The 121,896-nt window shown below is 40.7% G+C and overlaps 5 protein-coding genes and 1 long non-coding RNA gene across 10 annotated transcripts; 4 read left to right on the top strand and 2 right to left on the bottom strand.

Annotated features, from left to right (window-relative positions):
• Positions 1-52,753: 52,753 nt before the first annotated feature.
• On the bottom strand, positions 52,754-56,571 carry LOC135253080 (uncharacterized). The gene is made up of 2 exons (XR_010329533.1): positions 53,766-56,571; positions 52,754-52,937 (listed from the first exon to the last, which is right to left on the bottom strand). It is a non-coding gene; the product is annotated as an uncharacterized LOC135253080 (long non-coding RNA).
• A 3,362-nt stretch (positions 56,572-59,933) lies between these two features.
• Positions 59,934-61,785, top strand: foxd3 (forkhead box D3). Its single transcript, XM_064331921.1, has one exon. The coding sequence runs from the start codon at positions 60,228-60,230 to the stop codon at positions 61,341-61,343; it is 1,116 nt and encodes a 371-aa protein (XP_064187991.1). The 5' UTR covers positions 59,934-60,227; the 3' UTR covers positions 61,344-61,785.
• A 5,854-nt stretch (positions 61,786-67,639) lies between these two features.
• alg6 (ALG6 alpha-1,3-glucosyltransferase) lies at positions 67,640-79,946 on the top strand. Its single transcript, XM_064331926.1, has 14 exons — positions 67,640-67,867; positions 68,335-68,419; positions 69,410-69,499; positions 70,707-70,795; positions 71,440-71,522; positions 71,688-71,752; positions 72,478-72,663; positions 73,358-73,493; positions 75,342-75,427; positions 76,347-76,431; positions 76,519-76,589; positions 78,136-78,204; positions 79,014-79,209; positions 79,585-79,946. Exons 1-14 carry the CDS (start codon positions 67,786-67,788, stop codon positions 79,795-79,797), a joined length of 1,536 nt encoding a protein of 511 aa, XP_064187996.1. The 5' UTR covers positions 67,640-67,785; the 3' UTR covers positions 79,798-79,946.
• A 130-nt stretch (positions 79,947-80,076) lies between these two features.
• itgb3bp (integrin subunit beta 3 binding protein) lies at positions 80,077-87,902 on the bottom strand. 3 transcript variants are annotated; one of them, XM_064331928.1, is made up of 9 exons: positions 87,764-87,894; positions 87,564-87,600; positions 86,077-86,164; positions 85,672-85,741; positions 85,092-85,170; positions 84,857-84,944; positions 84,569-84,625; positions 81,519-81,566; positions 80,077-81,172 (listed from the first exon to the last, which is right to left on the bottom strand). In XM_064331928.1, exons 1-7 carry the CDS (start codon positions 87,766-87,768, stop codon positions 84,570-84,572), a joined length of 423 nt encoding a protein of 140 aa, XP_064187998.1. In that variant the 5' UTR covers positions 87,769-87,894; the 3' UTR covers positions 80,077-81,172; positions 81,519-81,566; position 84,569. The 3 variants fall into 3 exon arrangements, with proteins under 3 accessions (XP_064187998.1, XP_064187999.1, XP_064187997.1); XM_064331929.1 differs by lacking the exon at positions 81,519-81,566 and having other exon boundaries at positions 86,077-86,161; positions 87,764-87,902; XM_064331927.1 differs by lacking the exon at positions 81,519-81,566 and having other exon boundaries at positions 87,764-87,890.
• Positions 87,903-88,353: 451 nt separating this feature from the next.
• Positions 88,354-105,398, top strand: efcab7 (EF-hand calcium binding domain 7). Of its 2 annotated transcripts, XM_064331923.1 has the most exons (14): positions 88,354-89,094; positions 89,425-89,636; positions 89,755-89,841; positions 90,152-90,347; positions 91,396-91,520; positions 93,243-93,384; positions 95,792-95,901; positions 97,136-97,293; positions 97,461-97,594; positions 98,298-98,446; positions 98,818-99,027; positions 102,533-102,640; positions 103,872-103,984; positions 104,253-105,398. In XM_064331923.1, the coding sequence occupies exons 1-13, from the start codon at positions 88,980-88,982 to the stop codon at positions 103,944-103,946; spliced, it is 1,821 nt and encodes a 606-aa protein (XP_064187993.1). In that variant the 5' UTR covers positions 88,354-88,979; the 3' UTR covers positions 103,947-103,984; positions 104,253-105,398. The 2 variants fall into 2 exon arrangements, with proteins under 2 accessions (XP_064187993.1, XP_064187992.1); XM_064331922.1 differs by having other exon boundaries at positions 88,355-89,094; positions 103,872-105,398.
• A 1,000-nt stretch (positions 105,399-106,398) lies between these two features.
• On the top strand, positions 106,399-119,669 carry pgm1 (phosphoglucomutase 1). 2 transcript variants are annotated; one of them, XM_064331925.1, is made up of 11 exons: positions 106,399-106,736; positions 112,927-113,089; positions 113,860-114,006; positions 114,643-114,768; positions 115,789-115,979; positions 116,248-116,402; positions 117,531-117,646; positions 118,062-118,197; positions 118,409-118,592; positions 118,834-118,968; positions 119,396-119,669. In XM_064331925.1, exons 1-11 carry the CDS (start codon positions 106,494-106,496, stop codon positions 119,483-119,485), a joined length of 1,686 nt encoding a protein of 561 aa, XP_064187995.1. In that variant the 5' UTR covers positions 106,399-106,493; the 3' UTR covers positions 119,486-119,669. The 2 variants fall into 2 exon arrangements, with proteins under 2 accessions (XP_064187995.1, XP_064187994.1); XM_064331924.1 differs by lacking the exon at positions 106,399-106,736 and adding an exon at positions 111,400-111,763.
• Positions 119,670-121,896: the final 2,227 nt, after the last annotated feature.

Genomic DNA, 121,896 nt, shown 5'->3' on the forward strand with positions numbered 1-121,896 from the left:
GATATCAGCAAATTATAACTTAAAACACATCTGCTGCTTTCGCTTGGCCTGAAATCTGCGCTTGCCCGGAACATCTTAATTGGCACAGTTCTGTCCATGCCCTTTCTGCACCGCTGCAGATGGAGAGAGAGAGAGAGAGAGAGAGAGAGAGAGAGAGAGAGAGAGAGAGAGAGAGAGAGAGAGAGAGAGAGAGAGAGAGAGAGAGAGAAAGAGAGGGAGGGAGGGAGTGGGAGAGAGAGAGGGAGAGAGGAGAGAGAGAGAGAGGGAGGGAGGGGGAGAGGAGAGAGAGAGAAAGAGAGGGAGGGGAGAGAGAGAGAGAGAGGAGAGAGGGAGAGAGAGAGAGAGAGGGAGGGAGGGCGGGAGGGAGAGAGAGAGAGAGGGAGGGAGGGAGAAAGAGGGAGAGAGAGGGAGGAAAAAAAATTGATTACAGCGCATTTGGTGGGAATCCGATTGTCAACAGCATCCTTCAAGCAACTCCCCGAACCCATTCATCTGAAACAGATAAAAAAACAGTTACATGAACTGTCACACCAAACTCTACTGTTAATTTAAGGTAATTAGTGTCAAAGTGATTCCCAATACATCATGGCTGAGCTGGCAGACTCCACAATATTTCACAGGCAATCTGTTTCACCGCTTTGTCTTTGCAAGATGCAAGCGCATCAAAAGTTCTTTATCATCTCTGGGCACTGGGTATCAGCATAGGTATGTGCGAGAGGAAGGGGAGATGCGGTTTGATTTCAATAGAAATGTAATCTGATATTAGAGACCCTGTGTTGGGAGGCTAGCTGATAGCACAGTGCTACAAAGCTTCCTTTTTGTCTTTTCATAGCATTTTTAAAGCCATGCTAAATTCACAATTTAAAGCAAGATGAGGTGCATCACATTATGAAAGGATGTATATTCGTGCTGTTTTTCCTTACAAATTACAGGTACATATGCACACGCATGCACACATATACAGGTACACACACACACACACACACGCATGCATACTCACACAAACACACACGCGTGCACCTGCACACATATGTCGGTACACACATACACACTTGCATACACACACACATACATACACACACTCATGAGCATGCACAAACACACACAAGAGCACAGACACAGACACACACAGACACGCACACACACAAACACAGATGCACTCGCACACACAAGCAGAGTTAGCTTCTTTTGGAATGAATGGAGTACCTTCAGGCGGATGGGCAGGTAGGCAGGCGGGCGGGCAGGCGGGCAGGCGCTATTTTACACCCATTCTTCTCTCCCGTTGCTGCCCCTGGCCTCTCTCCTGGCACACCGTGCCGCTCACATGGCAACCAGAGCACCGTCACCTCCATCTGTGTTTTCTCACCTGCAGGTGGTACAGCTTTAATTAAAAGCCCTAACTAATATGTCAGTATTTTAAGGAGGGATGTGAATTATGGCAAAGACAAACTATGAATGATAATGTGGAACAACGTGTGCAGCATGTTCAATCGGCATTTGGCCTCCTACACACTAACCCCAGTCTGGGGAGGGGGGGGGGGGTGGGTGACAGGGGGTGGGGGGGTGAGACTGAGAACACAGAGCAGTGCAGGATCTTCACACCTCCCAGGGTTACCGCATTGCACTGTGACTACCATACAACCACTTCTTTGGGAAATGGAGCTTTGCACATTGTTCATGCTCCACAATGGCCCTAACCAATCAGCAAAAAGGGAAATGAAGTCCATTTCCCATTTCATCCCTCAATACCAGTGAAAGGTGAAGCCATCGCTATCTAATCGGAGCACATAGCGCTCAACATCGTCCAGAACACCGTAGATGTCGTCGGGCCGCGCCTTTCAGCGGAACAGGACGCGCTCTGACTGTCTGGCGGCGAGGCCCATCAGAGGCTGGCAGGGTGCCATCCGCTCAGGCGGCAGAGCTGTGCCCAGCCAGGATGGGGGCACCATCTGCAGGGGTGTGGGGGTACTTTAGCTCGCTGCACCAGATCAATCGCGCTCTCTCCCCTGCGCAAAGACTGTCACGCTCGCTCGCCGCGCCGACGTGTGACGAGGGCACGCCGCCAGCGCCGGGGGACCCACCCAAGCAGGAAGCTGGGTGCCACCCGCCAGGCAGGAGGGGCCACAGGCTCCCCGGGGGCCCGATGTAGCAGAGAAAATCCATTAAGCGAGGTCTATTTTCTGTTTAGTTTAAGAAAACATTTTACATAAGAGGCTTTGTATGCGAATTTCCCTTTCATTTCTGTTTACTTTTATATTAGAGCAGTTAAAACGCATTGGAGGCTGTGTACAGGGCCCCCACAAACACACCACAGGCTGAGCATGGAGTGTGGGGGCTGCCTGCTTTCACAGTAAAATGCCCAGTGTTAATTCAACTCCAACTGTGGACCAGAGCAGGATATGTACTCTGTAAGAGTTGATTTAACACTTGCTATTTTACAGTGTTGGGAAATGGCCACTTTGAGCTCCCAACACAGAGCCTTAGTTTATTTTGGGCCCCCTAAGAGTAATGCACTCAGGATGGCCCAAAGCAGCCAGACCTGAGGTCCTGTGAGCCTGTAGTGACTTAAAGTTAGAGCACTCGCACACCCACCATCCCTATTAGAACACAATGTCCTCGTGTTCACTCTGACTGTCCAGATCACACTGTCTGCAGGAAATCTCTAATTACCTAGCTGTGTTTGCTGTTTTCGGCTCAATACTCTATAAGAAATCTTGTTGCTGCCACACACCCAAATGCATTTACCTTTTTTTTTAAAGACTCTGTGTTATGCAAGTAAACATGTTCACTTTTGAAATATTAATTATTCCACAATGCATTAACTGGTTGTATATTTTAAGATTTTGAATCACTAAGCATTTGGAGATAAAGGCAGGGCTTAACTGGATTACAAGATATTACTCCAACATTGCAGCACATCGCTGAACAGGAATATATTTTATTAGTGTGTGACCGGTGTGTGAAATTACTGAATACATGCAACCAGAGGCCTTCATCTCCATTAGAGAAGATACCAGTAAAGCATCACAGGATCGCTGCAACTAGGGTTTTATAACAATCCTGTTATGATTTTATTCTTTCCTTATCCCTTATCTTATCAAGACTCCCCAATCTTTGTGCATTTGTGTGTGTGTGTGTGTACGTGTGTTTATTTGTGTGTTTGTGTGTGTGTGTGAGAGAGAGAGAGAGAGAGCGAGGGGAGACTCAGGTGCTGTTGCTAGGTAACGGCCGTGCGCGGGTATGCGGGCTCAGTCCTATCCGTCTCCCGGCAGCCTGTCTGGCTCGGGGTGCCTGGCTTCCCTAGTGCCGGGCCCTGGCAATGCAGCCGCGCGCCGTGAGCATTTATCAAAGCGCTGCTCAGTAATGACCACTCAGCACAGGGGAAATTGAGCTGACCCGAAGGCCAAAGCTGTTAGGGAGACTGGTGGGAAGGGCGACGGGGTCATGGCATCCTTGTCCCACCCACTTAGTGGGCAGTTAGCGCAAGAACATTAGTTTACTGTTGGCCTTTTATATCCCCAGGCTTAATGTACAACACTTAAATGTTTATTTGACACAAGTTGGTAAAAAAGAACAGAATCACAGCAGCAGTAAACTCTGGCAAAGAGAGGGTGCCATTACTCTAATATATATAATCTGTGTGTGTGTGTGTGTGTGTGAGAGTGTGTGTGTATACATATAAATATATATATATATATATACATAAACATATATACATATATGCAATATGCATGGCAGAGTCACCTTGATTATTTTATGGTATTTTGAATATATGCCTAAGAAGCGACAGACCCTTTTGAAGTGTGTACAGGATGCACCCTGCATATTGCCCTTTGTGTCTCTGTCTCTGCTGCTTGAGCTGCTGTGGTTTGATGTATGAGGCAGTGGGACATTGAGACACCGGTCTTTAACTCTTCTCTTGTCAAAATCCCCCTGACAAGCAGGCTGTGATGGAGCACTGGGTGCCGAGTGGTCCCTAACCTTGTCACGGGCTGATTGAATTCCGTCCCTTTCGCAGGGACGGCAATCAGAGCACAGCGCTCCCTCAAATGAAGAGCTTTTGCATAGGAGTCATCCAGCAGGCAGAGAGGTGACGACTTCCAGCTACTTCATATATCCGCTGTTCATTACAAACACTTTTCCTTCTCTCTCCCTCTCCGACAATTTCTTGTTCCATTGTGCCTCACCCCGCCACATGAATTTCAATTGAGGCAAACAGAGCCTTGTGGAATATTCAGTTTCAAAATAAGAGATTGGAGGAGTCTTCTCCTTCGTTTCCTCATGTCACACAAATTTTCATTTTGGCTACTGAGGCAAAAGCAAGACGCCTCAGCGACAGTAACTCAAACATTTGCAGGCATTTATGCATTATTACATTACATGGCAGTCAAAAAAGTCTAGAAAACACTGAACTAACTACAGAATTTATAAAATCAGTGAAAATGGTAAAACCTCAAAAGTTTGCATAAGAAATACACATTTATTACATATATTTTAAATGTAAATGGACATAAATATCAGTAGAAATGTAGTGCACTGCATATAATTGGTCAAATAACCTGAATTACTCTTTGGACAATATTTAAAATGAATACCAACAAAAATATGTGAGCTCATTTCCTGGCTGTGCCATTCTTTGGAATGACCTCTGTTTCCACGCCTGCACTGTGAGCTATGTGACAATTATCAGGTCTGTTTAACAGAATGACAGACATACTGAGATGGATTAGCAGTTATAGTTAGCATTATTTAACTCAAATACATCTCCAGGCACTAACAACAGCTTGGAAGCAGCTAGAGGGAGACGAAAAAGACAATCAATACAGGGACAGATGGAAAAAAAAAGAATATAAAAGTCATTTTCGGTTTCAGCGATTCCCCTGAAAGTCATGAAATAAAAATTTGAACTTTAAAATTGATAAGGATTGATTTTTCTGCCATTTGATCATAACATACACCCCTTCAGAGACCTACAGTGTAGGCTACAGATGCATAGCACATAAAAGGCAGGAGTAAATCAGGGTATTCTGCAGCAATTAGACTTTTACTGTTTTAGGATATGGGAAATCTTTAACATTTCATCAAACAGCATTAGACATCATTAGACCTGGAGCTATTCTCAGAAGACGGATGCTAAAATAAACTTGTTTGGACAGATGGATTGGATAGATTTTTCAACAAACTCCACTGTTCCTCTCCTAAAATCCTTGGTTTAGAAGCAAATAGTTGTTTTCATATCAAATCACTTAAAATTAATGGTTTATTCCAGAGAACTATGTACTGAAATTGTATACCATTTCATAGGCTTAAAATTTTTGTTCTTTTTGCACAATGATTTTTAAAAGAATTTGTCTACTTTTGATATTAACAAGCATAAACACTTTTTTTCTCAGTAACAACACAGCCAATTATCATTTGAATTACCATTATATCTATATGAGTCAAACTAAGCTTTGGCAGCATTAATAACAAGCTTTGTAAGACTTCAGAATAATAGCAACAATTTCTAAAACAACAAGGACTTGATTAATTATCATTGTTCTAATTACAGAATAATGTATGCTTTAAAACATGAATATTCAAACCCTGCTTTCAAATGTAAATTAATTACACTTCCATACAAATGGATAGAAGAGCACAACAAAATAGTAGTTAAAAAAATCAGAATACAGAGCTAATTCTTGTTAGAATAAATCATTGCAGGGAATGAAGGAGTAGGTCCTGATTACTGTAAAGTTAATATTACAGGGACATAGTATACAGTATACTGTAGAGCAGATGGTATATCATCAATTCCTCCCGCAATCTGAAACATATTAGCATCTCTTCAACTGCTGCAGTTTGCCAGCCATTTCGGTAATCTTTTCTTTCGATTATTTTGGAAAATCCAATTAAACATATTTGTTATCATCTGTCAATATAAAAAAACAATATACTCTGGCAAAAACAAAACAATACATTCAGTATAATAAAAACAGTAAAGTTTTTTTGTTAGTTTGTTTCATTTATTTTAGAAGACACAATTAATAGGAAATTATTGTTTACTGGCAATGACCAAAAATCACATACACAATTTAAACAAAGTTTCACATTAGCCCCATGTTATTTCTGTACCTTTGTCTGTTCGAAGGAAGTATCTAGAAAACCTTCCAAAAAAAATTTTTTCTCAAAGATGTGTTTCGTGTTTTGGAAAATGCTACCCATATTACTTACAGAAAGTCCATATACTCCAGTGTTCTCATTGATATTGATATTATTGATAAAAACCAAAAAAATCAGTTCCTGGAAATGATCTCTTATCATCCCAACCAGCTGAACATATTTCCGAACATTCATTTAACATTAGATGAGTAGCACAGTCCACAGTTAGTAACAAATGGTTGAAACAAAAGGTTTGCTTAATGGGTATGGTAGATGCAGACTGATTTAATGGTATAACTTGTCTCATGGAGTTCAATTTTCACAGTAAACTTTTTTCGTTTTAGTTGGGATCTGAGCAAACTTGATTTCCTTCCTGATCAGTTTCTTTCTCTGCTGCCAAACATTTTTATGTTGAAACTAAAGTAATACCACCAAGGTTGAGATGTTCTGTTGTAATGTGCAATCTTTAGGGGGAAGATATTCTCCTCTTTGGCTGCAAGCTAGTCAATGAACATGTAACATTACCCAGAAAATCTTGTTCAGGGCCATGCATTGATTTACCATTAATGCAGCTGGACATCTGGTAATGGATACATTACTTGCAAATAATTGTTTGTGAAAATGTATGTTGGATAAATAATTTGATTCATTTTTTATGATGCAGGTGGTTTGTAATCATCCACCATATAGTCATTCACTGCCGACACCAGGTAACAGGTAACAACTTGCTTGAAGGTGCAACAGCAGCATCTCAAATTGGAACTGAACCCAAAACCTTTAAGTAAGCCCAGTTCATATTACTGGTAATACTACTGATGGCATAAAATGTGTCACGTTTGTTTGTTTATTTATTTATTTATTGTTGTTGTTGTTGTTATTGTTGTTATCATTAAATGCACTTAAATACACTTCTTGTTGATTTATAAATACCTGTCCAAGTCTCTCTCTCTCTCTCTCTCTCTCTCTCTCTCTCTCTCTCTCTCTCTCTCTCTCTCTCTCTCTCTCTCTCTCTCTCTCTCTCTCTCTCTCTCTCTCTCTCTCTCTCTCTCTCTCTCACTCAGTATGCATATTAGGTTGCTGTGTGTGGCCAGGGAGAGGGCAGGCAGCATGACCAGGGCAGAGATGGGTTACTAAAGGAATGTGTGTATGGAACAGCTGAGGCAGGCCTCCCCTCAGTTCTTATATGGAAGAAGGATGGTGTCTCACATGCCACCGCGCTTAGCTGCAAGGATGAAAGCTGAGTGTGTCTGGCCACAGCCCTTAGAGCGGCGCGACCAGCTCACCACTCTGCTTCACATGACCGACCTGAAGAATACCAGACACCGATAAACATGCTTGTACCTGATCTGGCATGTGCTGTAGTCAGCTAACAGCAAGCAGAAAGCAATCTTAGAGGCTGGAGGTGCTTCCTGCTCAGTGAGGTGTGTGTACCAGGAGTCCGGCCGAGGTGTGGTATACCCTACACCGCCGCTGGAAAAACAAGCATTAGTCCAGCATGCCAGGTTCCCCTCGTCAATGCCCCACGTGGAGCATCAGTTTTCATTCAAGAGCTAAAGGTTAGACACACACGTTGCTACTTAAAGAAGAGCTCCGGTCAGAAATTAACATTGAGTATGTTTTATGCTATGTATCAAGTGCTTACAAGCAACACTGAGCGTCCTGACCTCTGTGTCTGGCAAGCCTAAAAACCCAAACTCCTCCTCCAGTAACCAAGGCAAGTTAGCACTGCCGCGAACAATGTGTTAATGTAGTCAGCACAGAAATACCCACCTCTTTATTCAAATGCTTATTTCATGGTTTGGGCATGGTGAAAATTTCAAATGAAAATCAATCAATAAATAAACATCAATAAATTAAATTAAACAAATAAGAAAGTAGGTGAGGAACTGTAGTCTTATTCTAAGGACTGCAGCCCACCAGCATGTAACGTGCAAGCCAACATTTGCCCTTACAACAATTAAAGAAAGTTTCACTGGACCAGTAATAATGGCATGCAAATCTGTTATTATATCTCACAGTATATTTGACTTGATATGACTTCCACATATCTTGGAGGGACTTTTAATACATCAAGTTCCACAGGGCAGTCAGGGGATTGAGACTGGTCACCTCCCAACTGTTTCAGAATTATTCTGGACAACAACAAGAACATGACATTAAGTTCATTAGAATACATATTTTAGTTATGGAAAGTTAACTATAAGTAATATTGTATTGACTTCACCAAGAAAATGACACAGTCCCTTATACATTTTATTATTTCATCCCAAACTGTAGCATAAAGACAATTGGAATGATGAGGTAGTCGTCAGTTAGTGGCAGTTATGAAACCATCAGAAATCCGCACTCCACCATTACCACCAAGTTTGTCAGATCCATAGTGTGTGAAGTGCCGAGGCCTCCTGTGATTTATATCTCTTCCGCTCCACACTGAACACTAACCAAAATGATTAAATGATGGGATATGGGATTACATAGCGTTCTCTGTTCATGTTCTTTGATGCTTCTGTGCTTGCAAAGCACTTTGTGCCAGGCCAGTATCATGTGGGAGGGCATGGCTACGCTAATAAGATAAGTGGGCTAATGCTAACTGCAGAGGTTTGTGATGCATCTTAATCTGTTGTGTTTAACACACTCACAGGAATAGCCCTATTTTAAATGCTTGCAGACTGCCAAGAGAAGTCATGCAAAACCACGGCTCTCTTTTACAGAACATCAGTTGACACTAGAAAAATACTGCTGCTAATAAATCTCACGTAACAGTCCCGGACTCAAGTTTCTCTCGATGATATATCCCAGTTGTTCATTTTAGACTTGGCATTTGGGAACTCTTGAGCCCTGTAGGTCATTTGTACAACTTACTTTTAAACTTTAATTCTACTGGAAGCACAAATGTCGAAAGAGGGGAACTTGGCCTTTCTAAAATGAAACCTCTCCGGATATCATTTATCTTATCACCGCTCTTATTTCTCTGCTCCAAACATTGTCACTAATAATCAGTGCCTCACACCCCATGTTTCTATTTAAATTCCAACACACCAACCAGTTGCTTGAGAAGTGTCAAATGTCAGTCAGGCTGTTCCACTGAATTGGGATTATGTACACAGAAAGAATCCTTTTTTTCTTCTTTTTCTTCTCTCTATGGGGGAACTATAATGTTATAGTTGCTATATGTGTTTAGCATTCATTAAGAAACTTTTGGGACAACATATCTTTCTGCTCATTAGATGAAACCTCCTTAATAAAAGAAAAAGATAACGATTGCGGATTCATTGACAGATGCATTGACATAGAGGTCAGTGCATGCAAATATGCTCAGACCAGCTTTATTAACAAGCTAGCTTGTAAAAAAAAGTTCAATAATCAATTATTTATTTGTTCATTTATTTATGTCACTTTATTTCTCACTTGGCTTGTCTGAAAACAAATAAATAAATTAACAAATAGATGCAAGGTGGTATCTGGGAATACAGATAAGGCTATTGCATAAGCTGCCACAGTAATAAGGCCAAATCATCCTTTTTAGAGCATCTTACTATATTTGCCTGATGATCTCCATATGTGCAAGAAATTTAAGGAAAAATGCAGGAATCTTACAAGTTGCTGTCTTCTTTTTTATCGAAGACAGAAAAAAATATTTCTCTTGCAGTTCTGGTGGCACCCATAGGGACCAGTTATCGAGTAGTGAACCCCTCACCGACCCCCCTGGGTCCCATTTGGTCGTATGCAGCCCCCATGTGAATAAAAAAACACCCACGCACTTTTAACTGATGCTTCAAATGTAGATGTTATTAATTTGAGAGTGCAGCACTGGAGGCGCTGCCTGCTCTTCTCGTCTGGGAGGCTGGGGGAGCGTGCTGGAAGGCGGCCGGGGCACGGGGACAGAATTAACTCGGGGACGTGTGTGCGGGTCCCTCGCTGGCAGAAACCGGAGCCGTTTGACCCCTCGCAAACTGTCGCCTTTCACGCTTTCTTGCTTGCTCCTCCGCGCGTCGCCTGATACCAGAACCTAATCTTCTCAAATTCGAGCACTGAAATAATTAAAGGGTGTGAGCCCGAAATAAAGCGTGTATTTTGAGTCGAGGAGACATGTGCGCGGAGTCTACGGATGCCCGGGTGCCTCCGGCCGGTTCACTTGTTAGGAAAACTGGGTATACTCTTACACTTCCGTTGACATGACTGCGGTATTACTGGGCCGTCTTGGATGTCGGCTACCCCCTGGCTGATCCTCACAGGATGTTTGTGTTTACAGAGGTGTTCTTACAAACATTTGCCCAGTGCGTTGCGGCGGTCCCATCGGTAATGAGTGGTGTTTACAGTCACCTCACTCTAAGCGCCCCGCCACCCCTCTCCCCTCTGCGCCTCCATTTACTAGCCCCAAACACGCCTCGGCAGCAACAGGCGCCGCTAAACTGAACCAAAAACAAGAACCGAACACAGTTACGCAAGAATTTCTTAAAGCTATCCAAATAGCAAAAGATGCTACTTAATCTATTGAAATTGCTGTCATTTATGTTATTAATTATAGCAAGTAAATGGAACTTCCTAAAGTGGGAATGTGGCTACAGGAAGTCAACAAGCCTTTCCATAACTCAACTGTAGCTTAGACTGTAAAGACAGTATATTTTATGATTTTGGGGGTACATGTTTAGGGCCCTGCAGCCCTGTTTAAACAGTAATGAATGAGTATGCTAAATGGCACTCTGACCAATGTGCTAAAACAACTCCCCAAAGGGGTTCCTGCAATAGGGGGTGAGAACAAACAGTGTCACTGCGGCTGTGATTTCCTGTGATTCTCTCGCACCTTCTGCCAGTGAAAACCGCCCAGCATGAGGCTGTGATTTCTCACAGCTCCCCCGAATCTCCCTCCCAACCCCGTGTGCTCCCCTGATCCATCTACCTAACAAGGTGAGGACACCCCTGGCTACTGAAGGCCGGGCAGTTTGCACCTTGTGGGGTGAGCCTGATGCTCTTGTTATGCCAATGAGCAGCTGATCCCTTGCCTGTTTCCTCTTCTTTGGGATCTGGGAGGGGAGCTGCTGAGAAGGCTGAATATTTACACTGCCTGCCCACTCACCCTGGTGACTTTATTTAAGCTACTGTGCACATATATTTGATTGCATCTATTTTATGCCTTGTTCTGTCATGTTGCAGCATGCCAGCTTGGGTCAGAATGTTAAGACCATATAAATCCTTTCGTCATGCGGGAAAAATGCGTTTCGACGTGCAATAGAAAGGTGGCCAAATACTTTTATTAAACACATGTCATGTGCATTTTACTCTTATAAAATTATTAGACATTAGGGTGACATAAGCTGGCTAAGAAACCATCACATGCTTTAAAAAAAAAAAAAAAAAAGATTTATGCTTCTTTAAAGCAGCAAAAGGTCAGACACTGCTGCTGAAGGGTCACATTGCGTGTGTTTTGCAGTTGTTCCAATAACCATGACATGCACTCTTGTACTTTGTCGCTTTGGATAAAAGCATCTGCTAAATAACTGTAATGTAAAGTAATGTAATGCATCAACTAGCGTAACAGAAGTCCCTGTTGCCCAAAACCTGCGAGCCAGCTCCTCGTCTGATCAGAGGGCCGTACGCTATCAGCTTTCCGGTGGAAACACGCAGCAACAAAACGGAAATAAACAGTCTTGCACAAGCACATGAATAAAAGAATTATAGGCACAGCTGAAGCCGAAGGAAAAAAAAGTGTCAGGATTTCTAACTATAAAGACACCGATATCTCAATATGAGTGATGGAAACATTCACACCTGATGCAGGAGTTTCCAAAATGGAAAAGAGGCTGGGACTATGTTTGTGCTGTTTGGGTAACGCTGGGGGGAGTCAGAGTCAGGTTGCAAACTATTAGCATTCCTCCTGATGGTAGCGTGCTGCAGGCCAGCTCGGCCCGGACTGCCTGCCCTTTCCAGAGGCCAGAGCCATCAGGAACACGGCTGAGTCTTTTCTGGGGGCCTTGCATCAGCTCTTGCCAATGTGCTACTGTAGACACTCCCTACTCTGCATGTAACACCCGCTGCTAGGGAACTGCAGCCTGGGGTCAGAGTGGGCACAGAGAGCAGGACAGGCATTTCAGTTAGCACGCATCAAAGAAGTCATTATCAATTTAACAATATCAACCCAGTTTAAAGACATGCAAAGCACATGTATTATTTAGACACCTAACATATTCAAGATTTGTTCAGTTAAGTACAGTGTTCATTTTAGCCTCTACACATCTGTGTTCAATTGAAAGAGGCAGCTGGTGTTAAAGAGGCCTGCACCTTTTTTCGTCATCATTTCACATGTAGTGTCATTGTGTTATTTTTCAGTAATTTTCGAAAAATGGTAAAGAATTAGGCTGGATTGTACAATTACATTTTTGCTTTTGAAAAGTTAGGGACATTAACAAATCTATTTGTACCTGATTGCATTTGGAAATATCTCCTTAATATGAGCACATTATACAATTCTTCTTTGAAATTATTAAAAAATAACTTTTGGCGCAGACCAATACAAACCTTTCATTTATCTTGGGAAGGTCTTCCAAAGAAGTATTATCCTCTTCCTCTTGAGCCCAATCGAGCACACATGCCACCCATTTCCCTCCATCTGCTTTAGCTTTAAGCTTAGCCTCACACCAACGGTGCAACTGACTATGGTGGCTTTAAGCTTGACTAGCTTATATAAAGAATGTGGCTGATCAAGCTAATGATCATTCAGTCTCTCGATGTTCTATTAAAATCATCTGGGAGAGTGATGGGGGAGCTAGTGAACTCTGCTGTCTTTCAACAGTCACGGCAAAACTGCTGTCTCAGCTTCTCAGTCCCATCTTTATGATTTCCACCCAATCACAATCAGGCCCATCAGTTCCGCCAGCTGACCGTCTCCTTTGAGTTAACCACCCCCAGCACTGCAGACAGGAAGATCCCAAGCCACACTGACTATCACACAATGTCCATGTTCACAGGAGCCTTGACAGTGTGCACTCCAATAAAGATTAATCAAAATTGGACAGAAAGCAGTTATGTAATTCAGTGCTGATGCTTTCAGTAAATTGACAGTGTTGGTAGTGTCAAGTGCATGTGGTTAAATGGTATTTTAGTGTAATTTGAAAATCAACAAATATATTAAATTACAGCTTGTTAAAAACCTGAGATTCTCTATTTAGCTAAATTAGCTCTTGTCAGACTGGTAATTGTATTTATAGGGAACAAAATAAACACAGTGAACACGACAAGGTAGTACGAGTTCCTACCAACAAGGGAAATCGGCGATGAGCTTCATAAATAATATGCTACGCTTGTTCTTACATCTCATACTGGTTCTGAGGTTGACTATGGATATTTTATAATAGCAAAGAAAGGCACATAAACCGATTATGCCTCTTGTATAGACCCAGATCACTTTCATCAAAAATGATCATGCCTTTGATTGCAAAATATGAGTACAATTATGTGTGCATGCTCAGATGGTAATTTACACTTAATATTCAGTAAATATTGGTGGCATATGGTAAATACGGCTTGTCTCTCTGTGAAAGTTATCTCAGCTCAGATCTCTTTCCAGGGGCAGGGTGGGGCAGGCACAGCGAGTAGGGCTTCTCCCTGGCGATGAGCTTCAGACTTCGGGCCCACTGACCGCTGCTCCTGGGACTGCCCCAGCCTTCACTTCTGGTCCATCTCTCCTCCTCTGATAGAGCTCCTTCAGGGGGCATGCCAAACACCCAAATTGGATGAAATATGACGGGTCAGTGAAGTAATGTGTGGGGGGATTGCCTTTAATTACTGCTCTTTATCATATACACAGCTTGCTAACCGACTGGGTTATGTGAGTGCACTGTAACTGCACTGAAATGGCACTAATAAGGAGGGTGATAAAAACAAGCCCTGTTTTAAGTGATTGATACAAGCCACCCTACTTTTCTGTAGAAACTAGGTAACCTAAAACTAGTATGTAATTTTCTTTGGAGTAAAATACGATGAGAAAAAAGAAATGTTAAAAATGGTATTTTTTGTGCTATTACTTGAGTAGTTTTTAAAATGTCAATTATATTTTACTGGTACTATAAAGTGCGACTGATATTTCGAAAGTAGGTTTTAAGGTCCAAAAAAAGTGTATGAGTTATGGACGGGTCACGTTCTGCATCCACAATGAAATAAAACGGGCGTCACTATCTACAGTCTTAGAGCACATAACATTACAAACACATTTTTTTTTTTTATATATATAAAAAAACATTTTTACTGTACAGCACTGTAGCTGAAAATTCATGAATTCAGATAACTCTGGAAAATGTAATTCTTCTATTTTTATTCATGGAGGTCTTTTTTCGACAATATTAGTTTGAGAAGAAAGACAGAACTGAATTTTTAAAGGAAACCCATGAAGTAATTTTGATCATAATTATAGTGAGGATCAGAAGTAACATTTAGTCATTAATGTCATGGTGGATATATATTTAAGATTTATATATTAGCATTAAGGGACCCTATTAGTAATCTCCCTCATCCTTCGGGGTCAGTGCCAGTGAATAATAATCTTATGCAAATTTATTCTGCAGTGGAATCATCTGATTATCTGCAGATCCAGCAGCGCTCTCGTTCTGCATTTTAAGGCTGTGGGAATCTGAAAAATGGCGCCCATATAATCATAATTTAAGGAAATCCTTGAGCTAAACCAATGGGACTTTGAAAAGCCTCAAAACTAAAACATTCTCACAGGATTTATTTGTGTTACTGTCTGTACAGGGATTTTGAAAGAGACACGGCGGCGTTAGTGTTACTTTATTAACAGATCTCTGCAGGTCAATGTCTTCTGCAGACGGTGTATATCAATTCACGAGGGGCATCGATCATGCTAATTCTAATTTCATTGACTAGCTCATTAAATGTGGTTACCTCTAATTCTGATTTTATGTCACTAAAATACACCATGCAGAATCTAATTATTTTAAAAATGTATACATTTTTCAGCCTAAAATCGTGTTGTTACTCATGGCATCATTAAAATCTCTCCAGGTGTCTGAGTAACAATAAGACTAACATACATGTTTGTGTTTTAAGGATTAAAAACAAAACTGCCAAGAGCTAACAATTAGGTGGGATTATCTAAATGCTTGTCACAAATGGAAAGCTTCAGTTTTTATAATATACACTGAGGCCCAAACACAATGACTTTACCATTACATACACCAGTGTGCTTACAAGAAATATGACAGCATTGATAGGGTCTTATGGCATAAATCCCTTTTGTTTGCAACAGAGTGACTCGTAGGTTAAAACAATCCATGTACGCAATCCTAACAAGCGCACACCACAGAGAATGAAGGGCTCTCCACTTGAATCGAGGGCTTGTGAGCCCACTCACCAATGGCTGTCACACAGGCCCTTTGTTTTGCTAACTGGTGACAGAAGAAAAAAGAGCGTTGTGTAAACAAGCCACGCTCACCATTTCAATAGGCCTGCATGGGTGTCTTAATTCATCATCACTTCTGCCCCACTCTGTACTGCAAGCTGGTTTTTGGACTCGGTCCCACATAGAGATTGTTTGTTGCCATGAACAGAGGCTTAACCCAAGCAAACGTTTGGCTGCGTTGAGCAGATATTTCCCTTTGTTTTCTGATGGGGTCAATATGTTCCTTCACACTGAGAATTTTACATATTTTCATGTCCCACACATTTGAAGTTATTAATAACTTAGTTACACAAGCTGTACTTTATTTGCTCCTCTGCCACTTCCTGTCAGTCAAACCAAGTGCAGTGAAAAAGTCTAAGCATTGCCTATCTTTTTAATATTCATTGTAGCTGTTTCCCTACGTCAAAGGCTGATAATTAATAGGTATACGACTCTTCTTTCCCTATTATAGTCAGGAAACATTCTTTTATTAGTGTCTAGTTTTGTAGCAGTGCCAAATAACACTTTATTGCCCTTTAATTAAATATTAATGGTGGTGTCATTATGCATTCATTCATAATTAATGCCCGTTAACGACTAATATTGCACATTAATGTAATTAAACATTAGTAAAGCAAGAATGTCATTTTGTTCTAAAACTAACGACTGCTTTATACAACCCGCTGAAATTGTTTCTAAAAGCATGGCAGCTTAAAGCCTGAAAATGAATCCCTGAAACAGAGCCGACAGAGGCCAAACATTCCTCTCCACTCCGACTCAATTGAGGGCCATTTCATTATTAATTAGTGGCCTATTAAACACAGCGGGGGTGAGGGAGGTGAAAAGATTTGTTCCACAAAATCAACTCCTGCAGTGTCCACAGATTAGGACAGCAATGGGACATCCAGCCTGGGCCCCCTGTCCAGATGTGTGGGGCAGTAACAATACGCCCCACACACAGACCCTTTTGTCTGAATTTAGAATACCAGGAAGCCCTGCCCTCCAGCGCCAGCAGACTACGGGCATCACTGACTGTCTCTTTTTCCCTTAAGTGCCATAACCTTAGCCCCCTCATCTGAGAGGGTCAGGGCAACTTGTTTCTCTCTGAGTAAACTATTGCTTTTTAAGCCAGCCATTTCATTTCCTGCCATTTTTCTTGTTAAAAACACTTTTTCTGCTGGTTTTATTTGTGGAATTTTAATTTCCCCCACTCTGCTGCCCCATCTTGTCTTCTTGTATCTAAATGATTCTGTCATTTCTATCCCCTCCCTCCATTAATCCTTATTAGCCTCGGATTCAAAATTCATCTGAACATTTATTTTGTGTTCTGTTTATTCAGCTTTCTATTATTCAGCGACACATTTTTAAACACAAATTTGTTTGTACTGAAAGTTTTTTTGTTTTCGTTTTACTTAAAAGGATGTTTACTTACAAAAGTCAATTGCTACTCAATCAGTGGCCCTTTAGTGTTTAAATCCATGCTGTTGACTGTTAATCAATACAATTAAATACCACAAATATGTCATAGCAATGAGGAAATAGCATGTTTTATGAGCTCAGAAATGCTCAGTTTTACTTTTTTTGAGAATACTTTCAGAAAACATTTTTGTAATACTTTCGTTAAAGATACTTGCTATAAATAATTAAGCATTGTTAAATATTTATTGCCTTTTAGTTTTACTTCTATTGTGTCAATATGTAGATACTTTTGTCTATTATCAGTTATATTTGTAATATTTGTAACATACATCTTTCCTCTGTGCTATATTGAATTTATATAACATTTATATAACATTTAATTTTAGAAGAAAATTTGAGTGTGGAAGACTGAGAATTTTCATGGCAGAAAGACAAAAAAACATTATGTTTCATTAATTTAAATTAAAAAATATAAGCCAGCACCAGGATAACTGGAATGGGAAAAGAATAAACAAACATAACTTAACAAACCCAAAAATGTTATGATCATTTGGGAGGACTCATGTCGCACTATTGCTCACAAAATATCTAGTGGATTAAAACAGGCAACCTGTGTACAGCTATAACTGTTTTTATGAGTTCCTACAGTACATACAGTAATTCAGTTTCTGGAAATACTGTACCAGGCATTCATTGCATTCAGTCCTGTATTTCATGATCCGAGGGACTGCCAAAAAATAATGAAATATGACAATTCAGCTGTGCAATGTACTAACAATATAAACCAATGTAACAATGTGTCCAGAAATCTTAGTCCAAAAATATGAACCAACAAACAGTTATAGAGGAGACATACAATGGCGACATGTTTTGAGCCCCAAAGGAAATGACAGCCACTTAACTGGAAATAAACACAAAATACTGAACAACATCAAGACACAGGAATATCACGACTGATCTATCTACAGAGACCTACTTAAAAGAGCAGGATGAAAGAAAAAACGTTGAAGCAAGATAACTGGATTGCCCAGAAGATACAGTAGGCAACCCAACAGACAATGTAAAATATCCTATAGTTACATTATGTACCTAAAGTTATCAACCTAGTTATCAAAAAAATTGATTAGTAATACTAATTGAAATGATATAACAGCACTGAATTGATGACACATATTACAATTCCCCTAAACTCACATGTGTCTGTTAGAACTCCATCCATTCCACAAATTTAAAATGTAGGAAGCACATACAGGCAGACAGGTATACTGAACTAGCATCAGAGTTCATTTTTAAAAATTGTATGAAGTCCTCCAGGTTTCAGGCGTACTACACCGCTAGGAGAAATACAGATGTCATTGTTGCGTAGCAAACTGCTCTGCATCCTCCTTGCAGAATAAAATAGTTTCAAACAGCATAGGGTATGGGAGGAGGGAGATGAACAAACATTTTCCGAAAGGTAATAAAAATAAACTCTTCGCCAGGGCATTGCTGAGCACTGCGTAGACCCCGGCCATTAAAATGCAATCGTTGCACTCGCTGCAGAAACAAATACATGTGATTATTCCAAATTGCTGTTCTCTAATGACATTAAGACATCCTGTAATTAAAGGATTCTACAAAACATGACAAACTAAGCAAAGTGCTTTTTTTAATCACTTATCATACTGTTTGTCAGCAGAAAAACAATCTGTGTCTTTTTTCTCTCACACTTTGATCCACATGTGTAATAGGTAATAACCATGCATTAGGCTGACACACAGCCTTCATTGTTTGTTGGTTGGTTTATAACTAGCAAATTAGAACCTTAAGGGCTTTCTCAGGGCTCTACAAGCTGGGCTCCCTTCGTGGAGACCGGGAGACCAGACCTATTCATCACAGAGGTCAAAGGGAGTGGAACCTCTTGTGCAAACTCAGTTTTAAAACAGCTCCAGTCTGGGCCAGACCACAAGCACTTCACAGAACTTCAGAACTAGGCTGGGGACAACCCACTTCAGGCTGATTGATCCATGCCTCTCTCACCCCCTGCCGTGGATGTCCATGCTCCTGAACGCCCTGTTTGTGTGGAGTCACATCTCTCTTTTGATGAAAAATAGGTGAAGACATTCTTTGTCATCATTTTCAGACACCATCCACAAATGACTTTACTTTTGCAAAAGTGGCTTCTGATCTCATTACTAGAACAAAATTATCCTCAAACCAGTTACAACAAAGTCTTCTTGTTTGACATGCATCTCCCATGTACTTATATGGGTGCAATGGTAAAAATAATGTCTTTTATGCTTTCAACATGTAGCACACAACATGTAGTCTTCTTATATCTCTACTGAAACTCTTTTAGCATTTTGAACACTCCCAATACTCATAAAATTTGAGTTTTAAATTGAAGACACATCATGCCTTTGATGTTCATAAACATATTTTAATCCTTACCATGACTCTGCTGAACTTTACAACCCTGCTCAAGGCAATTTATCAATATTATTACGATCAAATACGAGATCAATCAGAACATGAATCTGATGAATCAGAACATGACATCAGGCACCACTGATCATCCTTTTTTCCCATTCTACTTAAAGATGTTCATGAAGAAAATGCTTATGCTAATTAATTTTCCATGCTGCTGTGGGTATGACTTCAGTGTGTGTCCCTGTGAGTAAAGCTCAAGATGGCTCTTCTGGCTTCTGCCAGATCAGAAGGGCAGAATGCAGTCAATGGGAAGGCTGGAGAAAGCCAGCTCTCTTAGAAACATGCACAAGCTGTGAGATCATATGTCTGCTCGCATGCAGGCCTCAGTATGGGATACGTGTGCCTTCATATCCACTCTGCTAACGGCTAACACACAGTGCCGCACAGGGCTTCCCTTTGTCATGTCAGGGCAGCTGGTTTTTCCTAACATCTCTCAGCAGTCTTCTGTGCTGTCACTGACATAATTGGATTGGTTATTTAAGTTTTCTGTCTATGTTGCTTTTTTATTCAATCTAATATCCTTGAGATTTTATCAAGCAGTACAGCTTATTTTTCAAAAACCAAACTGTACAATGCCCCTCTAAAGGAGTACAGTGATCTGTGAGATGGCTCAATAGCGCTATACTATGGCTAAGACCTAAGAGGTCCTTGTCTATTTGCACGCAGATGCTGCCACTCAATTAGTAGAGGAAAAAGCAGGAATTCCAGCTGATAATTATAGAAGTAATCCAAAGCGTGCTGCTTTGAAAAGATCAAATTTACCAGCACATTCCTAAGTGAAAGCATTTTATAGAAAGAGATATTCATAGTTAATGTCACTAACAACTGTTGTTGCTTGCCTTAAAAATGTAGCCTTGCAGTCATTGAGGGAGAATGTGAGTGCATCTTTTTTGAGGACACACAGAGCCAGAGTGTTACCAGCCTCAAGTTTAAAGACAAAAAAACTGTAAGCTTGATTTACACAGGGAACGAGTGAGCAGTAAAAACACTTATGGGCAAAGATTTAAAAGATTTCCTCAAGCAATCAGGGTATTTTCCTTTAATTACAGAGATAAATCATACGAGTGAAGGTGTATGGTAGCACACTTGTGTACAGTCACTGCCTGGCCAAGGAATACCAGTCCTTTATTTACTTCCTTTCTGGACAGGAAATGGCTGTCACTCACAGCCATGTTGAGAACACACCCTGCAAAGCTGACTGCACAGTAACTAAGCCAAAGAGTCCCACTCTAAACCCACTTATATAGAAAATGAGAGAGATAACGCTGTAGCTTCTGAACTTACACCATACCTATGCATAGCTGACTCTAAAGAACAAAGGCCATAATTCATTGTTCAGGCATAAATAGTGCAGTAAGGGAATCTGAATGTGTTGCATAATTTTATTTCTTTCCAGAAAGAATTATATTTTATTTGATATTATATAATATTTTATCCCTCTTTAGAATGTTTTGGTGCAATTCGGTCTATGTGGCAATTCCCACTGTCTCTTATTCCATTATGATCGTTACATCTAACTGCTGAGCAACATGCCAAGAATACATTACACTGAGCAGTGGCTGAATGGATTTTGTTCATGGATTTGCAAAAGATTCTAAACTAACTTTCTTTTGAACAGCTGAGCTTTTGCAGCTAGATTAACACTTACTAAATGCCTTGATTAAACATTCCTTTGGCTGACAAATGACTACGTGTAGGAATGATACACTCATTTAGTGATCAGGCTTCTTGCCAAAAGGTTTGAAAGAGCAACTAACCATTTTTTTGCACAAAGTGAAATGCCAAATGTTCTGTGATGCACAGCAGCATGTTATTGTGAGTGCATAGAGATGTGCAGGTCTGGTAGAGGACTGTGTCCTCACTTTCCTGCACCACTCAGACTGAGGAAACATTACAGTGGAGACAATGAAAAATGTTAGGTGTTAGAAGTAATATTTAATTAAGCTAATAGAATTAGAGAAAAATTGTTACAGAATGTCATGGGAAAACACATCTATTATGGAGACATATTAACAGTGCAATTTGTCTGAACTATTCTCATTGTTTCTTATTCTTCTTCCTCTTGTTTTTTTTTTTTTATCGAACTCCTATCACTTGAACTGTGGCCATTAAACTTCTATAACAACAGCACTTCAGTAACTAATTGTGGAATGAAACACGTAGATTATTGTTAAATCTATTGTTGCTGTGACACCCAGTCCCCTCATTTAAAAATGAGATGATACTTGTTATCAAATATCCAAGGTTAGGTCCATTCATTTGAGTCAAGTGCAGAGCTGGCCAGCCTGGCCTAAGGTATTGGTGGCCTGAAACAATGAATGTGGCCTGAATGTTGTTGTGGCCCCAAAGTGCTCCAACATAAATCACACCCTCCACTTAAACTTGAATTGTGTGGCCCAGGGATGGCTGTGAACCTAAACAACTGCACAGTGCTGAGGCCTGTGGCTGACTCTGGACAAGTATTTTGGTACAATATTTAATCTCACTACATTACTATGAAAGCCATATAGATTACCGACTACTTAAATAACATGACAGGAACCTATCCAACATTTGGAAGACATAGCAGCTATAAAAAGAAAACTAGGCATGAAGCTTCATTTAATGTGAAGGTAATATTCTTATTCTTATTAGAAAAGTAATACATTTTCACAGGTACATTATGGGTTCATTTTTACAGGTACATTATGGGTACATTTTCACAGGTACATTATGGGTTCATTTTTACAGGTACATTATGGGTACATTTTTACAGGTACATTATGGGTACATTTTCACAGGTACATTATGGGTACATTTTTACAGGTACATTATGGTACATTTCACCCGAGCATTGGGGTACCCTTTCCAATTACTACACAACCATGATGGGGGAACCATGGCAGAAACTAGCCTAAAATCGTATGTAGGAGTAAAAATGTAATGTCAGCGAAAATCCATTTCACAACATGGCTGTATCACAGTCATATTAACTTGGGGCTTTACTGAATCATAGGAAAATATCTTTTAAAATCATATCATATTTAAATCATATTTTTACGAAGCAGAAATACACCACTCAAAATTAAGCCAAATTTTAAGATTCACTCGCGCATGCAGATTTTAAAATGTCCTGCAAAACATATGCATTTTCAGCACGCCACATCCCATCACGAATATTTCTAAACAGCTCACAGAATACTTTTTAATACTCATTATATTGCTTAACAGGCACAATGCTTGCATTTGAAGAATGATGATTAACTTGTTAGTGGGCCCAAAATTTATAATAACCCAGCTAATCTATGCAAACTTTCTTTAGTCTGTTGCAACTCTAAATGTCTCATCAGTTATACAAGGGCGTATGGTAAAATACACTTAATAAAAAGCCACAAAGAGAGATTTCTCCTCAGGCCAACAAAGGATTCCATGTTTTGCCACTCAGAACAGCTGCCTAGAATAGACTACACTGGGCCTTTTGTAGAGTGACTCAAACTGAGTGGGAGTGAATACATTAACCCTCCAAAACAGAATTATCCTTTTCTCTCTTTCTCTCTCTCTTAAAAAAAAATATAGTTTGATAGGTTTGTAGCTGCAATTGGATCACATCCGTCTTGAAAAACGGTAACAATGGATGAATGGACATCATTGAGCTGCTAATAACACTTGGACTTGCAAGCAGAGATTACAGCACGGAAGACATCGCTAAAATGTTGTTCTGGCCATGACAAAGAGCTTTTTAATTGTGACTGTACATATTTAATGTCTGAGTCATGGCTAGAGGTCCTCGCTGTGGTCTACAAACCTTCAGCTATTGTGTTTGTCCATTTTAATCAAATCTAATGGCTAACTTATGGTTAGGGGCAATGGGGAGAATGAATGGGTTCTGCATAGAGTATATTATGCAGCAATGTTTTCCAGTATATAGAGGGCTGCTGTGCGATTCACAGACACCCGTCCTTTTGTGCTTCATTATTCAAATAGGGACCGTTTAAAAGACTCTTGCTCTGTGCTGAGAATGACTGAGTCCATTACATATAAAGGCCAGAGGCTTATTAAAAGACTCTGTATGTGTCTTGTGAAGAAGTCCAATTTCCTCTTATTAACTGATATTGCATCCCAGCAGAGGCATGCCATCCACAACATGCCTGGAGGACATTTGACACATATTTGCATCAATATCCTACTGCACAAGACCTTTCTGAGTGCACAAAGCCAAAAAATGATTGTTTTTGCAGACATCTTGCTCTTTAGCGAAGCTGCTTGGAATGGCCCTTGTCTTTCTGGTTGGCATGGAATGACTGGAATGGAGCTTCTCCAAGCTTCATTAGCACTGACATCTGACGCTGCGACAAGGCAAATGAAGCACAGCAGTGATGTCAGAGCCTTATAAATTAAATACATGGGGGGATTCTACGGTGTGTTACACATCCTAAAGCCCCAGATGAACAGTTACACATTAGTGGCAACAAACTTGAATACACACCAGCAGGCCAACAGTTCTCTCATGAATAAAGCTGGGACCAATGGTGGTGGCAAAAATATATGCGATTAATGAGTCCAGAAAATTATTTATATTGATTGTAAATTGTAAGTGTGTTTGTAATATTGAACAGGAAGTGGCATATACACATACTCCATATACTGCATGACACTGATCATATATACATATAATTTTCCTATAATTATATTGATTAATATTTTTTATGCACATTGTTATATAATATCTGTATCATGTTATATACTATCTCTGTTATTTGATTGTTCTGCTGTTAATGCTATTACGGTTCTACACAGTAAAGGGATGATGCAATGACAGGCCCTGGCAGCATTGGTGACAGTGATCTCGTTGCATAGGGCCAGGGAATCGAGCAAACGGGAGAGAGCTCAAGGTGACACAGCCACTCAGCGTCTCAGAGGGACTCAGTCAACCATGTTGTCTCTCAGTGTCGTCAGAAGCCACACCGTGAAACTAAGCGGCTGTGCTCCTCACTCTGGAAATCCATACACAAATAACTCCACTAACATGGCCACACCTGCAGTAACGAGCTTCATCGAGACTTGGTGGAACCATTAAAAAAGCTCAATATTGAAAGGAGGTGCCAGCTTATTTGGACAAACAGTACTTAACATTTACAAATAAGGCCTGGTTAATGGTCATTGCATTTGTATCTGTCAATTTAGTCTTTTCCTGGTGTTCTTTACCAAATGTTACAATATTATTCTAACTAAGTATGCATATTAAAGGTCTGTTGTACAATAAATTATTACTATTTTTCAATGACCCTATGCTGCTCTTTAATAATTAATTCAAAAGGAAATTTTAGCATCATGCAGCACAAAAACTTTGTTTTTTAGCATCATGCAGCACAAAAACATTTTGTCTAGCAATACAATATATATAAACCCTTCCCCATTTTGTTTTGGATACAGTAATCCTTGGCTACACCATGGGATAATAGAATATGTCTGTGTGGTATCTGTTATTTAGAGATATAGGTGTACAATCACTTGTTTTCTTTCTCCAAACATAATGTAATAGGTGTAGAATTGTGTGCAGAATAAATGCATTACCCAGCGATCAGGGATCCCTCATCATAACCCTTAATAAAAACCTAGTTGTGTGCTGCAGGGAGCGAGATGGAATATCTGAAAGGGGTTAAGTGCTGAGGTTACCCATCCAAGGAGCATAAAATGAAGGCGCTCACTTTGATGGACACGAGCACCCAGATCCCTCATGTCCCAAAATATTAGGTTTCTCTTCTAATAATGTTGGAAATATTGCCTACTGTCATGATTAATCTTGGCCTCCGCTTCCCCTGATTGCAGGTGACACGGTCACAGCACAGTGCCTGTGTTAGTTTCCACACACCGTCAAGTTCGCTACAAGCACAGGGTGAGGAGGAGAGGACTGTGATAGCAGGTTTCCCAGCCACTAATAAATTGTGACAAGAGAGAAGGAAACCTTTATTTTAATTCAAACAACAAAAGCCAAATAGCAAAACTTATGTACGTGCCTAACTTTTTCTTCGTCCTGTCTTTTTTCCCCCTCCTTGTAGATCAGGTAGAAAACAACAATCCATTTGCTCTCTCCGGGCCTTGCCGCACAATACTTGGCTGTTGTAGAGAGAAAGTAGAGGTATTTGCAGATGTGGAGGAAGGCACAAAAACATTTGTCAAATCAAAGGCTTGAATTATTACACAGAGTTCACCAAGTTTCACAAGGCCCTTAAACGCGCCCATTGTCTCGCGCCTGGAACAAGACACTCTTTCTTCGGGGGTGAAAAACAACCTACCGGTTCTCATAATCAAATCTGTATGTCCCAACTGCCCATCAGCCCTGGCTTTTGGAATTCTTTGAATTGGCCATGGTCAGGACTTACTGTTTGGCTCAACAATGGCAACATTGATTTTAGCGCTCTGAGAATTTTGGTTGAGCTGTGCAAACTGGAAAGGGAACGACATTTCGCCTTCCCAGCGAGCGGAGGGAGCCATCGTCCCAACATAAGCGGCCCATTGCAGCCCTTCGGCCTGGGCCGTCCCTGACCGGATTCAGCATTCTCAGGCCACATCGAGAGCCATCAATCAGGCAATTTATGCTGCTTTTCCATGCTCGCGAAAAAAAGACACTTCCGTCCTTCTTTGTCATCCTACCAAACCATGCCACAATTTGGCCCGCCATAATTTGCCCTGTTGTCCCAGGACAATCGTTCCTTGTTTACCGAGTTGCGTTTGAGAGAGGAGCCAGTATTTGGGAACTGATCTTACATTGATGTTTGGTTGCCATGGGCTGCGGACACTGCACAGAGTCATGACCTTCCTGTTTGGCCACATAGTAACTTATTGAGTTGATACAAATTACACTGATTCTTTATCTACCAATTTAGCTGCTGGTAGTCGGAAGGGGTCAAACGGCCCCTTTCATGGGCAGCTTTTGAAGTCGCTGCTACCACTGTGAGACTTTAGCACAGTGCCCCATGCAGAGGGAAGGGAGGGGAATAGCTCCCCAGACAATGGCCCCGCTGCCCACCCCCTGATCGTTCACTTCAAAAGAGCCCCCTCGTCAGTTTGTTCTGGTCTCCAGCAGTGGACACGGTTCTCCAGATGGATATAAATGTTTTAGTGGAGGAGAGACACCTCAGACCGCCCTTCCTTTCCTACATTCCCATGAGCAGCAGCCACGCATGTGCAAAAAGCAAGAAGAAGTACACATGAATGTATTAAATTATGTTGTATATCTCTTTAAAATCTATCACGTACAGTTCAAGTAATTTCAAGCCGAAACTTGGGTTGCATAATAAATCATAACATTTCATTATATTTCATTTAATAGACTGAAAGTAGACTTCTTTGATTGACATTCAAGACTCACACCTCAGAAAGACTACAGCATGGTCCCTGGATGCAGGAAGATGGATAACAGAGGGAGTCTTTGAAAAGCAGATGGCGCATGTCTAACAATAAGCTTTTTACTTCCTTTTTAAAATGATCAGCTTCCTGTCGAACAGCAATACATCATTATTAACCCTGCTGTTTCTACTGCAACAAAAGAATGAGAAATTATCTATAATTAATCAACTGACCTTAAATGATTTTTGTATATATTTAACTGCAGAAAATATTCACACTGGTACTGTACAGCATATTTGGAAAATATTAAAGTGTGCTTTTGCTTTAATATTAGTATAGTAGTAATATTAATATAAATGAGAGGGTTTCTTTTCATTTTAAAATCTTTTTCTTTTTAAATTACTCCAAGAAAATGCAACTTTCTGTGCAACCTAATCTACAACATCGTATTCAGATCGATCAATTCCAAAATGAATTGCTTAAAATGACGCAATATCCAGATAAAGGATTTATCAGGAACCCAGCCCTCCTTAAGCTGCAGTATTTGAATGTAAAAAAGGCGATAAGAACCAGAGATGATGAAGCCTCCATCATCTCATGTGGATGAATGTGGCCCTTCACATTTACACAGTTTTAGTGCAAAATTTAATTTGTTGACAATTGATACGGATCACCCTAAATGTCTTTTAATTGATAACAGCAAGGGAGCAGTGAACTTTAAATAGACATTCTAATTATTGGATTAAAAAGCAGGGGCTTTTTTGGAAATGTTATGGCATTTGGAAATGGATTAATAGAGCAGTAAGGAGACTGCCACCCTGCAGCTAAATGACATTAAAGCCGGTTATCAGCAGAGACCTGAAGGAAGAAAGCCCACTAGTCACAGGACCCAAGTGCGGGGCCCACCGAGTCGATGGCAGCAATCTGGGAATACATTACTTTATCTAATGGAGAGTGGCTTTGGTGTCATACCCCAAGAGTGAAATGTGGCCCAGGAAAGCACGAGACATGAGACTGAGGGCAGTTATGGAAGACAGATGGTTTCTCAAAGCAGGAGCACAAAGTAAGACAGGCCCCTAGAATGTTCTGGAACTGCTCTGTGTAGCGATTCCACCAGTGTTCCTTGTGAAATTTCTTTGTTTTTGGATGCTTCTGCTGGCCTGTAACCAGCAATGCATTTTAAGGGCCAGTTGTACTTAAATAAACCTCACATGATCTTTTTTGCAAATGCATTCTCCCAAGAATGATTTCAGGCTACATTATTGAGAGTAAATGGCTTTTGTCCAGTAGACGTTGGTGTTAGTGAACTCAACAGTCAATCATTTACAAGAAAGTTGAGTCCAAACTGAGAATAATGGCCGTTTAGTGAACATCCGCATTACACGACCATGCCTCCCCCTTTCTGTGAACTCTTATTTAGGAGTTAATCCCATTACCCGCTGATGCTGTAACCAGCCCAGAAGCAGACGTCCCAGGGGCAGACGTGATGCTGGGTAGCCGCCGGGGCCACGACGGCACTCTAGGTGTTCCAGACAGAGCCCCACAAAGCTGGGTCAGCGGCCGTGGCAGCTCCAGGACGGAGCCTGATGGATCAGGAGCCCTGCGAGCGCAGGGGACCTGCTGCCCCTCGCTGGGGTCCGCGCTGTTTTAACGAACCGGCGGAGGGGGATTCCTGAGGTCGGCTCCACAAAGAGAGGGGGGCCCGCTTAGCTGCTGATCCCTGGAAGGCTGAACAGTGCAGTCAGTGTGCGTCTCCTTTCCCCCGAGGAAAGGCCTGAGTTTCAGACCGCCCCAGGAGAAGCAGCCTGTATTGGTCACGGCACGGGGCGCAGGCACCGGGGGAAAGCGAGGGAGAAAATGAAGGCAGTGAGTTCAGACGCGAGCCTGTCGCGCCGGGAGATCCGTCTTCACTAAGCCAGTCAGGATCAGCGCCTTATTCATCTTGTCGTGTCACGGGGTGTCACGGCAGGGTGACGGCTACCTCGCTAAAGTTTGAGAGGGCCCACAGGGGCCGGGGGCCCGTGCGGCTGCGCGGTGACAGACTGTGGCTCGCCCGGCCTGCCCTGGCACAGGGAGCAGGGGCAGTGCCACACAGCCTGGCATGCTGGTTTGTTAGGTCATAACGGAGGGCTGATGTGGACGCAGCGCGGCGCAGATGACAACTGGATTGTTCCCTGATGGAGTCTCGCGCCCCTCAGTATCGATCCACCTCTCACCCCAAAACCGAATCATGTAACGGCCAAATGACAGTCAGGGTTTGTGAGCACAGCTGGAGTGTTAACTCTGGGCTACTTACATTTCCCTTTTCCACTGCATTGCTGGAACTGTAAAATTGCAGAGCCAGTGGAGCGTGTTAGCGCTCACTGCACTGTCTGGAACAAAAGCTGTGGTTCGTGACATCACATGCCTTCGGAGACCTGGAGTGCGGTGCTGCAGGCCACCAGTTCCTCTGAAACTGAAGTCATAATAACAGCAGAGAATGTGTTTAGTCAATCTGAAATGCTTGAAAGCGAAACAAATACAATGGTCAACACTGGCTCCTTTGCTTATATCCGCAGTTTTTTAACGTTTTCAGATATAACTGCACAACGTGAAAAGACAATAAAATGGAAAGCCACCCAGAACCTGAACAAAACAAATGTGTCTGGTTCTGGTATTAGAGTGGAATGGTGATAAATTGGAGAACTGCTGTGTAGACAATGTTTGAAGCTAGTAATGAAATTGTGACATAATTACATCTGAACACAAAAGTTAATCACAATTTCGCATTAAGCTCACTGAATGTTTGCCTATAGACTAAAGTCTATCAACTCTGTGACAAGCCTGCCTCTGAACACTCTGAGGTATTATAAATGTCATACCATTGGCAAATCTTTTTCCTTTGTGGAAATGAAATACACTGGAATATATTGAAATGAAATCAACATATTGCAATAATTAAAACATATATGGGAAAATATACAAGTTATTATCATTTTCAGGTATTGCGGTAGCCTCTGTCCTCCTGACCTGTAAATTCATTAATGTCCCCTGTACATCCCCTGTTATCTCAGTCTCAGGAACCATGGACTATTCTACCATTCACTAGAAAGGACATTCAATAAAATAAAGTAAATAATATTTTTTGCAACACTGCAACATGTTTTTCATTCAAGATATTTGTATTATGTCAAAAAATGAACATACTTAAACTTTTTCCCATTGTGTCTCAGGAGGACATTTAAAATACATCAACATGTAATATATGTTACATTCAGTTTCCATAATATATTTTAGGACATTTCAATTCCATAAGGATTTTAATGTATACTGCTAAATCTACAGAATTCATTCAATATATTGCATGAAATATACAAATAGATATCTGTGATGTGGGAGGTTTAGAACTGCTTGTGTTAACGTATAAAAGCATTGCTTGTATACACCACATGCCAGCTGGGTGTAAACAAAATACCACAATTAAGCTTTTTCACAATCACTTTTCAATAAGAGGTCATTCTATTACAGACCTAGGTACACCACATGCTTCATTTGTTTAATTAATATGTCGTATTATTATATTATTCTGTCTTTCACATTCCTACATTACAGTATATCAACCACCATCTATACCTGACCACATGAACTGGCTGTGTTGTTATGTTGTGTAAAATAAATTATTTATTCCCGTTGTGCTTCATAATATTTATTGGTGGCTGTAAGTGTTAAGAATAAAAAACATGGGGAAAACAAAGTTTTATCAATAAATCAACAATATTTAACCAGGAGGTGGTGTGGAACTTGCTGTAGGACTGTAGAAATAAGGGAAAAGAGCTCCCATTGATTGCATTGTAAATTCCCAAAGCAAAATTCATTTATGCTAGAGATTTATAGGAGCAGCCATGGTTGTCAGATTTTCCACTGAAAATGAACATCTTAAAGATAGTTTCAAACCTGTCAGAACTGATGTTCAGATGAATAAATTTAAGCAAAAGATGACAAATTCATAGCTCAAATAAAGAAACTATTGATGACATTCAATACAATAATCCTAAGAATCTAAGAAAAGTATTTTCATTTTTTCACTGTGCTTTTGAATCCATACAACAATAGATGAAATTATGTCAATATGTGTCACATTAGTGGTTGAAGCAATACAAATGAGAATATTGATAAGAGAAAGTATATTTGGGTATTAATCTGAATTTATTGCAGAAGTTCTCCCTGTAGCACAGATGAGTGCAGGGCTGCTGTGAGCCTTCGCCTACATGTGACCTGGGAGTCAGGGAGCTGTCTCTGAGCTGTCTGGATGAATGCAGACGGACAGGAGCACTCCCCTCACCAGTGATTCTGTGAGTCTGTGATGAAGTGAAAACCAGCAGCATGGTAACAACACGGCTCAGGAATCACAGCGTCTCCCTCCTGATAGGACAAGAGCAATTCTGATTAGTCTCTAACAGAAGCGATGGAAGAAAATGTCAAATATTTACAGGTATTGTTTTAATTACGTTCAATACAAAATTGGGGAGAGTACAGTTTTGAGTCACGTGAATGTAAGGAACAGAAGCAGATGGCCTGTTGAAATGTTATCCTGTGGCCACCTTTCCAGCGAGCAAGTGAGACAATGGATAAGCAAACAGAGCATTGGGAAGTCAATAGAAAGTGTCATGATAATGAGGTTCTTCAGTCAGTCCCACTAATCCAGGCTAATGCCACAGACCACACTCCTCACAGCACTGGCTCCATGTCCAAATATACATTAAGAATCCTCTGTTAATGTTGGTCACACCTATTTCACATAGCAATGCTGTTAATCGCAATCACGATTTAATTACATTTTCTCTAATAACATCACTACCTATTAGAACAATAAAAATTACATTATGGTATATAAGGTCTTCTCAATGAAATGTGTATTTTCAAACAGATTATTACATCTTCATGTAACACTTGAAGATGTCTTAAAATTAATGCAATTTTAAAACAAATTTACAAACATATGAAATTATGTTTATCATTTCTGAAGTGGTTATAATTTATTGATAAATCATTTTAAAATAATTGTACTATATTTGCAAGTACTGTGTTTGTTCACCAAGTATTTACTTGAGAGTTCCAAAACCAAAACACATATATATGTAAACTTATTTTCTCCATGAGAAAAATAACTGCATTGTAATTGTCTGAATGTTCATTTTTCTGCCTTTTCCAATTTTATGTTGGGGCAGAAGAGTAAACACAAGAAAATAAATTCAGTGTGATGAGCCCATTAGCACAGAAGGAAAACACTGTTACATTGGCAGGAGGGATCATGTAATGCTGTAGCTGTGAGCGCGAGTGTGTGAGGGCGCCTATGCATACATATTCATGCGTGCGCATCTCTGTGAGCCCGCACATGTGCGCCTCTCCGCACTCTGCATGCGCCCTAGACCGCCACCGCGGCGCACGCACAATGGCGGCCGAAGGAGGCCCGCACGTCCCCTCTTCTTTCAACCGTTTACAAATTGTTTTTCCAAGCTGGAGCCGCCGCACAATGGAGGCGCGGGCCTGACTGTTGATCCTCCCGACACGCGTCCTTATGGTGTTGCACATGCCGGCCATTAATAAACAAATGAGGGCTCACCCGGGGTCGGGTGCTCAGCTGGCCCATTTGTCGGGGCGGCGGGGACGGGCCTGCCGGGGCCTGCGTGTCTGTCATCCTCCCCTAACCTTGTCTTTGTCAGGGGGGACACGAAGGGGCAGCGCGCTCCCAGCCTTAGCGCGCTGATTAGTGTGAGTGACAAAGTGGAGCGCTGAGTCCACTCAGGCCTTCATAATAAATCTATCAAAGAGTAATAGAATTCCATCAATCCTGCCGCGGCCCCGAGGGTCACCGTGCCGGGATGGAGGGCCTGCTCCTTTGGGATTGCACAACTGTTATTATTCAATTACGGCCTTTTCTTCCCAGTTAAAAGACCATGATATCATTATCACTTAATGAATATATATAATTGGATCTGGACTCTTCTTTTGGCTGATGAATACCACTCACTATTCATTCGGCCTCCGCTCATCTTCCAGGCATTTATTACAGACTTTTAGCTGGAAATGATGATGACAGAGAGAATTTGGAATTAGCTCAGTATTCATTCAATGCTTAGTTAAACACAAAGGATAATAAAAATGAAATCCTGGGCAAGGACTGCAGGCTGTGTATTACCTCCAGGTTTTTAATAGCGCGATGTGGACACAGTGAATACAAGGCCCGGCCTCGGAGATAGGGGCTGGTCGCTGATAACCGAACAGGTGAAAGCATTTTTTTTCTCCATTTGTTTTTGGTTTTTTTATCCGATTGTGGCGTGTTCCTCTGCTATCACTGCATTATCCTGTTACCGCCATAAATCATTAATGAACGATAATGTTTAATGGCCGTAGCCGCAGATACATATTATTGCTGGACAAAAATTCCTGCGGTATTACGCGTGAAAAAGGGACCTAACCGTGGAATATCCACGTTCTTAAGATCTCTCCGAAAACGAGACACCAGGTGACCGCAAACACAGCCGAAGAAAACATTGATTTAGCAATTATTCAGTGCTTTTGAGGGGTTTGTGAGGGAGCAGGGGTGTCTGGCCTCCTAAATTCAAATTGTGTCATCCCATTGGCAACCAAAAGGCAACCGGCCCTCCCCTTTACATTGTTGGGGGTAAATGTGGCATACCACGCCTGTGTGGGGTGTGGGCCCACTCCGTCATTAATCCTAGTTAGGCGGTGCTGTTGGCAGTGTGGAGGAGCCCATTCCAGCTGCTCCCCCGCGGAGCCACTCCGAGGCCTGCAGCCAGCTCCGACAGTAGCACCTCAAGCCCCCCATACATCACTCCAAATTAAATTTACATTAGGCGCTCCTCCATCAGAGCCCCGTGGAAACCTGACATCATTAGAGAACGCATGACCATAATCCATTAAATCCTATTATACACATGTCTCTGGATTTTACTAAAGTTCATGCATACCTAAGTGCAAGTTTGTGTTAAAAATTAAAGACTCTTTTAGGAGGACAAAGGACTTTCTGAACTGTTGACTTTGAGAGGGTTTTTGTTACGCCATGCCGACGTTTCGTCAAGCCAGACAGCTCTTTCTTTACCCCCTCCCCTAAGTCGCAGTTAATTTTGAGGGGCAAGGTTTAATAATTTTCAACTTTTATATATGTAAGCATTAAAAAAGTGATGCTTCAAGCACATTCATTAGAGGTCCCTCATTCGAAATGGCTTCCCCTTCCCTCTCAGCGGTGGCATAGCTCCTCGGCCTAATGAAATGTTATGAAAAAAAGCACAAAGGCAGGTTGTCTCCTTCTCCCATTAAGGAAATATTTGCAAACAGCGTCCGAGAGCAGCCAGAGAGAAGAGACGTTTTAAGAGCACCTGAGCGGAGTACTTACACTTTAATTGCTTCATTACCACTCTCACTAATCCCTCTCCAATGCTGAATCTCTCATTTCCTCTCTAATTTGTCTGGGTCCCTCTCCAGCTCTTCCCCACACTGCTACTATTTGCTTTCCAAGCAATGATAACAATTAACGCTCTCCTACTTGCCTTGCACACTTTCCCCACGACTAAACAAGGAGAAAGCAGACAAACACGCCTCCTATAACTTCTCGGTTCGCCCCATCACAGCGTTGCTGTGTGTGTGATTATTCTTTCATTATCGTTGTGAGTGCTAATATCCCAAACAGCATTTTAAACTTCTTCCATATTTTCTGCAGTTACTTTAAAAGGAAGGAGAAAGGTGTTTGTTAGTTTCGTACATATTGTACTTTGCTGAAATAATATTTGTACATATGCAAATATGTTTTCATTTGCAATTTCAAATTGTTATTACATAATTTATAAAATGTAATGCCAATGGTTTTGAGTAATCTTTTATTTCAAACATTCAGTTATTCAATTAGTACATTTAAATATGCAATTATGTTATACTTCAATATATTACAAATTGTGCTGCATTTGCTAAATATGTTTCAGTGCAGATAATGTATTGAACGTGACGTGTAACATTCTTTTAAGATTTATGAATCACTTATAATATAGAATATTGTCTTGAAATCAACACTAAACCATAAGCATATTGCCAAAGATCTTGTTATTGAGCATTTTGCCATTGAGGTGTTTAAAGTACAATAGTGTGGAGACACATTTAAAGTACAATAATGTGGAGACACATTCCTAATGTGGGCCATGTGTAGTATGCGTTTTTTAACCTCAAAATGTGCAAGAGAAAATATTCATTCTGATTTCCTTCAAGTACCGGCAAGAATGACAATATTAAAATGTACTGTTTGTGTACAGTGTGTGTTAAGTAAATTCAAACAGATTTGTCGTTGCACACAATGAGCATCCTGCCAGTGCCACACACCCGCCTCTTTGCCTCAATCAGCTGAGCTGGTCTACCTCACGCATTGAGCCACACACTTACATTAACTGCATGCTATTGAGCCATTAACATATAAATGACCTGCGCTTAGCCCATTGATTAAGTTCCCAAATGCCACAAAATGCTAAAGAACCACAATTCACGGACAAATAACCTAATGGGGGCCCACAAGATACATGCAGTAATTCTTTTATATACCACTCAGCTAAAAACCCCCCCATGTTTCTTTTCTAATTTCTCTGAAAACCTTTGGCTAGATCGTGCCCTTAAAAATGTAAGACTGGCAAATCTACGACCAAACAGATCTGATATTTCTATTCTGTGGGCAGCGACGAGCGGTGCTTAATTACTGACTAGATTCTCGTCTCCCATCTTATTGTGAATGCAGTAGTGGCCGTGCAGTCACGAGCTGACTGACTCATAAAACGTGCCTCCTTAATTATTCTCTGGGTCTTCCCAGCCGCAGAAATGTAAAGTACCACCCCAAGGCAACACAATGAAACAAAGGGAGAGGAGAAAGAGCTTTATGGGTGTTACATGTTCTCTGAGCAGGATCCCTTGGGGTTTGACCAGGGTCGCCTGCTGGAGCCCCTATAGCTGAATATGCTATATGAGCACGGCATAGCACGCAGAGGAAAGCGGAGAGCATTTGAGATATCAGCAAATGCCAGAGTAGCTTATTCGAAGGAGGCTGAAAATGTGGGGAAAACGCACATGAGATGCAACCAAAAGTGGGTGAAAACTATCACTGATTGATTGTTCATAACAGGGATAGATGGATGAAAGGATGGATGGAAGGATGGAGGGAGGGAGATACGGGAACAGAAAGCCACAGTGTGGACAGACCTGCCCTGAAGTTTGGGCCTGGGGGTGATCCAGCTGTCATCTCTCAACAGCCTTGCAGCCCTGTTGTCCCTGGACAGTTTCCCGTGTGTGTGTCAGGTCAGCTGGGTTACCTGTACAGCCACTGTCCCTCTGCATCTGGAGGGCAAACGCATCACTTCATTTGCACTGATTCAGTCATATCATCACTTACAATACATTCACATAAACCAATATAAAGAGTTTGATAGATTGTTCAAAATGATATTACTTAATTATTCCAAATAGCATACAACTTCTTAACAGCATGTGAATGAAACAAGAATTAATCTATTATTGACTTCAATGTGATGGTGTGTTTGTGTGTGTGTGTGTGTGTGTGTGTGTGCGTGAGCGTGCATATGGGCGTGCATGCATGCGTGGGTCTGTGTGTGTGTGTGTGTGTGTGGTACAGGGCTTATTGCTTAGAAGAATTCATAAAATGCATGTACTAAGTAGAGGAGACCAATTTAAGGCCTGATGTGATCTAAATGCAATAAATATTACCCATAACTTTCAAAAATGACATTAAGCACTATTACATTTTTTGTTGCTCATGTAACATATTTCACCAAAATGATACCCCATCAAACTTAACATTAATTAAACATAAAAATGGACGCGATTTTATGATTCCAAATGCGCACAGTAGTGAATCTGACTAAAGGCTTATATATTTCGGCCTTCTGGATTTGGCCTTTCCCCTCCTGGCGCTCAGTCCTGTCCCGCACTGATGACCAGGAACAGTCGCAGGACAAAAATCGCTACACCATCATTTATTTTGATCCTTTCAGGAAAACACAAGAGGCTCCCTGGGATATGTGGCATACATGGATCAATATCTATTTGGTGACCTAACCCTTGTTTCAACTAGCAGGTTATCTAAAAACGTACAAAGTATTTCATCTGACTGACCTTGCCCTTTGACATGACCAGCACTGACCCCGCGCTCCTGAGGGCATTGATATCAGCAGCAGTAAACAAGGCTGAGAAGTTGTCGCTCACTTGACACAATGTTGGTCGCAACAAACACCCACCTCTCTCTGATAGCGCTGCCAAATAACTGTGTACGGGGTAATCCTACGGCCGCTATACAGACGCGTCTGCCATTCTCAGTGCACAAAGCTCACAGCTTACAGAGGCTTTTCTAAGATTTGATTACACGCTTTATTCTTTGTTCAGCTATTGATTTTGTATGTGTGCTGCCGACGTTGATGTTCTGCACTCACCCTAAAGAGGCAAATATAAATGCTGTATGATGACTCCGCTCAGAACAAAAGTTCAGCCCAGAACGTAAAGAGAAGTCCTGATTTAGCCCGCAACGTAGGTGTTTACGAGTTATTTGTGGTCATCATAAGTTTGCTATTGCATGCATACTGATATTTTGCATCATCCTATTGGTGTAGAGCTATGATGAGTGCTCTTTGGAGTCTGAAAATCCATGGTTTAATTTCTGAGAAGTCAGATTTTTTTCTGGATCAACACTAAGTGTCTCGTGAGTTCAGAAAAGGTTTTATGAGTCAAGCTAGGGTAAAGGCCGCCAGAAGCCAATTATACCATTTAACAACATAAAGTTCCAGCAGCTGCTTCTGGCAAACACAAAACAGACATTAGAGAAAATAAGAAGAAAAGAATGTTGTTGGATTATTGTGGGAATTATTTGTGCATTTTAGTCATTGTTTATAGCATTTAGAAACTGTATTCACACAAAGGGGCCTCATTTTTAAAACACTTATTTTGTCAGAATTTGTGGCAGCCAAATCCACTGGCCATTCACAAAGCATAATACTATCATGAATCTGAGCAGATGTAAGTAGCGAAAAATTAATACTGTGACATATATAAATGGCTCTCCTTCTTCTGAAAAGGAGAGCACATTTTGCTCAAAGTGAAATTAGGCTTGGTAGCTAAATCTAGCAGATAAATAAACACATGAAGCCCTTAATGACAAGAAGAAGAAGAAGAAGAAGAAGAAGAAGGGGTGATCAGTTACACTACCACAGTCAGGCCAGCCAGGGTGAGTCAATAGGTTGAACAAGTTCACAACTAAATCCTCGAGCAAAAGACGGCATTGCTCGCCTGTTTGTCTACCAATGGGGCTCCAAAATGCCAGCATCATTCTAAATCCTGCTCATACGACACCTCCTTTGTGATTAGTGGCACTCCCATTGAGAGAAGGGTGCTAATGTATATAATTTAATATCAAGCCACCAGTGATAATCCTGCCATTGACCTTCAATTTTATCTCAACTGGCCCAAAGAAGACTACATACCATTTCTAGCAAACATATGAATGCATTTAAAATAGTTTGGTAAATGAAATACATTGACTCTCTGATTGCACACCTGAACTCTGACAATCCCAAATATATATTGACCATTTTCCATTTTTGAAATCATCACAGAGTATGTGGTATGTTTTAGGTAACAATGTCTAAATATGAATGTGGACATATTTAAGGGGAGGTATTGAGATATTATGATATTTATCTTATACAACTTCATGAATTTCATGAAATATTTGAAACAACGATCAGAAACTAATATGAATAGTTAATTTACATGTTTTTATAGCAGTGGCTTCATGTATACTGAGCACAAAATTAGTTTTAATGGCAATTTTCATTAAATGACATATTTTCTGGATAAAAAATTGAAACTGAAAAATTAACCTTGACTTTATCCACTGAGGAAAAAAAGTGTTCAAGCTAATACACAAATTTGGGCTTTAATAATTATTCATGAGCTAATTTGCATATGTTCCTAAAAAGAAGTCATAATAAAAAAAAGCGTTTGCATTTGTGTCCACATTCAAAATATTAAATGCCATTTTAATTGGAGGACAGGAAATGTTTTACCCTATTCACCTGTGGTACCTCCCCTTCATTGAGGTAGGTCTGACTGTGCCTGGAATGAGGGTCAAGAGAGTACTTTTTATACTTTTTGTTTTACTTTTTCTTTTTATAAAATTGTAGGAGAGCTGTTGTGGATTAAAAAAATCCAATGAATACCCTCCCTGTTTTGCCAATACAAAACACTGCACTCTCTTTTTTTCTAAAGGAGACCCATTATAAAGCCTACTGGCCAAGATGATCTGTTGAAGTAAACACAATCCTCTCACCACATTGTAGGCCTATAATCAGGAATTCACATCAAATTGTGAAAAAGAGTGTTAACTTCTCACTGGTTGTTGCTCAATTAGTACATCATCATGTTCTCGTGTAGACTTCAAAAGGAAGACCGTCCAACAGAATCAAAGGCAGTCTTACTCCAACAGCACCTAACCTCAAATAAAAGACATTTTGCGCTTTAGTTCAAGATTGAAAAGTAAGCACACTGACATTGCAATACATTGGCCCATGTCTAAATGAGTCATTTGCCTCAGATGAGAAACCTCAGAGTGAAAAATGCAGTTCATTTCAGCCACCACAGCCTTTCATTTACTGATTTGGCAGTGTTGGGGTGATAAAGAGATGCTATAGGAAAAACAAACAAACGTTAAACAAAAACAAACAACAGTTCTCCTCTGTTCATCTGTTTGCAAAGGTATATCACACATGCACGCGCGCGCACACACATACACACACATACGCACATACGTACGTACACACACACACACACACACGTACATACGTACACACACACACACATAAGTACGTACACACACACACACACACACACTCACATACGTACGTACGTACACACACACACACACACACATGCACATACGTATGTATGTACGTACACACACACACCCACACGCACACACATATACTGTATATAAAATCTTTGTCTGCCAATCCCTCATCCCCCCGGCAGTCATCCATCCCGCGTGCACCTCTTAATCTAGCCCTGTCTGGGACTGGGAAAAGAAAAGCGAGTCCTTCACCAACAGAAACAAATGATGGAGCCAGAAAAGAGAAACAACTCACTGCAGAGAGTCCCACACGTTAGGCAGCTCGGCGCTGATCGCGCGCTCCGCGGGAACTCCGTCCGCTCCTAACGTATCCCTGGCCGCGCGCTGCGTGACAGGCGCGCGTATCACTGGGTGCGCTGACCGGCCTCCGCCCGCGATGATGAGGAGCGCCCGCCGCGCTCCAGCGGCTCCGGCGCAGCGTTTGACAGCAGCAGGCCGGCGAAGGGCTAGTTGTTTTGTTTTGTTGCATGATGCGGTGCTACGATAAGTCAGCCGTGGACTTGTCTGGAGCCCCACAAGGCAAGCGCTGTGAACCTGAACATCAGCGCTGCGCGGCAATATGACAGGCGTGCCGAGAGTTAAAGGAGAACAATGAGGATTACCTGTGAATGGTCAGAATACAGGAAGTACCATACCTCAATCCGTGCAGTTATTCTTTCAACTCTTACTCTTCTGAGTACTATAATATTACAGCAACATTCTCATGAATTCTCAAAAATAAATTGCGATAAATTTAATTTAATAAAGGTCTACTAATGGTGGCTACTTTTTTTAAATTTCCCATGTCCAGGTGGCTTCGGTTTTGGTTGTATCTATTTTTATCCAGTAGGCTACATACACAAACAATTGTGCCCAGTTCCAGGAAAATGACATAATCCAAACATGTATGCATGTATTATCATACTTCTGTTCACATGCTCCTTCTGAAGCAGACTTTTGAAGACTTGTTGACTTTTGATGATTCATTGATTTAACTCATGGGTAGAAAGCAGATGATTCAGAAACTTGTATTGTCATTTTTTGCTATTGGTCTGATGACCTATGACCAAGCACCATGACAGAAAACAACAAATTCAAAAGTGGCATTTATATTCAGTGGTTAATATTATTAATTTGTTCTTCAGCTCTCTCTCTGCAACTGCCCCAGTTAGCGGTGAGGAATGAGATCAGATTCATTTTGTTGCTTTCATGGCTGACCACAGCAGTACAGTCACAGCCTGGGACACGGGCAGCGCATTGTGGCCTCAGCGTTGTGACTGACCTCTGTCACTGGCGTATGTCATCCTAATTTTAATGTGAAACCAGAGATGGAGTCAGTCTCATGTGAACCGTGAGTAAGGTGCTTAGAATACACTACAGAGATTACACTAGAACGCACTGCAGCCCTGGTGCTGGAGACATCGACATCTCCAAGCAGGTGGAAAAGCCCTCTCTCATCAAAGATGGGACGATAAACCAAAGTTCTGTGGGAGGGTGAGACAGATGCCAGGGCGAAGACACTGCTGGTAGTGAGAGTAAGTTTAAACACAGGAGCTGTGCGCTGGATTTCCTCTCAGCAACAGTGAGGGGGGAGGGGTAACAGAGGAGGTTTATGGGGCAGTGCTTTGACGATGCTCAATTTTGGACAAATATCCTCTCCAAACATCCTCTCTGCTTCTAACACACTTTCCCTCATGCATTAAACTTTCCACTCTGAAATGCACTACCCTGTAATTCTACAAAATGGAATCCATAATTATGTATTCATAAAGATTAATCGTCTGCCCGCCATCCTGAATGCTATCCCAGTTTAACTGGACCCTAGTATTGGTTAGAAATGATATTAAATCCACAGGAGGAAGGCATTATACTTTTCTACATTTGTTTGACTATTCAGTAGATTACAGCCTTCTGTTTGCACTGCCTCAGTCCATAGGAGACTCCTCATTATATTTACCTGAAAACAATGAAAGTGAAAGTTGAGGGTGTATTGACACGTAGTGAGCAATATCTGTCCTTCATTTATTGTCTAATAGACTTCCCCTAAATTTGTATTCTTTCTCTGGAAATGTCTTTTGATGATAAAGCATGTAAATGTGGTGTACAAACATTATCAAAAAGCATTACCAATGGGGCTAAACCCCACTATTTGAAGATTTTGCCAGTGCATAGTATATTATAGTAGGGAAATTTGATTTTATCAAAACTATGCTTGAAAAAACCTATTCTCGATACTAGGGGTATTGCTGTCAGATAACACATTTTGAAAATGTCATTTGAAACAGCTGACTCCTTCTTTTGAACGTTATCAAGTGTTTACAAAGTGTGTAATGTGCTAAATGCAGTAAGCTATCCCATCTGTATTTGCATGCCAAGAACCTCACCCTTGCAGTGCAGGGATTTGCCCAGAGCCCAAGGGAAGTGAGCTTAGCACTGGAGGATCAAGTGAAATGGGTTCAAATTAACCTTTTCGAAGAGGTAGTTTAGAGAGATTTTATGCTACTATATACTGCTAGCATTTACTGCAAAAACTGACCTGATTAGTAAATTTAAATGAGTACACGCACTCTTCCTCGCGATTAATTTGTTATTGAGGATAGGAAGGTAGGTTATGCTATTTTATACGAAAGCATCAATGTATACTCCATTAAACAATTATAATGATGAGGATATTGAGGACACAAATGCAATTACATTTGTTTTTGCTCGAAATGTATTGAAAGAAGGTCATATTGGGAAATGTGTTATTAATGCTAAATCCTGGTAATTGCACAGATGTTTTGTCAATTCTGTACTGTGCACTGTACAGAACTGAGAGAACTTTGTTCTCCAAAGCTACTGAATGTTTCTGCTGCATCATCTGCCAATCTGATGAAACAATGAAACAGAGCATGTGGAGCAGCAGGGTGAATGGATGTCAGTATATGAGGATAAAGTCAGGGGTGAGATACCTCTGCTGTATTGCAACTCTTCAGTAAACCCCAAAGTATTTCAATTGACCTGTTTAAAAATCCATATCCATACCTGGATTATGACTTGCAGACAGCATTAAAAAATGACAGTTGTGTCAAAAGAGCAAAAGTCATTCAAAAGTCAAAAATTTAAATGGCTGCAGAATTGTGATTCTTCACCTCTAGGATATTAGATCTGTTTTGAGATCTGTATGAATTTGCAATTCTACATGAACTTTCAGTACTTATTTTGAAAAGTGTACATCACTTCTGCTACCTAGTGAAACTTTGGAACTAAAGGATCTGAGGTTTGCATCCAAGGGCAGTGGACAGCGAAAGAAATTCACTTCTGTGGAGTAGCTGTGGACAGATGGAGTGAGGAGAATAATAGAGACAGAGATCGTGGTCTTGTACCTGATGTAGCTGTGAAATTCTCCAGTAAATGATCATTAGTGGGATTTCCTGTATAAGTGCAGCTGTGCAACTTCAGTCCTGTTTAGATTACTCACTGGCCTACAACATACGGCTTAACAGCCACGTTGTTTTTCAGGGTTATAAAGGCACTGCAGGACTCATTTTGGTTTCAGAAGTGTTTATTGAAAAGTATGAATCCCTAAACATATTAATTGTCAATAACAAAAGAAATTTTGGAACTGTGCTCTGCTACATGATGGTGTAGGACATCCTTCTACAGATTTTGCACGTGAAAGCACTTCAGAAGAGTGGGTTGTTAGCATAGTTCCTGTGAGAGTCAGTTTCACATCATGAAATATTATTTCAATTAGCAATACATTAGCTGCAGACTTAGTAAACTTCCTCAGTTGCACAATTAAGAGCTTGGAATATACAATGTTGTTTGTTCTGGTTTGGACCCAACTTTCCTGTGTATGAAGCACAAGAAAATATTAGGCCTACTATTAAAGAGATATTTCACTTTGGTATAACGCAAATAATTTTGTGGAGCTTACACCATGGTATTTGCAGTATAAATACTAGAAACATCAGCTGTTCCTATTGACCATTAAAGACATTGCCATTCCTCCCGGTTGTCCAGTGTCGGTACAAAATCTGTTTTGTAAAACCTTTTGCCTTCCACTTACGGTTCGGTTCCGAAACTGATGTCATTTGTGCGTATCAACCCCATATTGGAAACAATGCTAAACATGTGTAACTATGTGGTTATTCGCCTAGGAACTGGGTTGGATAGTCTTGTCGTTGTTAGCCTGCTGGCTAAAGCACTACAAGCATGTAGGATCTGGGTTGGACAGTCTTAATGTTATTAGCCTGGTGTTATTAGCCTGCTGCCTAAAGCACTGTAAGCACGTAGGATCAGGGTTTGACAGTCTTATCACTGTTAGCCTAATGGCTAAAGCACTCCAAACATGTAGGATCTGGATTGGACAGTATCTTATCATCATTAGCCTGCTGGACAAAGTACTGTAAGTAGTTAGCTAAAGCAAGGGAACGATAGAAAGGCTACAAAGGCCAATATGATATGAATTTAATCAAATTTCACATGGCTTTTCACTTGTAAGTTAGCAGCTAGCTAGCTACAGAGCCTCGTTAGCTACCTTCATAGCTAATACAGCTACATACAGCCTACTAATGGGCCTTCTCCATTGACCAGCACGGCACGGTACAGGACGGCAAGCATTCGTATCCTAGCCGTGCCGTGTTTCCTGTTGCGCTTCTCCATTACACAACAGACCCGTGAAGATAGGAGGAGTCATGGGAGGAGTAAAGCGGAGTAAAGAGCACGCCATGGTGGTAACGTACATATTCACGAGACACAACCACACAACACAACACAATGGAGTACGGAAGAGGATTACGGTCACATGTGAAAAACATTTTTGAGTTCTGACTTTAAAGTCAGAATTCTGAGATTAAAGTCAGAATTCTGAGAATAAAGTCAGAATTCTAACTTTAAAGTCAGAACTCAAAAAAAAATTGCACGTGGCCCTAATCCTCTTCCGTAATGGAGGAACTTGAAGCTACGCTGCACTTTTTCGTCGGCATTTGGTTTTGGATTAACCGTGGTTATTCTGAAAAATGCAAAAAGAGAGTGGAGGCGATTGAGTCAGAGTCTTTAAATAACTCACAGAAGTAATTCAAATTCGCTAGTTAACGTTACTCTCTCTTGCAGTTGTGGTATTTAAAAATGGCGGTTGCGAGTTCAAATTCGCTAGTTAACGTTACTCTCTCTTGCAGTTGTGGTATTTAAAAATGGCGGTTGCTGCCGGTGAACAAACTGAACATGGATGACGTATTTGTGAAGATTTCAATTGACCAATCAACGGTTTGCAGTATCGAATTGCAGCACAAATAGTACCTTTGGTACCTACCCCAGAGCAGTAGCTAAAATGGGCTCGGGTACTTGCGGCCCGGACGGGTTAGTTGGCAGTGGAGAAAGCAGAACAATGCGGGAGCATGGTAGTGGAAAAGCGCCATAAGTGAACAAACGTACTAGTACTGTGCCTATGCGCAAAACAATGCACCTAAGTATAAATCATGTGATAGTATTTTACCCAATAAGGGGTCGACCGGAAGCAGAAGTCAACAGGTTTTGCACAGGCAACAGATTATGTACTGACAATTCACTGCAATTCATCTTCGGGACTGGGCTGAAAAAAATAGGTCACTAACATCAAACGTTTTTTTTTTTTTTTTTTTGAGCTGTAAAGCTGTTTTTAGGTTTAGGTTAACTATATATAAAGGAAATATGTCAGATCAACATACTGAATACGTTATTGTGTGCGAGAATACATCACTTAGTTAAAATAATGAAACTTTTTCTGGATCTTCTTTTTCTTTTATGAGGCCATAAAATGTTGAAAATACATCAGATATTCAAAAAACAGACCATTGGACGTTAGTACTCTCTTTTATTGATCTGTTATCCTCCATAGTTAGTTTGTGCTTTAAAACTATTCATTTTGGTGAGGAGTATATGTATATGTGCATATGTATATATAGGCCCTATATCAATGTATATACATCTGCATACCTCTTTTTTATTTCAGAATAAACCATTCACTACCCAGTGCGGCAAAGGCAATGCATTACTGTCTGTTGCCAAGGGAATTATGAATCTGTGCAATATATTTATACATTTGTCCCAAGATGTCTTTCATGGTCTTTGTGGGTTGGAAAGAAGAGCATGCACAAAACTTTTAAAAATGTATGTTACTTCCTCAACATGTTTCACTGGCTTTCTTTGTCTCAAATGTGTGTCCATCTGATGCATATAGATGAATGACCCAGTGAGGAATTCAGGCAACCACTCAATGAAATAGCTTATGCACAGAAAATTTAATATGTGGTCTCCACAGACAATGCAGGGGTTGAAGGGCTGATGTCCTTAGGCAAAATAATGAAGAGGAGCAACCCAAAGAAGAATGGCATCGTTGTGTGCACTAAAAGTTGATGGTTTCTTGCAGGAGGCATGGAAACATGAACCTAAACCCCTATTGGCCATAATGTGAATTGCCACAACATACTACTCTTACACCTGCAGTATTGATGACCAGGTTTGAACCAGCCACTCATCTGGAACTACAGGCATGTGTAACATGTAACAACTCTTTGCAGTAACATACTCTGATTTCAGGTCTGTTTACTTTTTTCCCCACCCTGCAGCTAGATGCATGAACGCAGGATTCCACAAACTTTCATCCAGTCCTCATCCGATCAAAACAAGAGATGTGTCTATTGCCTGCAAATGAAGTAGGAAGATGTTAAGATCCTGAAAAACAAAAAGCGGTGCGGTGAAAAGTACCCAGGCTTGGAATGGCCTTACCAAAGCTAACGTTTATTTAGTATGACATACCTCTATCCTTTTGTAGGCCCCTCCGTAACATCAAGGCCCCAAGCTGAATTCTGGGTGCTGACGCCGGCACACAATTACCAGTGGAATCGCAGATTACATTATGCACATTAAGCACTTTGTAAACATTCGATAACATTCAAAGAAGAGAACGGTTGTTCTTAATGAAATTATACTAATGCAAGTCAACTGACAGGAATACTCCTAATTTCTAGTATAGATTGTTTTCATGCAGAATTTTAACATGATAATTGCATTTTCTGTTCTAAGCTCTCTAGTTCAGTCACATGGTCCTATTAGCTGCTTAGCAAGTCCTTTGGTTTGCTCTTGGGTGCCGCAACATTACAAGCGTGGGTCTGAGTTGCCAAATGACAATTTGCTGCAGCACTTTGATGATTTTATTATGTGTTTAAATAATACAAATAGCCTGATTCCCCAGAAGTTCCTGCAGTTAGCAGATGGCCAGTCACAGAAAAGAGCATGCAAACTTTGATGAACAACAAGCAACAGCTATTTATGGCCATTCACAATGTTTAACAGACAAATTTAAACTGAGACAGACAGACAGAAAAACGGAACCTTTGTTTGTCTGAAATATGCAAACTTATACATATTGTACTTGGAGATGTGTTCTTCTTCATTACCCTTTTCAACCAACAGATGGCAGATAGCAGTTCACTTTTTCAAACTTGAGTTTTTCCTGTTGGTCGTGGGATAATTGTAAATATATTATTTTCAATATTTTATAAAGCCTGAGACAAGGCAGAGAGAGAGATTGAGAGAGAAAAAGAGACCCCGAGAGAAAGAGAGAGAGAGAGAGAGACAGAGAGAGAGAGAGAGAGAGAGAGACAGAGAGAGAGAGAGAGAGAGAGAGAGAGAGAGAGATATTGCTCGGTAATGAGCTGATTTATAGAAATGCCACAGGCAGAGATCTCACCAATCAAGTAGCGGAGACCAGTCTATCACAAAATGACCTGTGTGTGTAAACATGCACAACAACCCTTAATGGCATAATGATTTTGATCTCTGAATGAAGTGGAATGAAGAAAATCAAGTTACTCCCCAAAAATGACTTAAGAAACAACTTTGTGATGTTCGCATTTAAGACAAGATTGGCAGAATTGGCTTACATAAAAGCAGCCTTTTCTGAATATAAGTGTTAAAACATCCAAATATGTGATCATATGTGAATAATGAAATATGCAATTTGTGAATAATGATTTAAAATAAATATTTGTTTTCAATGTTAATATGAAAATATAAAAATGATTGACTTTACAGGATCTAATAGTTTGCTTCTGCTCTCCATGTTATTGTTAATGTCTCATGGGTCCTAAACAAATGTTGTAATTAGTCTGCATTTCAACTGTATTAATATTGCAATGTTAGCACAGTATAATGACAATAACATGAATACAGAAACAGGAACAGAGTACATTTCAATTTCAAATGTAATTTGATGTTTACAGAAAAATTGTGATTAAGTGGCATCTAACTGACCAGAGCGGAACATTTTATTTGGATTAATAATTTTTCAACAACAATTCAACAACTTAATGATTTGTGTGAGTGCTGAAATACAGTACATTGTCCTCGTTAAAGGGCAGACTCAAGCTTTGATCAAAATGTTTACATTCACTGGAAAAGGAATTAAGCATTTGCTATGGATATCTCATTAAATTGGTTTGAGTAGGTGTTGCTCATATGGATGGAGCATTAATCTAAATATTTCCTGGGTTTATTTGAAATAAATATATGTATTAAGATTGGGTAATCGTTGTTCTACAGTAAATCAGTGTCTTACAAACAAAGCAGTGTTCATCAAATGCAACATAGTCCAAAAGATTTTTACGAATTTACTACTTCAGTAAAACACAATGACGTTTATGAAATAAAAGCTGGAAGTGAAAGCAGGTTAAAACAAAACCACATGTGGTAAACTTTATTTATTGCACTTTAACTTGCAAACACACCAATGATTTTAAAAATTCTAATTAAATCCTGTCATCAGTTTTTTCATACTAATGCTTATTAAAAACATTACAACCTTGAAACACTGTTAAACCTTGCCTGGACAACACAAGCTGCTAACAATCTTGTCTAGGAGAAGTATACATATTGACGGTCACAGCTATTTAAAACATCCTCACGCTGAAAACAGCCATTGTGTGCGGATGTGAGGACTAGGCTGGGACTGCTCTCAGTGAAATCAAAGGCAGACCTGCAGCACAATGGGGGGTGGGGGGTCATAATTACATGCGAGGGGGGACTTGTGATCTTTTTAATTATTCTGCACTTCATTTCGATCTCTCCATTCAAAATGCAACATGAAAATTGATTGCCTCGAATATCCATCTTTATAATCTCTAAAGCCCATAAATAATCCAATTTTGGGTTGAGGACGACATGTTAAAGCACACCCGGATCCCTTCATCCCCACTCAGCGATGTGTCAGGGCTAATTGAATGGACTGCTCTTTGGCCAAAAAGAAAGTACACTTGTTATCTTGTGAACCTCAACATGTAAGATAGGGATCTCTTGAATGTCAGCGACCGAAATGGAATTAACAAGAGATCTTTTTATTGTTCTAGAGGGTCATTAGGCTGCCAATTGGGTAATTATGGAAATGATCTCTTCGGTTCTGTGGAATGTTTTCTCCCTTCCATAAGGACGTGAAAATCGGTTTCTCTCATGGGAAAGTTCAGTCATAACTGCAAGTGTACCAGCAAAATCAAATTAAGCAAAGAGATTTCATTAGTATTTATAGCCAGGAGGCATTTGTAAAAGTACAGGGCACAGAAGTTTTGTGGGACTGGAAAGAGGAGAATGCTTTGCTGATTACAAAGGCCAAGCAGAAAAGACACACAAGCAGACAGTGAATAGGAGGCATTGATTGCCTCTTTAAAGGGAAATCTTTGGAGACGTAAAATATTGATGTTTTTCTGCATGACTTCATACTTTGCATATAACTGGTTGTGTTTGTTTATGTTGCTGCAAAAAGATATTTTCCTTTAGGTTACGCTATTCAATTTAAAGACAACTTAAAGTACAGATTTTGTGCAAAACACTTTGTAAACTGTACTTTCAACAAAATACTTCGTATTTTTTAAGAACTCTTAGTTCAGAAGACAGATTATATAATTTTTTAATGTATGTTCATTTATGTAATCTCTACACAAATGTAAAAATATTGGAATAATCTTATATTTCCATACATTATATTTTGGATACATAAATCTTGTCTCTGTTTTTTTATAATGATCTCAATAGCTGAATGGTTAATAAGGAGTCATGTGTGGTCATTCCATAGTTATATGCAATATTTCCAGTTTTGCATTGACTGACACTAAAATCAAATGTGCTCTAAGTGAATGAATAAAACAACATGTGAATGTGTTGAAAAATGAAAGGATCAAACCAATCTGAATTTAATATCATTAACCCTTATAAGTTGCAGAATGTAAAGGTATTTATTTATTTATTTATTTAGGATCCCCATTAGTTATTACCTCAGTAACAACTATTCTTCCTGGGGTCCACACAAAAGACAAGACAAGAAAAGACATTCTAACATCACATTATAGACAATCCACATTATCAACAAAACAAAATGAAATAAAAAATAAATATGGTATGGTTGTTATTCAATTAAATTCAAATACAAAGAAATACAAAATATATTTTTAAATAGTTTTGTAGATGGTCTACAGATTATACATGCTTTATCACTAGATGAAATCCATCTCTTAATATGCTAGAAAACAGGCATCATGTTTTTCATGTTTTTGTCCATGTGCAGAGATTACTTATAAATTTGATTTTGTTTTGATTTTATAGGTTACCCTACCAACAAACCCGTTATAAAACCAGTGCAAGAGTAGCCATTATATTGTTCATTAAAATAGTTGGGTGGAAAACTAGAAGAGGGATCAATAAAAAACCTCAATAAAATTCCGGTGCAATTAGATAACAGAGAAAAAAACCGAGAGGAACGATCAATTGCAACTGTTTGGAGAATTCATCATACGAGCTAAACCTGACTAGATTGCTGACATCTCGCACGGGGTCTTTATGGACAAGTGGACCGAGGTCCCTTGTGATTTCTTGCTGGCGCACTCCTGCACCTCCAGATGCAACTGCAGAGTTCTATGTGCTTCACACGACCAAAGGTCCTCTATAATGAGGCACATTTTGGGATGAGTGGTTGGGATACTTTGGTCATTTGAAAACATTGATGGTGGGAATCCTGTCAAATTATGGCCCCAGAACACTGAGTCTATTTGCTGTCATAGTGTATGTATGATTGAGTTCAGAGGTCAGTTTCAGTGCCGGCTGGAACACACCGTGTTAGACTGAAGAGTGACAGTTTCCTGATGGGAGTTTAGCACACAGAACATGTTGTTTGTATGTCTTTGCACTGGAGTGTAAAATGCAAACATGTAATGCACAAAATCCATTGGCCCTCTAACTTGGCTCAGAGGTTGTAGGCAAGACTACAATAAATAAGCTCTTACGGATGTGGGTGTTTTCACATTTGATCAGTTTACATGGTTCTTTGCAAAGTACCCCAGATCAAAACACAGGTTGCAACAGCATCTAATCGTGTCAGAACTATTGGGCTATTTACACTCGCTATTTGGATAAAGCCCAGAGTTTTAGCTAAGCCAGTCAATGTGATCACAGCTTGTAGGTCTTGTGTTTTCATACTTTGTTTTAAGAGTAATTTTTGAGTCAATTGGTTAGATAACTACCATATGAACAATGGATGAAAAATGAAGATAACAATTACAGCCATTGTCATTCTCCTTGTTATACATGATTGTTTTTCTGAACCCAAATGCACCCACAACAAATATAAAAGACATCTGCAAACAATAGTGCTATCAAAAATATTCATTGCTATAGGCCTATTTGTTGGCCATTCAACTAGGTGAGCTTACAATTCAACAAGCTATTTTGCTGTCGATTGCTACTGAAATCACGTGACCATGGTGATTTCCAGGCTAGCTTGTGATATTTCTTAATTCTCTAAGTGTGAGGACTGCTCATAGTTCTATATAAGAACTAAAAAGAAAACAGGGCAAACGTTACAGCGGGACATGTAGACTAATGTTAACTAAAATTGATTGTTTTGGCATTTATTTATTTATTTATCAGCATGCCTTGGCAATGAAAGGGGAAAAACAGGTAGATTTACTAAACCTGGTGAATATACTAAAAAGCACTCTTGTATGTACAAGGGCAGTCAGCTGACATATTCACTCACTTTCTCTCAGACACGCGCACCCGTACACACACTGCTATGTTGGTTTGAATAGAGATTTTTTAAAGGAGTTTTCAGTTTAAAGACTAAAAAGTGCAATTTATTTGACAAAAGTGTGATATTACTTTATATTATCAAATGTTACCAATGTTAGAAATGGGCAATTGTATATTCCATGTTTAAGAATAAGTCTTTTTAATTTGTTTTATTGAAAAAAAAAGTATTTTAGCCATATTCAAACATTTTTCATTAAAGTTCTCATGTAAATTTCACATTGTGAAATTTAAGCAAACATTCTGTTCCTGTTATATCCATCCCCTGCTAGCACTACAACTCACCCCAGTGGTGGGGTAGGTTGTAACAGTGGAACTCTGTATTTTACATTTACTCACACAATCTGTGATATTGTAGTAGATGTCTAAATGACTAATATATGTAGCAGACAAATATGGGTAGCTTTTATCAAAGTTTTACAGCTGTAGCACAAACACTCATTGAGGTATACATGTTGGAACAGAAAGTGTTACAATTATCCCCGGTCTTCCCTACACTCAAATGTATAAATGTATATAAATAAATTGTTTACTTCATAAAGTAAAGTTTGATTTAGCTTAATTAATAAAACATTATGGACAAAGGCTTAATGCAGTTATTAAGTGTATGTGACGTCTTTAACTTAATCAGGCGAAGTCACATATAATCAATCAATTTTCATGTAACCACTGTCCAATGATTTATTTTTAGGCGTGTATGTTACGTTTTATAGGCTTATCTTAAATGTTTGGGATGTGTCATAACCTGTTTAAAAATGTTTAAATTGTATAATTGTCCGTTCTTAATTCCTAAATTGCATTTGTAACTACCAGTTTTTCTTTCTCCAGGCGCGTTAAATTTCTTAAAGCTTTTTTTTAAATTAATACATAGATTTTACATGTTCCTCAGAACGAGCTTCATGCCTCCCAAAAGCTCTGGAAACGTATAGCAAGCTTCTAAACCCAGTGATGAATTCTTGAAAGAACAAATACATAGCTTTCTGAGGTTTTTTTTTTGTGTGAATAATGTTCAGCATTTATTTAAGCCTTGGCGGCGTGGAAATTCAAGTGCTGTAGGCTCATATGGGCAAGTGGCTGGTGGGGCAGTGGTTAAAGGAGCGGAGGGAACCTCATGATAGAATTTTGAAACGGGTCCCCATGGGCCACGGAAAGTCCCTGGATGTGCCCAACCTGTACAAGGAAGTAAAAGAGCAAGTCGGGGAGTCCGTGAAAACATTCAAGAATAGTTTCCAATCCACATCAGTCCTTAGTCCAGCAACAAAACAAATGCAGCTTTTGAACTATTTAATGTATTTTTATTTTAGGTTATTTCAAAGTTTTCTGGACATTTTATACATAATTTAACATTTAGGCCATTTATTGGAATACTTTTCTTATTGCTTTGCACAATTAAATTTTAAATTTCATAAGAAGACATACGGGTGCTCTAGAGTTGCTTCAGTATTTGCTTTCATTAAACATTAACGTGATTGTTTAGTACAGTAGAGATGTGTCATATCATTCTTCAGTTTGGAGACAGCAATATAGCGTGTGAACCGTTAATTAGAGATTACACGTATATGTTTCATATTTTATTGAGAATAATCAATTAATCAGAAAATGTGTTAAATTAGGTATTGTCTTTTTTGTTCTTTATTATTCAACATTATATTGTACAGGCCGATTCTAACTTTATACGTGATGTACGCTATCATAATAGACTTGAATCACAATAGGCTACTTAATGTATCGCAGATATTATCGGGATATTATCACGTGGCCCAAGTATCACGATGGTATTGTAAGGCGAGGTCACACATGATTCCCATCCCTAGTTATGGTTCAATGATCGTCGTGGTATGCATAGTGAAAAGCAAATGAAACGAGGCAGATTTCTGCAATTTAGCCGACATCTTAAGCCTTTGTAACCAAATAACACTTTCTCCTCCTCTTAATATGCTACTTTACACTTAATTTAAATTACAAAAAAACTTACAAACCTACTGACATAGCACTTACTTAACAAGACACATTGGCATGTTAATCCAGCTCACATTTACGTCCAGGTGTCATTTTCCCACCAATCACCACACCACGCCCCGCCTTGAGCCTACTTGGATCATGTAGGTCTGCCGATCTTCTGCTGAACGAATGGTCTTTTCTTGTTCAACGGCACAACCGTTCCAGCCCACTGACATTAGCTACATTATACCATGGCAAAATGTAGGCCTAAGTTGATTGTTTGTGAATAAATAAACACACAAGCAAACAAACGACCCCCCCCCCCCCCCCCCGGCCAAAAAAAAAAAAAAAACACGCGCGCGCGCTCTCTCTCTCTCTCTCTCTCTCTCTCTCACGCACACACAATCAACAATCAACATTACTTTCAATTAAAGCTTTGTAAACCTATCATGGCATTTTTTAAAAATCCGAACCCGAAACAACGCAATGCATGTTCTAATTTCTTTCCATCCATCAGCATGACTGTCGGACACCCACTTTGGCGAAAGCCAGAGATTTTTTACACTTCAATTAGTAGACTTGATTTCACTTGCACAGTCAGGTTGGTGGCGGAGGTGGGGAGTCACCCAGGAAATCAAAACAATATGTTAGGTAAAGCATCTTCCAGTATTAACAAGATAATTAATTGTTGATGCTAATCTTGTCAGAGTGGTAAAGTGTAATCAATAGAAATATTGTTTTTGAAATTATTTATCAAATAATCCAAATGAGCATAGCTACCTGCTATTGACATTACACTGTTTAAAACAAGACCTGAAGGATAGATGAATATACAATTAAACCTATTTTGTCTTGTGTCAAACATAGCCTAATAGCAATGCGTCTCCTTATGAAAATAAACATATTAATAATTTAAAAGTTTTTTTATTTTTGTCTTGAAATATTTTTTAATTGGCTACTGTCCAATTATATTGAGGACGTGAATTGTTGATGAATTCGAACCAAATTCTCATTTGACTGTAGAATGTTCAATGTTAAATTAACTCTTACGGAGTGCATATGATCCCGATTGGACTCTTGTATACTCTGAGTTGAATTAGCACTTTTACTGTTTGAAGTCTGCAATATGGATGAATTCTCAATTGTAGGCCTAAATGACAGCTACTGCAAACGAGCATCTCTGAAATACTCCCGCGTTTCAAATTGCCAAAGTTACCCTCAGATTTTCGAGTTTTGCTGTGTTTTTGGGTGGGGAAGAATTTAATCGTTTTCCAGTAAACCAATGAACAAGCCATCGTTTTGATAAAACCAATTAGGCATTTTGGTTTTACTCATATTGAACTGGACGAAAAAATGTATAAATAAATAAAAAAATAAAACTGTTATATTTTGTTTCTGTTGGCTATTGAAAAGTAGAGGTAAATAATGGAATAGCCCAATTTAAGTTTGATTGAATGGGAGTGCTAAATCAGCAAGTTGATCAATAACTTACTTAATGAATCGAAAAGAATAAAACGAAAATTGATGTTAAGCATATTGTGACAGAATAAAGTCCATGTAGCTGCAGATACATATAATAATATTTAGCGACTTCGAAGTCGACCTTATTATCACTTGGCAACGACCGGTTTTCGTTTGGAAAATGATTCTAACTGCGTTCCCTTTCATTAAAATGTAACGTTTTGCAGAATGAAATTCCAATCGAATCATCGCAAGTCCATGTTATTATACATTATTGAAGTTGTTTTCCATTGGCTTTAACCCGGTGCCTTGTCATTTCTTATTTTGTATAGGCTTCTATAGCAATTGTGTCGTTATTCAGACGTATTTGGGGAACGCGACACACATTTTCTGTTTTGTCCTTTTGTGCATTGTTGTGACGGTGAGCCGCTCCAAGATGATTCTACAAAAGGGACGGTTAAAAATGAGCTACATCATATTGTTTGACAGAAAGTTGCAGGTTGATAGAGTGGATTCTTCAAGGGGGTGAAAATGGTGAATTCCAAAAAAAGGCAGCGATCTTGCCTTCTGGAGGGTACAGCCTTGAGGGAACAACGATGTCTACTGTGGAAAAAAAACTAATTAACGATTACATTTAAATGAAAAGTCATTTTTAACGAAAATATGACGTGGATATTTCCCCTTAGAGATGAAAAGAACAGTTTTCCGGAGAATAGCTCGTTTTGATTAAATCTGACATGCTGATAATTCTGCGTTGATGTAAAATAATTAACATAATAGCCGTAATTAAAAGCGCGCTAACAATGCCATTAATTTATCATACAGTTTTACTAGCTTGCTGCCCCCAACTGCTCTCTCATCATTAATTAAATGAGTTGCCTTTCAAAAAATCTGTTTTTACACTAGCACCCTTTATACTACTGAAGAAATCCAACGCTTCAAACATTTTTGCTAGATTTGGGTGAAACATGAACAGGACAGTATATTAGGCTTAACTTTTGGTTTTTGTTGTATATTTTAAAGTCTGTGAATAGTCCGGGTTTTGACGACTTGATGAGTTATATCACTGAAATGTGTAATTTTCACTTTTACTTTTTTTAAATATACAGTTAATGGAGTATGCAAGACTATTATGACACTGCCTACCTCAGTGTCTTATTATCAAATTAAATATCAATACTCTCTATTTCTAAGTGAACTGCTAAATTTACCCGAGCAGCAAATCAAGTATTTCGATATGAAGCAGTGTTATTTACAACAATGAATACACTAGATAAGCGACGTCTTCTATAACCGTTTTAAATTAAATTGATTGAGCGGACTGAATTGATTTCAGCCTCACATAAATTAGCTAAATACAGACTGAAGTGTTCCAAGTGAACGCAAAACAGACAGGCATCACGTTAATGCCAAGAGACTTGCGGTAATCCTCAACAGCTAAGTTATACTCAAGTTATTTACTGGAAGCAAAGGTTTTACAAAGACAAAAGAGAGCGGCTTTAATTCCAGTCCAGCTCCGAAGCGATAATGTGCCTACTTTAAGGGAATCTCCGCCCTCATTTCTTGTTATTTCCTTCCAGAATGAATGACACGATGGCAAAACGTTCTATGTATATAAATAAATCGCAGCACAGCCTGCATCGGACAGAAATTACCCAGAACGTGTTGTTGTGGAAATGAACTCTTCTTGGCTAAGTGCACCTCATGATTTGCGCGATCACATCATTCTCGGTTCAAGTGCAGTATCTTCACTAGCTTAGAGATTTCCCATTCTCGGTCTCTAACAGCTTGCTACAGTATCTTGAAGGGGCGCATTTTCTCAAGCACGGCTTTTCATTTTAACCACATTTTTGATTTCTCCAATTTGATTAGACATACATCCTTTCCAATTTTCTTATTTTTAAGCTATTTGTTTCTGACCTTGCTTGGTAATCACTTGCAGCGACTGCATCCGCACCGTCACCTGCTATTGCTGCGTCTCCTAATAGGTTCATGCTGGAAGGAGTTATCTTATTATTCTAAAAGGTTTTGTCGAGCTAAGCCGTGCATGTGTCCTTAAATGTACATTTCATTAACAAACTGCGCGAGTATAAAACAGGATTTATGGAGCTTCAAAAGATCACGGAGGGTCGGATTTTATCCCCTTTTTGTGCGATATTATCCCAGTAACTTTGTCTTTCAGGGTGTCGTGATTCTTGAATTTAAAGACGAACAGCCGGCACGAGCTTAACCCGAGTTTAAAGACGTGGAAGGGACTTTCAAATAATTTTTGTAATAGGAAGTTTTCATCATGAAAATGCATTTTCATTTACACAAAAAGCATCACATTGTTGTATTCAATGTGAATTCAACAATAGATCCAAGTGAAAACACAACTGCATTTATGAATAATAATAATAATAATAATAATAATAATAATAATAATAATAATAATAATAATAATAATAATCCAAATATTAGCCAACGAAATACAAAATAAATGTTTTCATAAAACGAATCGGGGCTGAAAGAGGTGCAATCTCATCTTCTAAGTACCCGGTATTGATAGACTGGAGATCACACAGGTCAGATGGTGTCTCTGCCTGAGCGCAAGATTAGCACAATACGTGTGTAATCGAGAGGAAACGTTCCTTTTCACTCAAACGCGATTATTAACGATATGATTTAATTAATCTGACTTGTATTGTGCTGAAGACAAGCTGCAATGTCCACACACGTCTTTTGTTCTTTCCCCTTAGAGAAATAAAGAACCCGAACGCTATTCGACATTTTTTATGTATAGACGTGACTGTTTTTGTCATCTGCAAAACGACAAAAATAGCATATGGGAAGGTGCTAAAAGAATGTTGTTAATTTTAAGAAGATTCATTCCGAATCAATACAGTCCAATATTGTGAAGATTCTCTCTTCTTATTACGTTTATAGATGATGAAAACATTCTTCGTTTTTGAAAATTGATACTAATTAAAAGTAGCGCGATAGTCAGTGTAGAACTATTCTACATTTAATTGGTGGACTAGGGCTGTTGGTTTTTTCGGATTTCTTTTGTATTCATTTTTCGTTATCGAATGGCGAATTGAATACTTTTCCATAGTGTGCCATTTTTTAATCAATCATATCGGCATACACATATTTTTTTATTAGCCTGTATAATCTTAGGTCACAATGCAATAATTATGAGCTAAATAATAATACTAATAATAATAATAATCGTTATCAACATCACCATTTTCATCATCGTCGTCATCATCATCATTATCATAGGACATTCACCTATTTAATAACGTTATTTCAAGTAGCCTACCCCATAAACATGCGTCACTGTCTTCCAAATGTGTTTATAAACAAACATCAAAGGTAGAGATTTGAGTAGTGCTAGATCACAGCTAGTTGTGCCTCGTTCTTTTCTATGGTTTGCGACTGAAAAATCCTTACAGCCTAGAGCCAATGTGCAGCGATTGCTGTTTTGCTTTTTAAATTGAAGCCAGAAGAAGAGCTTTGAACTGAGCGGAATAGACCTTGTCATGGTTAACTGCTGCTCAGTTCCCATCGTAAAGTCATTTACACATTTTTGTTAGTTCTAATAGAGGGGTGGTAAGAATAATTGATTCTGTTGTCAATTAAAGATATTTTCATTACGGCAGGAGGAGACTCCAGACCAAATCAATAGGAAGTTATATTGCTTGTGGCACATAGATAACGAATTTAAGCTTGGAAGATTCTTGGGTTGCTCTCCTTGTATGAATATAAAGTGTGTGTATATATATACATGTGTGTGTGTGTGCGCGCGTGTGCGTGTGAAATAGCCTGCGCCATAATATGACAATACTGTTTCCTTTCCTTGTTGCCTTTTAAAATTTCGGGATAATTCTACACAAGTATTAAATGAATAATTTGTATATTTAGATTCCCCTCCCGTAGAACACCCGTGGAAAAAAATGTAGCTTACATTTTTCGCACAACGTAGGAAATGTTAAGTGTTCTATATTCGTTTTTACATCCTTTTCATGAGAACATCCTTCAGACATGGCTTAACTTCATGGTTTTGAATAGTCCCTTTACATTCACCAGCTCCCTCATTTCCTACTTTTTCATATGCTAACACTTGCAATGATTAGGTCGTTAACACCTCTTCAAAATCCGTTAAGAGCTCTTTATTTATAGTTTCTCATTGTTGGTGCACATCTTTATCGCTGCCCTCTTTTGGCAAATCTACGACATTAATCAATATAAACGAATATCAAGTTCAATTAACATAGGATATAGTGTAAAAAGAAAATAAAACTTATATGTAGAACGTTAAATCTTAGAGTATTCAACCTCAAAATTGTATTAATTTCACGGCGATAATTTGCAATCGACAATAACGTCTTTTTTATTTAGGCTATGTATATATTACATTGCATGCAATATACAGACGAACACACATTAATAGCTAGAAGAGAGTCAATTAACTTAGCTGTAGACGTTTTCACTCGGGAGCTCTCAACACAATTTGTTTAAGCAAAGTTAAGATTGGTTTTTGAGCAGCAGAGCTAATGCACATCAGAACTGAAGATTTCAATCATGCAGGCCAATTGTCTTTTTCTCCCTCTGCTACCGTTAAATGGTCTATGACGGACGAACAGAGCCAGGAAGTAGTGGCAAGTAGTATTACTGTTGTCCCTTTGTTGACAAATCCATGAAACAACTCCAGTTTGCATGGTTTAACAGAGGGATGTCTGACGTCATGTTATCACGTGACGACCCTGATAGTATATCTTTAACTGAAAAGTAATCTATCAGACAGTCCTTAAAACCGGCTTTAAAAGCATGTCATCCTGACTCTTCGTTCCGAAATCAGTCTTAGTTACTAGGAAATACGATTTGAAGAGGAGCCGGCGCGAAGCACACGAGCCTGTTAAAAGTTAAGACGCTACACGGCTGGAGAAATATTTTCTAAAGTTTAAGTTTCACTGGCAGGCCGATCTGACCTGCATTTAGAATTTGTTGACATTCGAGCTGACCGCGACGGGCCACGCATTTACCTCTGGTTGTTCTTCAGAAAAGTAAGCTGTGATGACCCTGTCTGGAGGCAACAGTGCCAACGACATGTCCGGTCAGACGGTGCTTGCTGCTGAAGATGTGGATATCGATGTGGTCGGAGAAGGCGACGAGGGAATGGAAAGAGACAGCGACTGTGATAGCCAGGGAATTCACGACCGCGCGGAAGAGGTGGAGGAAATCGGGGTTAAAGAACGGACGGACAGCCCCTGTGAGAGCGCAGGCGAGGGAGAGACCAAAGGAGACGGCCAGGAAAGCGCATCGGGTCCCATGCAAAGCAAGCCGAAAAACAGCCTTGTGAAGCCACCCTATTCCTACATAGCTCTCATCACCATGGCTATTCTTCAGAGCCCGCAAAAGAAATTAACCCTCAGCGGGATCTGCGAGTTCATAAGCAACCGCTTTCCATACTACAGGGAGAAGTTTCCAGCCTGGCAAAATTCCATTCGACATAACCTGTCCCTGAACGACTGCTTCGTCAAAATCCCAAGGGAGCCAGGAAACCCTGGTAAAGGCAACTACTGGACACTGGACCCTCAGTCGGAAGATATGTTTGACAACGGTAGCTTCCTCAGAAGAAGGAAACGATTCAAGAGACACCAGCCAGATATTCTCAGGGAACAGACCGCCCTCATGATGCAAAGTTTTGGGGCATACAGCATTGGAAATCCTTACGGACGTCACTATGGAATTCACCCAGCAGCCTATTCCCATCCAGCGGCTTTGCAGTATCCCTACATCCCTCCCGTGGGTCCAATGCTTCCCCCGGCGGTACCTCTACTACCATCCACTGAGCTGAACAGAAAAACTTTCAATTCTCAGCTCAGTCCCAGCCTTCAGCTGCAACTGAACAGTCTGAGTACCGCATCGATGATCAAGTCCGAGCCTTCCAGCAGACCCTCGTTTAGTATAGAGAATATTATTGGGGTGTCCAGCACTTCTTCGGCCGCTCAGACTTTTCTGCGGCCTCCTGTGACTGTTCAGTCAGCCTTATTGAGTGCACAGTCCCTGTCCCTAACCCGGACATCAGCTGCTATTGCGCCCATTCTGAGCGTACCCACAAATATTATTTCTGGACAATTTTTACCCACAGCATCGGCAGCAACTGTTTCAAAATGGCCTTCTCAATAATTTTTTTTCTAGAAATATGGGGGAAAAACTGTACAGCACAATTAGGCAGCACTGGACTTTGTCCGCAAACTATAGCCATGTAAAACACTGAAAAGAGAAAAAAGAGACGAAAAGGAATGCTTTCTGTACAGGTAACAATTGTAAATATTTGTACAAATAAATTAATTTACTTGTTTGATTTTTTTCCTAAGTATTTTATTGTTTGAACTGTATGACAGTTGTAGTTAAATGAGCCTTCCTTAATTTTGTCATTGAAAGCTCATTGCCAGTAGTAATTCAATTTACAATTACATTTTTTGTTTTTTAATACAAAAATACGAATATGTTCTTATCTCATTTAAAAAAAATTCTGTTTACAAAATTAAAATATATGTATTCTATGTAGCTCAATTGTGTTGTAATCTGAAATCCTTTGTTAATAAACCTGAAAACAAAACAGAGACCATAATGCCAAAATGTATTTTTTTGTCCTGCAAACATTTCTAAGCTAAAGTTTGACGCAGCTAATACACCTATACTCGTAATTACATGCTGTAGAAAGTAATGCAATTTGTTGATAGTATGCACAAAAATAATTAGCCCCAGTAGTTATAAAGGCCCACTTAAACTCAATAAATCGGAAGTATATGTAGGCCTATGTCATTTTCTGTGAGGTAATCAGATAGCGACAGAGATGCATGATCGGATAGCTTAACATTTTATTCAACTAAGGTAATATTAGATGCAATAAAATGTAGCATTAATTTGGCTCAGAAAGATGACAATTGGCTTATGAATTAAGAAGGTGTAATAAAAGAACATGGCCTAATTTTATATATGGCAATATCTCTAGGTTATTCTACGCGTGTTGTAAAATACAAAATGAGACCATAATACAGTTTATTATTATTATTATTATTATTATTATTATTATTATTATTATTATTATTATTATCACAGTGGTAATTATACGCGGTCTGGCTGATATACCCATTATAGTAGCAATGATTAGAAGGCTGAAGCGGCTTGATATTATTTGCTACATCTGTTTCCAAACTTTATTTTCATACAATGATATAAAATTAATAGTGTGTCACGTGGTTATTCAGAAAATAAGCAGTTTAATTATGATGAATGAATGTGTAAAGTAAGAAGCATTGTGGTAGGTGATAGTATCTCTCTCTCTCTCTCTATATATATATATATATATATATATATATATATATACAGTAATAAATGAAAATGTCTTTATTTTAAGTATTGATGCATACGCATGATAAATATTGACATTTAGCAGGCTATGTCACAGTCCTTGTTGGGCAAGGCTACTTTAAAATCTTCCACAAAAAATTAGAATGTGTTTTTAAATGATGCAACGATAACTGTATAAGTGCATATACTAATTCATAGTTTTTATATGTATTTATCCAGAGCCTCAGTCAGAAACCGAATCATTATAGTTTAATATTTGGGCGTAATTCACGTTGATCTAGTACAACGACACACCCGGGAACCTAACAAAAACCTTCTGATACAAAACCCTGTCCGTTAACTGTTTAAACAGGCCGAACTGTTTAGGCTATCCAACAAAACGTGGCGACCTAAAAATATTTGCATGTTGCTACTATAAAAGTAACACTTCGTTTCACAGTTGTGTCTGGCTAATCAGTTTTACACAAACAGCAAATGGTGGATGGTGTGTGCCACACGGGTTACTGCTATATTTAACTGATACCCATGGGAAAAGAGAAAGGGGTGTCTTCTTGAATTCACTTTCGTACTCAAGAAGCTGCTGATCCAGTGCTTCTCAATGACATTGGATAACAGGGGATCATTCCAGGAGCGAATCCTTATTCCTTAAAATGAGTCTAACATTTCTATGTGCATTGCTCCGATGCCTGCTGTCACAATGCAGTTAGACTGCACATACCGCTAAGTAATTTATTGCACGGCGTGACATACAGAATTTCCTTTTAAAATTAAGAAAAGGAAAAGAGCTTTTGCCTCAAAAAAAAAATTATTCAAGCACATTTTCATGTCAAAACTATATTTTGTAGATAGCATTGAGATGGCGTTTTTATTGTCTACTTTTACGCAAGCAGGCTATATATGGCAGGAATAAATTATTGTAAGCCCTTCCACACGCATGTTATTCATTATATTTGACGATTATAATCACGTTTTTCGCTTTATTCGAAATTAGAAAAAAAAATTGCACATTGTATTTTAATACAATACATTTGCTTATCACGCAACAATGTAAATTCTCATGCCAAATACGACTAAATTAAAGAACAGTAACACAGCAATATATCACCGAGGACTCCAGTAGCCAACATTTTTTCCAAATTGTAAAAATTGCGTAATGATGAAAATGAATCCTGATCTCTATCCGAATATTAACTTCCCACCAACACTTCGAGTCACCAAATCTCTTGTAACTGCAAATGTTTGGTCAAAAACTACTGTCAATTAATGTTTTGTTTGTTTTAAGTAGCGTAGGCCTACATGTGTAGGCTAACCTACAAGTAGATTTCAAACTAAGCCATTACTGTTCATAGTTTTGAAACAGCAGTGATTAAAATCATCGCTAGATGGCGTTTATTGACACCAATATCCTTACACAAACCAACTTCAAAAGCAAGAAACTTTTGAAGCGCATCACTCGGAGCTGATTTTGGAATCAATAGAAGGTTGCACCTGCAGAAACAGTATTAACGCAACAAGAGGGGTGGCGATCGTATTTATCTTGGAGTAAGGACACTGTGAAATTGTTTACATTCAGCGCGTTTTAATGAACAGTCTATTTTAAGGCCAGCTGGTGGGAAAGAGTTGACTCTTTAACAAGTGCAAGGTTATAATAGATCCCCTCTTTTTATATAACTGACGTCAAGTAATAACCTTTCACGACTTGAGATGGATAGTAGCCTACTGTACGGTCGGCTACTATGCTTGGGTAATAATCTATCGCAAAGTAGCCTATCAGTAACTGACATTGCGCAGGACAGGCCGCAGAGCTATAACGTGGCCGAGTGAGATGGGTTTCAACAAATAACCCACTGTTGAATGTGCTTATCTAATCATAGTCGGATTATTTAAACACATCAAAAACAAAACATATATCTCATTTCGTAGTGTAAATTCCAGGGATTAAGGGCAGTGATGAAAGCGTTTATTTTTATGTTTCATCTTTTGGAAAACTCAAAAGGAAAAAAGGACTACTTTGAATCACGGAGCCATTGCTAACATTTAGGCCAAATAATATCGAATAATACAATACGTCTATATTTAGGTCCTAATATGGATCAAAAGATATACTACCTCAAAATTAGTTTGGACCAATTAATAATCATTATAAATGCAGTTATCATATTACTAAGCAACTTAAAATTACATACGCGGGAGTTGATAAAACCATATTAAACTGAGTGGTAATTTCAGGAGTAACGAAGGCGCTAACACAAATACACAAGGGTCTATGTTAGTTATATGAGTGAAACAAAGTATGATATAAAACCACAAAACGATGTCCACACTCGTGCACCATTCCCGTTCGGTGGAAAGGTCGCAGAACAGATAATGTATAAACCTTGCCGTGCCGTCTTGATCCCACGACTGTCGTACGGGATGGTGACCTTTGGATCTGCACCTGCTCTTCCGCACACAGGTGGGGTCTACGGACTGTGAGAACGCCCAGTTCCCACAGGCATGAGAAAGACGCTTCTATTATAGGTCCAATGTTAGGCCGGGGACCACCAAAGGGGTTTCAGTTTAAAAAGAGTTTTTAAACATGTTAAGGTTTTATTGCTGCGCTATTCCGTTTTAGGCCAACGCTGTACAGACAATGCACCAATCAAATATTTTCAATAAAGAAGGCAATGATTTCGAATTATCAAGGCATTATACTAGTTGTTTAAATCAGAAAGCGTACAATCGAGCACCTCTTAGACAAAATGAAATAATAAACACGCAATTATATATAATTTTTCATTTAATCTTGCATTTTGCGAACTGCAATTTAAATTTGTTAAAAAGCTGTCATGCAATTTAAAAGCTTCCATACCTTTCGGTCAAAAACAGTGATTCGTCCTACAATCTGATTACCTACGATAAAACAGCAACTTTATTTCTCCGAATCCCATCATTGTACATTTGTGAGGCAGCAGGCCTAAATGTAATGTTCAATGACAGATTTTTATCAAAGCTACAGTACCATCATTTTTGGATGGCGGACATAACGAAAAGAATTGATTTCGTCGGATGCTCAGGAGACTACGATGCAAGGGACGATATATTTACCAAAATACATGTTAAACGAGCAACACTATTTTAACTTTAATTCACTTGCATTGTGGTTGTTTAGTTTTATTTTCACATGATATATTAAAAAACAAACAAATAAAAACAGCACGTTGTAAGGTAGCACATAAACGTAAAAGAGCTTTGAAAATGACAATGAGTTACTTGTGATGCTTTTGTTTCTTGTCATTTGTGTTGTGTTTTGCTCGCAATGCCACCGTTTGAGCTGCAGATATGTAAGAGATGGTAGAAAAAAAGGGTAGAATATAAATACAAAATATTATATTCTAATTCAAAAGAATGAAAAAGTATGTAGGTTATTGAAGCAAACATGACAACAAAACTCGTGGGCCTCATTATAGGCCTACTTAAACGAATGACAAGCTAACCCACCTCCTACAAAGGCCATAGATAAATGTACATGCAGCAGTGGCTGAATAATAAAAAGCTGAAGAAATTAAGCAATAAATGACAATGTAAAGCTGGCACAGAGCATTAATAACTAATGGACACCAATGACTAATAGGCCTCCTATTGTAATGAAAGTGTCACCGCAAATCAGCAGTTGTCCAGCGTTATTATTATTTATAAATATTTGATGAATGAACTACAAAGAACTATATCCAACAACTTTTGATCTAGAAAAACAGAAATTAACAAACAGATGAACATTGTTAGTGTGCACTGCTGTGTGAACACATTAAGGAGACATTATGTAGTTGTGATATTAATTTGACTTATATAAAAACCATCCTATCCCAGAGTAGTTTATGATGATGATGATGATGATGATTATTATTATTATTATGATGATGATTATTATTATTATTATTACATAAAAACTCATATCCCTGGATCATTTAATATTTTCACGTGAATTAGCAAAATTAAGACAACCTGTGATAAACCTGTCTAGTAGGCTATACGGACATGTTGATAAGACAGACCTTACAATATTTGGTGAAATTTGGTCTTGCAAATCCTTGTGAAGTTACAAATAATAATAATAATAATCATAATAATAATAAAAGCATGATTATCCATGAAACAAAAATGGCAATGTATTCATATACATCACCACTGGCGTTGTGGGGGTCCGGTGGGGGGGCTCGATTAAGTATATTAAAAGGTGCTATATGCTGCCCTTGTTTTCATTGCTTCTTGAACTAGGTCAATCTGAAACTTATACAATGAGTTAATATTTATAATGATGGGAAAACCTTCGCATCCAATTAAAAATGCAGAAATGAATTCCATCAATCACAACATCATGCTTTCCACTCTAAACAATTCACAGGTAAGCAGTCATGTGCAGAATGACTGTATTAGTTTACAGTTTTCCTTGTATGTGAAAACCTACTTGGCAATAAACCTGATTCTGATTCTGACATGCTATTCATTCATGTCTTTATGTTGACATAATCAATTTAGGATACGTATCACGTGACATCCTGGATTGTTGCCTTCTGGATGCATATTCAGTTTCCAAACAAAAAATAAAACAATACTAAAAAAAATAATGTAGTGACTAACACTCGCGGAAACCAGAAATATTGTATTAGGCCATATTACAAAACTGATTAACGTTTGTTACGTGTTGTTTTGAGAATGACTAGCTCAATGTGCATAGTGACAACGTTAAGACCCAACGGTCTACTTTTGGCCAGAACCGTGTCAGGCTAAACACACCATCACAAAACATAAATAAATAAATAAATAAATAAATAAATAAATAAATAAGCGACTAAGCGGTACAACGCACGGAAATTACGCATTTGATAGGCCTACGAACCTTCCGAAAAAGGTTTGGAATTGGGCTATAGCTATATTTTATTGTACCAGTAAGAATGAAGCAGAAACTGACCGCAGGATGGTTCAAATATGCTTACCATGAAACAAAGAAATAAACAAACAAAAAACTGTTATCTAAGGTTAATTATTTCACAGCACACCTTATCAGGTAAGACAATGGTACGGACATAGGGGTTATTGCGTCATCAGTTAGCGACGGCGCGTTTTTCTGTGGAATATTTCATGCGACGTGTATTTTAAAGGAAGCGGTGCGCTGGTGTCCTTAACAAAGAGCGGATGGTCGGAAATGGCAACGCTAGCCAGCGTAACCTCTGAACAATATTAAAGCAGTAGCCAGGAATCTACTCCAGAGATGGAAAACTGGAGCCTTGTATCACTCTGTGTTTTGCTAGGTCTGACGACGAGGTGGACAGTGTCCCTGAATACGTATTCAGGTTAGCTAGCTTGCTAACATACACCATCAGATTATCGCCACGTAGGATAGGTAGGGGTAGCTAACGTTCGCTCACTGGTGGCTAGATAATTTACTGTAGCAATGATAAATTTGGTTAGCAGCTTTTGTTTATAATTCATGTAGTATAACTACACTTTCATTTTCAAAACAAACGTGGATTACAACAGTTACCAAAAGTAACGTTAGCTGTAGCTAATAGCCTAACTAATGTGGGTACACTATTGAGAAAGCCAAATTACCTTTTTTTGGTAATTGCCACTTGGATCGTAACTATCAGTTATGCTAACGTTAACGTGACACGTGGATAAAACAGGATAAAACGTATCTGGTGATTAGTTCCTATTTGACAGCTGTAACCCTTGAGCAACAAGCTTATACCGTTTTTTGATTCGCAATCGTGGTTCCTAGCACAGCTACTTCTGACACCAAAAAATAATTTATTTCCAGGCACAAGTAAACCACCGATGTTTGGGGACTACGAAGCACAGAGGCACTGGCAAGAAGTAACATATAACCTCCCTGTTCAACAATGGTTGGTTATTTACTCAAAAATGACAGTAGACTCGTTCAGTACTCTTTGAATATTTACCGTGGTCTTCTCTGATTAAATAATGGAGTCTGAAATGTCTACTTATAGTAGCATAATCTGTATTCGTTGTTGCTTTTCTGTTTTCAGTATCAAGGAGCAAAGTGCCACCTTGCATATTATTTACTATCCTTGCCCACGTGTCATTGCCCACTTAACTTTCATGCCTGTTTCTTGGTCCGTTTTAAGTCTTTCCAGTTTAAGACTTGGTGGCCGCAGTTTTCGACAGCTGCTTCTATTCTAACGCACTGCCATGTTATTCTGTCAATATCACACTGTAAAAATAGTATTCAAGACTTTTGGGGTCTGGTTTAGGGTGGTCTCAAAATCTGTTTTCTTCTGTAAGGTTACATTTTCCTGTCTTATTCGCAGGACTTCTAAGGCCACAGAACTTCAATATGATTTCCATTTTGCTCAGTTCTTGCTACTGTCAGAATAAATGTGCCTAGCTCCAAATGTATTTCCCATGTAACTCCTGTATCCTTCACCAAATATTGATAGATAGATCATTTTATTCCCCATGTGTGGAAAGTAGATGACAATGTTATTGAAATGAACAAGGAAACATGTATTGTGTCTTAGCAAATTTAGTGCTAAATTTAGTTCTCTTCTTGTAAACAAAATAAACAATTAAAATCAGTTAATTTTTCATTATACACATTGTGATGGTTATCTGAAAACATGTCCCCATATTCCCATCCAGCCCCATATCCATTCTACCATTGTTTTTTTGATGGTCTCCTTGCAGATCTCTCAATTGTATTTTATTAAATCATATGTAGTGATGCAGACATAATGTTATTACAGGAATATAATAATTTAAGCTGTTTATATCACTCAAATGTTTTGTTTTTGCACATTGTCTATACTGTAATTAGATGAAAATGAAGTGTGCATAATTCAGTTACTATATGTTTCATGTCATTTTAAATTTAGGTACTTCAATACCACTGACAACAACTTGAACTACTGGGGATTGGATTATCCTCCACTAACAGCCTTCCACAGTCTTCTCTGTGCTCACATGTAAGTATGGAAGCCTTTTCTAAATATTGTGTGACATTTTATGTGTGTTTTATGACACAAATGTTTATTTGCCTTTTTCAGGCAGTGCTTCTCCAGTTTAATTTTAGTCCAGATATTGAACAGTGAAATCTCATAGTTCCGCCTTGCGCCAGGCACCTCTTGAAAAACCCCGCTCCATTTGTCTTATCTTCAGCAATCACTGCCATAACAAATAACATTAGTTTACAATACAATGGAAACGTTACTTCATGATTTTAGTCCCTCTCATTCTTGTCAACAGCAAACCAGGATCACTGTTACTTTTGTAACTTAGTATTAAAATTAGGTTTGATCAAGGGTCAAAATGGTCTTGCAGTATGTTTTTTATCATGGATACCTGGCTAGCCATCAACTCAATTTGTTTCAAAACTGCAACTATAATGTCGTAGCAAAACCATAGCAAATCTGTCTTCATTATTTGAATGCCTATGTGATGTCACTTGCTAAATTAAATAAATATGGCACACATTTACACCAAACCTCTTAGCTCACTCAGTGTTGATGTGACTAAGATATTAGATGTAAAACAAGTGTTGTAACATGTTACACATACACCATCGGAAACTGCGGATGGTCTACATTCTATATGGATTTTGTATAGTAATTAGCTATTTTTTGTATTGATTTATTTGTTATTTTGAATTATTTGTGAAATTTAATTTGGGCAGATTGAAAATATTTGAGTTACTATGAGTATCCAGTTCAAAGGTCCAGGAAACTTAAATTCTGAATTCTTTGCTGATGTGTTTTAATACTTTTTTGCATTCTTTAAATGGTTCTCTGCTGAACAGGTCACAATAATCAAATAGTGTTTATTATCATTAAATTATCATAACTGGGTTAAAAACTCGAAAGGAATCTTAAGAGGACAATCAGTTGCCATGTCTGGGGAACATAACTACAATTTGAATTCAGTTTCCTGGACCTTTGAATATTTAATCGCCAAAGGAATTTTTTAGTCACACTGGCGACCGTTTTACTCGCCATCTGGAGCCCTGCTTTTTGGTTTTTGAAATCAACCCTCCCTCCCCCCTAGCCTCTCATTTGGAAAATAACAAACGTGTCCTTCAGAAACCAGTATGATAAAACGAGTTTTATTACTGTACTAATTGTGTGCGGTATTTTGCTTGGGGTGTTTTTCTGAAGTGTGTGTGTGCATGTCACGCAGAGCTCAACTGATAAATCCTGAATGGGTTGAGCTGCATAAGTCTCGAGGATACGAGAGCCCTGCCCACAAGCTCTTCATGAGAGCAACTGGTAAGAAATGCTTGCGTGCACATTACATTACATTACATTCATTTAACAGATGCTCTCATCCAGGACAACTTTCAGTGTAGGGGAAACATAAGTGCATTCACCTGCCAGTGCATTCGCATGTCAGCTTTTGAGTGGCTTGACTATGCAGATATTGCAATAACGAATGGAGACACATCAAATATGTACACGTGCCTTTCGTGTGTACAGTTGCAAGAGTAATTGAGGGGAAAATGTGTGTATGCGAGTGTAAAGGCTATCTGTGACATCGCCACTGAGCCTTAATTAAAGTTGCAGATGAAGGTGTATGTATGTGCAGAACAGTACATTACAATTTGGCAAATGTTGATGTAAGTGAAAGTATGTGTCACGTTTTCTCTGAACAGCCCATATGTTGTGTAAAGGGAACTTTAAGAATCTTTCATTTTTGAGGCGGTGTAGCAGATTGTCAGAGAATGCCTTGGGAATCTAAAATACATGGAGTAATCAGGCTAATTATTTAAGGAACACAGTGGAAAATCATATGATGTTATTTGTAAAGTATTGGTTTTAATTAGTGTAATTTTGTTTCCTTATTTGTTCCGTTTGATTTTCCCAGCTACAAGAGTACCTGATGGCACTTCTAAAATACTTGTTTTTCTCCCCAGTTATTATTGCAGATATATTAATATACATTCCAGCTGTTGTGCTCTACTGTTTTTACCTCACGGATGGATCAACAAGAAGGAAGGTAGGGAAATCTTTCTTGTTCGCATTTTCTCTTCTTTCATTGTGAATACATTTTAATATAAAAACTGTTACAATTAACAGGCGTGTAGTCATTCAGGAAAAAAAAACTTTGTGCAAGTACAGTGAGTCCATGCCCACATGCAGCCATGTTGTCTGCTCACTGCAGGTTTCAACATTGCTGTGCATCCTGCTCTACCCAGGACTGATCCTCATTGACCACGGACACTTTCAGTATCCTCAAGGAAAATGGAGAGGAACATTCTTATGAAACGTATTGTGTGAAATTGACTAGATAGTTTTAGGTTTGAGAAATCCAGGACTCCCAAGTGACTCAGTTGGTGAAGGCACTCATCAGAAACACTGTTTAAGACTGTGTTAGAGTATTGCAGCTTTGAAACCATTAGCTGACTTTGATTGTTAGTTTGCAGCGATGGACCGCGGTTGGCTTCGTCCTGTCAGGAGTAGGGTGGATCTAAGGCCAGTTCTCCTGGTAATACAGCTGAATTAGCTCCTCTGAACACGTCGCAGGACACCAGCTGACCTCAGTGAGAAGTATGCATTTCCTCATGTTGGGTCTAGCTGTCCTGTAGTACTGTGTGACCTATATAGTTTAAAATAGCCTCTCTCTTCCTGGCGAGTGCATCAGGAGAGCACACTTTACCTGCAGTGCTCTAGTGTGTGGGTGTTGATGGCACAGCGTTGACTAGAGGCAACTGGCTATTTCAGTTTGGAGAGGACAGAAAAGTGTGTTCTAAAATAAAAAGGTTATTTTGCGATGAACATTATTTTAGTTGTGCTTAGAATAACAATTTGTTCCAGAACAGCAAGCCAATATAATATATGACTGAGCTGTAAATTTATATTGATATTAAAACATCGGGTTATTTAGAGTAACAGTGGAGACATGCTTGATTAATGTAGACTGGGTTTGCATTGAAGCCTTGACTAGTCTACAGGTACAACAGTGTGAGCCTGGGTCTGGCACTTTGGGGGGTGCTCGGCCTAGGGCTGGGCTGGGACCTGCTGGGCTCTCTGGCCTTCACCCTGGCGCTCAACTACAAGCAGATGGAGCTCTACCACTCCCTGCCCTTCTTCTGCTACCTGCTGGGGAAGTGTGCCAAGAAGGGCCTGACCCACAAAGGGTGAGGACTCAGTGAATGTTCAACTGAAAGCTTTGTCATTGGACGTACTGAGGAAATTCAGTACTATATTTCAAATGGCAACCAACTCTCAATTAACTTCACAACATTCTCCTGAACAGACAACCTTGTAAAAAGTATGCAATTACACGTAGGGCAGATAGTCTGTTGGGGCATTATTATGAGCGGTGAAACTGAGTGCTGTTATAGGCGTCCTCACATTTGTTGATTTAGTAACAATGTACCAAGGGCATTTGGTGGGCAAATGTATCACTGGATTAGATTGCAGGGAGCAGAAATGTCCAGATGACACAGTTGCAGTGCTGAAGTTCCTCAGCTATTCCTGTTGTTTCAGCTACACTAGAGCAGCCGGACCATTGCAGCTTCCTGTATATGTAAGGCAGAACATTAGCAAAGCAAGCTCAACTGAGGCTCCAATTTACTGTTTGCAATGAAGTAAGATAACCTTTACGAACAATGCTGATTTACTGTAGCTGTTGAATGCGGCAGCATTTTGTCCCAACTTGCAAGAAGTGTTTTAAAAAAATATTTTTGCAATTAAGTGATTATAAAGCCACTGTAATTCTGTGCAATATATTGTACTTTTGTGTAGCTGCATGCATGATATGTGGGTATTTCTCTGTTCTTATAATGTTTGTCTTGTGTGTGTCTGTACGTGTGTACTTGTGCACTGCAGGTTGATCCTGCTTTTGAAGATCTCCATGACGGTTGTGGCAACCTTCGCCGTGTGCTGGCTGCCCTTCCTATCCGACCCCCAGCAGTCCCTGCAAGTGGTACGCCGGCTGTTTCCCGTGGGGCGCGGACTGTTTGAGGTGAGTTTGGCCTTCGCAGGAAGTGGAACACAGACTGGTGTACCCCCTAATTTCAGTCACCCCCAACCCCCAACCCCCTGCCACTCTGGCCTAGAAAATCTCACTTTAATGTGCAGTCTTTTCATTGGTTCCCTTTCCTAACTGCCTAAACAAAGGAGAACCGGCATCCTGTGTAAAAGAAAATAATAATAAATCATATTGACAAAATGGATAAATGGCAGCAGATCGGTTTCACTTCACCTCCGGGGGCAGGGTTAGATAATGCTGCTGAATTCTCTGGCGGGATGTTTTCACACATCGCTGGGAGGTGTGCATTAGCGGCGCTGCTGGCTGCCAGGGCCGCGCTCCGCGAGTCTGACAGGAGAGCGCTGGCAGGAACGCGTGTCCTTGAAAAGCCCGTACGCCGCCTCGGTCGGCGGCACGGAGCACGGTGTCAAACGAACGCGCACCGCGCTGCTGTGAGCGAAGAGGAAAACGCGGCGGTGTGGCGGCCACGCCGAACGCCTCTCTTAGCGGCTGCAGCTAACCCAGGAGGAGGTCTTCGCTGAGGCAGAGTACCGCCACGCTACTCTGGAGGGGGCTGTTCGCAGTTCGGATGTGAGGAGTAATGGAAAGTAGTGGCAGCGTGCGTCTGGCCTTTGTTTCTGAAAGGATGATACAGAGGGTGAGAGGGACTTTATCCCTGGGCCTGAAGTGTCAGGGGCTTCAGAAGGGGGGGTGGGGGTGGGATCCGTGGTCCCACTGAACTAATTGTGAAGTTGTGTACGTAAGCAGGGCTCGCTGACCGCGTAAGCTAATACGCGGGACGGCGCCCCAGGTCTCTGGTTGCGCTCACAAAAATGGTAACAAATGCTTCTGGCTGTGAAATTCCTCCCCGGGTTGTAGGTGAGGCCGCTCTCACATTTGCCGACGGGGGCCAGTGCCAAGCCCAAGTCTTCATGTGTTCCCTTCGGCGGCGAGCGCAGGCATCCCCGCTGCTATTCGGAGCTGCTCGGAGGAAGGCGGCTGAGCCGTCCGCCTGCTGGCCCGCCGGCTGGCCCGCCGGCTGCAATGTCCACACAGCTGCGGCCCGAGCAGCTGTGCTGGAGACGAGTGTACCATGTCACAGCCCACCCCCTGGGCTGCCTCTTTAATATCAAACTTGATCCAAGCACAACTGCTAAAGTCTTCAGCCCTCTTACAAACCGCACACCACTCCTCCGGTCACTGCCACAAAAAAGTGCAAACGCGCGCATTTCAGGACTCTTTACATAGGAGCCAAACGAGACGCTTTATCTTTAGTGTAAGTCTGTTGCGTAAATAATGCGGATAAATTAATTAGCACATTGGGGTTCATTTTTTTTGTTGTTGTTAAGGTTTTCGAATAAGTGTGTAGCATTTTGACTTCCCAGGAGCCTGACAGCACAGTTTATGGCAGGAGAAATTCTTTACCGTGCCCTCCTGTCCAACTGTACCGTGGAATGCACAAGGAATTTTTATTGCACTTTCAGTTGGGAAATGATTACTTGGAGTAATGCTACTTATTTGCTTTCACCTAAATTCTTTTGAAAGCTGCGAGCCATAGTTTCTGTCTCTATAATTAGGAATTGTCTGATGTTTTATTAAATTATGCTGAAGGAAAACATTTAATGCATTTTTCTGATTAACCGTCCTGTTATTGTGTGATATTATTTTGATGGTCAAGCTGCTAATGGATTTGATTTATCATTTTCACTGTATCTGAGAATCTTCTGCCATGTAGAAAATAATCGATGTTGTAAACATGTTTTCTTTATTGATCTGTATAATTTTTAAACTGAGACACCCTGTACCTACACACTTGTTTGCTTACTGCTTTGGACTGTCCAGGATAAAGTGGCCAACACGTGGTGCAGCCTGAACGTCCTGATAAAGATCAGAGCCCAGCTGTCCTCCGAAACGCAGTTATACCTCAGGTAATCCTGCGCCTCTCCTTAAACTCCGCCTCCTATTGAGGACAGCCCAAATAGGCCAATGAGCATATTCCGGAGTAGTGAAAATAAGATTATCCAAAGTAATGACATCTCAAAAGAGCTCTTAGAAACCAATCTACAGCTGCTAGGGCCACTTTAACAAGGGCCGGCCATTTTAAAATCAAATTTGGGGATTCCAAGCATTTACGCTCGAGACTGAAAACAGTTATTTTCTTGAATCGAGGAGGCTCGTGTCACTTCTCCCTCCACGGCCGGAGTGAGTGGGTCCGAGCTGCCGCAGTCGGGCCTGCCGTGTTTAAATGTTTAAATAGCTCGGCCGTCTAAATTTAGAGATCCTCCCGGCCCTGCAATAGAGACGTATCGCTAAGACGGATAATACCCTGGATTTGGTGGGCTCAGTTGACTGCCGCATTTAAAAAAAAAAAAAAATACAAAAACATTAGCTTTTGGGGCAGGCTGTGTGATTGCATTGGAGAGGTGCCACGCAGGGACGGATGGTTCTGGAAGCAGGCCTCTGAACTCTGCCCCCCACGGCCACATCCCTCTTCGCCCTCAGCTGTTTCCCCTCCCCGTGGGAGCAGATGCCTGTGCCCCAGGGGGCTATTGTGTTCTAATGGAAATTGTGGGAAGGCTGTTCTCACACCTTTCACTCGCTGACGTGCCCGGTTTCTTCCCCTGAGTGACAATCGAAGGGTTAGTTCAGGGACACCCAAAGCGGCCGCAGTTTTTCCATATTGTTTTCACTGATAGGGTCTCATTTGCCTTGGTACTGCAGAGAAAAAAGATAGCCACCAACTGATGATTTAGTTTTAATCTAGTTGTGAACATTGCTGTTAAGAGAATGAAACCCCAGTGCATTGTGCAGTTTTGTCTCTGATGTTTTTCTTGTGTACCTTTTTAGTCTTGCTGCCACACTTCTGGCTGTCCTACCTTCATCTGTTAAGCTGTTGATGAACCCCACATTCTGGCAATTCAAACTTGCCCTGGTGAGTGTTCAAAATATATATTTTAAAATTTAATAAATGCATTTGTGAAAGAGCAGGAGTGTTTAACCTCTGCTTCTGTCCTTTTAGGTGAACTCGTCGCTGGCCTTTTTTCTCTTTTCCTTTCAGGTTCATGAAAAGTCCATCCTCCTGGCTGCATGGTGAGCCAATTTCTCCTTTTCGTAGATTTTAATGCCTCTTCAAATCTCAGACTCAAAGTAGAGTTCAGTCTGTTATGCAACTGATGTTGAAAGGTGAATTTTACCGGTAGTTCTGTGAGTGAAGGGCTTCCATCTGGCAGCATTTGTTGAAATATTGTAATAAGACTATGAGTGCATAGATAATCTCTCCAGCACAGTGCTTTTCCATTGTCACTAAACACCGTCCACCATGAGGCCACTCAGCATGCTGTAACACCAGGCAGCAGTGATGTTGTTTTCTTCATTAGCCCAATCTAGATGAGAACAGGTTAACGTCAAACAACTGTTTTGCACTCAATGAATATTTTAGTGTAGCGTGAAGCCATGAAGACCTGTGCGGTGGTTGTCTGAATTTGACTTCAGCTTCCGTGTAAAAGCGGGAGCCATGTTTGATCCTGTAGCTTCCCTGTGTTGGGAGCGGTGGTCATAATCATTTACAGCACTGCTGCGTGTATAAAAAGAGCAGGCAGCTGTGCACTCAAGATTTTATAGCGTGGATTTGGTTACAGATTTCCCTGATCTATTAATCTAGATTATCCAGATTGCTGCTTTATTAACTATTGAGTTATATCTTGCACCTGTCTCCAAATCAATCAGTAATGTGTGTGCGCCAGGATTAGGAAAGAATTTTGTCCTAGAACGGAGGGTGGTGTTTGTTGAGGATCAATTATAAAGCTGCTGGAATGGATGTAACAAGATCGCCAAAGCAAGACCTGTAATCACTGGATCAGCACAGGATTGAGCCTGGCCCATTCATTTTATTCCATTTCAATTTAATTTGATGAATTTATTAACTTATTTGGCAGACTCATTATACCTGACTTGGCCGAGCTGCTGGATTTCATATTAGGCCCTCAGGTTGTTTATTGCAACAACAAAAAAAGACAATGGAAAGATACAGGAAAAATACAGTAGACATGAGTACATCATACACTCTGCAGGGGAGAGTAAGCATATTGAAAATTAAATACCTGACAGCCATGTGTGAGACATGGATTTCGCAGGGATGAGGAGGGAAGGGAATGAATAGATGATGGTGAGGTCACGTCTAATATTGTTAATGGTTTCAAACCACTTTTCAGGAATTGTAAAAATTGAAAGAAGCACTTATGTGAAATTTAAGAAATGTATTTACTATAGGAGAGGTAAAATGAGTAAATAAGCTGTTTGACACCAAACAGTTATTTGTGCAGGAGCCTTTGTAGACCTATTGTTTTTACCCAAGGCAATTGTTAGTGAAAGATATAGGGATGGAGGAGCAAGATAACACATAATTAAGAAAGCAATAGATGATTTCAAAATCAACAAAGCTCAGCAAATATTTCATGTTTTGCTTTTGATCCATTAAATACATATTGTAACTGGTCAGAACTTAAAATTATTTCAGAATTATACAAATGTTGGTGTTGGGACTCGATTCTTTACACTAAATGGGAAGGTGGGTTAACTATTTAAGGATGTTTTGTATGGAAATTGTCTAACTTGAATGTCCTGTTTTGTTTTTTAGCCCCGTTTGCCTCCTGATTAATGAACTCCCACTGATGGCAATCTGGTTTTTACTTACCTCTACGTTTAGGTAAGGCCAAGGAAACGTACAGCTGTATCAGATTTCAGTATCTTGAATCACCCAGCAACACATTTTCACTTATCATTTCACTTCTGCCATACTGCGGTTGTTTTGGGTAGAAAACCACATCCATTTCTGTCAGGACTGTAACGAAATTCCAGACTTGTTCACTCAGTTTTCTTATATGGGAAAAACAACTGTGGGGATAGTACTGAGGATTAGAACACATCATGATTAATATTAATATCAATAATATAAATGCGACACCAGTTATAATGGCACAATTTTCTTTTTATCTTGTGAATCCCCTGTGGGTGTGTCATCTGTCCATTGCACTCATGAAGGTCTTGAATGAGTGTGTATAGAGGGCGCAAGGCAGACCGGAGGACAGAAGCTGGCTGACTTTTGCCATCTGTTGAGAAATTCTTTTGCCACTTGTAATTGTTGTGCGCGTGGTAAGTGTAAGGATATTGGTGGATTATACAGCATAGTTGGCATACCTCTCCACTAAGCTCTCCTTGTATCGGAACAGCCAGTCATTCCCTATAAATTACACCAGGCGTTTTCTTAAAGTACAATTCAAGTGAACTCATTCTGCATTATGCATTATTAGTTTTACATTTGTTAAATACATACATGCTCTCTTGGATTCGGTCTTGCGCTCGATGCCTGTGAAGTGGCATTACAGCGAGAATGTTGTATGGATTGCATTTTTACACAATCGGGTTTAAGACACAAGCGCTTTTCTGTTCAAATGTCGGGGAATTTTCTTTCTCTCTCTCTCCTTTGTTTTTTTTGGCGTGCGCCTCCTATCCCAGCATGCTCCCCCTGCTCCTGAAGGACGGCCTGCTCCTGCCCTACGCGGTCACCTCCCTGGCCTTCCTCTTCCTCAGCCTGTACCTGCTCTCCGCCCTGGACCGCGTCACCGTGGACGACCTGAGGATCGGGCCCTACGTGCGGCTGTACAGGACCTGCTTCCCCACCATCAACATCCCCTTAATCATCAAGTGGAAAGTAAGGAGCAGATCATAAGACAGTCACCTGACGTCCTCATCATCGGGACTCTAACCCGGGGTCAGACACAGAGAGCTAGTCTTTATATAGCGCGGGTCATTAACGCAGGTTAGCCAACGTATCTTTATTTACATAAGGGGCATTAATGCAGAGGGCGGCCGATGAGGATAGTGTTACCGGCAGCCGCGGTCAGAGCTGCTCGCAGCACTTATTTCACTGATCCCTCAGACCGCTGTTCCTAAATAGACATGTTAATGTTGATCCCGCTCTGCCGGGCTGTTTGCCTTTCCTGCCCGGGCGAAAATAAATGTTGGTTATAGGGGCCAATGGCGGCCGGATCTGGCGTAACGTGCTCTCCTCCTCCTCTCTTTACAGTTTGCTTTCTTCCTCCTCGCCATGGCTGGCCTGAGCTTTACGAGCGCCGCGCTGGAGCCTCCAGCTAACCTGCCTGATTTGTTTCCTGTCCTGGTGTCTCTGTGCGCCTATTTCCAGTTCCTGGGCTGTCTGGTGTATTTCAACGTCGTTCAGCTGATGGAGTCGCCCAGCGTGGACGATCGGGGAAAAAAAAATAAAGTAAAAAAACCTTGAAAAGAAAAGAGAAAAATAAAACAAAAGCCCCACTACTAAAGACTTCAGATCGGAAAGCCTTCAACCCGTGACAGCAGTTCCCATCCTTATTTTGTAATCATGTCCTTCAAAACCTGAGAATATTTTGATATTAAAACAAATTCCACAAATTTGTGTCCACTTTTGTTTTTTAAACCTCTCATATTCAAACTTGAATACACGTGTATTTGTTCTTTAGCAGAACAAAAATTAAATCTAAAATAAATCTCACGAAGTGTATTTCAGAATCCTGCGCAATAATTAAACAATGTCTTCAAGCCGTTTATTATCATATAGAATTCACTACAGCCGCTGAATACAAGTCTACACAAAGGCCGCTGTCCATTAAAACAAAGGCATTGATGGGCTCTAAAACAAAAATGATGTAAGATGACATATCCGAACATAATGTCATAAAGCTGAAATACCACGGAAAAAAAGGTACAAGCAATCTCTTTTCCCCCTCTCTTTGGGCGAGTTAATGACAGGCATTAAAAAAATCCATTACAACTATAAATGTTATCAGGTCACAGAGGGGGCGACGAGGCTCCGGCTGGGCCGGCCTAGAGCCGTTCCCCAGAGTGAGCTCCGCCGGGCCGGGGGGGGGTGGGGGGGCTTCGGCGGGATCGCGGGAGGGACGGAGCTGGTCTGGGCGGGAGGGGCGGCCGCCGGTTCCCGTCAATCAGTGGGAAACGGCCGGCGAGCGTTTGTCACGGCCCGTGGCGTGACCCTTCCGGAAGGACCTTGGTCGGGCGCTCGGCGCTCCCGTGTCACACGGCGAGGGGATTGGGGGGGGGGGGGGGGGCAGGATTGCTGAGGACTCTTTTCCCACCTCCGGAGGGGCCATATAAAAACATTAGTTTTGTTTATGGGTGTGTGTGCTTTGTCCTTCAGATGGCCTCCAAGGGTGATAAAGTGAGAGTTATATGATCCACCTTGGGCAGAAATAGGAAATGTTTTCTGCCCGGCACCAGCTGTTGCGTAGGTCGGCGACCGCGGCCCTCGCGAGCGCTGCCAAATAAAGAGCGTGGGCCCCGCCCGCGCCGCCAGCCCCTTTTGGGGAGCTTTCATTGCGCGTCAGTCACACTGGGACCGGGGCGACTGCTAAAAGAACATTATTTTCGCAGCGATGTGTTCGGGGTTTATTCGAAAAATCAACACTTGTCAGACGGGCGGCAAAGACCTCTCTCGCAAATAAGCCCAATGTAAATGTGTCTGAAGCGCCCGGTTCTCATTCTGACGCCGAGCGAGATGACTGACAGTCTCTTGGACGCCTCGAAAGATCTGCGCTCCGAACCCGTCGTACGTCTGCGTCCGCGCCGCGGGGGAGCAGAGCCGTTCCGTTTAGCCGTCAGCCCTGTAAATGGAAAAGAGGAGCGGTGGACGTGAGCGGGGACACCCCCAGACACCAGTCAGCATTACACCCCCAACGCTGTCCTCGGCCCTCAGATCAATAGAGAAAAACACCTGCATGCAGCGACTGCAACGGAGGCCGGCTACTGACTGCCGATCATTTACATTAACATGAGCACGTCGTCCCGTCACTGAGGTTCTCTGCTCAGGTTGTTGTGGTCGCCTGGAGACGCGGGCACCGTTTAAATTCAGAATAACGGACTGCGCACTATGTGTAATTAAGAGACCGGAGCTCTGTGATGCATGTCATTTTCGGCAGTTGCTAGTGAGAACAGTAAAAGCAGAATCACCTTGGTTTGATTTTAGGAATTCATAGGAGCTGCCGGGCTTGGCAAAACCTGCAAAAATCAGTACTGAATTACATATCCCTCATGTAAAAATCACATAAAAATCAGTTCAGCACCAAGTTCAACACTCAGAATTTATCGTTGGCTTAATTGAATTCAGGTACATTTCAATGTGAAGCACAACGGTACCTACAAAAACACCCAATGTCAATCAATTTTGGGCGCACTTGATTTTAGGTAAAATGAAACCACCTGTGACGTATCCAGTAAACATTTCCATTAAACGCGACTGTGATATTAGGTTCAGCACCAAAGCCTGTTAAAAGCAGGAGAAGACCGGGCGCTGGCTGGGGTGTGAGCTGCCGCTGTCCCTAACGAGAAGAGGCAGGACCAGACCCCAGAGATGTCAGCCCACCACAGCAGTCCCTTATTTACAGGCCTCTGCTTTAATTGTCATTGTGTGTTTAATCATAAAGGCAGGAATTCAGACCAAATGAGAACCATCATTCTTTCAGCCCCGCAGAATTGATGTGCCAGGTACACCTTACGCTGCCCATCCCTGTTGTGCAAAAAATCCCATCTGTTTTATTACATTTTTAAAGAATCTTTCTTTAATACAGCCTATTAAGGCTGCCATACAAATCTCTCACTACATGCTCTTATCTATTAGCTGATCAATTTTTATACTGCTGATCCATCCTCTTTCGCCTCATTTTGTCATCTAAAAATTCATATTATATAGGATTTTCTTATGGAAAAATTGCAATAAAATTTGATACTGCCCAGCAGATGTGAGCGAGTCGGTACCTATACATGACTAAATGCTTCACAGAAAATAAAATTTGTTTCTGTAGTAAGCAGAACTGTTTAAATGTTATTTATTTTTATGCTCCTAAGAAAATATATTGTGAAGTGCTACATTGATTTAGAACATAACAATGTCTCTGTACGGCGTGGAGGTGGAAAATTTATGAAACCTTTGCACAACTCCTTTAATTGAATTTTCCAAATCTCTCACCACACACAAATAATCAATACCTTCTGCAGAGAAACTTGCTCAGAATTATTACAGTCTTTCTTTTCAATTTTGTTGTCATCAGCACATACTGGGAACCTGGGGATTTGTAATGCCTGGACAACCCTGGGAATTTATATCTACCCAAAGCCTGATTGCTCAGGAAAAGTGACTTCTCAAGAATGCTTAGTGAAACTTCTGTTAACCTAAAGAATGGCTCTGGGTGCTTCTTAACGCAGGGGCCATACTTTAAGATGGGGCCGGTGGCTGGATCGGGGCCTGGGAGGGGACCTCCGAGTTTCTCACAGGGTTTGTCTGACAAAGTTAAAATATCCTTCTCAATTGACTCAGCTGTCTAGGACACCAGGAGCACTCAATGGCCACTGAACCACACCACCAGTCACAGGCCTAGTGTTATTTATGAATAGCTCAGGCACTGCTGAGGTTCTTTAGACACAGCAACAATTTTGGTCTTTTACAAATGAAAGCGATTGTCCTTCTTTGAGACACTCTGTTTTGAATCTTAACTTGATTCTCTGTGGTAAATACAATTTAACAACGCAACTCTTTTGACACTCTGATACATGCTGTGTAATTCAGTCGACCTCAAAGTATATATAAATATGGGTATTTAAGGAAAACTGCGACCTGCAGCCAGCTTAGCATCCATGGTTATTTGGAACGTCCCAATTTGAAAATGAGATTGTATGACATTTTATTATGTATAAATGAATCGTTATCTCATACAGTCAGTTAATCTGTGTAGAAAAAAAATCTAGCTTCCTTCAAATGATATATTATATAAATGATATATTTATGTTGAAACATTCACATTGAAATAAAAATAAAATAAAAGGACCTTGCTTAAACTGACTGATCATGAGACCCTTTCTCTGGCTGTTCCAGACAGAATCCCTGCCCTTCCCATAGCAGCTGGGAGCCCCTAGGCCTCTCTCTGAATCAGCCTGATTCACTCCTCCATTTATTTAGCATGTGAACTTTAAGCTCTTCCCAGCAACTCAAAACAAACATTTTACACCGTGTGAGCCAGCGTCTCCATAACATCATAGGTTTGTATTACGGCTATCTGTCCGAATTTCACGCTTTAACAAACACTGTACTGTTTTCTTACACAGCCTTGAATAACAGTTTGTTTACACTAAATGCAAGCCCCAAGGCAACAATAGCTTCATTCTCCCTTCCACTATTGACTTGAAAATGTTGTACACTTTGTACGTAGGCTTATGCAAAATAGACTAATTTCATGCTTCGCCATGTGATAAAAATGTGACATTCCATCCAGCCTAGCCACAAACTACATATATTTTAAGGGTCTTGACTGTAACCAATTAGAACAATTTTGGACAACCCCATCTAAAAAACATGCTGAAATTGTGACAATTCATCCTTTCAGTTTTGACAAATCTCCATTGTCTTGTTGAATCACAAGTATCGTTTTGCTTTAGGGGCAATGTGTCCCTGAAATAATCAAATTAATTCTGTCTGCACCAGTCACACAAAGGGAGTTTGTATAAGGAAACCAAAATGTTGTTTTTTCACAAGATCATATTTGTACATACATCCACACCCGCTCATATAAACGCACACTACCCCAACAGCCATAAGAACCATAGAAAGTGAAATGAATGTTGTTCCATTTGTCCAATCACAAATGAACTGAAGCCTTCACTCCTTCCCATGTGACAATAGCCTCCAAGTCCCAGAGACCCTAAAATCAATCTAGTTCCATGTTAAGTGGAACAAAAAATGTTTTCTTTCTTTCCCTCTTTTCATGAAGCAAGGAAATGTCACAATCAAAATAACAGAATTTGAAGCAACATAATACGAGGCATTACTCGTCAGTATCTCACAGCAAAAATTATGCTATTGTGTAATCGTACAAGTATTATTTTGATTGTGCGATTGGACCATTAAAATAGTCTAATGATCAACTCTTCTCCTTTGCGGTATGTTTGTGAGGGCATATCCCAATTGTCATGAAATAAGAATGAAATTGTGAAGCCAGTAAACCACATACCTTAAAATGGGTGTGAGCAGGCACCATTCCCCTTAAGATGGGCTTCCACTTGGGCGACTGAAAAGACGTTTATCATGAGGAGACAATGTAGTTTAAACTAAGGTGTAATACACACACAAAACCATTAAATCCCAAAATAATGAGGGGGGGAAGGGCTTGACTATACCTTTCTACATTTTATACGTGTAACATCACTGTTCACCAGTTTTTTAATACACTCTGATATTCAGTTGCCAACAGCCTTAAAGATCTTCTGATTTAGTACAATGTAAGAGAACTGCCACTCACCCAGCTCCCTGTTTCTGCGCAGTTCAGACTGCAGGTCAGCAGAGCCTCTGGAGAAGAATATCTTCAGCTCACTACTGCCCTCTGTAGGCTTTATTCAGAGACACCGATCACTTCACTCAAACCACACAGAACGGACACAGCCTGATCTCTTTTATATTTAATATGACTAGCGAAACATATCTTAATGCACAGGCACTGTATTCACTGTACAGGTTAAAAAAAGGGACATACATACCACTATTTTTTCCAGTTGCTGTCTTGCCTTTTCAAAAGCTTTCACTGATCTTTCAATCTGAGATCTTAAGGCTTGTAATCTGCAAGGATTTTGAAACACATCAGATCAAAACATTTACCAATGCTGTAGTTACTATTGTCTCCTACTACACGGAAATATCAGCATTTAAAATTCAATTACGCTAGTTATATTCGTTCAATGAATTAGACCCTCAAATGACTATCTGTCTTTTTCAAAGCTTGCTATGATGGATTGAATTAAACCGTTGTGATATGCTTTGGGGACAAAAATTGACTTTTTTCTTTAACAAACCTTATTCAACTATTTTTAGAGCTATGTAAATCACTCTATATTTCCCCAGTGATGAATACCCCTCTTTCTACATCTCCTGTCATTAAATACAGATTACTCAAATTGTCTATCAGGCAACTGGAGCAACTAAAATATTCACTGACTAAGAGATCTTTTTTTCCAGCATCTGTTGAAACCTCTTAAATACCATTCACTTAAATATTTACCATGCTTTAATATAATCTCACTCCAAGATCAATTACTAATATGCCAGCGCAGGGATACTTACTTTTCTGCATCTGTCTGGGGTTTTTGTGTTTTAGAGGGATTATCAGTCTTTCCTCGGGCTTTAAAATGACCTGTTGATAAAGTACTGAATGTCAGCAGACTGTAAAAATCAAGCTGAGCACAGATATTATTGATAATAAAGAATGAGAAATACTGCTGCTTAATCTAAAGAAGGAGGATTCCTGGGACTCCCAGGGCTTATGACATGCCCGAGCAGTAAAACAGGAATGGTATACATACTTTATGAGGCCTCACATCAATAAATACATTTTCTCATATACTTGTATATTATTCCCTAAAATATAACCTCCCTCTTGCTTGCCGTTTCTGACAGCGTTAAAGAATACAGAAAGATAAATTCAGCAAATGTAAGTCTGCCAGAACTTTGTGCGGGGGGAGGGGCTACCTTTAGGAGATGGGGCAGGGCTCAAAAAGCCTGTACCAGTCAATGGAGAATAGGTCCCCTCCGGCACAGGTCTCTTTGATGGTGTCTGCTGCATATAACAATGATTTAGTTTCATACTTTATTACGACATGGGTTTATTTAGAATGTATTAATTAGACACACAGATATAGCTGCATTAACCTGCTTGACAACAATTCTATGATCTTGCACATCTTTCCACATTAAATTTATCTACAAACTTAAACCCTTGATCAGTTTTCCCCACTATTATACAATGGTGACAAATGGCGATGATACAATTTCAAGATAAAAACAGGTTTCTATGTTGGTTGGAAGGATTCAAAATCTACCGAACAATTAAGATTACCGAGATTTAAATTTACATTTGAAAATATGAAAACAAGGGGAAATCAAGCATACAATATTCACATTACATAAAAGTAGTCATATCCATGCGAGTTTAATACCATAGCTAAATATATAGGTTAATATCTAGCTAGCTGGCAAATTATCTTGGCTAATTATTTTCAGGTATGCTGAATTCACAAATGTTAGTCGAGATCTTTAAATTTCTTCTTGGATCTATGAAGACAAATGATAACCTAAAGTGAGAAATGGACCTTGACTAGAAATGATTCTGGGTTCAGGTTAGATGATATAACCATGTGTAGCACCTTGTCTAATGTTGCTATTGCTGTACTACAAACACTTGTGGTTTCGTATTTCTTCACGTGCTTTAACCTCCAAATTGTGACTTTTTTATTTTACAAAATGTACGCCCAAGTAACACAGGGTGCTCATAAAAATCACCAACAGATTCTGGATTTATCATGATGAGTTCTACAAGAATCCAGTAATATATCTAGGCCTTTGTGGATTATTGACATGTTTTTAAATTCCATGTCATTCATTCCAGAATTGCCTGTGGTCTCTTTGATAGTTACAACTAACTACATATTTCTTACTGAACTGTAATTTGTCATATTTTTCATAGTCTATACCTAGGTTTATAATAAAGGTTGTGCTACTAATGTCAGTCGCTTCAAGCAAAAGAGATATGAACTTGCATGCACAGTACAAGTTAACCGTTTCTTTTTTCATTTATTTGAAACCAAATTAACCTTTTATTTTAATTAATACAAATTGACTTAAAATACACAATGCTGCCCTGTATTTTATCCATTTAGAGATCGTTTTCGCAATGAGTCACAGTGCCATTGGCAGTTATTAACTAACGTGTTTGTGCGATCAAGAATCCACTGTAGCCTACCCGAGAATTGGATTCGGCGATTGGTCACACTCCTCGGCTTCAGTGCTAGTTAATGGCGCCAAACGAATGTGTTGTTGAATATTATGTGGACTAAAACGCATGCCAGTTTTTAATAAAGAAATAATAAATTATTGTTAGCAATAACTTTTGTCTTGGTTAAAGCCCCAGTTCAACATTTCACGTTAATAAAATAAGATTGCTAGGTTCATCTACTCACGTTTTCCTTCTCTTCTAAACGAAGCGCTCTTTTTACTCTGGAAGAAAAATGACCAGATGTTAGTGTAGCGATACAAAACTTAACTTACGTAAGCTAAAGTTAGGTAACAACTAGCTCATGTAAATCATTCAGTCCACTTCGTACGAACGTGTGGACTCAAATGACTACATTGAAAAAAATCAAACCAAAGATACACTTACGGCATTGTTTTCTCTTTGAAGCAACCCGAATACTACATTTGTGACAAAGCAGCTGATAACATCAGCGAACCGCGCCGTGAAGCTGGCAACAATCGAAAACTTCCGGTTAGAGAATTTCAAACTAAAAGCTCGGTAAATGCAATGATAAGTGCGATTTTGTCGTTTTTTTTTTTCTTGTAACGAATACAGTTGGATATAATTACACATGATATTCATATTTAAACACATACCTTTAACATTACGCAGTCCTTTCAGGAAAATAACGCTGGTATAAAGTATATATATACATACAAAGTAATATTCCAGGCTTAATTTAAACCAGCCAAACAGCAAGCTAGTAATTTAAACCAGCCAAATAGCAAGATAGAAGCTAGTAGCTAGCGATTGTGTACACATTTTATTTGAAATGTTTTTAAATAAAGGTAAGTCTCTATCAAAGCTCAGAAACCGTGGTCACTGTAATGTTATTTTTCGGGACTAATTAACACTATTAACGTTAATTCTGTGTTTGTATTTTGATAGAAACTCACGTAAGTTTTTACTGGAACTTATATACAGGAAGTCTAATTGTTGCTAGCTTCACGGAGCTTCAGCGAACTGAGTGGTACAAAAGTGGCGCGGTACGGCGATATATTTTGTCCATCGGAAACACCAATGTCACTTACAGCTTTTGCCAGGATTTTACAAAATACCTTCGAGTATTTTTGTTTCATTCCTAACAACAAAAATAATATCGCATTGTTATCGGTGTATGACTAGTTCTGCTCAATCTGAGCTCGTTTAACCTACGGTGGCTAACCAAAATACAAGGAGGAACTATATTGCTTTTTCTTGCACTGTCGGTTATGGTGCACACGTTTGATTGTTTACACAGCAACCAGTACACGGAGCGTTATACATGACATGAAGATAGTGAGCAATTTAGTTAGCTACCACTAGCTGCATCATCAGATAGGAGCTAGATATCGTACTACTTTATCGAGTTAAAATCTTGACCCATCATACATATTAATTCATTATATTTGACATTACACAATACATAATAATTCTGATGAGCATTTGGTAATTCGGCGCATTTGATGTTATAAGTTAGCTAGCTCCTCATAGCTAGCTACTAACTAGTCAGCTATACAGTTAATGTGTTGGCTGGCTGACTAACTAGCTAGCCAAAATATCCTCATATTCTGAATAACGTCGTCTGTGGCATTGTCTAGCAATGCAGAAATCTCTGAGCACCGAAGAGACATTCTACATCAATTGCAGGGCTGCATACCTGGCGGTATTAAGATCCAGTTTAGCGAATATAACCTCAAAGGAGCAACTGTGTCTGGGTAAGCAAATATGAAATAAAAAACAGTAAATGTACATTGCAATGTTATATATTTTTTGTATTGTATATACCGTTCACGGTTTGGGAGTCTATTCAGTCATACTTAATGTAATAAACACTAAACATCTAACATACTTTCGATTTGACAATGAAGTCTCCATCTTCGGTGTAGTAACGTCATGAAGTAAAACCCCTATCTGACTCTGAGTGTCTACGCTCTTAAGTAACAATGTCACGGGTAAGCCTAGCTACAACCGTGACCCCGTAGTCCTCTATAACTGTTAATTCTACAAATAAGATAGTTTTCCCTAAAATACAGGACTTTGTTCAGTTTTGCAACAGGCTGGCAGAAACCCATCCCAGAAGACCCTGGAAAAGTTCTGGACAGAGAGAACCACAAAACTGAACTTTGATGACTTCTGTGAAATTCTTAGAAAAGAGAAACCAACAGAAGAAAGTGAGCTGCTGAGGGCCTTCAGAAAACTAGATCTAAGTGGTCAGGGATATGTTTTACACAGTGAACTCTATAAAGTTCTCACTTCGGTGAGTAAAATCCAAGTCTCTTGCTATAACTGTTGTCAACTAGTATGATGATTTGATCATTTGGTTTTTCTGGTAATTCATTATAATTAAATCTTCTTTTTTTGTTTTCCTTTCACAGAGAGGTGAAAAGATGAGTCCTGAGGAGGTTAATCAGTTTTTGTCATTAGCTGGGTCCAATAAAGATGGGAAGTTAGACTATACACAGGTAAGACTAAGATCGTTGCATGTTTCTTAGGTTTGCTTTTTTCCCCATCTCTTTCAAAAGATCATTATAGAGATGGAGCCACAGCAGGGAAGGATTTACAAAACTTTGCTATGATTGGTTATGAGTAATGCCAGTCAACCACTGAGTGTAAATTGGCACAGTGCTCTGCAAGGTCGTTTGTTCTAAATAAATAAACGAAGGGAAGGCCTGTAGGCCGTGGCTTTTGGAGGACCCCAGTGCCATTACACGTGTAGCGTGTTTCACCTTTAGAGTACGATACAACACAGTGACCTCGCTGCGTGGTGCTCAGCTCTGCAGGCTGCTGGTGTCCACCGCAGGGCGGTGTCAGACGCTGGCCGTGGAGAAGCTGGAGTCTGACGCCAAGCTGAAGCAGCAGAACTTTGGCAATCAGACGGAGATCTCCCTGAAGGACTCTGCGTCACAGGCCGTTCCCGCATCACCCGAGGCCCCACAGAAAACAGAGCCGGACTCCACGCCAAGGAAAGGTAAGCCCCCTCCACGGCTGCTTTAAAGCCCCACACGTCCACCGAGATGGTCCGCTTGTGTAGGGGTAGCTAGAAACAGTGGGCTTCACCAAGGAAATGAACAGCGGAGCTGATATTGATAAGCGGTCACGTTTTAATTTATCTAGAGAAGCAAATAAATGCTTGTATGACTAAAGCCCCATCAGAATGAATGGTTGAAATAAGCCCTGTCAGAAGGAATGAAAGGCAGGCAGTGGGAGCTGCGTGTCTTTGTGTTGCTTATGAGGTGCCTCCAGCCAGGCTGTGTGGAGGACAGGAGACGAGCAGGCTGTAGATGCGCTGGTCAGTCTGCGCTCGTGTTATTGATTGGGTGACCCCTGCAGTGGCTCAGAGGGATTAGCGAGCCACGTGAAGGACGACTCTCAAATGAGGGTTGAAAAAACAAATTAGTTTCTAAATAGTGTCTGGATTATAACATTATTGTTCCCATTTGAAATATTGATTCATTCCTTTTACATTTTCCCACTGACACTGGCTTGTATGCCCCATCATTTTGGTATTAGTTATTAGTATATCTATAGGCAGAGAAAGGCAAATAGAACATAAGTCCTTAAATATAAGAATTATTCTGTTTTCTGACTAGGTTCAAATACCTTACTAATTACATTTGAAGTGCATCTCTGCAATCCACATCCCAGCAAAAACCATCCAGCCTTACGGTCTCAAAGCAGATGTGTGACATGATTGAGTGATTTAATATCATACGTGCATCGGGTGCCCTGCTGTTGGTCATATCGCCTAATTCCACACTCACTCTCTGCAGACTGAAGAGCTGTTTAACAATCAGCCAATTCATTACCAAATTGATCTTTTCTCATTTCAATTAGTTGTAGTGAGAAAGGCGTGGATTATAATGAATAGGAAGGCCCGTGATTGTGCCTTTGTAATTTAGCGTGCTTCATTAATCAAAGGATTGAACTAGGCGTCTGCTCCTTGTAAATGTTTTCAGTAAACCTCGGTCTGCCAGCCTTGACGCTCAGTGTTTTTGTGCTTCGCCGGTTCGGTCCAGCGGAGGGCAGGTCTTCCTCACGCCCCTCTTCGGCTCGCAGTCGGCGAACGTCGGCGTCCACTAACATCACCGTGGCAGCCAGCAGCACTAAGAGTGGCCATCTGTCAGAGCCCAAGTCTCTTCAGGTACCACACACCCTGATGAAATGCGTTTTACTCGGACTCTGTGCAGCGTGTGTGGGAGGAGGCCGTTTCTTTTGCCTACGAATGCGAACGCCGTGCGGTTTCTTATAAAAAATGTTGAACGTCAAGAAAAAAAAATTTCCAGGCCTTGCATAGCTCTGGGGTTTCCGAGGCCTGTTGGACCAAATTTACTCCGAGTCGATATGTATAGAGTGTTGATATTGATCTTCTCCTCTTTGTTTTCACTCTTTTTGACTTAACCTCTACTGGTTTTCTTACAGCAGAAAGTAATGGGCGTACATGTCAAAGCGCGGAAATTGGAAAAGGCCAGGAGTGGCGTAAAGAATGTGCGCTATGAGATTACTTTGGAAAGTTCTTTTACCGCTGCCTGCGCCGCGGCGACCTAAAGTGATAATTGGGAGCGGGGAACGGGTGGGTTATGTTTTTGAGGGAAGGGGCGCCGTGGCTTTAAAAGCGCAGTAAATCAGGGAGGCGAACGGGAGGAAGTGACACGGCTCTGTATTAGCCGTCCGGTTGGCCCATCTCTGAGGGACTCTATTTCATAGTCTTTAAAGTGGCCTTGTGCCTTGGGCAGTTTGCTTCATTTGATATTTGGTGTACAAACCACTGAAGTGTTATGGTTTGATATTTCACAACCTAACAGAATAACTCTGAGTAAATAGCTTTTGTAAAGAAATGTCATTTCCTGCCACATTTATTTTATGTCTTTGTTTAACTTGATGATTTATTGAACATCAAAAAAGATGTATAAAGCCATTCTACACAATAAGGGTCTCAAATTCTGTGTACTATTCCATAACTACATTACCTGAAAAGACTCTCCAATGGGTTAAAAACCAATCTCTCAAAATTTAAACAGGATATCAAAATTTATTACATTTTGCGTCATTTTCAAATGAAGATTTTTTTCAAACAGACTTTACTCACCATAAAGAATGTAGTAAAAATACATTGCTTTGTGATATGTTTAGTCATATATGATTTTTCTCTGAAACAGTCTCCCATAATGACATTAACCCATATATTTTAGAATTTCCTGGTAGAATACTGACATAAATCACAGTATGTACATTGGGTTGTAAATGTTTCCCACATATTATGGTATGACAGTTTTTCTCTTCCTTAATAACAGTAGCTCTTTTTCCTCCTGTTTTACTGCACAGGTTTCTGTTTTTGATAGGAAGCTAGAAATATTTTAATTTGTGTAGTGTACAAATTTTAATCTACACTGCAGAGTTCATCTGTTTTCTATTGCTGGTTTGCCTTTGTTTGGAAATTTGCATTACTGTAGTGCCATCTTGTGGTCATGTTATGATAGTGCAAGTCATAGATACCTGTGAGGAAATGCAACAATATGTGTAAGGAGTAATTGTCTCCTTGTTCTTGAAATTATTATAATGACATACCAAGTGGCAGAGGGATGCACATATTTTTAATTGCAATTTACAATGTAATTAGTTTTGATTGCTTTTATAACAATGCCATATGTTTACACATTTATATCTCACATTTATAACAACTAGTATCTATCATACTAGTTGATTCAAAATGTCCTTGTTTCATAATCATAATGGTGATATAATAAAAGCTCAGAACAGTTATTTTAGTGTAATTATTACCATAATTTGGGTCCAGACTGTTTCAAGAAAAGTTTGAACTCTGCCCTCCTGCTTAACTGTGTCTATTATCTTCTGTCTGCTGCAGACTTGGCATCATACAAGTACTAAAGGCTGCTTCTTTTTGGAAGAGGATGGTGGGATTGTGTCTCTGCAATACCGACTCCACCTCCCCCAGACCAGCACTGTCTTCCTCACCATCCGGCCTCTCAACCTCAATCAGGAGGACGGTAAAGGCCCTTACCGTGGGACTGACACACCTGCTCTAGAGAAGCACAGTTACCATCAGGGTTTAAGCCCTTACCGTGGGACTGACACACCTGCTCTAGAGAAGCACAGTTACCATCAGGGTTTAAGCCCTTACCGTGGGACTGACACACCTGCTCTAGAGAAGCACAGTTACCATCAGGGTTTAAGCCCTTACCGTGGGACTGACACACCTGCTCTAGAGAACGCCACAGTTACCATCAGGGTTTAAGCCCTTACTGTGGGACTGACACACCTGCTCTAGAGAAGCACAGTTACCATCAGGGTTTAAGCCCTTACCGTGGGACTGACACACCTGCTCTAGAGAAGCACAGTTAACATCAGGGTTTAAGCCCTTACCGTGGGACTGACACACCTGCTCTAGAGAAGCACAGTTACCATCAGGGTTTAAGCCCTTACCGTGGGACTGACACACCTGCTCTAGAGAAGCACAGTTAACATCAGGGTTTAAGCCCTTACCGTGGGACTGACACACCTGCTCTAGAGAAGCACAGTTACCATCAGGGTTTAAGCCCTTACTGTGGGACTGACACACCTGCTCTAGAGAAGCACAGTTAACATCAGGGTTTAAGTCCTTACCGTGGGACTGACACACCTGCTCTAGAGAAGCACAGTTAACATCAGGGTTTAAGCCCTTACTGTGGGACTGACACACCTGCTCTAGAGAAGCACAGTTACCATCAGGGTTTAAGCCCTTACCGTGGGACTGACACACCTGCTCTAGAGAAGCACAGTTAACATCAGGGTTTAAGCCCTTACCGTGGGACTGACACACCTGCTCTAGAGAAGCACAGTTAACATCAGGGTTTAAGCCCTTACCCTGGGACTGACACACCTGCTCTAGAGAAGCACAGTTACCATCAGGGTTTAAGCCCTTACCGTGGGACTGACACACCTGCTCTAGAGAAGCACAGTTACCATCAGGGTTTAAGCCCTTACCGTGGGACTGACACACCTGCTCTAGAGAAGCACAGTTACACATCAGGGTTTAAGCCCTTACCGTGGGACTGACACACCTGCTCTAGAGAAGCACAGTTACCATCAGGGTTTAAGCCCTTACCGTGGGACTGACACACCTGCTCTAGAGAAGCACAGTTACCATCAGGGTTTAAGCCCTTACTGTGGGACTGACACACCTGCTCTAGAGAAGCACAGTTACCATCATGGTTTAAGCCCTTACTGTGGGACTGACACACCTGCTCTAGAGAAGCACAGTTAACATCAGGGTTTAAGCCCTTACCCTGGGACTGACACACCTGATCTAGAGAAGCACAGTTAACATCAGGGTTTAAGCCCTTACCGTGGGACTGACACACCTGCTCTAGAGAAGCACAGTTAACATCAGGGTTTAAGCCCTTACCGTGGGACTGACACACCTGCTCTAGAGAAGCACAGTTACCATCAGGGTTTAAGCCCTTACCGTGGGACTGACACACCTGCTCTAGAGAAGCACAGTTAACATCAGGGTTTAAGCCCTTACCGTGGGACTGACACACCTGCTCTAGAGAAGCACAGTTACCATCAGGGTTTAAGCCCTTACCGTGGGACTGACACACCTGCTCTAGAGAAGCACAGTTACCATCAGGGTTTAAGCCCTTACTGTGGGACTGACACACCTGATCTAGAGAAGCACAGTTACCATCAGGGTTTAAGCCCTTACCGTGGGACTGACACACCTGCTCTAGAGAAGCACAGTTAACATCATGGTTTAAGCCCTTACCGTGGGACTGACACACCTGCTCTAGAGAAGCACAGTTACCATCAGGGTTTAAGCCCTTACCGTGGGACTGACACACCTGCTCTAGAGAAGCACAGTTACCATCAGGGTTTAAGCCCTTACCGTGGGACTGACACACCTGCTCTAGAGAAGCACAGTTAACATCAGGGTTTAAGCCCTTACTGTGGGACTGACACACCTGCTCTAGAGAAGCACAGTTACCATCAGGGTTTAAGCCCTTACCGTGGGACTGACACACCTGCTCTAGAGAAGCACAGTTACCATCAGGGTTTAAGCCCTTACTGTGGGACTGACACACCTGATCTAGAGAAGCACAGTTACCATCAGGGTTTAAGCCCTTACCGTGGGACTGACACACCTGCTCTAGAGAAGCACAGTTACCATCAGGGTTTAAGCCCTTACTGTGGGACTGACAAACACATACCAGAGAAGCAGTTAACATCAGGGTTTAAGCCCTTACTGTGGGACTGACAAACACATACCAGAGAAGCACAGTTAACATCAGGGTTTAAGGGAAATGTCTGTTTATAAGGAAATGGCACCAGCCATTTATAAAAGCTTAGGGACATAAAGAATTTCCACCGTAGTTTCTGGTCCAGGGCTTTACCTGATCTTTTTTTTTAATTTTCTAGAAAGGCCTTCCTCTTGGATGAAGGTGGACACTGCTCTTTTCCTTGTGACTGCAAACAAGACGAAGGAAGACTCGAACCTGGTGTGTTTCACAGAGCAGAGAGACAAAGAGGTGAGTGGCTGTTTCCCTGTGGCAGGTCTGACCTTAAGGCTGTTTTCCTGCTTGATTAAATCTTTCTACATTCATGCCACCAAGACCCTTTATATACTGTCAGACTTATTATGTTTTCTGTGTCCTATTTTTCATTCTATCATGTCATGCATGATGTAATTTCTTTACTCCACCAAGGAAATGAATATATAGAGATACATTAAAAGTGTTTTTATTCTAAGCCTAAGTATATTGCATGGTATTCCTCATGTTGGTAGAAATATTTATATCACAAATGTCAATTATTTTATATAGCCACTAGCCAGATAGTTAATGCATCCATGTACATAAATAATAAAACTGGACTGAAACACACAATTGACTTTATAGTTGCTAACACCTAGTGCGTGTGTGTATGTGTGTGTGTGTGTGTCCACAGTAGACCTTACCCCTACTGCAGTACAATCTCAGCGATATGAAATGAAAGAGGATTGGGGTTGATCGGAGCAGTGGAATCACAAATACAAATTAGTCGCTTTCTGGCAAAATTATTCTTTTTTAATTTGAAAAATGACACATAGTTGTATGTTGCAGATCTGTTGGGCACAAAAAGTGTTGAGGTGCCTAGTGAAATTGCCTGCCTGTACTGTAAGTGATGTGTTGCTTTATGCACATAATGTAAGCTGTCTACATCGCTATCCTCTAAAATATCTTCTAGAGGCAAAATATCTTCTAGAGATTGATTAAAGTGGCATAAATTGAAACAAAATATTTCCATTCAAATTTTCGTTAGCCTGCTGCGGTCTGAGTTGGGGAGCTCAACCTATGTTCAACAAACTTCAGTGAAAAATGCCCTCTGTGCCTGGCTGCGGCACAAACATCTGTGTGTGTGTGTGTGTGTGTGTGTGTGTGTGTGTGGTGTGTGATGTGTCCACGGCACACTAGAGTTGTTAAGTGGCATTTTGCAGGGTTAAGACATACTGTGAGTCCCTTATCGTGACTGCTCTGCATGTTGCTGACTGACAGAATGCGATAAGGCAGTCTGTAGTAGTATGGCGGCAGATCTTATGCCTCCCAGCCAGTTTGAGTATTTCCACAGCCGCTGCCAAACCAGCAGCGCTGTCTGGAGCGCTTTATTTAGCAGCGCATTGTGACATCAGCGAGGTTCTCTGTGATAGACAGCTTCTGTGGGCGGGCTCTTGTCTGCATGTACACTCTGCCCTGCAGTGGCCTGATTGTTTCCTTTGATTGACAGAAGTTTGGCTGGAAGGGGGAACTGAGTGCGGGCACCTACCACATCCTGCCCTTCAGCACGGGCTGCAGGCTGAGGAGGAGCAGGGCGCCGGCGCTGAAGACAGCCCAGCTGGTGTACAGGACCGACGCTGGGGAGCTGGCTCTCACCAAAGAGTTCAGGTGGGCCTCGTGGGGGAGGGGCCTGCTCAGGAGAGGAACCCCCCTACCCGGGTACAGGGAGGGAAGCCGAATGTGGCTCTGGAAGGGGTCCGGCGTGTGCAGAGGGAGGGGGTCCGGGGTGCGTTCCCTGCTGCATGGTAACACGCAGCTCCTTGTTTGTCCCGCAGGGCGGCGCTCTCGGACATCTTCGAGGTGATCGACCTGGATGGCAACGGGCTGCTCAGTCTGGAGGAGTACAACTTCTTTGAGGAGAGGACCAGCGGGGAGAAGTGTGACGAGGACGCCTGGGCTGTCTGCAAAGGTGACATCACACACTCTGTGCGCACGTGCAGACTGACAGATGGGCAGGCAGACAGACAACAGACAGACAGACTGACATGCAGACAGACAAGCAGTCAGACAGCCTGGCAGACAAACAGACTAGCAGTCAGGCAGACCGAAAGACAGACAGACTGACAGACAGGCAGCAGATACACACGCAGACAGACAGACAGGCAAACAGACAGACAGACAAGCAGACTGGCAGGCAGACAGATAGACAAGCAGACAGACAGACAGACAGACAGGCAAACAGACAGACAGACAAGCAGACTAGCAGGCAGACAGATAGACAAGCAGACAGACAGACAGGCAGGCAGGCAGGCAGGCAGACAGACAGACAGACAGACAGACAAGCAGACAGACAGTTGAGTTAGCATATGAGAACAGGGCGACAAGAGTAACGTAACCTTTACAGGAGTCTTGCGTTGACAGCTCTTTTTACTGGTGATTAATAGTGTGCTGTCTGCTAGTGAAACCATATAATTTAAATTGCCACCCTGCACACCTGTCCTGCATGCTAAACTGTGCAGGCATTGTTTGTAAATGCAACAGAATAAGCAGTAGAGACTAGAGCAGGATGCAGAGCGTCCTGAGTAGAAGTGTGTGGAAGAACAGATGTGTGCCGGAGGGCATCCATTATTACTGCGCAGTATTTCACCGGAACTTCATCTGCTGCTCTGCAGAGAACTTTGACACCAAAAAGAATGAGCTGACGAGGCAGGGCTTCATGGAGCTCAACCTCATGGAGGCCAACGACCGCGAGGGGGACACCGCGGATCTGTGGGTCACCCTGGAGTCCATGGGCTACAACCGAGGCCTGGAGATGGTGGAGGTGAGTAACGCAGCTCCGCCCAGAGAGCAGCGCTGTCAGTGTCAGTGCTATATGGCTGCACAAGCTTATCAGGGCTGTTGAGTGCATATGATATGGCCTCATTGTGTTTTAATATTGCTATTTAAAAGAATGTGCGTGCAGCTTTGCAAATAAAACGCCAATCCAAGATGGCAATGTTTGTAAGGGGAGATGTATTGTGTGTGTGTGGGGGGGCAGCAGTGTAGTATTATGGGTAAGGAACTAGTCTTGTAACCTAAAGGCCACAGGTCCCAAGTAGGACACTGCCACTGTACTCTTGAGCAAGGATGTGTAAATGCCTGTAATGTAATGTGATGTTTTGTACGTGTATTGCATGTGTTTTTCCACTCCAGGCCTGTCCATTTGTCATTGACGTTTATTCGGAGGAAACCCAGCCCACCGTCCAGCCAATTAACCTGGAGTCCAGCAGCAAGGTCCTCAACACAGCCCTGCATAGATCGGTTATCTCTAAAGGGGAGGCCAAGACCATCAAGGGCCACGAAAACGTCATTATCCACACCTACAAAAGCGAGGCCAGGATTTCCTCCGTCATCGCCAACAAGGTGCCTCCCCTCCCGCATGAATCATTCGCTGCTCCACCTCAGGAACAATGCAGTGTCAGGAAATAGAGAATAATCCATTAGGTTCATTAATACGGGGGAAGGACATTAGGTGGCACACATGTTCAGTTAGAATGGATTGCTGGAGGTGCGCTGGGGAGCTCTTTCTCACACCATCTGCGCTTGCTGATGTAATATTAATATGAATCATTTCACTGAGAGGGCTCGGGCAGCTGGGAGCTGATGTTGGGAAAGCAGAAGCATGATTAAAATGGGTTCTGGGTGATGTGCAGATTGAAGAACTATTTCGGTGTGACTGAACATGTTCCAAGTTCATGTTTGCCGAAGTTCAACAAAAATAGAAATGTGAAAAATGAAAGAATGGATCCAGTGCTCACATTGGTGTGTCATATTTTAAATTCATAAAAAAGTTTGTGGGAAACAGAATTGGTGCAAAATATCATAAAACCTATATTTAAATGTTTTGCTGCGGACATTGGTTTATGTACTGCGTAAATATGTTTCTAATACATGCCAAATATTTGGGTTTAAGATTTATATTTAAGAAAAGTAAACTGGATGTATAATGTATCTTAGATGTAGAGATCTGAAAGTAATAATTCTCATGTTCGTTGTAGTCAGAATAAAGGTGTGGACTACGGATGTGACAGTATACCGGTATGACGATATACTGTAAAATTCAAATATGAAATAGTACATATAAACGTACCGTAATACCGTGATAGTATATCATGTGACAAAAGCTATTTTCATGCAGGGAATTTTTTTTCCAACCATTACTCTGATAAAATATCTAAATAACCCATATTAAATAATATACTGGACCTGAATTGAGATAATGAAATCTGATCCTAGATCTGTATTTAGAGGAAAAGTCATTTAAAAACACAGGTTGTGTCTTTTCAGCCAATCATTATGCTTGATGCATGACGTGTGTGCCCCCACGGGAGCAAGCAGCTGCACGGCTGTCGTTCTTCCGCTCGTTCTTTCTGATGTAAAATGCAAGTTAGCTTGCTACCTACAAATTACCAGCGATGTTCTTCTTTTCGTTTATGTAAAAAACTAGCTAAATGAGTGCCGAGGAGTCCGGTGAAAGCAGGGGAGAGGCAAAGACAAAGTCGTCGGAAGAACTGAGGTTGAAATTGAACTCACAGACTAAGTAGGCCTAGGGCCAGTTATGCACTGAGACGTTCAGACGTTTTGAAAAGAGACATGCTTTCACAAGAACAAACAAATATTGATACAGCATATTAAATACATTGACACAGCATAATGTTATAATTCTACACTGATGACTTATACAACTGTTGTTTCCATGCTGATGAGTTGTAACGTTACAGCTCTCAATTATAATGTTTACATGTTTGAGCGATTGCGATTTAATTGTAGGCTATTTGACATTATCCTTAGACCAGGCTTTTTAGTGTGAGTCTCATTCATTTGAGTAGGGTCCAGGAAGTTGCCTGCTTCCACGCAGCGTATGTGGTGCGCAAATGTTTTTCTCCCCTTTGTGGCTGTTGGTATTGTACTCAATGGCTGAAGTATGTGAGTAGGCGAGTCAAACAAGGTTGTTGCTTACAATAAATACGCTATTTTTGTGAAATTACATATTTACACCTAGGATTTCTCTTTTTTGGCTGTGTACGATAGTTTTCTTTAAAATCCGATAATTTTAAGCCTCCAGTACGATAGTTTAATATTTCCCACCTGGCAACGCTGGCTAGCCAGCTGTTATACAGCTACACGGCATCTCCGTTTGCAGTCTCTTACAACACTTGCGATGTCTGACGCTGATTCTGATACCGACTGTAATGAAGAATCATATATCCCCCCAAAAAGCGAACTCGTTCATCCGCGTGGGCTCACTTTGGATTCAGGAAAAATGATTTTCATTATTTTAAATATGCAATTACAAGGAGTGAACTATTCAGTTGCATTTTTTGTTTTATTTTTCAATTAAAATGGTTTTAAAAATCCGCAGATCCATAAATAAACAGTTCGAGTTCTAAACTTTGTGTGATTTATTAATTTTTTTAGCTTAAAACCTGATACCATGATATACCGAAAATCGTGATATTGAGTAGTACGATTATCATACCGTGAAATTTTCATACTGCCACATCCCTAGTGTGGACTATCTAAGAATCAATAGGTAGGTAACTGACTACATTGAAATAAGGAGTTAATAGGGTAGTTATCACAGTGCCAAACAGCACTAGTGGAGAGAGGCGAGATCTGTAGAATTTAATATGGTAAAACAAGGAAATGGAAAAACAGAGTTAGGACAGCCTGGGAGAGGTAGGACAGAAGGAGGCCAGTCTGAAGAAACTACAAAGAACTGTATTAGCAGCAGAGAAGGAATAAGAATGAAGTCTGTGAAACTGGGAAGTACAGTAAATTAAAGCAAAAATGTGCAAAACCTCAGCAAGGAGTTTTCAATCAGCTGTTAGTATGGAACCATGTCTGAAAGTACTTTTGAAAAACCTGCAACTATTTGTCAGAAAAGAAGAAATTTTTTGAGAGTAGAATGAAACCGTGCGAGGCCTTGAGATTATTTTGTAACAGAAAGGGACAGAAAGGGAAAGCACTCAATTTGAGGTCTATAGCAGGGAAGGAGAGTGTGAAGGAATGAGATGAGACCGGGAGAGCTTTAAGGTCAGCCACGGCGGAGCCTTAAAGAGGAAGAAGGAAATCTGAGAATCAGAGCTGAGGAATGCCCTAGCTGTGCATCACCTGAGGTGACACGAAGGGAGAATAGCCAATGGGAAACAGTGAGATGACCCATGGATTGAGTTTAGAGGAAAACAGAAGTGGGCTTAAATCCTATAGTAATGAAAGTATCCAAGTAATCTGGAAGGTAAGACAGAAGGGCTGAACAGGTACAGAGAAAAGCTGTTCAGCTTAGCGAGAATAAATCCCATTAGGACTCAATCAAGTAGAGAATGCTGCAAGTTGGTGATGGACAGCTCCTTCATAAGCTTTATACAGGAAGTGGTTAACCTTTTCAAAGTAAGAACATGCAAAATAGGTGCTAAATATTTTATATATAATAACTCATTAGCCATTAATATATACTGTAAACTTGATGCAATGCAAAACTGTTCCTACATATGTTATTCTTTAGTTTAACTTTAAGATGGGATTGGAACCCACTTTGCGTGTTTTAATTAGCAACAGTGGTTTATGTCCAGAAATTTATATTTTATTTATGCACATGATGGATGTATATAACTGCCAGGTCCTGTTTTCTGCCTATTTTTTGTGCAATTATTCTGACCTGAGTATTCAACACACTGCTATCTATGACTCGCATTTAAATTATGTGCTGTGTTCTCAATGAAGTGCATTTTTTTCTGCTTCAGTATAAAGTAACTTCACTGAAATACAGAGCCTTACATTTGGATATTTGCATTCGTGTCATGTTTTTGGAGTGGAAACTCATTTGTAAGGAACTGTGGTTTCCCCTTTTCTCTCCTTTTTGTTGCAGTCCAACCACAAAGTGACGGTGCATGTGAACAGCGAGCAGAGTAAGAACTGCATTAGCAGTAGAGGCATGAGTGTGTTTGCTGTGGAGGTCCCTGCAAGAACCAAAATGGTGAGAAACCTATTGTCTAGCTCCCAGAACATTTATACTGCAGTAAGAATCCATTACTGACCATTTAGAATTTATTTAAACTTCTGTATATGTGTGCAGAATTTTTTAAATGGCTTACTCTCCATCCAACGCTGATGTTGATGGATTATTATAGAAGTAAAGCAGAGAAGTTTAAATGGAGTTAAATGTATGTTTTTATGACACCCCTCCTCCTGTTTTTTTTTCTTCTTTTTTATTTTCTCAAGTTGGAACACCGTGGTTCAGTTGTAGTCCACTTCCACTGTTTGAGTATCCTCTCTTGTAATTTGGTAAAGCACAGACTAGCCCACACATGACGTGGGTTTTGTAATGTTTTTGTGCAACCATTGTGCCATAAAGCAGAGCTTGTTGCACAGCTGGTGTAGGCAGTATTTCAGGGATTAGTTTTTCGTGATATGTATGTTCATTATTATGATATTGGAATTCCAACATGAAATCAATATGAAATTGTTGTTTGGTGTGAAAGTAACCATTGCTGTAGGGCTATCAGCTTAGTAAATGCTATGAAAATTGTTTGTGACTCAGGGCAACACCATAGCATTCTGTGAGTCACATAATTATTTTGGCTAGTCTCGCCCCAAACTGAATCTGTCGTTACTCTGCCACCAAATAGTAATTGTTAGGATTAGCATGTGGGTCAACTTGGTTAATATCCTGCTGTAACATTTAACGGCATAGCCTTTCATTTGAACGTTTAGGTAAGTTTTGTCAAAAACATACTGTATGCAATTCAAGTCGAAAAGAAAAGTTCACGGAGGTATTGATTGGCAGTCCTGCACTGGCACAGTATTCACTGGAGTTACTGGGAGCTGGCAGCCTGTCGGTGTGGCTGGCCAGAGAGCTGCATTTCACGCTCTGTTTCCCCTCTAAGGAGAACTCGCAGTGAAAGAAAAGGAAGAGTTCACACTTCTCACAGTCAATCTCTCCAGTCCAGCACAGAAACAACTAGGACATTAAAAATCCCCTCACGTCTGTCTTTTTCCTGATTTTTCTTATAGCTTCAGAGAAATTTGTGTCCAAATGTATCACCAACTTCATTGTCTGTTCAGTATTTCCCCCTTTTTGCTTTCTTTGTCTTTAATGTTAGTCAAACTGAACTGACAGAAATCAGTATTTTTGCACGTCTACCACTGCTGTTGTGTGTTCAGTGAGTGTATATAACCATAACCAGGGTTGTCTGATCCTTCCTTAGGTGTGCCAACATGTTCTCCCCATCAATGAGAAACAGGAGTGGACCTACCACTGTGTTGAAAGCATTGTGTCTTAAATCCCAGACACTACACTGATGGCTTTTAAACAAGCAAGGTGCATTTAGCCTGGAATGTTGTGCTCATGTAATCATTACCACCTTGTTACCATGTACATGTTCCCAAGTAATCGGTTATCTTTTTGGAACCAACTTTCGTCTCAGATTTAAATTTAAAAAATTTTTTTTTTTATCCCAGTCCAGAACACTCAGTCATACTCAGAAGTGTGTGTGATTAGTGCAGCGTATCCTGTCAGTTCACAGACAACTATGCACTCTGCCCTGAAGTGTGTCTACTCCCAGCCAACACTTATTTTCACACTGCAGTCCACCAGCTGAAGTTCAGTCGTTGCATCAGAGCAGAATGCATCAGGCACAGCTGGTACAGGCAGACTTCGGAGAGGAGTGGCGTTTGTGGCACGAGACAGGGACAATCCCAATACTGTCGCTCTCTGGGGAATCCCAGAGCAACCGCCAACCATGTGCTGCAAGGTGCCACACAATACTGAAATGCAGTAACCTGCTTAAAAGCTTTCTCATTCATGTCATCAGATATATAACACTAATAACAGTGAACTGTTTTATAGGTAAATGCATGAGAATTGATAATTGTGGCATTTCTAATATTTGATATAATTTATATTATGTGCAGTGAAAGTAAACTTTATGCTTATTTACAGTAAAAAAAAAAATGACATTCAAAGTTTATTGAAATGCGATTGTCACAAGTCTCTTAAAGTTTATTAACATCTGAATATCACATATTGAATATCACATTAACTTCATTTGAAATAAATCTCTTAATATGTAGATGTAATACTTAAATTTGTGAATATATATCTGTCAGGTGTCCATTATTTTTTGTTCATCTTCAGGCATTGAAAATAATTGAAAATATGTCTAGCAATTATATTGTTCCATTTTGTTCCCTGTCTGTTTTCTAAATATACAGCATCCTCTTATTTGATTTGTACTGGGCATGCTTTTTTTCTAGCATAAATATCGTTTTTCAATAGTATTTTTATATTTTTGTAACAGGAGCTTTGAATTACTTTCAGAAAAATGTTCAGCACACTTTGCTCAGACTAAAAAGGGTGCGTCTATGTTTAATCTACTACATTTCAGGTACAACGTGTTAACTGTATCCTCCCATTAGAACCTGCTGACCTCACTCTACCAGTTTCTTACACTTAGACCGACTGTGGGTCATTTGGCAGTGTGGCACATTCCTCTGCATTACACATAGGTCTAAAATTTATACACCCTTGGCCTTTAATGCCAAGGATAGACTTGACCTGCTATTTATATCATTTGGGCAATTATTTTGCACTTTGACTTTCTCTACTGTAACTGTAGAACAGGCCCGCTAAATGTCACATGGTAAGTGAGAAGAGGCCTAATTCATTTGCTGTGCTCTTTCTCCTTTCACCAAACTTTTAAGAAATAAATATCTAATATTACAATTTGCAGCCATAGCTGTGAATATGTTGTCTTTTTGTTGCCTGGTTACTATCATTCTATCATTATAACCTGTAAATCGGTGATTTAAGAAAACCATTACCAGTATAAGCTGTTACAAACCTTTTCTCTACATCTCAAAGATCAACTCTGCTGCTTTTGACAGTGCTCAAACAGCACATGGTGCAATAGTCAAAGATTTGTCCAAGTACTTGAGCTTTCACAACAACATTGCTAGAGACAACAATTGTTAGGCTAATTGTAATATATTCTGTCTACTTGACACTTACCTTTGTAATTCTTTGGATGCTGGATGTATTGACTGATAAAATAAGTAGACCCATGATGTCAGCTTCAGTACCAAGCAGATTGTCACTACACAAAAAATCTAGTCACTTCTGGGAAAGTATTAGAGGCCCAGTCTTAATTCATTCTATGCACAGGGATATGAAGAAAGGGCGAATTATTGGCATCATAAGCTAATACAAGGGGACTTGTCCCTATCATGTCTTACAAATTAGGCCTAACTGATGAAAATGTCTGTTGGTAAAAGACATTTAATTGGTTTGAAACTTATCTAAATAGCTACAAGGAAATACGAAAGGTTAATGGGTTTTTGGAACGTGTGTGTGGCGGTTATTCAGAAGTGAATGATATAATTGAATTTTCTGATATATGAAAATTGTACTTTGTATTGAAAGCTGTATATTTAAAGTGATCGTGTTTTTGTCTGTTCAATGTAAATTGCTTATACCGATTTTTTCGTATGCACAATGTAATTTTGTGTCATAAAGACCACACACAAACACGCATTTTTGCCGAATTGTGATCCTCGTAGTGTAACTGCTTTAATTATCTGAATGAATAGAGGCGTTTATTTATGAGGGTTCAGATGATAAAATCACTACGTTTGTAGAAATGATCCATTAGCTGAACATTCATACAATTCAACAAGCTCGTCAAAACCGGAGAAATGTGTACTGGCCCTTTAAATACTAAAGTAGGAGTTACCGTGTTGGACTGAGCTGTCGTGGAGTGTGTACGTGAGGTAGCTCTTCTGTGCAGATCCCTTCACTGAATACGCGGAACACACGGGTGAATTTGGGGAAAATGAAAATAACAACAGTTAAAACCAAGCCTTACACCGACCAGAAGCCTGGAACCAGCGGCCTCAGGAAAAGGGTGACCGTGTTTCAGAATAACCAACACTATGCTGAAAATTTCATCCAGAGCATTATTTCAGCCACCGACCCTGCGGAGAGACAGGAGGGCACTCTCGTAGTAGGGGGAGATGGAAGATTTTTTATGAAAGACGCTATTCAGCTGATCATCCAAATTGCGGCTGCAAATGGGGTAATACGTTTGTCTTTATATGTGCATTTCCTTTTGGTGTCCTGCATGGTTGTAATTTTACTGAACTTGTTTTGTCACTTGATTTATTCATTATGTTTTGTTCTGTTGTGCAACAGTTTCTTGCTCGGTACGTGTTCATTATCAGTTTCCTGTACACTATGTCCAATTTAGAATTGTGGTCATCGTAGATGTCAAATATAACTACATGATCGCAATAGGCCTACTCCAGGGCTGCGCGCGCGCACACACACACACATGATTTTAAGTGCATGAGGGCGGTAATGTTCATTGTGCCCAAATTTGACAGGTATTGAGTTCCTAGACATTGGTACCAGCCAAATGACCTGCCTGATCTTGCAGTGAACTAGTGCGTAGGTTGCATGTAGAACCTTTGGCATTTTCCTCTCGGCAGCCGGTTATACAAGGTCAGGCTGCACCTCTCTACTTACCCTGGACAATGTCATATGCACAGACATTATTTATACTAGCTTTTTTTCCAGTTCAATGCGAATTTGGTGCACGTGGTCTGTTTTAACGAATTAAACGAAATTAGGAGCCACGTGTGAATATACGTGTGTTGCGACATGTGCTGGTAAATGTGTTTTGTAATATTGTGATGGTAGCGCTGGAATGACAATATTGCTATAATATATTCTGATTCAGAAACTGACCTGGGGTCTACGTCAACGCTTTGCACAAAATGGTTGGAGTAAGGATTTGGGGAGGGTGAGCGGATTCTGGATGAGCTGATTGGACGGGGGAGCGATGAAGTATCCCGAGCACAGATCGAAGCCGCAATCGTGGCCTGTTGCCTCGGTGACAAGAAAAAAGGGGGCGTAACTGTGCTGTCGTGTTGCAATACACCCACCCCCCAGCACTAGGAAATGCAATGGCGAAGCAGCAATGTAGAAATCATGCGTTTAGAAAACTGTGTATGTGCAAGGAGCAAATTACAACAATGTTTTAAAATATTCTTCGTTTCTCTGTTGTATTTATATTCTATGCATATGCCACGTTTTATCATCTTTCCCATTTCTTCTGTGTCACGAATCCTGCTCTTCCTGAGCTCAGTTTGCTCAAAATGTTTAGTGTACCATTTCCAAATTCACAATTGGAAGACTTCTGTTATGAATGTTTTCATTGGTAACCTAGAAATTTAAGTACAAAGATTTTCCACTGAGGACAACGAATTAACGAATGATCGAATTAACATAAACATAAATAACTAATCATACATTTTCTTCATTTGATTTATATGTAACCAGAGTACATGGAGATAGTTCCTACAGCTTATTATAAATAAAGTTAAATTAAACCAGAGTTGTTGAATATTAATTAATATTAGGGATGTTAATACCCCTGGTATCATCCAGTCTGGATATTTACAGATCCCAGCCATGTGTGGACATCTCAGTACAAGCCACAAGGTGGCGGTGATGATGAATACCTTAGAGTAAATAAAAAATATGTGCTGCAAGTCAGAGTGCCCAGTTATTAGTCACCTAATAAAGGTAAATTAGTGTATGTACTGTAATTACGAAGCACTGTTTATCCAAAGCTCTAAAAACATATTTAAGGCTAATTTATGTTAGACCTGTTTAAATTATGTCCTATTCTAGTACTGGCATCAACCACTGATTTCACCTCAGACTGAAATTACCTTCCTCTAATGCACATATGTACAATACACACACACACACACACACACACACACACACACACACACACATACACACATGCAATATGGATGTATGTGCACATGTAAGCAGAAACTTACATTACAACATAGGTTTGCATTTTAAGTCTGTCATGGATAAAGAGCAAGAGTGCATGTGCATGTGTGTGTGTCTAGGGGGTGGGTTTAACATTACCAGAGCTGCAGCTGCAAATATAATTTAGTGTGTGATGGACATATGTATTTTGCTAGACAAGCAATGTTATGTTCCTCTAATTACTGACTGAAAATTTTTGGATTGTACTTTCATAACAATTTTGACAATGTGGCACTTAATTCCCTTGGGCATGCTGTTATTTGTATACTAAATTGCCTTTTTTTTATTTATTTTTTTAGCTCAGCCTCTAGACTACTGTTGGTCTCCTTGGTTGACCAAAGTGAATAGCATCATTGCAGCCTATTGATCTGGAATGTAACCTCTGTAAAAATTTTAAAAATAAATACATTTAAAAAACATTTATTTTTTCAAAGGTCATAGGAAGAGTTCTAAAAATCTACCCCTCTTGTCCTGGAAATGTCCTAAACCACATGTGTCAAGCCCTGTGGACCAGATATGGCCCCCCACAAATTTTGATCTGACCCCATATCGATTCAGATTATCAATTAGATCTGGCCCGTGTAATAGTGCAGACATTTAGTCCCTGGCAATATTCATTTGCAATGCAGAGTGCATTGGCGAAGGCAAGGGGGTGGCCTAGGCCCCTTACTCCCATCGGCTTTAAGCGATGTTAATCAAATAGACCTTTCTCACATAAGTGCTGCCAACCTAGAAGTTTACAAAAAGTAGTGTAGCAACACTTCAGCCAGTTGTGAACAACGATTGACGACAATGGCACAAAAAAAAGCTTCCAGTGTTTGTTGTGCACTGTTATGCTCAACTAGCAAATTTAAACAGCCATATTTCCCTGTATTAAATGTGATGTTAATAAGTTTGTCACTTGCACCCCTGCAACAACGGCACATGAGTTACTTTTTCAGTCTTTAAATATGTCTTGCATATTCCCTCAGAGATGGATCTAGCCTAAGTTTTGGAAAACTATGAAATCTGAAATCTAATTAAAAAATAATAGGCCTACCATTTCCCTCCTGTCTAGAATTTTTACTGAGAACAGCTTAATTTTAAACAAACCAGATACGAGCAAAGCTTTTAACCATCACTTGTGTATTTGACAAGCTTTCTGCTGATATGGTTTTAATAATCCAGACTGCTAGCTCTGAATTGGGAATCTCATCCAGCCCTTCTTACAACCCTGGAAAATAGTTTTTCTTTCAGACCTGTAGTTAGGCTCTGACTGGCGTCGATACAAAAAACTCTAAGGGCTCAGACAAGCCTGATCCTTGCCTCCGGCACCTCATTTGATTGCCCTACCGCTTATGCACGTTTTAAATCTCACATTTATCTCTGGTAAAATCCCAAATGTGTGGAAGCCTGCTCAGGTTGTCCCTTTTCAGTGGCAGTAATATCAGTAATATAAATAACTATCATCCAGTTTCAATATTGTCCTGCCTATACAAAATACTAGAATCCCTAGTTAACTGTCAGCTTTCCGGGAGGCAAATAACATACTTCAACCACAGCAATCAGGGTTTAGACCAGGCTTTAGTACAGTAACAGCTACAACGGTCGTGTGTAGTATATTCTTTGGATGCTTTCTCTTCTTCTCTTTGTCCAAAGACCATTGTACAAATAACAGTTATGCCTGTACTAGATTATGGTGACATTCTGTACATGCATACCTCGCCCTCCACCTTGAAGCCCCCTGACTCTGTGTATCATAGTGCATTGCGTCTTATCACCAGAGACAGATTTTTTAGCTCATTATTGTATTCTATATGGAAAAGTGGGATGGTCCTCTATAACTAAGAGAAGGGATTTGGATTGCATCTGTTCATTTATAAAGCTCTTCTTTAGAAACTCCTTGAGTGCTTTTAAAAACAGCGATTATAGTACTAGGTCACAGGATTATGCCCCCTACAAATTGAAAGAATTACAAAAAATCTTAAAATGAGAATCTCTTATTCCAATGCAAGGTTTTAAAGTCTTAAACGCGGATCTTTTTAATGCTACTTACTTGTCTCCTTTGATCTACTTGATTTGTGACTATGTTAGTGTACATCTGAATTGTGTTGGTTTGTACAAAGCTTTTATATTAGTTTGATTCTTATAGGTCTGTCTTGAAAAAGAGATGTTGATTTCAGTGAGACTACTTGTTTAATTAAAGGACAAATAAACTTTTTTTTATACTTTAGTGATTGTATTGATCAGAACAGGCTGGCTAGCTAGCGAGTGCCAATTTTCCTTCTGTCAAACGCAATCGAATCGTAATCCACCCCCCGTACTCATTCCACGATCACATTCTATAAAAGTACTACATGTCTGGTCGTTAATTTGATTCACAATTCTCAGCATGGCCCTCAGATAGATTGAGGTTGACGCCCCGTCCTAAACCATACAAACCAGAAGAAGTAGCTTAATGGAGATCTTATCAACCCAGTCAGGTTTCCTCTTTCTCTTCTGCTAGTGAGAACACCATTGAGTGTATGGATGATACCAACTATTAGCGTGTCACAGTGGCTGCACCCCCATAGCCCAACATGCCTCTGAAGGCATTTCGGCTTCCCCATAAATCAGTCCCTTTCAACAGCCTGGGCGGCTGCATGCGGGCAAGGCTGACCCTGGAGGCAGCCACCGTCTCACACTCTCCCGGACAGGACACTGACAACGCTGTCCCCCTCGCGCTCTGATCTTCCATTGTCTTGGGACAGAAGTGCTTTAGTAAAAAGCAGAAGCTCCCCCTTTTCCACTGGACGTACCGTGGCCGATGGTTCTGACAGTGATCCTCCTGGACAAGTGCAAAGAAGCGTCTTCAGTTACAATTTCTGCCGTCGCAAGAGGTCCAGGGAGTTATTTTTGGGCTCCGAACTACTTCACATGAACCCTGAATATCGAATCGACCATTAGCGCTCCTGTATTGCTCCTCCTCTGCCCAGTGATTCTAATCGACCTCAGCTTTTTCATGAATTTCACACAACAATGGATGACAGTCCTTTGCCGGTGTTGACTCTGGTGACCGTTCCGTACCCCGACCAGAAGCCAGGAACGAGTGGACTGAGGAAGAAAGTTCATGTTTTTGAGACCAAGCAGGATTACCTGCAGAATTTTGTCCAGAGCATATTCGCCTCCATTGATCTCAGGGACCGCCAGGGCTCCACTCTGGCTGTGGGAGGAGATGGCCGCTATTTCAATAAAACTGCTATAGAAGTTATTGTGCAAATGGCAGCTGCAAATGGGGTCAGTATTACCTATGTGTTCATATAGGAAGGCATGCTGGACTTTCACTGTTTCAGGATTTGAAATTGATTTCACCACCTTATGGATGCATTCAAATTATTGTATTATTTGCAGTTTTCCATAGGCTAATGTGCTTGTACTAATGACTTCCATAAATATTTAGGGACTAGGTCTTTGTTATGACTCATTATGTTTGAAATACAAGCACACGTGCAACTCATTATGAACAATTAGTTCATATTAGCTTGGTCCTCTTCTTACTGCTGAGTCTAATACATGTACCCTGAAGCATCTGATCTGAAATAAGAGTTGCATTGCATGCCTGACCGCAGGGTGTATTTTTAGGGGATTGTATGGAGGTGTAGCACATAATCACACTGTCAATCCAAAGTGATTACAACTAAATTAATAAAGCTCTTGTGCAAGACTCGTACCATGATTCTGTTCATCCACTATTAATTGTTTAGTTCTTAGTCTTTGTATAGACACCTCTTTTGAATAAAATGGAGGAGACAGGGACTGGTTTAAAGGATTTCTATGTAGGTTCCATTTGAGTGAAAGCAGGAGGGGTTGTGAGAGTGCATTGATGTTGTGAGTGATGAATGATTGATGTGGATCCATTGCATAGAGAAGAAGCAGCACTGCTCTCCAAACTTGAGATGATAACCACTCAATGAGGCCACACCCTCCTCAGCAGCACAGATCTGGCACCCCACACCCCAACTGGGAGTTAGGTCCTGGATAATATAGCTCATCGTGCTGCAGCTGTCCTCCAACGCCCTCAGGTTCAGATCTATTCATCCACTCCAGCTGAGGACCAACAGGTGTTCATCTCAACTAGCATTCCCCTTTCATCTCATATATTTACTTTATATATAATTTCATGAGCTGGATGTCGGTCCAGCTATACGTGATGTCTCTCTTACTCTATGTGTCTTGGCACAGGGCAATGTCTCAAACATAGGTTTGTGCACAGTGTGTAGGGAATTTCTATGCAATTGGGATAGTAGAGCAAAATCATATTATGTTATGTGTGTGTGTGTGTGTTTTCATACACTCTTATGCTTGTAAAGATTATTCCTCTTTGTTTGGGTCCTGGGTAATTGAGGTGTTGGGTATGGGTATGGTATGGGAACTGACCTGCTCCCTGTGTTTCTCTGCAGATAGGCCGCCTGGTGATTGGTCAGAATGGGATCATGTCCACCCCCGCTGTGTCCTGCGTAATCAGGAAGATCAAAGCCATCGGGGGCATCATCCTCACTGCCAGCCACAACCCCGGTGGACCCAATGGAGACTTCGGAATTAAGTTCAACATTGCCAGTGGAGGTGGGCCTAAAAAAACTCCGAGAGAATCCAGAGAATGAGAGAAAAGTGTGCACAATTGTTCCTTTTTAAAAAAAATACATAATTTAAGGAAATGTAACTGGCTAGATGACTAGCTTTTAACGCACACCAAACCCATTTTTTTGTAAAAATGAGCAATTAATCTACATCTGATCTGTAAAATTATTGCTTTGACCATGTAGAGGACACAGTGAGACACTACTGCTGACATGCTCAGCTAATGGGTCCAGCTTGGCAACTGGTTGGAATACTTGACATTTGGGGAATTGTAGCATGTGACATTTTGATTGAACCCATTAACAGGAAGAGGTGTAGAAGCTTGTGCAAGCTGTGCAGTTTGCTTTCCCATGTTGATATTTTTTGCCATTTTGTTTTGCTGCAATTATATTTCTGTTGGATAATACTTCCATGTAGAGTGTAGCTCTTCTCCACAGATATCAGTTCTTTGTTGTTCCTGTAGTTTGTAACTTAATTAATGTAAATTAAAGTGAATTAAATTAAAATCCACATCATTTCTGTGTTTCTGCATATTAGCAGTATGGAACACAGTGGGCACATCAAAATGATAACTTAACCGTATGCAAAGGCTGGCAGTCATCCATGCAGCCCCACAGGCTGCGCTCTCCCTACAAACTGCTTCAGATTTGAGCTCTTTTAGCCGACATTGTGTCCTTCAGTCTGCTTGGTCATGATTCATATGGGTGGATCTTCTCCAGGCTATATGTCACTCTCTACTCTGTGATGTACCATAGGTCCAGCCCCTGAAGCCATCACCGACAAAATATTCCAGATCAGTAAGAGTATCGAAGAGTATGCCATCTGCCCTGACCTCAAAGTGGATCTGTCCACCATTGGCAAGCAGACCTTTGACCTGGAGAACAAATTCAAGCCTTTCACTGGTAAGGAGGTGGGGTCGACATTCAGTCTTGTAAAAGCTGAAAGGTTGGTGTGATGTTGTGTGGATGTATGTTCTGGAGGGCTGCAGGGCATTGAGAGAGGGACTTATACTGTCTCTGTGCAGGGCATTGGGAGAGGGACTTATACCATCTCTGTGCAGGGCATTAGGAGAGGGACTTATACCGTCTCTGTGCAGGGCATTGGGAGAGGGACTTATACCGTCTCTGTGCAGGACATTGGGAGAGGGACTTATACCGTCTCTGTGCAGGGCATTGGGAGAGGGACTTATACCGTCTCTGTGCAGGGCATTGGGAGAGGGACTTATACCGTCTCTGTGCAGGGCATTGGGAGAGGGACTTATACCGTCTCTGTGCAGGGCATTGGGAGAGGGACTTATACCGTCTCTGTGCAGGGCATTGGGAGAGGGACTTATACCCCCGATTCTCTGTGCAGGGCATTGGGAGAGGGACTTATACCGTCTCTGTGCAGGGCATTGGGAGAGGGACTTATACCGTCTCTGTGCAGGGCATTGGGAGAGGGACTTATACCGTCTCTGTGCAGGACATTGGGAGAGGGACTTATACTGTCTCTGTGCAGGGCATTGGGAGAGGGACTTATACCGTCTCTGTGCTCTGCAGTGGAAATTGTGGACTCCGTGGAATCCTACGCCAACATGCTGAGGAACATCTTTGATTTTGCTGCACTGAAGGAGCTGCTGTCTGGCCCCAATCACATCAAGGTTCGCTTAGACGCCATGCACGGAGGTAAGACCGGACTGCACTGCTCAGTGATCAGTGAGTGAGAAAGCAGGGCGGTCTGTACATAGTGCCTGTTTATTCACTAAGGTCAAATGCGTTGAGCGTGTGGCGCAGTCCATAGGGCAGTCAGCTCTCAAGCCGTATGTGAATGCCCCAGCATGGCTGTAGGCTCAGTCCCCACCACAGCACTTTCTGGGCTGTGAAACCTTCTCTGTCTCCATCTCTGCTGTCCCCCTGTCTGAATGAAGTGTGAAATACAAAAGGAGGGCAGTCGGTCAGACAAACAAATGGCGCCTGTACCTTGAAGAGTGTCGTTATTTATTTTTTCGTTATATATTCCTGCACTGTAAATGCAAAAACAATACTGTATGGTAGAACCTATTTTCATGTTGCCTGATGATCCTCAATGTTACTGTGTTTTTAGCAACCTGGAATCTTAACCTTGATGTAAAAAGCAAATAATTTATTTAAATGTTTTGTAAATATTTCCATGTCTGTAACTCAAAAGTGCATTTGAGGGTATAGGGAAAGTTCACATTCTAGGATTTTAAAAAAATATTAATTTAGTTTTAGTGTACGATTTTGACTGGCCCATTTTTTCCTATGATATTATGAGATATTAAGACAAATTGAAAACCTACTCAAACTGTAATATTAATATAAAAAAAACAAAAAGTGAGCTATCCCTTAAATATGCACAGAAAAGAAGAAAAAATCCTCTACAGGTACATGTTGCAGCTTTAAACTGACCCTACCCCCACTGCTATCATACAGTGTTTACTCCAAACGTAGTGTATCTGTGGTCAGGCACAAAGTTCATGATCTCAAGCTATTTGTCTGTCCAATAAAAGGAGTTCTGAGATCACATTGAAGGATATAATCCACATAAAGCACATACAGACCAGTTCTGTTTCTACCTTGGTGGAGGTCTGGAAGTGATGGCCAGTTTAACTGCACTCTCCCTCATTCTGCTCACGTGACCGAGTTTAACCGACCCTGACTGTGTCCCTCGGCTTTTCCCCTCAGTTGTGGGGCCCTACGTGAAGAAGATTGTGTGTGAGGAGTTAGGAGCTCCTGCCAACGCTGCCGTTAACTGTGTCCCCCTGGAGGACTTTGGGGGTCACCACCCCGACCCTAACCTGACCTACGCCGCTGACCTGGTGGAGGCCATGAAGGGTGGGGAGTATGACTTTGGAGCTGCCTTTGATGGTGACGGGGTAAGAGCATCGCTAATTCCCGGACCTGGTTTCTTTTCCTACTTACCCTGTAGTAATCTTTTCAAAATACTAGTCACATGGCGTTCAAAGCCTCAAGCGTTTGAGACACCGGGCTTTTTGTTGCGTACAACACTGTGTCGTTTCTACTATATGTATCAAACCTTTCATTTAACATTGAACATTATTTTTAGTTGACAAAGAAATAGAGGGTTGTGAATGACGTGGCGGTTCTCGGAGACAGAGACCTAAGCACCGTCTCCCCTGGCAGGATCGCAACATGGTCCTGGGGAAGCACGGCTTCTTCGTCAACCCCTCGGACTCCGTGGCCGTCATCGCGGCCAACATCTTCAGCATCCCGTACTTCCAGCAGACGGGCGTCAAGGGCTTCGCCCGCAGCATGCCCACCAGCGGAGCTCTGGACAGGTAAGATCGCGCCGCCGCGTCCGGCTTCCGCATCTCCTAGGCGACGGGACTGTCACAGCTCAAGCTCCGTTTTTGTTGTTTTGTTATTGATGTGACCGTTTCCTGTATTTCCAGGTGGCGTGTTGTTCCAGCTGCTTTGTGTTTGCTCAGGCGTCATGTTTCAGCGCAGTGTGAAACCCAACTCTGAGTCTGCTTCCAACACGGCAAGAGACTGACAGGGTCTAAATGAGGATTTTCATGACCTTTCACATATGAAAACAAATGAATGGGCTCTGTCCCCAGAGGAGTTTGGGTCATTTGGAATTGCGCAATTTAAAAATTGAAAAAATAATAATTAACTTTGCCAGGACGCATAACAAATTAACTCTGTATTGTGACAATGCACAGGACAGTATTGTCTTTATCACTTTTATTATGGCTGAGGGCAGCAGGACCTATGGGTCGAAGCAACGTGACATAGCTACAGCAGCTAGTCCTATACCACTGTGAACAGTCCAGTCTTGCTGATCTCTCTGCTTTGCACTGCAGCTGGGGTAGACTCAGTGCTCTGCAACTTTTACAGGAAAGCAATCAAAAACATCAACTGTTCAGTCACTAACAGGGATAAGTGGGGGTCCTATTTGGTCCTATATGATTCTTGTGTGAGGATATCGATATAGGTTATAGGCTAGCACAATCTCAGTGTCACTATTTCTGAAAGTGGGTAGTTGTTGTTGCATAGTGGTAATGCTTGGTAGAAAACGGTGAGACAAATAGGCCTGTACATTAATTTTTCACCAGGACCTAGAACCCAGTTGAGAAATACTGTTTTTATGTAACTTGAGTAAAAAGCAATGCAGACATGCCATTGTTATTACATTTTATTTGGCAGACACTTTTATCCAGAGCAACGTTCAGTAAGTGCATGGTAAAAAAGCCTTGGCATTATTATCACCACTCTAACCAACAGAGCTAACCGACCTAGTTGTTGCACAGGTCTGCCGATACTGCTGCTTGTCTGAGATGTCAGAAAATGGTTGTGATAACACACTGTAGATCACATACCCAAAACCTCATAAAATGTTCATTGTAAGAAACTGTACGTCTTTTCTGTTGCTAAAATATCAAATTGATTTATGTTTCCTATAGTGTGGCTAAATCCACTAAGATACAGCTGTATGAGACACCAACTGGGTGGAAGTTCTTTGGGAACTTGATGGATGCAGGCAAGCTTTCCCTGTGTGGAGAGGAGAGCTTTGGCACTGGTAAGTGACTGTTATCTCAGAATCCTGTCAGTATAGCAGCTCAGTAGAGCTCCTCCCACTACTCACACAATAGCAAAATCAGGAGATGGCAGCGTTGTTCAGTAGCCACAGCAACCAGTTTTAAAACTGTGTAGACTCTGTATCAGGACAAAGCATGATTTTTTGCTGTAACATCTCTGTTGCACTGATGTGAGTGTCATAGATCAGTGGTGTCTCGTGATTGTCATCATAATTCTAGCTAAGCAGTCAGTATGGTAGAGATATCATGTCAAATATGACCTGTGTTGAATTTCTGTCTGAGCAAATGACTGATATAGGGAAACTGTGCTGGTACCTGCACCAGGACAAAGTCTGAGAAATTAGTGTTGTAATGTATGAAGCTAGTCCTCATCTTCCTCACACCCTTCTCTGCCAGGTTCCGATCACATCCGTGAGAAGGATGGCCTTTGGGCAGTGCTGGCCTGGCTGTCAATCCTGGCAACCAGGAAGCAGAGTGTGGAAGAGATCATGAAAGACCACTGGCAGAAATTTGGCAGGAACTTCTTCACTAGGTGGGCAGTGACACTGAGCCCTCTGGTGGTTACATATGGAAGTGCATGGAATTTCTTTCATTCAGTTTGCAGGCAGAAACTGAGAGATTAAATTGTGAGGCAATAACTGCTCTGGGATTTTGTAAACTTACTGTTCTCTTAAACAGTGTAACAGGGAACATGCATGGTGTTGCTGACCTCTGGGCTCTCTTTTTCTCTGTGCCTCTAACAGGTATGACTATGAGGAGGTGGACTCTGATTCTGCTAACAAGATGATAAAGGACCTAGAGAAGGTGATGTTTGACAAGGCTTTCATCGGGCAGAATTTTTCAGCTGGGGACAAGACCTACCAGGTGGAGAAAGCTGACAACTTTGAGTACAGCGACCCAGTGGATGGGAGTGTTTCGAAGAACCAGGTGAGGGCTGGTGATTTCTGCTGCTGAAAAGTACCATTTTGTGCTTGACAGTGATAGTGCAGCATGATCCCATTTCAGCTTTCTCATCCAGGGAATTGCCAAGCTGAAAATGTTGAAGTTCTAAAGTGTAAATCTTCCAAGGACAGTGCTGGCCTCAGAAATGACGGCTGTCCCAGTTTTCACCTGCGGTTTTCGGCTGGCTCGGTTCAGCATTTTTCACATCCCTGTCTTTGTTACGCAGGGCCTGAGAATCATTTTCACAGATGGGTCTCGCATCATTTTCCGCCTCAGTGGGACAGGCAGCGCCGGAGCAACTATCAGGCTGTACATAGACAGCTATGAGAAGGACCCCCAGAAAATATACCAGGACCCACAGGTGAGCTGTGTTTACACTGCGATTTGCAGTGGTAGGGACACAATAAACAAACCGTGGGTGATCTTTCATGCTCTTCACGTTCTTCTGTTAAGTCAAAGATTTTTGTGGGTTTAAACTGGGACCGGGTGCATTATGTTGTCTAAAGAGATCACAGGTTCAGTGTAGCAGTTTGGTGTGAGACACAGCATGTAAAGCCTGTGTTTGTTTAGAGATTTATGTCCAACAGTGCCTCTTAGTTCTCAGTGAACATTTGGCCTTGAGCAGTCTGAAGGGCAGTCTGTATTTCAACAGCCAGGCTATTTTAAGAAACTGCTGTGTGGAAAGAAATCTGTGACTAAAACAGACTCCATAATTCAGAATTAATTGTCCTGTCAGTTGCATTCGGTAGAAGCTGAGGTTTTCTGTGCCTGTGTTGTGATTGACACAGGTCATGCTAGCTCCTCTGGTGACCATCGGTCTGAAGATCTCACAGCTCCACGAGAAGACCGGTCGTACCGGCCCCACTGTGATCACATGATCTCCCTGCCCTACCTCGAGCGCTGGGCCCCACCCACGAAACACCCAAGCACCGTCTCGCCAGCCTCTGCCTTTCACTGATCTAGTCATCCCCCAAATTCCCTCACATCATTGTACATAAAATCCAAAAAGAGGGAGTGAAACTAACATACAGCATTAATAAATGTTACGCCACAGAATCACAAGCAGTGGTCGTCTCTTTATTTGTGATGCTTTTGGATGTTTCATAGGACCAAATGGTAATAACTATGCTGACTTTACATGGTCTGGTTGGCACCATATTTTCTAGTATACAAACGCTGCCCAAGTTGGAGAGTGCAATCAATCAGAGATCTAGGAATGCTGAGCTTAGCTATGGGCCTCAGGAATGAGAGTGAGGATGTGGTTCTACTGATGAGAGCATAAATAGCCTCAAGCCCTGCATAATCAAGCAGCTTCTTTCTCTTTCATTTCTGGAGGAAAATAGTTAACCCATGTAGCGGTAGTCCAAGCCCAGATCCTCCCTACACGTTTCCTGTGCGTAGGTTCTTTGACAACCTCTTCAAATGGATGTAGAAAATGAGGGTTAAAACCACATACATCAACATTTTCGGCAGAATGAATGTGCCAGAATATTCAGTGTATTCCACGTTAACAATCAAGTCAATCTCTTCATTACAAGCACTGTAGTGTGTCACTGATAGAAATGTGTCATGGACAGGGTACGGGCTGTAATATCTTTTTTTTGAGGTTTGGTGACGGACTGGGTGCTATGTGAAGTCATGGGCCCTGTCAGTTGTATTTGGGTTTATTGGATGGGTGTGGTAGGTGTGTCATCCGGCCCAGCAGGCAGTCTGCTTGGGCAGATGGAACCTGGATAAAGAATGGCGTGCATCGCCAGATCAGCCTGCTGTTCCCCTGGTGACGTGAAGTGGAACTGGCATGTTGAGTGGAGCCGAGCTCTTCAGATCACATGCTGTTTTCCTCTGTGTTAGGCCTGACATCATTTTTTTTCCCAATTCAGAACCTTCTCCTGTGCCTGAATTGTCTCCAATTTAGTTAATATGAGGGAGGCTGGAAAGTCAGGTATGTCAGAAGTACTGAGATCTCTCTTTTTTCTCTCTCTGCATTTAAAATAATTGCCTTGGCACACCGACGCTCACCCTGCGCCGATATCTGTCATAGCTGCTGATGGCCCTAGCATGCTGAAGCGCAGTATGTGGAGTCCCTCCGTGCAACAGGAAGGGTTAAGCCCAGTCACCACGCACAGGACAGCTCTTGGCAGCAGGCTGCTCTTTGTGCGGGGGGAGATAATAGCACAGAGTTTTTATCCCCCTCACGGAAGGACCAGGATTCACATTGCTCTCACAGCAGTGACACATAATGCACTCCCCTGTTCAGCCTCTAATGGTTTGCAGGTTCTGTTTTGATTGGCCGTCATTACGTCAGGTAATCATAATAACGTGCACGTTTCTCTGGACTGGTCCAGAGCTATTACATTCTTAAATTATTTTTTTAATGGCTGGCAAGGTGTCTGTAATTTTACAGCGGCCCAGGGGCTGTGCCTAGAGAGAGTGTTCCGCTGGAGGCATCCGCAGTACATCAACTGACAAGGGCTATTTCAGTATGACCTGAAGAAGCAAATTAGCTTTTCAAATTGAAATAAAAACCCAGAGGCAAAAGTCCTGAATAAAAAAATTATGTGACGTACACAGATGATTGAATGGACATGAAGAAAATAATGCTTATAAAAACATAAGATAATGAACCAATTTAATTATTTGCCTGATGCCATTCAGTTTATATGGCATCATGCAAATTAAAAAAGAAAAAAAGTACATTTATATAGAATGTATAAAGGTGGTTTCCATAAATGCTTCACAAAGCTTAAAGTAAAGTTGCTTTTTTTGCAAATGATTTTAAACTGAATCACGAAAGAGCAAATTTTGAAACTGCATACTGTAACGCACGGAATACACAAGTCTTACTGAACGTGAGTAAGACAAGTTATACTGGATGTGGTTAATAGATCATAAAGGACACACATCACAAAGAAAGTGCTGCGGTTATTGTTTTCATTTGATGGGGAAGTGGAAGAATGTAGGTAACCAGAGGAACTACAGGGGGAAATTAAATAAAAATGTTACCCGCCCACCAGACACAAATTACAAAGTAAGTGTAGATTTTAAGTTCCCTCGGGATATCAGCCAGGAACCCTTCTGGAACATGTAGTTACTCATTAGCGGAAGAGTAGGCCAACATTTTCATTTAATCTCTGCCAAGGCTTGATCCTCTCAATTTAATATCAAGATCATGACAGATGTGTAGCCTGCAAGAGGAGGTGAGAGAGATCTCGGCCATCAACAAAATAACAGCCTGAGAATTGCGCCTGGGTAGGTAGGAAATCTCATTTCTTTGACTGCATCTCTCTCT

The sequence above is a fragment of the Anguilla rostrata genome, chromosome 4, assembly GCF_018555375.3.
Source record: "Anguilla rostrata isolate EN2019 chromosome 4, ASM1855537v3, whole genome shotgun sequence".
In the NCBI taxonomy this organism is placed as follows: domain Eukaryota; kingdom Metazoa; phylum Chordata; class Actinopteri; order Anguilliformes; family Anguillidae; genus Anguilla; species Anguilla rostrata.

Coding starts and splice junctions, on each gene's coding strand:
- efcab7 (XM_064331923.1), top strand. CDS start 88,980: ATGCAGAAATCTCTGAGCACCGAAGAGACATTCTACATCAATTGCAGG. Junction 89,095..89,424: donor AAAGGAGCAACTGTGTCTGG/GTAAGCAAATAT, acceptor GACTTTGTTCAG/TTTTGCAACAGGCTGGCAGA. Junction 90,348..91,395: donor GGACTCCACGCCAAGGAAAG/GTAAGCCCCCTC, acceptor GGTTCGGTCCAG/CGGAGGGCAGGTCTTCCTCA.
- foxd3 (XM_064331921.1), top strand. CDS start 60,228: ATGACCCTGTCTGGAGGCAACAGTGCCAACGACATGTCCGGTCAGACG.
- itgb3bp (XM_064331928.1), bottom strand. Junction 85,742..86,076: donor CCCTGCCCCATCTCCTAAAG/GTAGCCCCTCCC, acceptor CTTTATCAACAG/GTCATTTTAAAGCCCGAGGA. Junction 84,626..84,856: donor GCGCAGAAACAGGGAGCTGG/GTGAGTGGCAGT, acceptor ACGTCTTTTCAG/TCGCCCAAGTGGAAGCCCAT.
- pgm1 (XM_064331924.1), top strand. CDS start 111,506: ATGGATGACAGTCCTTTGCCGGTGTTGACTCTGGTGACCGTTCCGTAC. Junction 113,090..113,859: donor GTTCAACATTGCCAGTGGAG/GTGGGCCTAAAA, acceptor GATGTACCATAG/GTCCAGCCCCTGAAGCCATC. Junction 115,980..116,247: donor CTGCCTTTGATGGTGACGGG/GTAAGAGCATCG, acceptor CTCCCCTGGCAG/GATCGCAACATGGTCCTGGG.
- alg6 (XM_064331926.1), top strand. CDS start 67,786: ATGGAAAACTGGAGCCTTGTATCACTCTGTGTTTTGCTAGGTCTGACG. Junction 70,796..71,439: donor GCTCTTCATGAGAGCAACTG/GTAAGAAATGCT, acceptor TTTTCTCCCCAG/TTATTATTGCAGATATATTA. Junction 76,432..76,518: donor GGCAATTCAAACTTGCCCTG/GTGAGTGTTCAA, acceptor CTGTCCTTTTAG/GTGAACTCGTCGCTGGCCTT.